Genomic DNA, 144,179 nt, shown 5'->3' with positions numbered 1-144,179 from the left:
AATAATCAAACAAATGAAGAGAAATTGTTGTGGATAGCAATAATAATATTCCACCCTTAATAAGTAGACCTTCTTCCACATGATCTCACAAACTCAATCATCTTATCTTGTACATCTTTTTTAGAATATGGGCTCACAATGAAATCTAGAGGTACTACATTAATAGTGCAACCATTAAATATATAAATAAACTATTTGCTGAATTCAATAGATAAGCTCTAAAATTAAGACCACCTTTTGCCTCTACATGATTAAGAACAATACTGAAATACTTAGAAGTTTAGAAGCACATAAAGAGTTCCATGGCAATTGGGTCACCATGTTCCTGATTTTAAAAGAAAGGTAGAACATTTAGTAGAAGCTTGGATAAAAACTTCCCCCAAATGCTTGTCAAAATCAAATTTAACAGGTATTGAATAGTTGCAAAGAGTAAAAACACAATTAGTAGAACATGCTAGACCAATAAGAGCAACTTCATAAATTTGGGAAAATCTGCTTGTAAGGTTTAGAATATTAAAAACCTTTCTTTATAAAAGGAAAAGGTTCAAACAAATTCAGTCATAGAACAGATATGACAAAATCTGCTATTGACGGTCAAAATAATATGACTTGAATGTAATACCACATAAGAAATGAACAAATTCAACAAGAAAAAATCCCTTAAAATTTAATTGTGGAAGCAAATGTATAAATTGAAAGACAAAAAAAATAGGAAATCACGATGAATATAAGAAAATTGTGTTTCAAAAACGAGAACTATAAGAAAGAAACTCATGCCCAAAAAAATTTTGGAGATATGGCAGACTCAAAGGATTATTGAAAGCAGGAAAACACATGCACACATAATAAGCATGAAAAATAGTTTTATCACTTTCCTTTCACAAACTTTTAGAACAACCGTAGGAAGTACAAAAGAGTTTCTCAGAACCTGTACAAGGTTGTGCAAATGCGGCTTGCTGTTGGTAGCCACCCAGCTCAACCCTCGTAGAGATGAATGTTAAGATGATGCAAATATGGCAGAATTCATTGTAGGATACCAAACATAGAAGAGAGAAAAAAAGGTGGAAGAATGGCACATCATTCCCATCGATTGGGAAAGAAATAAGAAGCTAAATCAGTAAAGAAAAAAGAATGGGTCAATAGCAGATGTTGGTCAAAATGCTGCTGGTTGAACAGTGGTGTTGCCATGTAGAAACACAAAGTCGGAGGATGTCGAGTACTGGCTTGGTCCTTCTGAAATAGGCGGAGGGTGCTAGCTGGGTCCTTCTGAAGCCGGCGAAGGGTGCTGGCCACTATGTGAATGTGAGGAAGAGTTAGAGAGGGCAAATGCAATGGCTGATGGGCGATGGATGGTTGAGGTGAGATTTGAGTTATATATATATATATATATATATATATATATATATAAAGGTGTGGTGAGAGGACGTCAGTGGTCTAGCGGAGGCCTAGAAACAGTGAGCCAGGAGCAGTTTGTCAGACTTGGAACTAAGCAAGCAGCATTGTAGCGGTGGCCTGGTGGTGATGCTGTCGTGAGTGTGGTCTAGTCAACTGGGGAGAGAGAGAGAGAGAGAGAGAGAGAGAGAGAGAGAGAGAGAGAGAGAGAGAGAGGTCAAAACTCAAAAGGGACAGACTAGGTGTGGTGAAGAAAGAACAAATTTTGTGTTTACCCTAAATGATGAATCGGTTTGGAAAATTTTGTGAACCGCTTTTTTGTGATTCAACCGGTTTTTACCTTTTAGGTAGCGAGCCGATCGAGTTTAAACGAGTCAAGTTCATGCAACTTGAACTCAACTCATTTATCATTTCATGTATAATTGTAAGTCGAACTCGATTCATTTTAAACGAGTCAAACTTGAGCTGAGTTGTTTCGAGCGAGTTTGAGTCAATCCCGAGTTGGTTGTGCAGCCCTATTCTGAAGATCAGCATGCCTTTTCATTTTGCATTTTTTAAAGTTCTAAAATTCATTATGAAAATCCTATGGCTCTTCTTCCTAGATCGATTTTATCATTGTTCCAACTACATAGATGCTTTCACTAAGAAAAACATGCTTGTTCTACGTATAAAAATGTCAGTAAAAATGAAAAAATGTCAATATGACTTTTACTAACATTCTTCCTTACATCATGACAAACATTAGAAAGCGTGCGTCATTAAGGCCTTCACTGATGTTATTTTAAATGTCAAGGAAAAACCTGCTATTACTGACATGACCTTTGTGCTCAATAAAGAAATGTGTGCCAACGAAGACTGTTGGTAGAGGATTTACTGGTGTAGTCTAACAGTACACATCTGTTCTTTATTGACAGTACTATGCATCGTGGAAGACTTCAATGACATTTTCTACTGTATAAAAATTTCATGTTTTTACTGATGTCCTGTCTTGCATCAGTAAAAGTTTTTTAAAAAACAAAATTCCAATGTGCTTACATAATATTGCCATTGAGAAAATACAAAAAATGCGTCTTAGTATTGGGAACATACAAAAAATTACAGCTATATGCATCAAAAGACACATGACCAAATGTAGTCTACATGAATGTTCAATGCTTCAAAATTCTCATTCAAACAAGATCTCTCTTTTCATGCATTTGTATGAGGTTTGTTTGAACTGTTCCAAACTAAGAGAAACAATAAGAATGGACCATGAATTAGTGCAGAAGTTGAGTTTGTAAAGATCAACATGATACACAACAATGACCACAACTTAAGTGGGAAAACTTCAGCAGACCTTACATCCCTCAACTGGTACTTACATTCCATGTAAAATGGTCAAATAAGAAGCTTAATATACTACAACATGATTAACAAAAAAAATATGCCAAACTCCATGAACATAATAGATAGTATGATGAAACCTATTGTTTGTGCAAATTGGCCTACATCGTGTTCGTGAGGATCCCATAAAATAACTTTCAATCAATTCAGGTCATTATCAGCCAATACTGACAATAAAAAAAACGAAAGGACGACACAGAACAAGCCTAACTCACTTTCACGAGAACCATGGTTGCATTTAACATATGCAGCAAGCCCTTTAAACCCCTATGTTTCACCCTAGTGGATAAGGTCTCGTAAGGGTTTCAAGTGATGTTACCCACAAACATCTTTGCCATGAATTTCAATTCATCTTTTTGAAAATCATTTATACATCCAAAACACCAATTCAAAACATCATTTTTTGATGTCCATAGAAGCAAACACTTTCAACTACATGTAACTTTAATGTGGATTGAAAAAATAAATATACGACATTCACTTCCTCTACATCAGCAATACGAATTGAACACGCGGATACTTCACATTGCTTCTTACAGTATGATAAGATGGAAAAAATAATTTTTTGCAAAATTTCGAAAGGATTTGAGTGTTCTAGATTACTATTCAAATATTTCATGAAGATACATTTAACAAAGCAAAAAATTACATGCTTGAAAGTCATGATTGTCACGTTCTTCTCTAGCAATATCTGTTTGTTGGCCTTGCGCAAGTTCATTATCAAAGAGGTTGTTGTTCTATTGAATTCTAGTATGTGACTTTAAAAAAGTTGAATATGAAGGTTCTGAAAAACAATGACTTACAACAATTGGATCACCATATTTGCTTTGATACTTGGTCATTTGGAGATGATATTTATATTGACATTTTCCTACATCAAGTTACATGTACTAATTCATTTTATATGGTGTTCATTTGGGTGGATTGGTGTAATATTGTTAGATATAACCTATTGACAGGTATATAACTTACAACTCTACTTACCACAGTATATCTGTTTCTTAATGAATGCACATGCATTTTGTGTTTTTTATTTATTGCTATTTGTTGAAGTTAAAAGGTTTTGTGTGTAATGTAAGCCAGCTCGACCGAAGCTTAGCGAGCTTTATAAGGCCGCACTCTTCCTTGTTTTGTTGCTAGCCTCAGCCAAAAAGGTACAAACGAGTGCTTTGTGGGCACTTTTCTGATGAGTTCATTTCACCCGAATCGTGCAGCCAGTCGAGAAAGAAATGGAGCCATAGGCAACAGTGATAGGGGACGAAAGCATTATAAAGGGATATTTGATTGATGGATATTTAATATTTTATTATATGAGTTGTTGGGGTATAGGGACAAAACTCAATAGGCCAGAGAGAAACAAAAAACAAGTTGTTATGAATTCAAAAAATGAACCTACATTTGTTCAAACTAGTCTTCCAATAGGTGCAGCTAAGCTGATAACTTTGGACGCTTTAAGCCGTTAGCAAGTACATACCTAATACTATTCAATACAAGTCAGTGGAACTATATTTTGAGTAAGAATACATGCTAACATTACACATGTTGATTTGATTCCCAACTATATGTTGAATATGCAAATTCACATTTCTATTTTTATAGACACCATTTGAGGTTGTTTAGAAGATGATATAGGAGATCCATGATGGTAACCACGTTCAAATTGGATTCAAAAGAATGTAAGTTCGAGTACATCATAACATATTATTTTCACCTATTGAATTAAGTTAATTTTTTCAATTGTACTTCATTGAAATATATTTTTGTTTACTATGTGACAATGGCAGTCATGGTACCAAAAAGATATTACAAGTTGTTGCAATTTCCTGATAGAAGTATGCTAAAATATAAAGAGTTTGTAACTAAAGTGTACAGATGTCATACAATCAGGTATCAAAGCCCATGCGCTTTTGGTTAGGATCGATTGGACCACAAAAATCCAGTGTCCATTCTGCAGTCAGGCATTTAGAAAATCTTGCAAGTATGCCTTTCTCGTGTTAAGAGCCAACTGGCTCTTGAATCAACCATGTGTTGGGATTTCTCCCCTTCATGCATATACAAACGATATGCCCTAAAACAGGATCATGCTCATGCTAAATCATTGAATTAAACAAAATAAACTTAACTGTAGCGGAAGCATACCTGAATCCATCTGAAGAATTGGACGGTAGATCGCGATAGGATCTTCCAGGGTACGTGCGGTGCGCGTGAGGTCTCTCTCAGATGGAGGAGAGAAAACCCTAGAAACCAAAGGCAACTGTTTGCATGACCCCAGAGACCACTACCATTATATAATGAGGACAATTACAGATTCAACCCATCAAAGAGTCCTTAATTGCGTACTGGTATATATACATTTCAAAATTACCCCATACCATCTAAAATGACGTAATATCCAAAAATGCAATCACTTAAGCAGATATTTATGTTAAGACAACCATAATGTCTGAAATTCCTCATAGACATATGCCGGCCCACCAAATGATCTTACAATCTCCCACTTAGGTCAAATACGTCTTTATACGTTCAAACATTACACAAAACCTTAGGAGCTCATAATTGCTATCTTATTAAACGTCATTTTCACCAATCTCATCCATGACCATATCAACATAGAATCAAAGCGGCTTTCGCTATAATAAAATTAGTTAAACCTTCAATGATCACAAATGTTAACATAATCAATGTCATAGATCTGATATGGATGTATAGCATGAGAATTACATGCAATGTGATTACAACATGTCTATTCTCAACTAGTCTAACTTTAAAACCTTATGGAGATCAAAAACACAAACACATAAACACATAATGGAACCAAAGAACTTTAAACTTTATTCTACAGAAAAACTGACTATGTGTCCATACATAAGAACAAACAAAATACAAACTCCCACTAAACCAGCACATCATCCAAGGATAACACCCCCATATGAACAACATGTTCGTGAAAGACCTTAGGTGTTAAACTTTTAGTAAGCGGATCCGCAATCATAGAGTTTGTCCCAATATGCTCTAAAGACACCTGACCATTCTGTATCCTCTCTTTAACAGCCAAAAACTTTATGTCGATGTGTTTCGACTTTGACAAACTGCGGTTGTTATTAAAGTACATGACTGCTGAATTATTGTCACACAATAACCTTAGTGGTCTTTCTACACTATTTATAATGCGCACCCCGTGACAAAATTCCGCAACTACAAAGCATGATTGGATGCCTCGTAACATGCTATGAATTCTGCTGCCATGGTTGAAGTAGCTACAAGTGTCTGTTTGACACTTTTCCAGGATATAACTCCTCCAGCTAATAGAAATACATAGCCTGAAGTAGACTTGCGACTGTCTTGGCACCCAACAAAGTCAGAATCTGAATACCCAATGATCTTCAACTGGTCTGACTTCTTGTTTGTGAGCATAAAATCTTTTGTTCTTTGTAAGTACCTCAATACTCTTTTGGTTGCTTTCCAATGACCCATACCTGGATTACTTAAGTATATGCATAACATTCCCACGATAAATGCAATATCCGGATGAGTACAAACCTGAGCATATATAAGGCTTCCCACAACAGACGAATAGGGAATCCTTTCCATTTCCTTAGATTCGATTTCATTTTTAGGGCACTGTTTGAGACTAAACTTGTCTCCTTTAACAACTGGAGTATCTCCTGATTTACAATCCTTCATGCCATATCGCTGAAGTACCTTATCAATGTAGGTCTTTTGTGATAATCCAAGAATACCTCGAGAATGATCTCGAAATATTTGGATTCCCAATACAAAAGATGCACAACCAAGATCCTTCATGTCAAACTTTGTTGATAAAAATTTCTTAGTTTCATACAATGTTCCCACATCATTACTTGTCAGCAATATATCATCGACATATAAAACCAGAAAGATAAATTTATCCCCACTGAACTTATGGTATACACATTCATCAACCATATTAGTGTCAAAGCCAAATGAAACTATAACTTGATGAAATTTGTAATATCACTGACGGGAAGCTTGCTTTAGCCCATAGATAGATTTCTTAAGTTTGCAGACCATTTTCTTTGCATCTCCTGAAACAAAATTTTCTGGTTGCACCATATATATCGTTTTATCAATGTCTCCATTTAGAAACGTTGTCTTTACATCCATCTGATACAGCTCTAAGTCAAAATGAGCCACAAGTGCCATTATGGTCCTAAAAGAGTCTTTCGACGAAACTGGTGAGGAAGCCTCTGTATAATCAATGTCTTCCTTTTGAGTAAATCCCTTTGCAACAAGACGTGGCTTATACCTTTCAATGTTTCCTAATGAATCCCTCTTGGTTTTAAATATCCATTTACAACCAATGGGTTTTACACATTCAAGCAATGGAACAATATCTCATACGTCATTGTCCATCATGGACTTTATCTCCTCATTCATGGTATCTATCCACTTATGAGATTTATAACTCTTTATCGCTTGCTGGAAGTTGACAGGATCATCTTCCATTAAGCCCATATCAACATCATGTTCTTGGAGATAGACAAAATCATTTGAAATTGTATTTCTCCTTTCTCTAGTGGATATCCTCATGGCACCTCTACTTGATTTTCTTGAGGTTGTTGAGTTTGTTCTTCAGTAGGGAGATCGACATCATTGCCTTCTTCTGAATATGTTGATGGAACAATGGCAGGAATGAATACCTGACTATTGCTTACAACATCCGTATGAGTGGACTCAGGTCCCTCTTCAAAGGCAATGCTTCTAACCTGATCACCTCCCCCAAACTCAATATCCTCAAAGAAATGGGCATTTTCTGTTTCAAAGAAAGACTTACTAGATGGATTATAAAACTTATAACCCCTTATCCTATCAGAATACCCAACAAAGTAACAGCTAACCGTCTTAGAGTCCAGTTTCCTTTCGTTTAGCCAATATGGCCTCGCTTCAGCTGGACATCCCCAAATATGAAAATGCTTCATACTAGGCGTTTTGCATGTCCATAATTCATATGGGGTTTTCGGTACTGCTTTTGATGGTACTCTATTTAGAATATAAGTTGCAGTCTTTAATGCCTCTCCCTAGAGGGGCTCTGGTAAGGTAGAATGATTAATCATACTCCTTACCATATCCATAAGAGTCATATTTCCTATCTCAGCTACACCATTCATTCTGGGAGAACCCGGCATGGTGTATTGAGGGACTATACTGCATTCCTCTAGGTACTTAGCGCAAGGCCCTGGACATTGTTCACCTGATCCATCAAATCTACCATAGTATTCATCACCACGGTCAGATCTAACGGCTTTAATCATTTTGCCTAATTGATTCTCAACTTCAGCTTTAAATGACTTGAAAACGTTTAAGGATTGAGACTTCTCATGAATCAAATACAGGTAGTCATAACGAGAATAATCGTCTATGAACGTGATAAAATATTGTTGTCCATTCCAACAAGCCGTAGGAAATGGACCACAAACATCCGTATGAATCAGTTCTAAGACATCTGAACCTCTACTTGCACCTGTTTTCTTAATGTTTGTTCGTTTTCCTTTTATACATTCAATGCAAACATTAAAGTCTCCAAAATCAAGGGACTCAAGAATTCTATTTGACATAAGCCTTTTTATTCTCTTTTCAGATATATGACCTAAGTGTCTATGCCATAACATAGTAAAATTCTCATTGGCTAATTTTCTTTTAATACCACTAAACGTAACATACAAGGTTTCATGATATGAAGCAACCGTATCAAGCAAATAGAGGTTATCGCTACCAGATAAAGAATTGGTGGCTATCAAATTTGAGTGTAGAAACAACTTAAATTTACTTCCTCCAAATAAACAATAATAACTAAATATATCCAACGAGGAAATAGAAACCAAATTCCATCTAAAAGACGGTACCACATAAGTTTCTGTCAAATTCAAATAACAACTAGTCTTTAACAATAACCGAAAGTCTGCTATGGCTTCAACTTTCGCCTTCTTGCCATCGCCCACATTGATGAATCTTTTAGCATCATTTGGCATTCGATAGGCAGGCAGGTGGGCGGTGAAGCTCGAACGGCAGGCAGGCGGTGAAGCTCCACCGGCAGGCCACCAAACACTGTGGGTGGCCGCCAGTGGGTGCCGCCAGGGCCAGCCGACGCCTGCCGGAAACCGGCCGATTCTGGCCGGTTTCCCCTTCTTCTTCATTCTGCCCCTTTTTCTGATTTTGAGCGGCTGAAACGGCAGTGGGAGAAAAAAAAAACCGGTAGGGCTCCGTATGACTTGGGTGGGCACCGGTGGGTCGCACGGTGCCGTCCGGCGGCATCAAACCAGCCAGTGGCCTCCCTTCCTGCAGTCGCCCATCAACGGCCGCTCCTGTTCCTTCCCCTGTTTCCCCTTTCCTTCTTCCTCTTTCATGGCTGCGATGGAGACGCGGATGGCACCGACAGGCCACCCAACGGCGTGGGTGGCCGCAGGCAGGGACGCGCCCCAACGGCAGGAGGCCCCCCATCTCCCAACGGCGACCGACGCCCCCGATGCTTTCGTCCCTTTCTCCGATCCTCCTGATGCTGCAACGGAAGCCCGATGGCTTCCATCGCACACCCTCAACCCAATAATTTTTTTTTTTTTCAAAAACTTGCAGCCGAAGAACAAAATGGGGAACATCCGAATGGGAAGAATGCACAAAAATCATCCAACGATTTAACAAAGAACCTGGCTCTGATACCAATTGTTGGGGTTTCTCCCCATCATGCATACACAAACGATATGCCCTAAAACAGGATCATGCTCATGCTAAATCATTTAATTAGACAAAATAAACTTAACTGTAGCGGAAGCGTACCTGAATCCATTTGAAGAACTGGACGGTAGATCGCGGTAGGATCTTCCAGGGTACGTGCGGTGCGCGTGAGGTCTCTCTCAGATGGAAGAGAGAAAACCCTAGAAACCAAATGCAACTGTTTGCACGACCCCATGGACCACTACCATTATATAATGAGGACAATTACGGATTCAACCCATCAAAGAGTCCGTAATTGCGTAATGGTATCTATATATTTCAAAATTACCTCATACCATCTAAAATGACGTAATATCCCAAAATGCAATCACTTAAGCGGATATTTACATTAAGACAGCTATAATGTATAAAATTCCTCATAGACATATGCTGCCGACCCACCAAATGATGTTACACCTTGTTCTCAGCAACTGAATCATACACAATTTTCCAAGAAAACGACCGGTTTGGGGCAAAAACTAGCATACAGGTTAATGGTGTGGGGCAAAAACTAGCATACAGATTAATGGTGAGAGCGCACGAAGGAGGCCAGTAAATGGAATGTCTCATCTTTTTATAGTGAAAGAGCCAATAAAACCACGTGGGAAATGGAAAATTTTGCCCTGTTTTGCAGAATACTCAATATTGGCCCAGAACCTTACACTATACACATAATGTAGAATGTTCATTCAATATCGTAGAACGTTCAAATGAGTATCTATTATCGGCAGTACTGGTTTTGTGGACAGGGAGAGACATGCTGCGTTGTTAGGTTCTACAAGACATTCATGCTAACTTCTACTAGATTCGCTAAACGACTGATTCTGAAAAGGCAGGTTGGTGGTTTTGGTCACTGTTTTTCTTCTTTGTCCCTAATTCAACAGCCTTGTTGATTTTGTAATTTTTAGTGATTGCAGATCATAAGGCTTGCCAGTAACTGCCAACAGGTAATTTAAGCTTTTTAAACAGGTACTGAGAAGAAGATGAGACTCTCCATGAGAATGACCCACGCTGTTTGACCCTGTGGCTCTTGCCATCTTGGAGAACATCTTGTTAATTATTTTGAAGAAAAAAAAAATGAAACTTTAGATTATTGCAAATTCTTTTTTGTACTGTTGGTAGGCAAGAATAATCGCCTATCAAGTTCATTGTGGAGTTATCACCTCCCTTCTGGAGGGGAAGTATATATTATTCTAAATGTAAATATTGGATAAGTTAATGAGATAACTACAGCTTTTCTACTGGAAAACCAATAACGGGTTTTATTTCAGATGCCAACGATCTTAGCTCAGCAACCTCTTCATTTGAAAGTCTCCAACCAAGCGCTCCTGCAAATTCCTTTGCCTGCTCTCCATTCTTTGCTCCAGGTATGGGTATAACATTATCCTGAGCTATTAGCCAGTTCAGCACCACCTGCATAAATTAAATATCAAAGAATTGAATCACTTCCAGGTGCTGTGAAACTTCTGCCGGGTGTTCAACACCTTGAAGTGAACCGATTCCAAGGCTTGGGAAGCACCTGTGTGGGGGTTTTCTCGTAACGCTGACCAATTTCCTTGATTCTTCCCAATAGAGGCTGGATCTGAATAACATGGCAAAAAATGGACCTCAGCTCCTCATCTCGGCCAAGTAGTCATGCTGCTCTAGGTTGACACTTACCGTGGTTAGAAAATCGGGTGTGTATATCCGACCTCGAGGGCCAGTAGGAGGGTTTGCAGGTGTATACTTCCCTGTGAGAACTCCTGAAAGATGGAACTTATACAGCATGAGAAAGGTATTATAAAAATAGATCACATAATGCATTGATTTATATTCAAATTGTAGCAAAAACTGCAGTTTCTGCTCCATGAATTTGTGACCTTTAACTATAGGATTTACATTCAAGTTGTTGGTTCTGTTAAGGGGGTTAGATCTGCAGCTAGCAGCTTTTATTTTTCCCGATTTCCTTTCCCTTCATAAAAGTCATGATCATACTGTTTGTTGTAAGATAAAATGATGTCATTACCTTGAGCTATTGGCGAATAGGCAATCAATGTGATGCCCAGTTCATCGCATGTAGCCTTCACTCCATTCTCCTCCGGAAGTCTGTACAGAAGGCTGTAATTCACCTGGTTTGAGGCCAAGGGAATGCCTCTTTTCTTTAGCTGGTCATAGGCTTCTCTTAGTCTTTTCTCTGGTTAGGTCATGGATCAGGTATACAAGTTATAATTATAACTAAATCTCTAGTTATCTTCTCATCAAAAGTCAAAAAGTAATACGCCAAACAAACAAGAAAAAAATGAATTACCACTGTAGTTTGAGACGCCAACAGCCTTCACAAGGCCCTTCTCAACAGCATCCCCAAGTCCGTCAATATAACCTGGAAAAGGAGAAGCAGTTGTGATGGAGAAACCAAAATTGAAAGTCCAAGGAATACAGATCAACTAAAGCTTCAAACACGGGCACCTTTGTTTCCCCATAACCCTGGCCTGAAAATTAGAGAGCAGTGTCAGCAAATCATGCCATTTGACAAATGATACTTGAAAAAGGTTTTAGACTGTGATTCTAGTAATTCAAACCAGTGAAGTTGATATAGCCCAACAGAAGAAAGACCAAGGCGGGATAAAGAGTCTTTCAGGGCAGCAACGACACTTTCCCGGCCGAGACGCCAGGGTAATGCAGCAAATTTAGTTGCAACATCAATCTCTATCGAGTCCACCTTCTTTCGTTCTTCTATAAATCTGCATAGGAAAGCAAAGACAGAATGGCCCCGATTTATCAGTAAGAGATGACTGATCTGATTCAAGAAGAAATATTGTTCTCGTGCAACTACTAGACTTGACCAACCAAAAAGGGAAAACAAAAACGCGATCACTAATGATGCCCATGTAAGATGAATTGATGGTGAAGTACTATCACTAAATGACCAAGCTGCTACTTAAAATATTCACCTTCCAAGCAAAGTTTCAGAACTCTCAGCACCGAAGCTCATCTGCCAGAAGACCCACATGGGAAATAAACACATTTCAGTTTAGAGCTCTCTTTTCATCTCAGAGAAATCATTTACAAAAAACTGATAAAATTTCCCACCCTCGATCCATACACTTCAGCTGTGTCGAAAAAGGTAATTCCCTCATCCACACTAGCATTAAAGGCCGCTTTAGCTGCTTTCATCTTCCTATCTGCATCAAGAGAACAAGATAGTATCAATGACACACAACCATACTCAATCAACTGATTATTTCATTGGACAGCGTATGTATGAATCAGCACAGTGAACTATGATTTTGGGAAAAGAGAGAGAGAGATGAGAGATGATGCACGGGTTTCAGATGGAATAGAATCTAGAAAGTATTTGTCAGAAGTTGAAAGGACCAAAGTAATAACGGGTAGAGAACCAAAAACTGGAATATCAAAAAAAGAACGATTGAGAACCAGAAGACGTTCCAAAAGCTTTCATCCTCTGCTCGCTTTCATAAAAAAGCTTCGCCTTGTTCAAAACCGTCAGGAACACTATACATTTTTCTTGAAAGTGACCTCGATCGCAAAGGGTAGCTTTAACCAGTCAATACATCGCGTCCAGAAACCTTTTTGTGTCAAGAAACATGAACTTCGGTTTGTGATCGAAGTCTTTTAAAAATATAGGAATTACTGCACCTTCAAAGTGGAAGAGTGTAAAATAGGATTGTTCCCGATTATAAAACGCATAAGAATCAAACGTATGGTTGTTCTTAACCCGTTGAAAACAAAACAAGAACCAAAAGTTGGATTAATCTACATTCACGAAAAAGCTGAACTGTAGTGGAAACATGGTTTGAAAGTGTAGGAGTAGAATGACAGCGGAAGCCAGTGTAAGCTACTAAAAATGCTAATGACTGGAAACAAAAATGATTCTGCCACACTAAACAAAAGCCAACGGAGAAAAAGAAAATCTCAAGAAAAATAAACCATCGAGGAAAGAACAGAAGAAAAGAAGCAAATTGGATTTGAGAAAAACGGAAGCACGAACTTTAATTTAATTCGTTGAAAAGAAGCAAATCAGCGGATGACATGCAAGTTCCACAAATTGGGAAGGAAAAAGAAAAATGAACAAACCCATAGTATAGGACCGGCAGAGGGGCTCATCCCTTATTTAAATGAACGAGAAAAAATGAAGAAAGAAGGATTTCGCCGATGTTATCCTAAACCAACTGAAGAAAACACTACCATCCCACTCAAAGTTGTTCCAGTAGCTGGTATCTCCCCACGACCATGCTCCAATCCCAAGCTTCGTCACCTTAAGTTCAGATCCACCAACTTTCACCTTCTCCGCCTCTGTTCCTGCTTTCGTAACGCCAACCTCGGCGGACGACAGCGCTCTCACGCTGCAGCGACGACCTTTTCTTTGAAGGAAGAATGCAAAGCTGGCATTGCTCAGTTGCAATGTCATTGTCTGTTTCGTCTCTCTCTTGTTTCCCCCTTTCTCTCTGCAATTTTTAGACTGTTCCGAGCGCCCCAACGTGGAACATGAAGATGAGAGTATCAGTTATATTACATACGGCTCTCTGTGCACTAGAAGTAGCCACGTCCGCATCATGAGATCCTCATGATCTAGTGTTGCAGTGACGTATCGTCAGCCGCTCGTTCTTCAGTTTAGTTCAGTTTTTTCTTTCTACAATAAAGAATTGTTGTTTAAAAAAGTCACTAAATTTTTATTAACTATAATTTATATGGCGATAGTTTATAGTGAATTTATCGATAATTTATAATATACATTTTTAAATTTTAATTATCGAACAACAATTGGCACACGGGCAGTTAAAAGAGATGCTCTTTTTAATGTTGTCAGTACCCTAACCTTTTGTTCCGTCAACAAGTAACTACTTTTGTCCAATTAAAGTTTAGACTAGCTCTAGTTGTGATAATGAGATGATATGGCTAAACTACTTTCAACATAAATTAAAAGAAAGAAATTCTCTATTAGTATTTAAATAGCAACTAAGGTTAATATATTTTTTAAATGCTAAATAAACAGCCAAGGTAAACCTAGGCATTTTACAAAGTTCATTTTATTTCTTATGTCTGATTCATTTGATAGAAATAAAGACGCCAGTTGTTTGTGCAGAATTAGTCTTTTTCAGTGAGGGCTGACAGCAACATCTCCCCCAACAAGCAATTGAGTTCCTCATTAGGGGGGAAGTCTTCAAATCAGGAAAGAAGTGATGCCGCGATCTATAGGTGCAATTTGATAGAATGCAGGGAATAGATTAGCAGATATGAAGTAGGATAACAGTTTTATCTCTTCATTGTACACAGGGGTTGTCTTATTTCTTCCTTGATAATGTCTTACTGGTTCTTTTTTGCCATAGATGGTTTTTTGGGAGGAAATGGTGTTTTGATCTCCTTGTTTTTTGTATAGTTGATGCCCTGCATCCCCAGTACCCGTCTATCTTCCCTGTACATACCCATTTTTTGGCAATAATGGACGGAAGCCTATCTCCCAAGCAGCCTTTCATTGGCAAACAAGTGAGAAAATAAATTACGTAACGCACGCACCAGTTTACATATGTCGAATCCCGAACTGCAATTGCTCCATGTTTCTGATTACAAATACTTTTATCAGGAGAAGCATTATTCCGCTTGCATCTTACTACGGACCAAACTAAGGGAGGAATCTTCCCCGGAAAAGTATTTTCAGCTTTAGTGCACTCAAACATTACTATGCGGTAAGCTGATGCACAAAAAATTACCTTCAAACACATCAAAAATGCCACAATGAACTTCACATCAAACCCAAATTGGTTTTAATTCGATATTCTACCGGACCAGTAAAAGCAATAAATATTGTCCCTCCTGCTTTACACGGCACAACACTTGCACTATCATTTGCTGGTGCTTGAGACAAGTTTTTCCTCTCTAACAAAACCAGTTAGAGATTTGGAAATTCAGTTGAACATTACTTGAACGGGGTTGCAAACTTCGCCGCGTTGAGGATCAGTGGTCATCTTCATCTCCTGGGCAGTTTGACAGAAGTGCTTCCATGGACTCATACTGAAATGACAATATAAAGTTTAAAAAAAAAAAAGGCATCTGCAATATGCAATTCAAGCTTTGATGGTGTTGGTACCTGACATCCACAGTAAAGACAGTAAAAATGCTCGTCTCTCAGCTTCGACAGTAGCTCCTGCAAGTCCTGCATGCACAATAGACGATGATCAGGATCTTCAACTGCAGCAAAGCCATCGTCCATCTGATTGTCCCCATCCATCCAGCTGGAGCCAAAGGGGCAAGCAGAATCTCTGAAGAAGATAATAACTACAGCTAAGAAGATAAAAGCCAAAGCTCAACCTCGACCAGCATTAAACAGTTCAAATCATCCATGATTCGTTAGGGGGTATAGGCATAGAGACAAGCTGTGTACAAAATCAGTTTCTTCTTAAGGAAGAATTAGACTGGTAAAGGTCATGTATTTTACTTAATCACATGATTAATTATCTACTATCTACTAAGGATCTAAAAGGGCTGGAAGGGCAATTGAAGAAGAGAAATTATAAAACAATATTATCCAGCAATGCGTTCTAATGTTGAATTCGAGACAATTAGCACATAGATTGTATATAGGAAATTTTTGAAACAAAAAGCACCACTTGAAGTTCTGAATCAGTTGATCGTAATTGTTTAGCTCTAATGAGCACTCGAACCTATTTACCATCCTACTCAACTCCAAGTAGCATTTCATTAATTTAGAGTTTATCATCAAGGACATGAACCTGCAGTTTGAGAATATATTTTGCAGAGACCTTGTCCACCTAATAACGAGGTGCACAACAACTTCCGACCAGATGAAGGAAGACGTTGATTAATAAGAGGAAGTCAGCATTTTCCATGATGCTGCTATGCTGTTTCCACATTAAATTGCCAAGAGCGAGAGCAAGCTAAGCTACTTTCTTATAGACATTAGATAGCCGATTAGGATCACAAATAAGAAACACAAGTTCAAACATAAAATTCCACAAACTATGAGTCCACAAAATAAGGTTTATGCCTTTGCAATGGTAGAATATATAACAATGCAAACCTACAGGGAAAGGGAAAGGGAAACGAGTTTGCCAGCTACAACGTCCAACACAAAGTTAGGAGTCCCGATAGAGAAGGATCGGTCAAAATACCAAGCTTCCATGGCAATTAGGTCGATTCTCACCCCACAAAAGGCAAGTCACCAAAAGATTGTGAAATTATGATCTTAACAAAGAAAAGTTCAATAATCAATACCATCACCTCGAAGTTTGATACTGGCAGTCCTGATCAAAATGTAGTAGAAAAAACTCTGAAATGCTCATGGAATTAGAAGACATGAAAATCCTTTCAATGGAAATAAGGCATTCTCAAATGGGTATTTAGAAATTTTGATGGCAACAGCTCAAATGTCAGTAGTTGCCCTACAATTTCAACAACTAGAAATTTTCAAATAGAACTGAAACATGGCAACTGTAAATAGGAAGGGAAAGTAAACCAATCATTCAACTAGTTATTCATTGCTCAGGTGCACCATTAAGGAGGGGAAGAAGAGAAGGGAAGCATCCAAACCTCCACCAATAGGAATAGCACACAAGGAAAAATTAACTAGGGATCAGAGGCGTAAGTAGAGTTGCACAGTTATGTTTCATGGTTTAAGTCGGTTGAAGGTGATGCACAATAGATCAACAATTAACAATCTAGGAATGCAGGTCAGCTGCCAGACCAACCATTGCAAGAACAGACCATGTAGTTATAGAACTGGCAATGTGCGCATAAACTACATCTGAATTTATCACTTTGTCAGACTCCAGTTTAACTCAGTTTCAAAATATATAAGAAAATTCAATCGGTTGGTCCTATTAACAGAGCTTAAAAACTACCAGAACTCAGCAAGTGAATATTAATAGATGCACGAATCCAACAACTACCAAGGGGCACTAGTATCCATTCCAATTAATTTCAAACTTAGCAGTAACCGAAGCAGAACAAATGGACGCCCTTTTAGGACATTCGTATTTCTATGGAGACAACTCATAGAAGAAAGGGAAAGCGTCTATAGAATAATTTGAAGTTAGCCTTATCGTGAAGTTATTCTACGAACCTCCTCTGTGATCACCTCCTCGCCTTTGCCTTCCTCACTATCATCCTCCGGCGGTGGAGGTGCTACAACTTCGGCGTTCTCCAATTGCGCCAACGCTGCCTCTGCCTTCTTGTAATCCGCCGTGACCTTCCGGACCCTCCAAGCGCTCTTCTGCCGGCTGCCGAACTCAGACGCTAACCCTTCTTCCGTCCCCCTCAGTCTATCCTTCCTGGCGCGCTCCCGGCTTGCACGAGCTTCGGCAGGAGTCAGAGCTCCGATGCCTGTGCGCGAGCGACGGATCTCGAGCCCCACCGGTTCGACCTGGCCCTGGCCTTGCTTGCCGAGTGCCGAACCGGGCTTGTAGCCCATCTGCTGGAGCATCCGGAAGCCGATGTTGGACGGTTCCAATGCCGTTTGGGCGAGAGATAGGGTTTTCTCGTCCTCTTCCCTCTGCTGCTGCTCCCTGCTTATCTTCCGCTTCTGTTGCCAACTGAGGTTCCGTTGGGTCGGCTTCTGAGCATGTTCCTCCGTTCGTCTCTGCAATCTTCCAGAGAAAAGAAGGTCATTAGAGGGATCGCTGCAGATGTTCCAGCCGAGGGCATCGCTTTTCTCTTTTCATTCGTTACCTTCTTGGTTCGGGAAGAGTCTGAGGTCTCCGGAGGAAGAAAGTGGGATAAGTCTCCCATGTAGTCGTCTTCCTCTCCAGCCATGACAAAGAGGAAGAAAGACGATTGTGTTGTCCAATCCGGTGGCCGGAGAGTGCTGCCAACAGACTTCCGCTTGATCTTGTGTATGGCCTCTTGCAGGGACAGCGACACAGCCGTGGTAGCACAAGCAGGGAGTGCGATGGCAACAGCCAATAACTTGAAAGCAATAATTTTTAAATACGCACAGCATTTCTTCACAATCCTAGTTGGTACTTTTTCTTTCGATGCACTGAAAAAGCGGAAACTAATATCATTCTTGGATTTTTAGTTTCATTAAAGTACATTTTATGTTCTTTTGTTTCCTCAATAAAATGTTCAATTTTGAGGAATACAAAAGTAGCTTACTTCGAGAACAAGCAGATAAATGTCTCTCTAGTCTTCCCCATAGCTTTTTTCCCATCATACTTTCGTCGTAGCAATACCAAAGTAGCATACTTTGGAAACCAATAGACCACTACTAAGATGGCTCCATATCCATGTCTACATTTATGACCAAACCTCTCAAACGAATTGATGGGGCCAAAGCTCTCTTGTTCACTTCACAAGTGGGTTTGCTCAAGTCAACTTCACACGCTTTGAGAGTATTTTGCGGGCTTGGCAAGTCTTTGTGACATCGGTTATTGGTTAGTTATAAGAGAGTGAGTTGTGTGCGAAAAAAAGGGGGCAGGAGTTAGAGTATTCTGAAAATTATTTAAAAAGAAATGTTTTTTTTAAGTCTTTTTTTTTTAAATTTTTTTGTCCTTACAAAAAGTTTCTTTTAAATTAACTAGGGGCATTTTGGCCATTCAGCAGCCTCCCACACAAAAAAAAAAAAAAAATTGTGCACCAGTCGGCGCATATAACCAACTCTGAGGTTACGAGTGAAATGATTTCCATCACCATCCGATCTAAGGTCATGCTTGCTTGGAGGTCCCAAAAAAAAACCATGCTCTTTTTTCAAACATTGACTCTTTGGTTTGTTAGAGCCCGAACTGCAGGAGCTACCGAGAAGCACCGACCCTAATCTTTTTCGCCCAAGATCTCGCTCAGCTGTGGCTGAATCCGATGGAACAGTGATCGGCGTCTGAACTCGCTGCGGGAACAGGGTGTAGCGGCCGTGTGAGGGGGAATGTGTATCAAGGGAAGGGACGGAGGACGGCGTGGGCGATGTCGCCGGAAATGCAGAGCCTCACCTCGTGGGGAAACAGGCGTCCAACGAAGGGAGGGCTCACCGGTATCGTCAATGGAGGAGACGGGCGGAGGAAGAAGAACTCAAAGGGAAGAACAGGGGGGAGAAGAAGAAGTAATCACTCACTTAATGGCAATCTGATTTCAACCAAAGGGGCTGCAGCCGGGAAGAACACCCGGCGACCTTTTGGGTAGAACATCCAAGAATCTCTAGGGTTGGAGATCAAAACACCAAAAGAAAACTCGCTGCCTCACTCCCTTTTGACGAACAGAGGAGGAGGAAGACAGTGATGACCAACGGCTCGCTCGTGCGAGCCCCTGGGGGTGGTCCATAGCTGACCCAATTCGACATCGCTGTCGAACCGGGTTGGTACAAGAAGACCCGCCCGAGTTCTCTCAGAAGCCCGAGTCCCAACAACGAGTCACAAGAAAACGGGTCCGGACCCAGTCTGGAATCCCCCCGAAAACCTACGCTCGGATCCATCAGGTTTGAGCCTGGATCCGGGTCTACAAAAATAACGGTCCAACCCGCTATACAAATCCGGACCCGTGTCCGGTTATTCCCCCCTAAGAAGTGTCAACCTCTGCTCGGCGTGTCCCGCCTCACCGAACCGGCGAATCCCGTCAAGTTGACTCGTCTAGTTGTCGCGTGTCCCGCCTTGGTGTCATCGCTCGGTAATTGTGTCACATCTTACCATCGATCGTGTCCCGCTAAGGTCTCTCAACTGTGTCGCGTCCGAGTCTCCTTGATGGTGTCGCTTCTTTACAGGAGATCGTGCCCCGTCGGAATGACGTGCTGGTCGCACCCCCTCTTGTGTCCTTATGTCCTAGGCGGCACAGCGACGTGTCCCGCCCGGTCTTCTGCTGGCCGAGCCCGCCCAGCCCTCAGGTGCTCCGTCTGTGCGTGGTTGGGGCACCGAGGCGTCAGCCAAACTGGCCGCCCTTGGCCCTGTTCGAGGAGGCCATGTAACCTCCTTCTGATGTATCTGCCCCCTCACAGTCTGGCCTGAGTGTATCAGGGGTCCCGATGTTAACCTCATAATGAGGCCGAGCGTCCGAAGGGGGTGACCCATTAACCTCCCTTTGTGTTGGCTGGGCTGTCCACAACGCCTCGCCTTGTGGTATAGCCTCCCTTGCTATCCGGCTATGCATCTCACCCTTGCGGTTAGCCTCCCTACACATATGTCTAAGTGACAGAGATGAACCGAAAGGGTAGTTAACCTCCCTTTGCCTCAAAGGTGCCTCTGTAATGTCCCCAATTGACCCAAAGGCAAGTTCTCCTATTCCAACCGTGCTGGCCCTAGCAGCCACATCTGGGAGGGTGGTATCAGATCCACCCCTCTTAGATGGAGCCTATCACTAGGCTCCTAGCATAGGAAACCTCTCTGCAAGGGAGTTAGCATCCTCCCATGTCAGCCCTCCCTCCTGGCCGTTCCATTCGACTAGATACTCTCGGCGAAGCTCGCCGTCCTTCTGCACCTTGCGTCTGCGCAATACCCACCGGGGTATGGGAGGCTCATCAGGGACCTCCTCAGTGATAGTGGGTGGAGCACCTCGATAGGGTTTGAGATGCCCTACGTGGAATATAGGATGAACTCTAGCCTGAGCTGGTAACTCTAAATGGTAGGCTGCCTTCCCACGGCGTGCCCCCACCTTGTAAGGACCATAATACATCGGTAGAAGCTTGGAGCAAGGTCTGCCAAACAAGGTCTTCTGCCCCCTAGGCAACTGCTTAAGCCAAGCCCAATCTCCCACCAAAAACTCTCTTTCAGCCCATCCCTTGTTATGTTGCTGCTGCATTCGGCTCCTTGGCCTCTCAAGGTTGGTTCATAGTACCCGAAGAACCTCATTACGGTCAAGCAATGCTCATTCAAGATCCTCCTCTCCGGCCAAGCTGGGCTCATAACTTCTTAATGACGAGGGAGGGCATCCATAGACGGCTTGATATGGGGTCATTCCAATGGCTGAATGTGGGCTCGTGTTATACTCTCATTCGCACTATGATAGGTACTTGACCCAAGTGGAAGGTCTATGTCTGGTGAAGCTTCGGAGGTATCTCTCGATGGTGCGGTTCACTACCTCTATTTGCCCATCGATTTGAGGGTGATGGGCTGAGCTAAACAACACCTTAGTTTTCGCAAGTCGAGTGTACTTGTTCCAAAAGTCACTCACAAAAATGTTGTCCCTATCACAAACCATGGTACGGGGCATTCTGTGGTGTTTCCCGACCCATTCTTGGTAAGTTGCAGCCACCAACCGTGCTCAGTAAATACGGGGCAAGGCTGCAAAGTGCCCATGATTGGTGAGCTTATCGATCACAACCAAGATGGCCTCTTTTCCTTCGAAGCATGACATTGCATCAATGAAATCTATGGAAACATCCTTCCATGGTCTATCCGAAATAGGCAAAGGACAAAGGTGGCCCGGGGTCTTCATTGCCTCATATTTCTCCCGTTGGCAAATGGTGCATCCTCTAACATACTTGGTCACGTCTGCCTTGAGCTCCTTCTACCAAAAATCAGCCACCACTCTCAGCCACGTTTTATCACGCCCCTCATGTCCCATGGAAGGAAGGTCGTGATGATGCCCAATAATTTCTTCGCACATGGGGTTGCCCGAAGGTGTGACCACTTTGTTCTCCTTGTAGAGCAAACCCCCTCTAGCAGTATACCCGGGAATGCTCCCCGGGTTGGTTTGAATAGAGGAGAGGAGTAGCCGGAGCAAGTTATCTTTCAATTGTGCCTCGCGTATATGATCCCACAAATCAATGATAGGCCCAGAGATGGTAACGAGTGCCTCAGGGACCCGAGAGAGGGCATCCACCGCTAAATTCTCTACTCCCCGTTTGTATTCGATGGAGAAATCGTAACACAACAAACAAGCAATCTACCTTTGCTGAGTGGGAGTGGATATGCGTTGGGCTAGGAGGTACTTGAGATTCACATGATCTGTCCTAACCACAAATCGCTGCCCGATCAAGTATGAGTGCCACCTTTCTACCACAATCATAATGGCCAACATCTTACGCTCATAAGTAGAGAACCGTGCTGCCCGTCGGTTGAGTGCCTTGTTGATGTAAGCTATAGGGTGCTTCTCTTGGCTGAAAACAGCCCCTATCCCGACCTCACAAGCGTCAGTCTCCACCATGAAGGTATTCGAGAAATCGGGCAAGGATAATACTGGGGCGGTAGTCATGGCTGTCTTCAACTTATCAAAAGCCCCCTGTGCCTCCTCGGTCCAAACCCATCCTCCCTTTTGAAGCATTCGGGTGAGTGGGGCAACAATGATCCAATAGTGCTTGATGAACCTTCGGTAATATCCCGTTAACCCAAGGAACCTCTCATCCTGCGTAGGGAAGATGGTATTGGCCAATTGGTCATAGCTTCTATCTTGGAGGGGTCAGCCTTGACTCCCTCGGAAGTGACCATGTGCTCCAGGTAGGTCACTTCGGTCTGGCCAAAACTGCACTTTGTTTGTTTGGCATACAGTTGGTGTTTTCGTAGCAACTGAAGAACAAGACGAAGGTGTCTCATATGGTCTTCAAGTGTGGTGCTATAGATCAGCACATCATCAAAGAAAACTAGCACACACTTCCTAAGATGTGCTTGGAACACATCATTCATGCACCGTTGGAAGGTGGCCAATGCGTTTGTTAGCCCAAATGGCATCAACATAAACTCAAAGTGTCCATCATGGGTGCGGAAAGCCGTCTTGGGGATGTTCCCTTAGCCATACGAATCTGAAAATAGCTGAACCTCAAATCGATCTTGGAAAAGTATTTTGCGCCAGAGAGCTCATCTAGCAATTCATCTATCACCAAAATAGAGTGTTTGTCTATGACGTTTGCCTCATTTAGGGCCCGATAATCAATGCAAAATCACCAAGTTCCATCATGTTTCTTGACTAATAAAACCGGTGAGGAGAAGGCACTAGTGGAGGGTCGGATCAATCCATCCTTCAACATCTCTTTCACTTGACGCTCCAGCTCCTCCTTTTGAGCGTGAGCATATCCATAGGGATGTACCCTTACAGCTGAAGTTCCGGGTTGGAGCTGAATACGGTGGACATGGGACCGAGGTGAGGGCAGTCCCTTAGGCTCTTGGAAGACATCAGTGTATTCTCCCAGGAGGAGGGAGATGGGCATGGGTGTCTCCTCCACTTTCGGGGACTTCTGTTCAACGCAAGTCAGCAAGAGATAAACTGGTTCTTGAGCTTGTAGCGCCCGTATTGCCTTCCTTGGAAGGACCGGTCGATCTAGGGCCTTTATTATAGCTTGCCTTCCTTCGGCTTGGGGAACTTCAAGGTCATCTCCTTGAAGTTGAGAGTAATGTCCTCAAGTGTCTTGATCCATTGGACCCCTAGAACAATATCTGTGCCACATTGGCCCAGCACAAACAAGTCTACCTGAAAGTTGTTCTGAATTTGGAGGTCCACCCCTTCACAAACCTCATGACATGGAATTCAAGCACCGTCTCCCATCATAACCTTGAACGGGGGGTGAGGTTTCAGCTCACAACCGGCGGTAATAGCAACCGGTTGGCTAATAAAATTGTGGGTGGCGCCGGTGTCTACCAAGATCATTACTCTAAGATCTTCCACGGTTCCTTCCACCCTCATGAAATTAGGAGTGGGGGTTCAAGACATGGAGAAATAGGCTTGGGGCACCCTCATTTGCTGGTTGGAGGACTCTCCCCTCTCTTCAATACCCTCGCCGAATGTGGTGCTGTCCTCTTGGAGTGGCTGTTCTTCCTCATCTTCCACCACTTGGTAAATCATGATGGTCTTGCATTTGTGACCCTTGAAGTACTTTTCTGGGCACTAAAAGCATAATCCTTGTTTAATTCTCTCCTCCCGTTCTTGTGGGGTAATGAACTTAACATGAGGAGCAGCGGTTTTTCGAGGAGAATCAACAGGTTGGGCTCTCTCGAGTGTTTGGGCTCTAGGAAGAAACTGACAGGAAGGAGAAGTTGATTGGCGCCCTCGATTTGGTACTGAAGGGCTAGCTGAACATCGTCGATATGCATCAAGACACCTGATTTTTTCCTCAATGAGGTTGGCCCTTTTGTAACACTCACGGAGTCGCTGGGGTCTATTGGTCATGAGCTCGAGTTTGATGTCCTTCCTCAGCCCACCAATAAAGCTGAAAATGACTGCCCCTTCTGGCCATGCATAGACCATGCTACTAAGGTTCTCAAACTCAGCTTGGTAGTCCTTCACAGTCCCTCTTTGCCACAATGCCTTCAGCTCAATCTCATAATCATGAAAGGTAGAGTCCCCAAATCGGTTCATGACCTCTCGGACTAGTTCCTTCCACGTAGGCTCTGGCAGCCCTTGATAACACCATCTATACTACCTCATGGCTTCTCCTTCAAAGTGGAGTATCGCGATGGAGACCCATAGATCTCTAGGAACTTGTTGACAAACGAAATATTGTTGAGTCTTGTAAGTCCAGTCTTCCCCTGAATCTAGGGAAGTCGAACTTCAACCATGGTAGGGATCGCATTCTTTTGTCCTGGGGATCATCGTGGAAGGGGTTGAGATCAATCCTACCATAGAGGGACCGTCGCCCTCGTCCTCGTCCTCCATGAGGTGGTTCGTCGTTGGTGAATTTGGACCAGATAAGTCCTCATGGACCTTCGGGGGATGGTCCAGCCATGCCCCTATCTCACGTCGTGGGGGGAAATCATCACGATTTCTCATACCTTGCCTCCATCTTTCAGCCCTCATACGCCCATGATCTCGTGGTTCTTCCCTCTCGGGTGGGAACTCCATGATGTGCGGGTGCCTTTCGGCTTGTGTGTGCTCCTGAAACCTGCGTCCCCTATGCATTGGTTCACCCCTATCAACGGCCCTTGTCGGAAACCCACCAATCTGATATGCCTCATTGCTCCTACCTCCTAGAGATCTCATTCTGTCATCTTTATCGGCTGGGGTGTCGGTGTTTACCCAACTCTTGGGATTGGGTGGCGTTAAGTGATGACTCCCTCTACTCTCAGCTGGCCACTCGAGTGAGTAGTCTGTTGGCGCCTCTCATACCCCCTTGGTGGGACATTGTGTTCCCTTGCCCCCGGGTTGAGTCCCCTATGTGTTGGTTCTCCTATCTGGTAATGGTATCTTACATCTCTCCTCCATTCAGCGTCATAGTGGGTTCTCCCAAATTGATTAGATGATTCAAGGGTGTCAACCCTCTCCCTAACTTGTCTTAGGGCTGTCCCAACATCGGAGTTAAACCGGTTCATCATTAAGTTTAAGTTCTCTTGTAGCATGATTCTGAGGGTCTCAAAACAATTTGCTATTCGGTTGGGATTGGGCTCCCGTCTAGCTAGGCGTTCAACACCCACTTGGGCTGTCACACATTCGTCATGGGTCATTGAAATCTCAGCCAATACTGGCGCCTTGTCCTTCTCTCCCTTAGCCATGGAGGTGATATCATCCAGCTGAAACTAATCACACGGCTAGCTGAACCTGAAGCAACTCTGTCCTACCCACAACTGAATATCACTGCCACTGAAGTCTGCCCTTCCACTACAAGCTGATCAGTCCACTGGCCATGGATGTAACTGATCCTACCTCGTAAGGTTGGTCAATACAGAGGTCCGTGGCATGTACAAAGGCCCTAGCTGCTTCCAAGGGTGGTGAGTACAAATGGTTCCCGACCCAAGCTCACAACAATAGCTCTCAAAGCATCAAATAGGGGTGGCATTAACTTTTACAAGAGCACGGCGGTACATGGTTCAAATCTCTCTCATCTCACTCCACAAACCACACCTAAGATCTCAACAAACCATTGCCCAATGCCCCTTGGTAAGTCTTCCCATTGTCGGGCTGTGTCCAGTGTAATGTGCACAAGGAGGAGCCCAAAACAGGTGTACCAGTGGCAGGTCTAAATAGAAATGTACACCCTTTCCCACGCACTATAGGGTGCATGTGGAGAGAAACCTGGTCACGGGGGACGAAGTCCAGCAGTATAAATTGCTCCCCCGTATTCCATAGCCTCTTAATTCTAACAATCAATAGCTCCTTGATCAAAATATGAACAGCCTAATTACTGTTATGAATGGACAACAACTTAGAGGGAGAAGAGAATGCACTTCACCGTAGCCTTTGGAACCCCTGTGTGCTCATGTGTTTAGGGGGGAGCAATCACTGGAATGGCACCAACAAACACCCTTTCTTCTCCCCGGTCCAGCTCAGTCACGGCTACTGAAGCTGCACCTCCACTTGGCTATGGCTAGGTCCAAATTGTAGACCAAAAGTTACTGTTCAGAAATTTCAAGGAAACAATGTATTTCCAAGATATGTTAGAAGTCGTCACTGTGATGCCGTTTTGCCTCTGTTGAATATAGGGGGAAGCAAGCGCCGCTTAGCCCGGCATAAGCTATGACTTCTAACAGGTTCAAGATGTTTCCTGGTTTAGGCTGTACCACGAACTCAGCGGCTGCTCCACAGCAACTCAGCTCCACTCGACGGAACAAAGTATAACAACAGTCAAAGAGTGAAAATAACAAAACGCAAATAGGAGTAGATGCTTGGAAATGTTACCAGATGCTCATGTAAACCCCATGAGAAGATGTGATGGGGTGAGGCAATCGCCGGAAGCGCCGGCGAATGCGTATTCTCCCTTGGAGCTCTGGTGTATCAAAAATCAGGTTGTCTGTCTTTCCAGGGACCTTTGCTCATTCAAAAATTCATACTGCCTTGCTCTATTGTCCAAAATTCCTGAAACTTGGACTGAAAAATTCTAGACTTTTGTAGGAATCCAACGCAACCAGGCTTACTATTAGCGTTGTCTCCTACTGCAGATCGTTGAGCCCAAAGTCACACCTCCGCGCAGTTCCGCCATCCAGTTACATGTTGTCCTTAGTCGCAGGAAACACCTCCAGATAGTCTTTGTTGAAAAATCCCCCCAGCCCTGGATCCAGCTTCATTCACGTTGTAATGGGTTTTCGCAATGAAGGTATGAAGTAGTTAGTTTCTTCTTCTTCGACCAAGAACAAAGGATCCTATTCTTGTTCAACAAATGAAAAATGTATGAAAATGGGGTCGGCGTAAGAAATTTGTTGGCTCAGGGGCACTAGTAATAAACTTGAAATTTTTATAGAGTATCAAAACGTAAATGAGAAAAATTGCCCCAAAGTGTCAATAGAAAAATAAATACAGTTCCTGTATGAAAAGCCTTGTAAGTTTCCCTCTTCTATATTGCATTGAGTTTCCATCACTATTCCAATGGAAAGTTACAATCCCATCTTGAGTCACCCACTAATGCCCCAAAATATGAGGCGATATTCATCTATCTCTCTTTTTTAGGTGAGTAGGAGGAGTATTTAATCTTACTATTCGGAAGAAAGGTAAGGCTTTTACCCAAGCCTATGTCCCCCTAAGGTATAAGGCTTGCTTTCAGTGCCATGAGATGTCACCCCCACTACCCTTCAATTTGTTTGTTAATGGCTCCTTTTTGCAGCACAAAGAAGTTAATGTCCTGAGAATTCGCAACAAAAACTGGCTGCACACCAGCTCCCTCCCCAACTGTTGCACTAACCCCCTCAAGACTCTGTCTGTCTCATTACTCACCTTATCATATTTAGAGATAAGCCAAATGCAAATATTGCTCTCCATGTCTTTGGGCAAAATGTGGCTACTCCAGCTTTCAAGGTTTCTAACATCTACTAATGTTGCCCAAGATTGCCAACTCAACGAGAGTCATGGATTTTTTGAGAAGCATGTTAAATATAGCTCCAACCCACGGCATGAATTCTCATCTGCCCTTTTAGTCCACATGAGGCAGCGGTGTAGCTGCATGCAGCATCATGAAGGCAGCTGTGGACAGTTTCCCACACCACAAAGTTTTATATTTTCATATCAATACATCCATTTTTTTGCTAATTTATATATAATAGTATAGATATGTGTGTCCTTGAATTAGTGCTGCTCAGCCTAAATTTTATGGTTCCGCCACTAGCATGAGGCTGTCCACACACCAAAATCTCAGATTCTGGGCCTTGATCTGCCAATGCGACAAATTATGAAGCCATTGGCTCCATCTTGATTGTTTCTTTAATGCAGTCCAGTCACTTTAGATACCACATTTGCTTGAACAGCTGTTCATCCAGCCTTATGACTCAAAGCATTTATAGTGGCTATGGCCCAACCTGGCTTGTGAGCTTCAAGGCTATGAAACTCACCAACAATTTCTGTGAACATGTTTCCATAGTTGTAATCTAGTAGCAATATTATCTTTTTTGAAATAAACAATAATGGAATGTCGTACTTTATGTTGCACACAATGACCTTACAACACAAGTTTTGTATTTGAGGGGAAAGCATTCATACAAATCACAATGCTCACAAGACCACCTTGTCACACCTTACACTTGGTACAAATGACACAAACTAAATTACTTAGTTATAGGATATTTCAAGACACTCAACTTATAACTCATAAACCTCCATACTAATGATGGCATAACTCATTATATAAATCACATTACATTCATGTAATTAAAAATACATTAAAAAAACATTAAAACATGAGTTAAATGTAAAACGTAATTTTCAGTACCTTTTATGACTCATATTGACATAACTAGACCATATTACAAAATAAAACTGATACACACTAATGTAGTACTTAATTTTTTAACTCTCTTATGCATTATTGTGCAATACTATAGCAGTAATTTTAAACTCCTTGCATGTCCATTCATTTGCATTATATTTTGATACTCCCCCTTGATGCAAAACTAGATACTCCAAGAGATCACTTGAATTTTATGAACTTTGAATGGTCGAGTGATTTCGTAAATCCATCTGCAACTTGATCATTTGTGGAACAATATTTTATTATTATCTTTCCATCAACAACAACTTCACAGATAAAGTGATGACATAACTCAATGCATTTAATTCTTTCATGGAATACTGAATTTTCATCATGGCAATTATTGCTTGTTACAAAATAACTCTATTTCTTGAACTTGTTTTTATGCAAGTCTGTCAAAATTCATTGAATCCATAGTTGACATGTAGTTGCAGTTGTAACAATATACTTTGCTTCAAAAGATGATAGAGCTACAGTTGCTTGCTTTCTCAACATCCACTACATAGTCCCTGAGCCAATGGTAAAAAACAAACTCACTTGTGTTTTTCCTGTCATCCATAAAATTAGCGCAATCACTGTTACATAAGTCAATTAATATAAAATTGAAATTAGATCAGCACCAAATTGCATAGTTAGTTGTTGATCGATTGTCATGAATGATCCATTTTGCTGCTCCAAAATAATGTGGACAATGCATAAAACTTAAAGTCAGATAAACTAGTACACAAGAGCTAGGCACATTTGTGTGAGGTGAATCAATTTTCAGACTAAACTAAAGTATAACTTCTCATCAGCTTTTACAGTATCATCATTTAAAGTTAACTTCTCACTAGTGTTCATAGGAGTAGAACATGACTTTCATTATAATATATTAAATCTCTCAAATAGTTCAAAGCACATTTTTCTTAAGAAATAAAAATATCATTATCAGGTTGTTGAACCTGCAATGCAAGCTAGAAAATAATGTAACAATCTCAAATTGGATATATCAAATTCACACATCATGCTTATCTTAATTTTTTAATGAGACCACTAGAAGAGCCTGGATAAATAATGTCATCTACATAAACACATTCACATCTGTAAAAAACATTGTGTATTAAGTATGTGCCTAAACTCTCCTACCAGGCTCATGGTGATTGTTTAAGGCTATAAAGAGCCGCTTTCAACCTATAAACATTTTTTTTATTAATAGCAAATCTTTGTGGTTGGCAAATATAGACTTTTTCTTTCAATAAGTAAAAATGTTGAAAACTGAAAACCTGACCATTTCATATGAGTAGCTAATGCCAAAATAATTCTAACAGTTTCAAAATGTGCAATAGGAGAAAAGGTTTCTGAAAAATCTATCTCATATTCTTGAGCATATTCTTTCATGATAAGTCTTGCTTCGTGTTTTTGTATGTTTTCATCAATATTATATTTTACTTTGTACTCATTTAACACCAATTGCATTTTGACCATTTGGTAGATCTACAATTTCTCAAGTGTCATTTCTTTCAATGGCTGCTATTTCTTCTTTCATGGATTTTTTTCATTCTTGTTTTCTGCAAACATATTCATAACATGTTGGTTCTGTAACCATCAAAGCAAGTGCACAATTATAAAGATCATCAACTCTCCTTACCTTTCTTGGAGGACAATCACAGTGCATAGTAGGTTCAATATCGTGGCCTCTTTGGGTTCTCCATGAAAATGATATTGTTGGTGGAGGCTGGGATGCATCTTTTTTTTTTTCACACTCATTTAGTTCATTTAAGTCATTTTCAAAAATCAAATGCTCATCTTTATTATCCCACTTTCAGAAACTATTTTCGTAAAAGACAACATCTTGTTGAATAATAAATTTTTTATCAGGTTGTACAACTGATACCCTTCTGTAACATCTAAATATTCAACAATTGTATATTTTTCACTTTTCTTATTCAACTTAGTATGCTCGTTTGAATCAATTAAAGTGTATGAAATACACTCAAAAACTCATAAATTACTTACATCAGGTTTGTGTTTCCACCAAACCTCATAGTTTGTTCGATTGTGTGCTGCTTTAATTGGTGAATGTTTAAAATATAAACTCTAGTAGCTACTACTTCTGCCCAAAAATCATTTGGAAATTTGCCTTCACTAAGTATGCTTCTAGCCATTTCTATCAAAATTTTGTTCTTTTGCTCAATGACACCAGCTTGCTGAAGTGTCTTCCTTATAGTCAATTGCCTTCGAATTCCAATCTTTTGCAAAAATCATCAAAAAAAAAAAAAAGATTCTCCTTCTCTATCTGTGCACAAACACTTTATGACACGATTGCTGGTCTTTTTTAATAGAGCTTTGAACTATTGAAATTTTTCAAATGCTTCTGATTTTTTAGTAAGAAAATATACTCAATTCACACGAGTAAAATCATTAATAAACAACATAAAATGTCTATTGTTATTCAAGGAAGGAATATTCACAGGCCTACATATATAAGCATGGACTAATTCAAGAGGTTTTTTGGCCCTCCAATTCTCAGTAACAAAAGATATACAATGTTGCTTTCCATATGAACACCCTTTACAAATCTCATCACTACACATGATATGAGGTAATCCAATACCATGTTCTTATTGTTTAATAATTTCAGGTCATTATAATATAAAGGACCATTTAAATGCAAAAACTGAGTGATTTTGTCAACATTACTGACTAATACAACTTTATTTATATGTGAAATTTCAAGTGGAAACATCCTATTTGGAGTCATTTTCACTGTAATGAAAAGACATACTATCTCACTATTTTCTGTTGATTTCACAAGTTTCACTATTAAAATGAAGTAAATAACTATTTTCAAGCAGTTGTCCAACACTCAATAAATTGTAAGTTAAGCTAGGTATGTAATAAAAATTATGGATTAACTTTTTACTACCTGATTTAATCTGCACTTTAACAGTTCATTTTCCTTCACTCTATACTTGCGTGTTATTTCTAAGTCATACATATACATTTACAAACTAATCAATTTGGTGGAAAAGATTCCTTTCACTCTCATATGGTCACTGCAGCCATGATCTAAAACCACACATGATCAACCTTAGCTTCCAAATGGGCAATGAAAAGATTACCTTCTTCATTTTCTTCAGCTTTATTGGCCTTTTTTTTTTTTTTTGCCTTTTCCCAGCATTTTGTCTCAACGTGCCCATTTTTTTTTTTTTTGCAAAAGTAACAATATTTGTCCCTGTAACTTGGTTATGGTCAGCATTCTGCTGACCTCCACCAAATCTTCCACTGCCACAACCACGACCATGATATCTACCTGTGTCATTTCTTCTACATGCATATTTGCCATCTCACATACATTCTCCATCTTTTTGCTTATTAGAAATTTTTTCTTTAACTTGAAATGCATGATTAATATTTTTTTTTTGTTGACCTGTTCAATCTAGCTTCGTGTGTTAAAAGTGAACCCATCACTTTGTTAATTGAATAAGTACTCACGTCTTTTGACTCTTGTATAGCAGTTACGACATGATCAAATTTGTATTAAAAACTTCGTAAAATCTTACTACTTTTTTATCTTCCATTACATTTCTCCAAATGTTTTCATTTGATTTATAGTAGTAGACATTCTTAAAAAGAAATTTTGGATGCATTCATTTTTTTATTTGCAATGTTTCATTCTCTAACCAGATTTTGAAATTTTATTGTCGTTACTTTGCTATCTCCATGATAAGTTTTCTTCAAAATATTTCAAGCTTCAGTTGACTTGGTCGCAACTGCAATGCAAGGGAAAATATTTTTAGTCATAGCTTGCTGCAAAACAAGAAGAGTCTTTGCATCCTTCTTGTATGTCTCCTTCACTTCATTTGAAGACTCTGCCACATCATTTGCAATTGGATCCCAAAGATCTTGTGATATAAAAAATATCTTCATTTTAATGCCCCAAAATCTATAATTTTCCTCCATTAAAACTAGGTACCTAAGTGTGTGAGAGGTGAGAGTAGTATTCCAATTTATACCATTCGACAATGTTTACCAATCATGTATTTATGAACAACGTCGAAAAATAGGCTTCAGCAACAATCTTTACAACGTACTAATTCAGCCAGACAAATACACCCAATTTGATCAAGCGTAGGATCTAATACAACAATATTGGAAATAAACAATAGGTCGTACTTTATGTTACACACAATGAACTTACAACATAACATTTGTATTTGAGGACAAGAGCACTCATACAACTCATGACACCCACAAAACCACATTGGCACAACTTACATTTGGTACAAATGACGCAAACCAAACACCTATTTATAGGCTACCTCAAGACACTCAACTTGTAACTGCTACCTCAAGACACTCAACTTGTAACTCATAGACCTCCATACTAATGATGACATAACTCATGACATAAATCACATTACAGTTATGACATTAATTAAAAAAAAATAAAACATGAGTTAAGTGTGAAGCATAATGGCCATTGCACCTGGTAACTTATATTGACATAGATAGACTATATTAAAAAGTAAACCTGTCACACACTAATGTACTACTTAATTTTTTAATTCAAGTATGCATTATTGTGCATTACTATAGCATCAATTTTAAACTTCTTGCATGTCCTTGCATTTGCATCATATTTTAATATATCTGTCCTCATCAAGGCTGAGCATTCAAGAAGCAGATATTGCAATGGACATGAAGGTAGTGTATGATGGCTGTCATTTTTTTTCTCATGAGCAGGGTATAATTGTTTCGTGTCTCTTAGCTTTATTCTCTAGTAATGGGTGGCTGTCCATTCTCGAGGGGATTAGTGCAATATACGGGATGGGGCCTGGTAGGCAATCAGTTCCCTTTCAAAATTTCAGAGTGTCAACTCTCTATGTTGTAAAAGAGAGGTCACCAATATTAGACAAGTTAATGTACAGCGATGGTAGCAACACGAGAAACTGAAAGCAGGCCATGTACCTTACATGGATAAGAGATCGGGTGGGAGCTTTGTCTTTCATCAGGGAAGTAGAATGAAATACTCTTCTTGCTCACCCATAAATGAGGTGGCTGTCTTGCATGATACAATTGCCAACTGTAAATTAGAAGCATATGTCTATACTCCAAATGGCTTAGATGTATTTGGTCGCAAAATGGTTCAGGAGTTACAACAACTTGCAATCATTCAAAAGTCTTTTGCTAGTGCTTATTTCATTGGCATGGCACGTTATTCTTCAAAAGATCCACCATTGGAGGAAAGTTACAACTTAGTGCATTGGAGGGCGGCTATCGTGGAGCTGTTGTGCTCATTATATTTTAGCGTATCATAACCTCAAGAGTATTTTGTCAAATCATGGGTTTTGAATTGTATAAAAATAATGGATGAAACATAGAATATGCAAGCATTCCGGGCAAGACAAAGTCATAAATTGCAAAACTAAAAATGGCAAAATGAGAGTTTGGATTACGAATTTGAAAATAAGATTGACCATTAATGAGAAAAATATATCAAGAATCAGGTACATCCATATTTGGTAATCTTCCCTCTTTTTTTTCCTTCAATATTCATCTTAAGGCACTTTAAGAAATATTTCAAAACGTGGAGACTGGGGTTCTTTGAAATTGAAGATTAATGTGTTTATGTAATAAAAAAATTGACAAAATATTAGACTTTTAGATAGTATCCTATTTTTGGAGAAGGCTTGAAAATGGCTTTAGAAGAAAAAAATTATGAAGGGGTGCCAACCTTTACGCAAAAGACAAATGGGTGCTCATCCTTTCAACAACAACAAAGAAGCCCTTAATTTTTTCCACCATACTCTTAAATAGGCCCCTTTATTTAAAAACATTAAAAAATATTATCAAATGACATTTTTAACCTTTTCAAAGTACAATTAATTTTTACAAAACAAAAAAATCATTGTTGCCCCATGATAGTAGCAGTGTCACTACTAGCAGTTGTGAGACCCAATGTGGTGCTGCTCTCAAGGTAAGGTCTTCAGGCCATGTTTCCAACGAGGATTGACAACCTATGAAGTGCCAAGAGAGGTCATTTTAGACATTGCCACTGAAGTGCAGCTTCATACACCAAATATGATATGTGTGAAGCATGCGCCACTAGAGATGTGCGATGCATATCATGTTGGAGAGATGGTAGTGGAAGGACGCCTTTGTTCTGACCTGTGTCTTCTCAGCAAGTTCACCACCAGATGCTCTAGGATGATTGTATGAGCGTCAAGAGGCACTTTGTCGCTTCATCCTACGTCAAACTGTACAGTGATTTATTTAGCTTGTACACTTTGTCTTCATTTTCTTTAAGGATGTATCCTTGTGGTTGATTCATATATATGTTTTCCTTTAACTCACTATTCATAAAAGCAATCTTCACATCCATCTGATAAACATCCAAGTCATAGAAGACTGTGATAGCCAAAATTATTTTGATTGAAGCAAACTTTGCTACTGATAAATAGGTTTCTATGTAATCAATTCATTCCTTTGAAGAAAATCCTTTTGCCACTAGTCTTGCTTAAATTTCTCGACTGATATGTTAGATTTATATTTTTTCTTTAGTACTCATTCACACCCAATGAGTCTTCTATCATTAGGAAGATCTACTAGTTCCTAGACTTTATTCTTTCCTATATATTCGATTTCTCATCCATAGCATTTACCCAATCTGACGGTTCATGTGAGTTTATTGTTTCATCATATGTCAGATTGTCACACATTTCGTTAATATTTGTTAAATAACATAACTCCTCTATAAGATATACATAATAATCATTTAGATATGAAAGATATTCTCTAGTTCTTTTATGACCTGACAAAGTCTGAGAGGATGAAGTATTCATATTAGTTGGTCCATTACCAAATTGTTCCTCAGTCAGTTCATTATCAGACTGTTCCTCAGGCGATTTGAAGCTCAGTTGGTTCATTACCAAACTGTTCCCCAGTCGGTTCATTGTCAGATTGATCTTCTGAATAAATCAAATCATTCAATAGATCATTATGATCTCCTATTGGATCATTGTCTTTATTATTGAGTTCTTCTAGGAACTCTACATCTCTACTTTCTATAAGTCCTATAGTTGAGTGATATAACCTGCACTCTTTAGATCATTTTGGATATCCAATAAACACACACCTTACTGATTTGTCATCTAGTTTATCCATTTTTGGATCTATAATTTTCACATGTGCTACAGATCCCCATCTCCTGAGATGTCTCATATCTGGTTTCACACCAGTCCATCTCTCATAAGGAGTGGTTGGGACTACTTTGCAGGGCACTCGATTTATTGTGTACATAGCACTTAACACAACTTCACCCCAAAATACTTTGGGTAATTATGCACTGCCAACATGGATCTTATCATGTTCAAGAGGGTTCTGTTATACCTCTCTGCGACACTATTTTGTTGTGGTGTGTGAAGCATTGATCTTTGCCTATTAATTCCAAAGTATTTACAATATTTGATGAATTCATTTGATGTATACTCACCACCTCGATCAGACCTTATGACCTTGATATATTTTTCAAGCTGTCTCTCGACTTTAGGCTTATATTCTTTAAATTTATCAAGTGTTTCAGACTTATATTTGATCAGGTAAGTATAACTAAATCTTGAGAAGTTGTCAATGAATGTTATGAAATATAACTTGCCACTATGTGTTTGGACTCTGAAAGGTCCACAAATATCTATATGAATGATCTCTAATAAATCAGTGGCCCGTATTACTTCAGACAGTAAGGGTTTCTTTGCTATTTTTTTATATAAACAAGATTCGCATTTCGTGAAATCATTTATATTTATATCAAGTATTATACCTTATTGTGCTAGAGTCTTCATCTTGTTGACGCTTACATGGCTTAATCTTTCATGCCATAATTTTGCACTTACACTCAATGCACAGTCAATATAAGTAGAACCTGAAGCTTTATTCATTTCATTGAGTTTAAACATAACATGTTCTTTTACATATTTCCCTTCAAACATGGTCCTACCATATTTTTCTACTGTGACTTTCTCTGAAACAAAACAAACTTCAAAACATTTCCAGTCAAAGTGGGAACAGACACTAGGTTCCTCCTCATGGAGGGTACATACAAGACTTTATTAAGAATGACACTTATGCCCCCAACATTTAAACAATATGACCTGACTCCCATGACATCACAGTTATTTCCCATGTAGACCTTTTGAACTCTTAGACTCAAGTATTGCATACGAATCATGCCTTCTTTCATTTTTGCAATGTAATCAGTAACCCAGCTCTCCTTCTGCAAATAAACAGTATAACACAACTCAAATGACTTCTCCATTGAAATCCCTTTGATCTTTCTTCTCGTTGTTGTTGTTGTCTGGATCATTATTGTTCTTCTTGTTCAAAAACTTTGTCCTACAATTCTTCTTGATGTGCCAGAATTTTTGCACTTGTAGTATTTCATTACGGCTCCTTGAGATCTTTGAGTACCTACAAAATTACCTTTAAACTTGTCATCATTTCACTTTTTAAATTGTTTGGGTTTTACAGGCATATGACTACTGGTAAGTTTGTCCTAGACTGTCATTAGTTCTGCATTTTTTCTCTTGGCTAGGTGTTCTTGCTGAATAGCTAACTATATGGAGAGCTTCTCTAAAATTAAAGTGTCAAACTGGAGACTCAAAGCAGTGACTGCCATGTCCCAGGAAGAAGGTAGGCTATTCAGGATCGTACAGATCTGCATGTTGTAAGGTATCACATTTCTTACAAAGGCTAGGTCTTTAGCCATGACCAATATCTTGTTAACATGATCCACCACTCTATTTGACTCCTTCATTTTATATGAGTTGTACTGTACTAGTAGTAACTGGACATGCATCGTGGTAAATGTATTGTCTTTAGAAGAGATAGTGTCAAACATCTCCTTGGTTGTCGAGCAGTCTTCAAACACCTTGATCAGGTCATCTTCCATGAACGCTCATGTAGTGGTTTTAGCCATCAAGTCAACAGTCTCAAAGGCCTCATATGCTCTCATTTCTTCATCTATAGGCATGTCTCCTAAAGTGGAAAATGGCTTGTTGATTACATGGATTAACTTCCCAAGAGTTAAGACCAGCACGATTCTACGCTCCCATGAATGGAAATTAGTTTCATTGAGTTTCTCAGTCTTGGCAAGTTCTGAGGCTCCTACTCTAGAAGTCATTTTTGTTTCAGGCGACAGTGCTCTCCCTCACTCTGATACCAATGTTGGAGAGACAGCAACAAAATGACATCTTTGTTTCGACATGTGTCATTTCAGCAAGTTCATGACTGGATGCTCCAAGATGATTGCACAAGCATCAAGAGGCAGAGTCAGTGATAGAGAAGAAGAAGAAGAAGGAAGCAAAGGAAGATAGGTTTCGGGTTTGCATCGGTGAAGCTCCTCTTAGGGCAATCAATCGAGTAACCCTAAATTAGGGAATCCTTGGGCTTTTATAGGCCACCTCATAGGTTTCCCGATGCCCAGCCTGCGGTTAGGACCAAAGATATTGCGGAGAAAAAAACTAGGTAATGTAAATCTGTTGAATTATTTGACAAAAAATCCTTTATATGAAAAGTAGCTTTCATGTTTATCTCATAACTGCGAGCATGCCACCTTGCAATTACAAGATTTAGAGATAGGGCTCAAGGCCACTATCCAACATGTCAATCATATGCACAAGATATTTTTATTATTTCTAGCACAAGGACCTAAGTCTAGATGTGTCTAAAGGAACACCTGTTCTGAGCTTCAAAAGGACCATTCTGTCCTTCCAACAACATATCTAAGAAATATTAGCGAGTTTGTACACATTAAAAAATTTTTACTTGACCAAATTACTATTTTACCCCTCTTGTTGATTATGGTTCATATTATTCTTGAACTAGTTTATAAAGGCATCTCAAACATGATGGCCTTTCATCTAAGAAAGTTTTATAACTGTCTTGTCTACAAGCCACATGCTTAGAGCATATAAAACTAAAGCCTGTTAGGTTGCCACCAACTTGTCAAATGACCATTTTTCCTAGGAATTTTAGAAAGGCTTAAAATAATAAGAATTTTCCAGCACAAGCTTAATTAGGGTAATCTTAGTTTGGCAAACCTATAAAAACAGTTAGAGCCAGCCAACAAGCCTTCCACCCAGCTCATTCCATGTGCACACCTCAAAATTTTCCATCTCATTATACCTCTTTGAACAGCCATGGGAAGGGGGTGTATGTTTTTGAAAAGGATTTAACAATCCGGTCTTAAAAATGATTTTCCAAATGTTCTCCATTTCTCTTTGATTTATTCTTATACCCTAAGAGAGTCCAGCTTCCTCTTACATTCTCTCTCTTTTTTAGTTCAAGCAAATTGAAGACTCCTACTCTCTCTCTCTATCTGAATGAGGATGAATGGGTAGACCTAAAACGATTGGCAGCCAGCTTGACTGAATCTGCTATAAATCAACTGAATCAGTGCCCAGATCGACTACATTGATTGAACCGACACTGAATTGATTGAATTGGTGGCTAAATCGGTCAATCCATTGCTTGAATTAGCATTACATAAATTGAATCAAAGGCTGAATCAATCGAGGTTAAATAAACCGAATCGACCAAAAACACACTGAAACCAGCCATTGAATTAGTTGAACCGGTTGATACGACACCGAAACCGGTTGCTATGATGCACGAGCTGGTGTGACTATGTCCAAATTGGCTGAATCACATCTAACTCGTTCAGTTAGCACTTGATTCATAAATGATGTACATCTGACTTTTGGCCAAATCGCATCTAACTCGTTCCGTTTCCACTGTCTGATTGTTAATCACGAATCAACAACTACGGCATGGCAATCATCAGCCACCTCAGAGCTTGGTTTGGTTCCTGCCACGAATAAAAAAGGCGAGAGAAGGTGGTTTCCACCATCCTATTCACTGGCCTTCAAGTTTCATAGAGAGAGAAAGAGAGAGAGGAAGGGAGAGTCGGGCTCTCTCATGTGTCACCTACCATTTCTCATGAAGTCGCGAGCATCCTCCTTCCTATTGGAATTTGCTGGTCGTTATCTACCTTTGCTTTCACAAAACACAGCTGCACTTTGCTCTTTGTCTCTTGTGAGCCCCAACCACAATTAGAGTTTCATCATCGTTGGGTATGTCATTAGCAACCATCAAAGGCCATGGTCGTATGATGTTTGTGATGGTGCGTGCCTAGGCATATCTCAAAGATTTTCTGCCCCTGGCTCTACGTCCGCTTATTTAGACCTGGCAGGTACTGTTGCAATGCCTTTGTCACTTCGTTCTCTCCTTCCCTAGTTTCCCTTCTACTTTTTGTCTCCATTTTCTCTTTGTGCTTGTTGGAATCTTGCACCGATGTTATTTTCCCAGCCTCTGTCTCCGACAAGCAAGGTGCACAGGTGAGTATCTCTCATTCCATCTTGTTGAGTTGGTATTTTGGTGCTTTATTTTTGTCTTCCTCTTTTCAATTTTCAAATTTTTCTTTTTCTTTTTCGTGCTTGTTTGAGATTGGTGCTCCTACCATTTTGTTGGCTTATGTGTTCAGTGACCGGGGTGTGCACGTGAGTCTCTTATGGTCCCTTTTATTTAATTAATATTTTGTTTTTTTTCACTATAGAACAAAACGGATTCATCGACACATGGAAAAAAAGGGCATCGGTAAAATGCTACTTTTACTGACATCCAGCTTTAAATGTTGGTAAAGATTAATTCTTATCCACATCCCGAGCAAGATATCAATGAAAGTAGCATGTTACTTTGAAGTTGGGTTTTTACCGACATCTAGTGCACCAATGTCGCTAAACATGTTACTTTTACCAATGTCAAGACCAAAACATCGGTGAAAAGTAGTCTTTTCCGACGTGCTGCTATGATGTCTTTGAAGTTGAGCTTCTACTGATGCCCAACTCGAAAATGTCGCTAAAAAGAAGTTACTTTTACTAACATATGGTCATGCTCGTGTTGGTGTAATTGTTTTTTGGTGACGAACTACTGACATCCGCACATGCGTCTCTAAAGTCACTTTCATCGACATAGTCGAACATTAGTAAACATGCAACTTGAGCATGTTCAGCAACAAATGATCAAAATACAAAGGGAGGACGCTAATACAAGACAAGAAGAGGAGAAGGGACCCGAACAACCTCTCACAAGGGAATGCCCAAGACCGTTCAAGGCGGAGGCCAAGATCGACATCCCTGTATTTGATGGTTCCATTGACGCTGAGAAGCTGGACTCTTGGTTGGCTCAAATGGAAACCTATTTTACTCTTTATGAGTATCCAGGTACAGAACGTGTAGCCTTTGCTAGGTTAAAACTAACCAACCATGCATTGGCATGGTGGAATGGTATCTTGGCATCTCGAGAAGGACAGGGCGTCACTTGGGAGGAATTTAAACGACTCCTGAGGTTGGAGTTTTATCCAATGGGATATTTGCAAGATCGTTGGACAAGGTGGTATACGTTGCCGCAGTATAACACACAATCAGTTCAAGAATATTCAACCGAGTTCCGACGGCTTGCGGTTGCTCTTGGTGTATCGATCAACACTGAGGAAGCTGTACAAAAATTTGTGGCGGGTCTACATTATACGATTCGCCAAGAGTTGCAGCTTTTTCGAGTGTTGGATGTCTCAAGCGCAAGTACTACAGCAATGGCTATTGAAGCAAAGAATAGGGGAAGCAACTACAAAAATTCTGCAAAATCCAAACAGAAGGTATCAAAATATGATAAAAATCACACTTCGAAGGACTCCAAGTCATATCCTTCCAAGTCTGATTTTTACTGCGATCATTGCAAAATTTCTGGATACAACAAACAAAAATGCTGGAAGGTGCATCCTGAATTGAAACCCAAGCGGTTCAAGGAGCAGAATAGAGGGAAACAGATTAATACGGTGATGGCTAGAGAAAATGAGCCTGAGAGGGTTGGCTCAATGCAGCAGCCAGACACGGCCCTATCCCTGATGGTGAGATCTGATACTGTTATCTCAACCGCGGAGGAGGAGCATGCTGAAGAACTCTTCACCATCAAGATTCAGGTGAAAAATGAAGTTATTGGCGCAATCTTCGACACCGGAAGCCAAAAGAACTTAATCTCTTCAAGTCTGGTGGAACGACTTGGTTTGGTCACCACACCACATCCTCACCCATATCCATTGGGACGGATTATAAAGGATGTTGGACAACGAGTGGACCGCCAGTGCAAGGTGAAGTTTGCCATCACCTCTCGTTTTATTGATGAAGTTATTTGTGATGTTGTTCCACTTGATGTTTGCCAAGTGGTTCTTGGAAGTCCATATTTGTGGCTCCGTGATGGTCACTACCATCGACGAGCACAAGAATATGAACTCACAAAAGACGGGAAGCAGCTTGTGATCATTCGGGACAACATCGCCCCTCCAACAGATTTGATGACAGCCGGACAAGTCAAACGAGTGGTGAATGCATGCCAAAGATTTGTCTTATTGCTTGTACGTTTAGTGCAGCCGTGTGAAAAGAATGATACAATTCATCTCATGTACACGCACGAGAAAGAAGAAGGTATGCTCACCAAACTACTCAACTCTTATACTGATTTGTTTGAAGATCCACAAGGCCTACCACCACGGCGTCCAATTGAGCATGAAATTCACTTGCAATCTGATGCCCCTCTACCCAACCTTTCCATGTATCGCAATTCGGTACTTGAGAATGACGAAATTAAAAGACAAGTGATGGACCTGCTGGAGCATGGATTAGTGCAGCACAGCAGCTCGCCTTGTGGATCTCCCGTGGTCTTGGTACCCAAGAAGGATGGAAGATGGCGCATGTGCATTGATTATAGAGCACTCAACAAGATCACAGTCAAAAACCGTTACCCACTCCCTCGCATCAACGACTTGCTGGACCAACTCAAAAATGCTCGATTCTTCACCAAACTTGATTTAAAATCAGGATACCATCAAGTTTGCATCCGAGACGAGGACACATGGAAGACGGCATTTAATACGCATCAAGGACTCTTCGAGTGGAAGGTGATGCCATTCGGCCTGTGCAATGCCCCCGCCACTTTTATGCGTCTCATAAATGATGTCCTATGTCCATTCTTAGATAAATTTGTATTAGTTTATCTCGATGATATTCTGATATACAGTGAATCATGGGAAGATCACGAGCAACATATTCATCAAGTCTTTGAGGTGTTACAACAACATCAACTGCGGCTTAATGGAAAGAAATGTGAATTTGCCAAGACCTCCCTCATCTATCTTGGCTTCATAGTTGGTGGTGGAACCCTCCGCATCGATCCAGATAAGGTTGATGTCATTCGTAAGTGGCCGACGCCCCGAAATACCACTGAGGTACGCAGTTTTGTTGGTGCTTGTCAATATCTTCGAAAATTTATTAAACATTTTTCAGTATTGGCCGCACCTCTTCATGCCTTGACTAAGGCACATAGCAAGTTCGAATGGACAGAAAAATGTGAAGCTGCTTTCAATCTTCTGAAATGAAAAATAAGTGAAGCTCCACTCCTTGCATTGCCAAATTTACACAAGCCATTCGAATTAGAAACCGATGCTTCAGGTTACGCTATGGGAGCAGTCCTCATGCAAGAACAACGACCGGTGGCCTACTATTCCGAGCTATTCCAGGGAGCACAACTCAATTATTCAGCATATGATAAAGAGCTTCTTGCATTACATCAGGCCATTAAACATTGGCAGTGCTATTTGTTAGGGAAAGAAACCGTGGTACACACCGACCACCGACCCTTACAGTATCTCCAATCGCAGTCAAAACTGCAGCAAGTGCGCCCTATGAAATGGATGTCTTACCTCCAGCAATTCAGTATTGTCATCAAGTACAAGCAGGGGAGTCAAAACAAATTGGCAGATATGCTCTCTCGGCCACCACAGGCCTCCGTTTGCTTGATCGGCTTCATGCAAATCCAACCCAGCCAGCATGATGATTACGTCCATCTATATATGCATGATCCAGATTTTTGTGAGCATTACAAAGCTGCACAAACGGGCGTAAAATCTGAATATACTATCAAAAATCACTTGCTAGAAAAGGACGGAAGACTGCATCCCACAAGGGGCAGATCGTACCATGTGGTTGAGGGAAGCTCATACCTCCAAGGTGGCTGGACATTTTGGAATCAACAAAACAATCCAAAATTTACAGAGGTATGTCTACTGGCCCAATTTACACGAAGATGTTAGTGGGTTTGTGCGAGGATGTACACTATGTAGTATTTCCAAGCCCAGCAACCGTAAGATAGGCGTACCAACCTCTGCCGGTACCAACACGTCCGTGGAAAGTGTATCCATGGATTTTGTGGGTGGTCTACCAACTACTAGGCGAGGACATGATTATCTCTATGTAGTCGTAGATCGTTTTTCCAAAATGTTTATTCTTGTTCCATGCAAGAAGACTATAACTGGAGTTCAGACGGCTCGCCTATATTTCCACACTGTCTGGGTCCACTTTGGGCTGCCCAGCTCTATTATCTCAGATCGTGATAGTCGGTTTCTAAGTGCATTCTGAAAAACGTTGTGGGAATTGATGGATACCAAACTTCACATGAGCACTCCTTACCATCCACAAACGGATGGGCAAACGGAAGTAGTGAACCGCACCATGGTACACTTGCTACGGGGATATAATTCTCAGGACTCAAAAACATGGGATGATAGTTTGCCGTATCTTCAGTTTGCCTTCAATAAAGCAATGCATGAGTTGACACAAAAATCACCTTTTGAAGCCTGTCTTGGCTTCCTACCATCTAGCCCATTCGACTTGATCTTCATGGTCACCCCAAATGAAGCAGATCACAATGTCACTACACCTTCAGCCAAGGCTCGCCACTTCCTTGACCATATCAGAAAAATTTATCAAGAGGTGAAGCAGAATCTGCAGCGGGCTCAACAAAGATATAAGGCACGCCATGATCGACATCGAGTTCATGGTCAATTTCAAGTGAATGATCTGGTGTGGCTGCACATTGTAGCTGACCGACTCAATGGAAAAGTGCAGAAATTAAAGGCCCTTCGTTATGGACCATTTCGCATAATCTGAATGGTGGGAGACAATGCATGCCGACTTGAACTACCCGATTACATGGCAATTTATTCAGTAGTGAACGTCAACAATCTCAAACTTTTTGAACCATCTATGTTGGATGATGAACAGCCAGAGGTCTTACCACCAATTGATGATATTCTGATCACAAAAGCTACTATCCTATCATCCGACACTATTCTAGAAGTCAAAACAACTAATACGCGAAGAGGACAGCGTATTTGCTATCGTATCGGGCGCAAGGGTGAACGCCCACAAGTTGCAAAATGGTACAACCGGGAAGTCGGCCAGACTGAATTCCCTCATTTGAATTTTGACTTCGCTGGAGCTTCATCCTTTTTTTGGAGGGGGGACGAATGATCCGGGAGTAAGACCCGGTCTACGAGCTAGCAACCATTTGACACCTGTCACAGGACTTGCCCAACAAGTTGGAAAACGTTGGAGAACATGGCAGCACCTAAAGCAAGTGGTTGGTGGTTAGAGAGATTGTAGCCCATGAGGCCCGATTTTGTGGAAGCCCTTGGAGATGTGTGTCACCCATGAGGCCCCGATTTTGTGGGAGCCCTTGGAGACGTGAGTCATGGGTGGTTATACACCCAGCTATAAGCCTCACAGAAGGGAGGCACCTGGAGATCAGGAAAAATAAAGAGTAAGGGCCTCTCCATTTTTTTGGAGAAGAGAGAAAATCCTGCGTTGTGCCTTATTGTTCCTCGTCATTTTGGCACTGAAAATTTTGCTAACGTCTGGGTGAGAGACCAATTCAACAAATCCTCATACAGATCATCTTTTGATTTTTCTTTTTTCTTTTTGGCTTCTATCTTTGGCAACCAGGCTGTGTAAGTGAGCGTTTCTCAGTCTCCCTTGTCGATTTGGTATTTTGATTTTTTGTTTTTGCCTTTCCTCTTTTGATTTGTGATTTCCCCCCTTTTCCTTTTCTTTCTACGCTTGTCGGAGTTTGGTGATGTTTCTCTTTCCCCATCTTTTGTCTTCAATGATAAGAGTATGTAGGTAAAGCACTCTCCTTCTTTAGTACCTTATGTTTCATCCCTTTATGTGGATTTCTTGTTGCATCCTCTTTTTTTCATGAACATTGTTCTATGGTGTGCTGTGAACACTCAATTTTTTTGGAAATTCAAATGGCCATTTAACCTTTCACTTTGAAATTTTCAAAGAATAAAGGATCATTTCTGAGCCAAGAAAGCACTTTTTGCACCATCATGAACACCTAAAGTCATACTATCTAAGCCGTTCAAGCTGAAATTTACCATTTTACCCTTGCATCTTAGCATCTTGACTTGGAAAGTGGGGATTTTACACCAAAATTTATGAGAATTGCCTAACATTTGAGTAGTTAGGTCATTTCTCAATTTGAGTAGTTGCCAAAGTCAGCTCATCAGGGTTTGAAGCCGGCTCCCCTATAGCTCAAATCAGCTTCAAGAACTTAAACTGTGTTTTTAGCTAAACCAAGTCAAAACAAGTTTATATTAATGGAGATAAAGTTTTATTTCACTAATTTTGAGTCACCTAGAAGTTTCAATCACATAATAACTTGCAGATTGCTATTGTGCTTTCTCTCTCATATTTTCAGGGGTTTCAATTGAATTTAAGCTCAACTTAAAATAGTGAGCTAAAACTAAGCTATAACCATGTTTATCATGTATAACTCAAGGTTTGTTTAGTTTAATTTGAGTTCATTTATCCGAGTTTGAGTTCAATCAGTTTCAAGTCCTTTCACTCTCTTGTTTCAAGGATTTGAATTGAATTTGAGCTCAACCTAAACGAGTGAGCTAAAACCGAGCTAAGATCACGTTTAGCATGTATAAATCAACCTTCCTTTAGTTTGGTTTAAGTTCCTTCATCTTGGTTTTAGTTCAACTCAGTTCTAAGTATGTTCTCTCTCATGTTTTCAAGGATTTGAGCTGAATTTGAGCTCAACCGATAGAGTGAGATGAAACCGAGTTGGGATTATGTTTATCATGAGTAAACCAATACTCTCTTAGTTTGGTTTAAGTTCATTCATTTTGGTTTGAGTTCAATTTAGTTCTGAAGGCCATGGAGGTCATTCCTAGTACTTGCTACACTCCATAAACTGCTATCAAGCTCCATTTTGTAAAATTAAAGTGAATTTCTCTAATCTTTCAGTGTGTCCATATAGGTAAGTAGCTTTTCCAAGTACCCACAGCTCTACCTATGAAAATTATAATAAAATCTGATTTTTATGGCCTTCCTTGGTTTCTCTTTATAAATGTGTGGATATGACTTAGTAAAAAAAGGTTTTTGATTTTTAGGGCAATCCGAGTTGAATTTTGGAGCAAGATGTTAATCATAGCCTTTTTAAGAGTTCGGCTATATGCTGGTTTGGTCAAATCAAGAAAATTCATCCACAACTCCGAGAACACATGTAGGGCCAAAATGGTCATGTTTTTAAGCCATACTCTTCACGTAAGGTATAGATCACATAAACCTTCATTTGTGATTTTCTTTAATACCAGAACCTTAGTTCAAGCATATCTCTTTATTTGAACTCTTTTCACCCTAAATCGCACACAAGGGCATTTTGGCCATTTGCCATCATGCACTTATTTTTCATAAAACTGAACTTAGGAGCTACATAAATGTAACTTAACTTTTCATATAAATTTCATGGATGTGATAGCCCTAAGCTTACGCCCAACCTATCTTAAATCCTCATTAAAACTGAATTTTCCAAACTCAACACCTACGCGGAGCTTGCGCCCAGCCTAAGTCTGAACCTAGTTTTTCAAAACTGATCTTAACCTAGGTCTAGTCCATATTATACAACTTGAACCCACCAAGCCCAACTCGATGTTAGGTCCAAGTCCTTGCTATTTTCAAGTCTCCATTTCATATTTCAGATCGAAATCACATATTCAAGTTTTATCTCTATGTCTGGATCTCATATCCAAATATCAAATCTGATTTATCTTTATAGATTCAGATCATTTATTCTATTTCATATCATGGATATTAATCATAATTCAAATTTCAATATCATATCTGGGTCCATCTTTTCAAAATTTTCTTGGAGCTAGATCTAGATGTGGGTATCAACATCAAACCCAAATCTAGGATACACATGTGAGCTTAATGCATATTATATCTCAAAAAATGTATTCTGATTTTCTCACTTGACACTTAATATCAATTTGCACTTAAGCACTTGAAATGTGTAAAATTCATTGTTTAACGCTCTAACACAGATGGAATCGAAACCGTATCCATATCTGGCTGGATCAACATTTTTCTAATTTGTATCAAGTTTTAAAATAAAGTTTAAAAGTGTGTTTTCTCCTCCTTGTATTCTCACTTTGTTCATTATCCATGCTTAATGTCAATCCAAATACTTTATCATGAATCAAAGACCAATTCTCCATGCACGCATGGCTTTCTACAGAATTAATTTGGAGTCAAGACAAGATCGCAATGAGCAAAATACCATTGAAAATATACTTCTAACCTATGGTTTGGAGTGTTGAAGGGGAGATAGAATGCCAAAAATGTAGTCCTAGATCGAAAATCCTCATGGGGTTTGTTCATTCTCTCTCCCATAAATAGGCCTCCTCCCTTCCCTTTGGTAATACACTGTGAGCTATTCCTTGATAAACTCATAAAATTGGTAAAATTTCAATCAGGTACTCAAAAAAATGGTCTAGCTCAAAACAAGTTAAATTTTTAAGAGTCTTGGTCCAAGTCTTGGTCCAAGGGCATTAGCACTCAGCCTAGACCCAGCCAGACTCAGTGTAGGGGTTATGGGAGTGTGCAACTAGGGTACCAGCTTCATGTAATTTGTTTTTCTCTCTTCTTTTTTTTTCTTAATTGCAATTTAGTTCTTTATGCATGTTTAGTTTAGTTTTTGTTTTTTAAGCATGTTTAGTTTAGCTTTTTTTTTTCTTTTAGTATGTCTAGCTTAGTTTATTTTTTTTAATTGTTTTAATAATGTTGTAGTTTAGCATGTTTATTTTTTAGATTAAAGTTATTCTAATGTCTTTAAGGTAGGCATATGGGTCAGGTATGTTCCTCTCTTCCTTGTCTCTCTTTTAAATTGTTTGTTTTTGTTTCCTTACTTTTACTTACAGCATGCATATAGAATATAGTTTTCTTTCACGCTTTCTTTGATCATGCATTGAGCATGTATTTTAGTATGCACTAAACCACATTACACCCACATGCACACGTTGTCTGAAACCAGATTGGGTCAGTTTAGTAGCATACCATGTGTTGTCTGCTTAGTTATGTGAAAACCTGAATTTAGCTTGGTCTTCATACAAGAATCATTTCAAAACATAGTTTTCATTGAAAGGCTTCAAAATCAATCTCTTTAAAATGATTTCAAAACCTTTTATGTAGGCATGGTGTAGGTCTAGTTAAACTTCTTTAAATACTCATTCACATGAAATGAATGAAGTTTATACATCACATGGTTTGACTAAAACCAAACACACTTACCACAGTCAAACACAGCCCTAAGTAGGTCTAAACCCAATGTAGACAAGACTGTGACCCAGTTCTCTTGACGGACCTACCCCTAGCCTGTTTGGATCTTGGATCTCAATTCAAGCTATTAGATTCAAACCATGAATCTTTAGTGATTTAAACCTTGACATTCAACTCAATTCCATTACATGGGGTTTTCAATTCCAAATGTTGAACTTTAAATATCAAATATTGGATTATGGATCTTGGATTTTAATTTTGGATCTTAAATATTAGATTTTGGATTTTGAACTTTAGAGTTTGGATTTTGGATTTCAAATCCTATATTTTGGATCCTAGATTTCAGACTTTAAATCTGAGATCTCAAATTTTGGATTTTGGGTCAGATTTTACACCATGAACTTTGTATTGTATATCTCATGTCAATATTCACATATTTGACCGAAATACAAGATTTTTGAACTCTGTAATAATCAAATTTGGATTATCCTTTAAGACTTTGGATCTTAAAATATCCATTCATGAATGCAATATCAAATTTACTGGATCTTTTAACTTAGACTTTGGATCATGAGCATCAATCACATGAAATGGTATTTTGGCTTTTATAACATCTCCTATTTCAAATTTAGAACAAGAATTACATAAATTTCTCATGATACTAATTCTTGGATTCAGATCTAGTTTCCCCTAATAGATCCATGTCCTACACCCCAATCCTAGCATAGAGCCGACTCTAGGTCTACATGAGTTAGCTTTTGCATGCATTATGTTTGATTTAGGACATCGATTTGCATTGATCTTATAATGATTGAACAGACATCAAGATTGATTTTTTCTTCATCAAAATGTGCATGATTTTAAAATTAATGTATGTTTGCTTTCTTAGGTTTTGGATGACGTTAAAACTTAGGAAATTGAACATTTTAGTCTAGTCCTCGGTCTGATTACCCATAGTAAAGGCTCCAAGAACGGTCAAACCTCGTACCAACAAGTCGAGTCCCATCTCTCAAAATCCCGCACAAGGAACAAAGACAAATATAGGTAACAAATTTCATTTATATGGTCTGCATATAGGAGTTGAAAAAAAATTTACATGTAAACATGTGCTTTCACCCTATTCCCTCTTGTATCACATTTATGCATCCCCATTTTATGTCTCCATCTTAATGTGTAGTAATCTCAAGGCCTATTTCAGTCTAACTCAGTTAAGTTAGCCTAACCATGATTAGGGAATGTTAGTCTCACAAATGGTGACCTAATCCTAGTCAGTTCAAGTTAGCTCATCCTGATTTCAATCTAATTTAGATTACAAACTGTTAGGAGGCAGTGGCATACACAAAATTAGTTTGATATACATATTAATAACTGCCCACACCAGCCTCACAAAATTAGTTTAATATACATGTCAATGTTTTGATATGTTTTATTGTTATTCATGTAAGTGCCCCAAAGAAATTAAAGGTATTGAATGAGTGCCACACTATAAAAAAATTCTGGCTCCGCTAGTGTTAGGAGGTCACTTCCTTGGTGTCAGTCACTCTATTTGGATGTGTAGGCTCAAGTCATTTCTGACATATCAGCTCCTATTAAGCTAGAAATATCTTTTTCATGCATGGATCTAATTTCTCCCAACTCACATTTGAAATATTGTGAACTATAGCTGCAGTTTTACAAATTTACTGACTTTATCCATTTATACCACCTAATCATTTCTCTCTACATTCTCTCTAGAGCTCAATTGAGCTAGAATTTGACCTGAATTTTCTGATTTCTAGATTGATTACTGTCAAGGAGTCACTTATTTGGGCCTTTTCATGGCAAATTACCAAAACTTCACCCATAACATGTTGAATTTGTCCTTTTTCCCATTTGGACCCTTGTTTTCCTACTTCTTTCCAGTCTCCATCTAGTGTTGTTTGAAGAGCTGACTTTCTAAGAACATTGGAAGGAGTTTTTGAATTATTTCTAAACCAAGTTAAGATCTGGGGTACCAAATTTGATGGCCAAGTTCCAATAATCGTTATATTAGGCAAGTCCTGCCTAATATAGCACCCCAACCTCAAATTTTCCAAAAGTAATCCATGTATTGCTCGCTCACAAACCTTAATTTCAAAGTCCTGCCTAAATTAGCTTTAGTGGAGCCCACCGATCTCAGTTCATTTAAACCTACCAAAATTTACGAGTAAATGTTGTGTAGTTTCTTTTGTGAAACTTACCTGATTTAGAGCATCACCACAAAAACTAGCTCATCAAATTGAGCCATACCCGATCTACTGAACCTAATTTGGCTAGCCAAAGTTGGTCAATTGAACTCTACTTTTAAAACCTGATCCAGTTTGACTTGAGCTAGGCTTAGTCAACTAGACGCTAACCGAAGCCCACTCGCTGGACCCAGAAGGAGACATCCTCTTCTTCTTAGACCAATTTCAGATCAAATCTTATCTGAATCCATGTCCTATATCCAAATCTACGATTTAATATCTGTTTTCAATCCAAATGTTCAATCTAGATTCTAATTTGGACTCTAAAATCCAGAATCTCTTTAGTCCATATTTGGGCTCCAAAGTCACCAAATCATGACATGCATGCAAAAGATAAATATGAACCGTTGATTTCATTGCTTCTCATACTTATTTCAAAGTCTAATTGGGAGAGGACCTGGAGCTGTCATCCCCATCTTTTCTTTCAAACACAGACTGAAGTGTTTGTACCTAGAAATATATTAGAAAGAAAACACGTCCTGCTGTTTCCATTCTTCCAGTTGTTACTCAAATGGTACGAGGCAGACATAGATAAGAATTGAAGTGTTTGCATGCCTACAAAAAAGCAGCCTTAGCAGTGGTTGAGTTTGGGTATATGCTAAAGTGCTTGCACTCCTATAAAAGAGATATTGAAAGAAAGAAAACATTGTCTAGTTCTCATGTGTAGCCTATTCGGTTAGATTAATTAAGTCAAAGGGTATTCTACACTTGGTACCCTAATCAAAATGGTTAAGAAGCACTGGCTCATAGTTTGTTACAAGAACTTAAGTCCTCTACCCTGGTAACCATTGACCCAAAGCTTGTTATATGGGTCACAAAAGCCTAAAAGTTAACATGGAGCTAATTGAAGGAATAAAAGAAAATAGCTCAAAATAAAAGGTCTAAAACGAAAAGATAAAGCTATGCAAAAATCATACATGTTATGGTAAAGGGAGGATGATCATTAATAACAAATAATGTCAGTCCAAAATTCATTTTATTTTTTACTCAAATTTTGGATTTTCTTCACTCCAAAATACATTTTTTGGCAGCTAATTTTAATTTAGTAAAGTATCAAATTAAACCAACTAAATTGAAATAAAGAACAATTGATCAATCTGCCAATCTAATGGTTTTCAACTCCATGCATTGACAACACATGGAAAGAACAAAAAATGCAGCACACTTGCCAGAGGATGGGCTTCATGTTTATTTTCATGAATATCATGAATGACATACTAAAACGATCATACAGGTCAAAATAATTACATCCCCAAAAAAGTAGGCTTGAGCTAGGGTAGATGGTTTGTGGCTCAAGATAGTTACTGCACCATTCCCACTTTGAACCAAACTTGACTCCCGCACTCTTCACAAAGGAATTCTTCGTGGACTTTAGTATGCACATGTTTCCTTGTTTCTTCCCTCTCTTCTCTCCTACCACGATGACATAACTAACCACTCATCTGCTGACCTCCTCCTTTGTTATCCTCATGATTGCTAATACTCTCCTCTACCATCATCATAATTATTTATTCCTTGATCCTTCCACCTTTAATCATTACATAGATCTCCTCCTCCTCCTCCTCCTCCTCCCCCTCCTCCTCCTCCTCGACAATCTATGTCAGTAGACGCATTCTCTTGGTAATTCTCTGGCCGATATCCATCTTCTTCTTGAATGCATCCTATCTCTTGATGTATGCCTCTTGTATCAGCAGCATTGTTGTCTAGTTTCCTCTCTATAAAGACCTCCTTTTCTCCTTTGCCTCCATAGATTGTTTGATCTTCTCAGTTCTCCTTCTCCAACTGATTGCTTGCTTTGCAGTCCTCATAGATGTTGATGCTCTTTCATTGAAAAGTGTATTAATTCCCCGACTCCAAGTTTTTAACTGTCATCATCCTTCAAGGACTTTGTTTCTGTCTCTCTATAGAGGACCATTTCATGTGGATTACAACTTGTTTCGTTATGTTTTGATGGCACTTGTCTGCTTACAACCATAGTTTCCTCCTCTTGGTTCTCTATATTTTTAAATTTCCAATTGCTGGAGGGACAAGCTTTCCTAGATTTTGTTCATTTTAATTTCACGTAAATAGCACAATGCTACTTTCTTTCTTCTTCTATGTAATTTCAATGAGTTTCCCACTATGGTATAGTTGCTATTCTCCCATTTGATTTTTTACACTCTAACTGCATGCAACTTGAATTGATTTATGGTTTCAGTTTCATACAAATTTGTGTTTGGTCTTTTGACTGAACTCTACTTTTGATTTTTTTTTGGGTCTTTTTAACAGTGTTTTCTAAAAATTTTAAACAGCTGGCTTATTTCTAGCATTTTATATGGATTTTTTTTTCTGAAAAGATGTATTTTTTGTGACTGTGCTGGTTGAGATGAATAAGTCTTCGCCTGGGCAAGAGGCTTCATTCATCCCATACTCAAGTTCATTCACAAACTCTGTCTCCTGCCATTGACGTTGACCATTAATATGACGAGCAGGCCCATCTCTACTTCTGGTTCCCCTTGCCATTCTTCTGAAATGCCAACAAGATTGCATCAGAATTCACTCCAGCTAGAGAAGAAAGCGTGAATAAGTAGAGACAAAAAGGAAATGAACAACGTGGAAATGTGCATGTATTTGTGTGCTTGTGGATGCCATACAAGTTCTGTGTGAAACTGGAAAACCCATGCAAGCCGGGTTGGGTTGCACAACAAGTCGAACCAATTTGAGTTTGCCTCGAACTTGCTCCTAAAAACTTGACTTGTTTATAAATGAGTCGACCTCCAGTTTAAATTTATGCTTGAAATATTAAAGGAATTGAGTTCAAGTTGTAAGAACTCGACTTGTTTAAACTCAGCTCGGCTCATCTACATAAATGTGTCATGAATGAAAAATTTTTTGTTGTTAAGTTTTTCTTAAGAAGATATTTGGATGCAGAATATGTGTATTCTTTCTTTAAATTTTATGTTAAATGGTGGTTCATTGTTGAATTAGATAAAAGAAACCAGTTAAATGTGTTAAAGAGTGAAAACGAGACAAATTAACAGAAATTAATTGAGTGGAGCTCGAGCTTGATGCTGTATCGTCGAGTGAAAATTGAGCATGTTTTATGGTGCTTGATTCAAGTTTGAGGTGAACTGAAGCTCGACTCGGCTCCTGTCCAGCCCTACAGCTGGTTGACAAGTTATTACTTTGATCGCAATTGCAGTGTCAGTTGTTTTTCTTAACTAATTCAGCATAATTTTTGTTTACGACAACCTTTAAATTTAGTGAACTGTCTAATGTCCACAGCAAGCCAGAAAACTTTCGTTTTCCTTGCAAAGAAGTTTGATATTATTAAGCTTTTTTTGCACGTTATTTTTCTTAACTAATTCAGTATAATTTTTTTTGTTTACGACAACCTTTAGATTTAGTGAACTGTCTAGCGTCCACAGCAGGACAGAAAACTTTCGTTTTCCTTGCGAAGAACTTTGACATTATTAAGCTTTTTTTTCCGCCATTACAAAGACAGAAGGTTACACACGCTTTAGTTCTTGCCATTTAGAATTGAGAAGAAAATAGGCCAAGAGCAAACCGACGAGGAAAAATACGTCGACGATGTTAATATATATAATCTGAATTTCTTGAATTTGTATTAGTTAATGAGTTCGAATTATATCTAGTAAAAGTGGTGGGTCCCTTTTCATGGTTTGTTTATGGTATTAAGAGGTTCACTCTTTAATAATTAGTGGACCCCGTTGATGAAAAAAATTTGTCCACATTCAACATGTTTTGAGCTTGGGTTCTTGCACTAACAAAAAAAATTCACCCGACTGCCATAAAGCGTCGATGAAACATGCAGACGCATCGGCAAAAAGTTTTACAGATGTCTACCAGTGGTTGTCAGTAAAGAAAATGTCGGTAGAAACTATTAAAATGCATGTGTTGCTACCAAGTCTTTACCGACGCGTCCTGCGCATAGGTAAATAACGCAATTTCCAACATCCTAGATGTTGGTACTAATACTTAATACTTTTACCGTATAAAACGTCCATAAATATTTTTATCGACATATTATTGGATGCCACTAAAAATTTTTACCGACAGTGTCCTGAACGTCAACTGTAATACTTTCACCAAATATGTGTCAGCGCAAGGATAATTTTTATCAACGCCATCTTACAGCTGTTAGTAAAAGGTGAATTTCATCGACAGTTTCCCATCAGTGAAAGTGATTTGCATCGACGTTGGCATCCATAAGTCGGTGAAACACGATTTTCACCAACACCACATCCTGAACATTGTTAAAAAAATGCACTTTTACCGATATGCTTTTTTCACTCATCTGTGAATCCATGCTTTTTTTAATACTGTTAGTGATTATGAGTTTCTCCGCTGCCACAAATATTTTTGTGAAATTGAATTTTTGTTGGACGAATACTTATCGATATTCTAATATGCAAATTTCATTTTCAAATGCAATATTTTAGAAAAGAACTGTACTAATAAGAACATTCATTCTTTGCTATCTAGTTTATTAAAAACCAGAGAATACATAATCGACGGTTGTTGAATATTACTCGTTACACGTATTTCGTTATTATTAAACTCAATTAATTATAACAATTGGGCACTAATGTCACTACCAGCTCAATAATTGTGAAATTGCTTGTCTATTGCTGATAATGTCTACTTCACTGGTGAGCAAGAGATTAACAAGTAACAACCCACTGTTTAAAGAATACTCAAAGCCCTCTTATCCTTTGCTTTTATGGTCCTGAGCTGTTCTAGAACTTGAATTTAATATGGTAGACCCTTTAATTTAAGCATCGAACTTGGATTAAATATGGTACACCCTTCAATTTTAGCATCGATGTTATTGTTTACGGTTCATGAGGTATCAACTATAAAAACCAAATTGGTAAAATGTTTTTTAGGCCCTCACCTGCCCTTATATTGAAGTTTTAAAAAACTATTTCTGATAGATATTATTTACGGTTCATTTAAGAAAAACTTATGACATGGACCATACTACCACAATATGACGGTTGTCTTTCTTAGATAAATAATATTTTCTGAAACTTACCTGGCAGGAACAGCTTGCGTGCCGACCAAGACATCAACAGTTCATTATTATAAATTATGGTAACAGCAATCTAACCCAGGCTTCCTTTGACGTGAAGCAATTACGCCTTTCCTTTCATATAGTAAGCTATCTTAACCTACTTCAAGTCTTCAACTACCCTAATCAATTTTTCTTATGGTCTGTTAGATGTTAACCCCTGTAAGATGAAGGGCTCATTTTTGTCTTTATATATATTTGACAACTCAATGTCAGTATAATGGGGGCAACTTTTCATATAAATATCCCAATTAATTGCTCAAACGATCTTAAAATATTACACACTGGCTTTTCAAGTTCGAATTCATGGTCATGTAAAATATCGCCCACACATTCAATTTATGTCATTCAATTGGTGATTCCTAGGTTTTGGTAAGTATCGTGCTCTCTCTCTCTCTCTCTCTCTCTCTCTCTATATATATATATATATATATATAGCCATGACAAGGGCGAGTCAGGAGAGTCAAAGTTTCAAAATTTTAATAGTAAATAAAATTAAATTTTTATATAAGCTAAATAAACATTAATTTGTAAAATTACATGTTTTTGTTTTTCTAAAATTTGTGAAGGAGTGTAGGGGGGCATGGCTTCGCCACTGTAATCATTCTATTTTCATGCCTTAATTTGTTGAAGTGGTCAATCATCTTCTTGCATGTTGCTTTGGGTGAAGTTCGTGGGTTCTAGCAAAATGGAATTCATGTACCTGATGGTGAAAAGTTTACAGTCAGAGTTGTTCATGGGAATTTGCTTTCCTTGGAGTACGTAAATTCATCAAGAGTTGCCACCAATTCTTTGGGGACAAAAGTAAACTGAAATAGTAACCTATTGCTACTCTTGCAATTGAAAAGGTCTTTGGTGTTGGACAACACGTCATATAAGAGTGAGTTGGGTGTGCTGCTCGGTGCATGCAATACATATACACCAAAACAAAACATAGGGACCTGAGATATCTTAGAAATTATTTAAAAAGATGTCTTTTTTAGTCTTTTAACTTTCCAGTTTTCTTTTTTGCCCCTACAAAAGGTTCTCTTTATTATTAACAAGGTGTGTTTTTGTCATTAACCATACTAGCACATAACCTGCTTGAAGATAAAGGCAGTAGCAGAGCCAGGATTTTCTGGCTGAGGGGCATTTGAGTCACCCGCTTATGTCTGGTGTGGGCACTGCCATGCAATTTTTGAGTTATCATGTTTTAATTTTAAGTCTTCAAATGAAATTCATAATGGAATGGCGTGGGCAGTAGCCCACACTAGTCCCCATGTAGGTCCGCCGCTGGATAGAGGTTAATGATTTTGTTAGCAAAGTCGACCATGTAAATCACCCAACAAGCTTATTCTCCTATGGAGTTGGCAACATTATCTTTATGGTTTAAGATAAGCAACAGTTTGGTTAATACGCAAAATCAAATTACAGAAGAAGTTCAAAGTACACTTAAGAATGCGAGACCAATGACCTCGTTTGCTTAATTACCTGTGACTGGATGGGCTTTGTTTAGAGCCACTGCTGAACATAGGGGATACAAATGTATCAGTTTATAGAAGCTCTATTAGTTATTAATAAATACTTACAAACTTCATGTATGTGAAGTTTCCAAAGTCATTGATCGATGGTTGCTCAACTTAGTTTGTAGTTGAACATATGACCGCACATCCGTCGTGCATGCATGGGACTCCTAACTAGCCTTCCTTTCTTCTATAATGCCTAACTACGGATTGCGTTTTCTACCACAGAAAACCCTATAGAAAACATGCACTGATTTGTGAAGCATTTGTTACAGAGAAGCAAGAGTGCATACCCGTCTAATGCCATTCCCCGTTACACCATGCTCAAGCTAACGATGTTGTTCTTTCTTGTGGCTAATGACAGTGGTGGAGCCACATGTGGGCTAGTGCTCATGCCAGCCGACAGAAATTGCATTATTTATATGTTGGTAACTTATCAATTTTTACTTATTTATATACAAGTGCCGCATTAAGATTAAAATTAAAACACCAAAGCCCCTTAATAGCCAAAAGTTTCTGGCTCTGCTATTGGCCAATGGAAATGAACAAGCTTGTTGTCAAACCGCACATTCATGTATGGCGGAGGGCGAGACAAGTGCTTTGTCGATGGCAGAAAGTGACAACATTGTATCTAACATTTCATTAATTTAAATTTGAAGGATTGACAACAAGATAAAATAAAGAAGTTATCAAGAGACCTAAAGCTTAACAAAATTCATGCCCAGTTAAAGAAGGCACTCTAGATAGAAGTATATGGGCATTTTGCTAGTGCCTATATCACCTTATGCTAGTCTATTGTTGTGGTTTTGCAAAGGAAAGTGATTGTCTCTTGCATCCTAATCGTATAGGGCTGCACAATAAGCCAAGCTAGTTTGAGCTCAAGCTCGAGGTTTTCTTAGTCAAGTTTCACTCGAGCTAACCTGTCTGCAGCCCTACCCTTGTATTTGCAAATTATTTGGTTCATCTATGCATTGTACGTGGCAGGAATGGATGATGTCAATGGAAGGAGGTGAAAATTTATATATGGCTGATGGAGGGAAGGTATAATGTCGATGGCAAGAGGAAAGTAGGTTCAATTCAAGAAAAGCAAACATTAGTTTGCTTATTTGCTTAATGTAGTGAAGCAAAGTGCTAGCATGGTCCAATTGTGCATCTTTTGCATTCAAAAAAACAAAAAAGTACAAACATAATGCACATAAGTATGAACAATGAATTTCAAAACTTTTGTGCTTCATCTTTGTTGTTGAACATGATTGGAGTTTACATCATTTAGCTAACAACCCGCTAATTAGGCTTGTTACTTGCAATCACCCGTTTTTGGTACTTACTTCTTACCAGCTACATGCTGGTATTGTGCTGGAGACTTGCAAGTGGTTTGCTATTTGACAACTGATTTATAAAAATTCACATAAATATAAAAAATGCAATGATGTGCTAATGCAATATATTGATCTGTCAATGAAAATGATGGTGTTGTGATTGTCACAATTGTGTGTCATCGGGGAGATTGAGTTGTGTGCACAAGGGTCTGCACGGAACAAATAGACTTGGGGTTGAGACATTTTAGCAATTTTTTGTAAAGAAATATATTTTATACTTTTTAACTTTTTAGTAACTGCTGTTTGTCCTAAAAAGTCCTTTTTTTAACTTTTCAAGGTTGTTTGGTCATTACACAACCCTGTGCAGAATTTTTTGTGCACATGGGTGTGCATGTAACCAGTTTCAATCTTGAGGCAAGCCCCACCTTAACAAATATAATAAATAGCTCTCCCTTTCTTTCTTGATCCTCACAAATCATGTGTCATCGGGCTATCACCACCTTAACAAATACCATAAATAGCTCTCTCTCTCTCTCATGATGATGAACTTCACTCTAAAAGAGGAGAAATATCATCTTGTATGCAGGTTGCAATTAGCCAAACCTTGTTCTATTATTGTTTTGATTTATGTTCTTGTTGATTTTATTGTTGTTATATTTTCATATATTAGTGAACGTTGACGAAGAAAATAAGTTCAATGTTGTTTCAATCGTTAATGCTTATATATTTTTTAATTGTGCTAAGAAACCATCACAGATTTAAAAATCTATGATGCTGTAATAATATCATCAACATCTTTGCAGTCCTCTATATCAACAACTGAGCACAGAAAATTGGATTCTTTGATGCTTGTGCATTTTACTAACATTCAATCACCAATGAAATCTTCATTGATCCACTAAATTACAATCAAAGAGTGTTTCTATTAGTATGTAGTTTCCACTATTTGTATTGAAACTATCATTTCAATTTGCTTTTAACATAAAAATTGCACCACATGCATAAGGCAGATTGCAATATACCAAAAGTTCCAAATTGTCGGGACCCCTTCTTTCAAAAGCTTTTAAATTTTATGCTTAAACAATCTATAGTTCATATTTTAATGCAATATAATGAAAATATAAAAGTAACCAATATGAAAAAAAAGAGCTTTCAAATGTTGGAAGTCAACCTACATGTAATTCCTATATGCCCCTAATTGTTACTGTCAGATTGGGTTTTATGAAGAACAACAATGCTCCCCAATTAATTTGTGATTGCAGCCATGAATCAACCGCATGATTTTGATTCAACCCACACATATGCTGGATTTCAAGATAATAGACAAAGGAGAGGAATTTGAAAATTTGGAAGAATGGCCACATAGTGGTAATCCAATGATAGCTTTTTTAGAGGGAGGAATAATTCTTCAAATTGGGGAGTTGAGGTAGAAAGAGGGGAAATAAGGGGATCATTTTCACATATGTATAGGGGGAAGGAGGAAGATGTTCTCTTAATTTGGCTTTTATACTCAACCATGGCTGATTTTGGTTAAATTCTCAAACAAACTATTTAACCACTAACATTTCTAATTGCAAACTAATTCTAGAAATAAGGCCAGCACTACTTTGAAGGAACTTTTTGGGTATTACATAATTTACCACATCATGGATTAAGGTTTAGGTCTCTCGTTAGATTTTGATCCACTCTTAAGATGAGAAGTTATGGACAATTTTACTCCTTGACAACTAACATGCCTACTTTAATATCTAAAACCCTAGTTTTAACCCCATTTATTTGTGAAAATTGCAATGGAGCTCCTGAATGCTTGCAGCAACATAAATGTAGACATGTAAGCACTCTAGAGGAGCTTTTGGACTATTTCATACTTTATTGCATCATGGATCAAGGGGTAGATCTCTCTTCATGTTCAAGTCCACTCTCAAGATAAGAAGTTATGGACAATTTTAGTCCTAGACAACTAAAATGTCTACTTTAATTTCTAAAACCCGAGTTTTAACTCCATTTATTTATGGAAATTGCAATTGGGCTCTTTAATGCTTGCAACAACATAAATGGACACATGTAAAGACTCAATCACAGATGAATGCATGTAAATAACAATTAGACTACAATGTATTTCATGCATTATCACTGTTCTTAGCACCAAATGCAGCTATGAATTATGGTAATGGTGTAGTTCTATTGTCTTTTTTGCCATCATATCAATGCATGTTGCTCATACTAGAGTCCTAGTGTCATTTCCTTTTTTGCCATATTAAATGCCCGATACAATATGTGCTTGTAGTATCAAACTTTGCATACTAATGATGCTACTACTTCTCAAAAATATCTATTGAGAACATTGGGCATATTAAGATAAAATGGGATGCTATACGTGGCACGGATGCTTAGCAAACCTTTTATCTGTACGCAATTGGAAACTTGCTTCTACAACAATGTGTCATCTCCCAAGGTGTCTAACAAAGTTCAGCTTTTTATTAGTGCCTATTATCGTAACCATTTTTTTTTTTATAACAGTTACTTGAATAGCAAATATTGTGGGGCATGAACATGGAGACAATAAAAGTACATGAGGAAATGAATGTCTATAAGTTTTATAAGTGGATCCTAGCTATTTTGAACTAAGATATTGTAAATGCTATTGAAATACCTAAAATCATAGTAAGCAGCCTATTTGCAAAATAGAGACAAAGCTGTTATAAAAAATTATTGATTAATGAAAAATGAATCTTTCAATCAATGTGCTTTTGAGTAATATGATTTTGCAATCGTTGTTTTATTGAGTAATGTATATTGTTCATATATCCACAAGGTATTAATAATACAAAATAAGTGTGCAAAATCATCCAATTTAAAGAAGGACAATACTAATAATACATGTGGAACACGCAAAATTGATAAGTGAGTGTCAATAAAGAAGATAAAATCTCATTCAATCATTAGTACTCATACATTTTTTGTGACACTAAGAATGCACCAAAGATCTTAATACGATCTGAAACTGGTAAAATATCATCTGTATTTATGCTTTCCTCAATGGAACTAACATAAATGGTTGTGCATGTTGCCAATATTCTATTACTTATGCAGCCTTCATTTATCCACTAAATTATGGTCAAAGAATGACCGAGATTCTTTTTATGGTTTCATTTTATAGCAAAAAAATTCAGACTTGTATTTTCATATCCCATATTGCAATTCAAGAAAGTTTTTGAATTCTAATTCATTTCTGATGAGGCATTTTCATATTTCATCAGATTGCACCATATATCGGGTTGGCCTTTCCTTTTATACCCCTTTACATTTAGAAGAGATTAACCAATCCCTTGACTTTAAAAACAATCTTGGTAACATCTCTTATTTTTCCTTACTGATTTGGATGTGTAAATCATCTTATTTGACCCTTATAGGTTTACTCATATATTGTTTTTCTGTTGTGGTTTAGGTCATTGTGGATTCCAATGTTGGTATCATATCTTACACTCATATTTCCCCTTAAGCTCAACTTGAGGGAATGCATATTGAGCTTGTCTCAAGGTCAGGAACCAATCTAAGGAGAGTGCTTCAGTCATAACATCATCAAGCTTATCTTGATCTGGAATGTGGCCCTTGTAGCCCTTGGCAATGTGGTCTTAAATAAAATGCACATCAACTTTGATGTGCTTCTCTTGTTGATGAAAAATTGGATTTATTGATGAAGTAGAACCTTTGAGATCACCACAACAAAGAACCATAGAGAAAATCTGTGCAAAAGCTAATGATATAGAATAAAAGAAATATTTTCAGCAATTGTATTTGCAAGAACTTGGTATAAGCCTCAATGTTAGACTGTGCAACTATAAAATGTTTATGAGTACAATAGGAAACCAGTGAAACTGCCATTGGAAAAACGGGCTAACAGCCATCAAGATTGCTGGGCTAATCTATGTCGCATAAGCTAAGAGTTCAAGAGATGATGAAGGTGACATGAGTATTGTAGGTAGTAGCACCTTTGACATATCATAGAATACACTCATTGGCACTCCAATTTACGTCGGTGTGTGTTTTTCATGTATTGACATACTTTATTCACCACAAAGTAGAGATTAGGCCATGTCAGTTTGAGGCATTCTACTACCCATGCTATTTGATGATGGTAAGTAGGAGTAGAGAAAAGTAGTCCATCAACTTGAACATGTTTAGAAGATATCAACATACGAGTAGGAATTATTTTGGCATTTTCCATTATGCATTAGCTGAGAGTTCAAATATATATTTTGTTGTGTTATGGAAATGCCATGAGCTGTTTTTGTCACGTCAATATCGAGAAACAAATGTAAAGCACCAAAGTGTTTTAAATTAGGATTCTTTTTCCCAACTTGTCAATGGTCTAAACACTTGTCGCATAAGAGATTCCTATGAGAATGGTGTCATCCACATAAATATGCAAACATAGGACTAGGGTGTCACTAAAAATATAAAGAGAAGGGCCTTTGAGGATAAATAAGACACTGTGGTTGGTCCATATAAACCTCTGCAATGAGTTCACTACTAAGAAGATCATTGAAGACATCCAACTGGATAATTGTCCATCCTTTGTAAATAGCTACAGTAAAAATCATCCAAATAGTTGGAATCTTAACAACAGGATTAATAGTGTCACTCTAATCAACCCCTTCTTGTTGAATACAACCCCTGCCGCTAGACAAGTTTTATATTGGTGTAGAGATTTACCAGCATTGCACTTCATCTTGAAGACCCATTTGCTTCCTACCACATTAGGATCAGATGAAGGATTTACAAACTTCTGAGTTTCTTTTTTCAGATGTGTTGTGTATTCTTCTTCCATTGCAACATTGCCAATGATGACTTTTGATGGCTTGAAGATATATAGGTGAGGGTTCTTGCTCTAGGTTCACATTGGTTGTGGTTAGATAGATCTTAGTTTGAAGAAAGCCAGTTTCAGAATGTGTGGTCGCTGTGTAAGTTCTAAGGACTAATGAAGTCTTGAGGTTGGTGGGTGACTTGTTGAGAAGTAGGTTTAATGATAGACTGTGTCTCATGTTGGGTGATCCATAGAATGGAAAGGTCATTGCATGAGGAGATAATGAAGAATCTTGTACCGCCGGTGGACTCGAGCTAAAAGGATTAGTCATGGTTAAAAGGTGAATATTTTTGGTAAAAATGTAGTGAGAAATGGAGTAGAAATAGGAATCAGTATGGGCGAGGTGGTGACATGGGGTGTCAATGGTGCAGTTTCCTTTGAATTGAAAACATCACTAGTCAAATACAGCATGCCAACTTGTAACCACTTGTTAAATGCAGGAAGTATCAAAACAGAAGAACTCTTTGTGTGGCAAGCTCTAACCAATGAATTCCATCTTATGTATATTGAACTGAGGAAGTATCAAAACACAAGCAACCTTTGTGTTGCGAGCTATAACCAATGAATATACACAACTTACTCTGAAAATCCATCTTATGTATATGAAACTGTGGAAAGCATGAATAGCATGTATATCCAAATACCATGAGAAACTTGTATTCCGGAGCTTGCTGAAAAAACACTTGAAACATGATATCATTTTTGTAACTAGTGATAACATGCAATTTATAATAAATATAGTCGGGCGAAGAGCATAATGCCAATCTTTTTGTAGTATTCCAGATTAAGCAAGAAGGGTTAGTGCTGTCTCAACAATGTGTTTGTGTTTTTGCTTCATCTTGCTATTTTCCTCGTGGATGGTATAAGACATGATGATCTATTCCACAGTTTCTGAGAGAAGTTGAGACATTTCAAAATTTGCCACCCCAATCATTGTGAGAATACTTGATTTTTGCATCAAACAAATTTTCTACCTCAGGGTTGAAGAATTGAACCACACCAATGCTTTACGATGAATAGATACTGAAAATAAGAACTAGCATCAACAAAACTTATGCTGCGCATAAATGGAATAGGTGAAGGTTCCCAAACATCAGAAATGACTATATCCAAATGTTCTCAAGCAATGCTTAAAGACTTGTGTTAGCAAGGCATGACTTTTGCCCATTTGATAATCCTCACAAGCATTTTTGAAAGAGTACTTATCTAAAATTGGCAAACCATACATAGACAAAACATGTTCAAGAGCAGTGATGGTCACTTTATTGTTAGTTCCTAATTTTGTTAATTGAAAATGATATAAGCCTTGATGACTGGCGCCTTCCAGTAGAATGGTTGTTGCCTTGTAATCCTTCACAAGTATTTGTTGAGATTGAATTCAGAAATGACACCATTGTCCTTGCCACATTTGTAAACTGAAAGTAAATTTCTTGTACTATCTGGCGCAAGCTAAATGGACTTAAGAGAAAATGCACGACTAGCATGAGTGGCAGGAAAGTAAGCATTTCAGGCAGAAAATACAGTGAGACCTTCACGTGCTATTACCTAACTTATAAGTGATGGAGATTGTTTCAGTTGTATGTAACACATATGGTGGAGTGGCACCCAAATCCAGATACCCTCTAATATGGCCAGCATGATTTAGTTTGACGTTATATTTATATATATATATGCCTAATAAATAGATGGCTTCTGGGGTTTGAAGCATGAATATCAAAATTTTCGCTTAAAATGGTAGAAAGATTTTTTGCAGCGTATACAATTTAGTAGAGTTTGTACACGCAATTTGACACCCAATTCCAAGGACTTTCCGGATCGAGCACCTTGATAATCACATCAAGTGGACAAAACAGAAGGAGAGAGACTACCCTGGTGCACCTCAAGTTGCGGATTCATTCAATTGATTATAAGCATCAAAGGACAAGTAAAAGACTGTATAAGAATTATAGGTATATATTATGCCTTCGATCCCTTCCAGGCGTGGATCTTTAAATAATGCTGAGGGCAGTGCCTGACCTCATCGTACGCAAGTTTGGTCATATATATATATATATATATATATATATATATATATATATTAAAAAGAGAGAGAGAGAGAGAGAGAGAGAAAGACAAGCACTCATTAATTTTCCATGTCATGATCTTGTCGACCAAGAAAGTGAACCTGAAATATAATTTGCATACAAATTGAGCTATGTTTGATCTGTTCTTGAGAATGTCCAATTATATATATTGCACTACCTTTCACTGAATTATCCTCGCTAGAGCACAGCAATGGAGAGCCAGTTATGGATGACCTGGGGATCCGTTTTAGTCTCACTATTCGCGTGCCTGGCAACCACTGCGAAAGACTTCCTCCCCTATACCATCCGGAGCTTCCTGATGAGGAGATGGCGGACGGTGGTGGAGGTGTTCAACCCGTATGTCGACATCCGGATCGACGAGCTCAGCGGCGAGTGGCTGAGGTACAGCTTGGCCTATGGCTCAATCGAGACGTACCTGGCAAATACCTCGTCGACGCGAGCAAGGAAGCTGAAGGGGAGGATGGACAAGGACTCCCACAACCTGATCCTCAGCATGGACGAGTATGAGGAGGTGACCGACGACTTCCATGGCGTCACCGTCTGGTGGACCTCCGGCAAGTCCATGAACCGGTCTCAGTCCTTTTCCTTTTACCCCTCGCCGGACGAGAAGCGATTCTACAAACTATCCTTCCACAAGCGCCACCGGAAACTCGTCGTCGATTCGTACATGAAACACGTCGTGGAAGAGGCGAAGGTGATCGAGGCCCGGAACCGACGCCGGAAACTTTACACCAACAACCCTAAAATGGACGACCACAGCTACCGAACGAAGCTGTGGAGTCATGTTCCTTTCGAGCACCCGGCGACCTTCGAAACGGTTGCCATGGACGCCAACAAGAAGAACAAGATCATCAAAGACCTGGACTTCTTCAAAAATAGCAAGGAGTACTACCGTCGAATCGGAAAAGCATGGAAACGCGGTTACTTGCTATATGGTCCTCCTGGGACCGGCAAATCGACCATGATCGCAGCCATGGCCAATTATATGGACTATGACGTCTATGATCTCGAACTCACCTCCGTCAAGGACAACACCGAGCTCAGAAAGCTCATGATTGAAACCAGTAGCAAATCGATAATCGTCATAGAAGACATAGATTGCTCTTTGGATCTGACAGGCAGCAGGAAGAAGAAGGAGGAGGAAGAAGAGGAAGAAGAGAAGCAGGAAAAAAAGAAGGGTGTCGGTGGGAGGCTTTCAAGAGGTAAAGATGAGAGCAGAGTAACTCTGTCCGGGCTTCTCAACTTCATAGATGGACTGTGGTCTGCTTGTGGAGGCGAGAGACTCATAATTTTCACCACGAATCACATAGAAAAGTTGGACCCTGCGCTTATCAGGACGGGGAGAATGGACAGGCACATAGAGATGTCTTACTGTTGCTATGAAGGGTTCAAGGTCCTAGCCAAGAACTACTTAGGTCTGGAATGGCACGAACTTTTTAAGGAGGTGAGGAGGCTCTTTGAGGTGGACCAGGTTCAGGTGGCACCTGCAGATGTTGCAGAGAGGTTGATGGCAGAAGCTTTGGACGAGAAAGAAGAGGAGAACAGGACATGCCTCCGCAACTTGATTGAATTCATGGAGAAAGCTAAGGAGGAGAAGATGAAGAAGGAGACGGCTGGTGAAGGAGATCGAGGGAAGAACACTGAAGAGGAGGATGGTGCTTCTGTCAGCGAAAGTGACCACAAAGATTAAGAAAGTAACGACAAAAAGAACTGAAATTAGTCTTTTGAAAAAATTTAAAAAAAAAATTGCTTGCCGTTTGAGAGTCCGCGTGCTTCTGAAATATAAAGGAAGAGCTAGTTCCCAAGTTTTTACTTGATCAAGTTGTTATACCAAAATATTAGTAATGGAATTTTTCTTTTTCACTTTTTCTGTAACTGGCCGATACTGCTTCTTGTTTGTGACGCTTTCGGGTTGCTGAGATGAGGCTCTTCAGACACCACCTCTCCTGTCATGAGATCTGAGACTGAGGCTCGAGTTGCACAGTCTTGTGTTTGCAAAACACCTTTTAATTAGGACTTTTATCCAGTGGCCTCATGAACACACCTCCAAATTAAAATAAAAAAGAAAAGGAATGATGACCAATATCAAGCTGAAATATGACGCCAAAGCGGCTAAGCATAGTGGAGAGAGAGATGGAGAACAGGAGAAGAGTTAAAGCAAAGGGCACCTCATGAAAATGATGGGCATGCTAATAAACCTGGTTATATGGAGAGAGTTTTCTGTATGCGGCTTCATGTATGTAACGAACGTACACTGAATGTGGACCCTACTACCAATATATATATTTACTTTCATAATCAATCGTTGCATGTGCATTAGATAACAAATAGATTATGAAATAACAAATAAGTATGAGATAATGTTTATGAGATAACAAAAGAGTTATGAGATAATAAGATAATAAATGGATGGATGTATGAGATAACGTCAAACATAAGTATGAGATCATGTTTATGAGATAACAGAAAATTTATGAGATAATGTGATAGCTAATAAATATATATGAGATAACGTTAAACATAAGTATGAGATAATATTTATAAGATAATAAAATATTTATATGATAATGAGATAATAGACGGATGTATGAGATATCACTAAACATAAATATAAGATAATGTTTATGAAACAATAAAATATTTATGAGATAATGAGATAATGCTATAAGTGGGACAAAAAAACGAAAACACTTTTTTACTGTCTAAAGGGGTATATTGGTCATAACAATTGCATATATGAACTGACAAATTTTACTTTTATCAAATCATCAAATCTTCTTTTTGCGGTTTTTTTATTGCTATAAAAAGTTTCTTTTTGTATTAATCATGAACTTTTTTTGTCATACTTAAAATGACACATTAAATTACATACACTAAGGTTGTATACATAACCAGCTTTGAGTTATATGCACAAACTTATGCACACTGGAGTTACTGGAGTTGTGCATAGCTTCCTGTACTCACACTAATAAAAGTGGAACTACAGTTGTTATGCCTTAAAAGGCTGTGTACCATATACCACATAACTCGTTCTCACATGGTAAGGAATGAAACAATGAAAGCACTAGCAGAGTCAAAAATTTTTGGCTAAAGAGACCCTAATTCAATTATTTTTAATGGGATGCTATATGTATAAACAATCAAATATATTAAAACATTAATATTAAAAAATAACAAAACTTTGAAAGGCTAGTCCGAGCAGCTGCCCACACCAGCCACCATGTGCCTCCGTCACTTAATGAAGGTTTCTTGATGACAGTTTCAACTTATAAAAAGGAAATATAAGGAATATTGAAGGGTCAACAATGAAAGACTTTGTCACATAGGTGCTTGGTGCAGACATGATTGTAGTTTCCTTGAAAACCTTGAGTGGGGTGAAGGCACGTGTGGGCTACATTTGAAACTTGTGATCAATTTTTCTCATGCCCCTTAAAAATTTGAAACTTTATACTTAGTGCCCCTCAGCCAGCATTTTCTGTCTATGCCCTAGTTTAGGCATATTTTATATATATATATATATATATAGCTGTATTTTCTATAGCTGTATTTTCTTCTCTTTACTTCTATATGTACTATTTTTATATAAAGTTTTTGGTAGGCCCTTTTTAGTTCAAATTTATCTTGCTTCTGGCTCGGCTCAAGCCATGTTCATGACACTCGTGTTGAGTTCGAGCTGGCTCAGTTTGGCTCGAACTAGCTCATGAACAGCCCTAGTTAAAGACCAGGGTGAATGTTGGCAGTGCAATCTCGGTGGCTCTAGGGGCATAGGGAAATGTTTTGTTGGCATTTGATTTTGTGATGCACAAAGCTGCCAGTAATTTACAATTTCATTCCTGACTATTCCACTATTCCAAACAACTGTAATTGTTGGGAATGATGAATTTAGTTCTCATAGCTTAAGTGGCAATCAATTTAGTTGTCTACTACTCCAAACATTTTGGGGTGAGAAGAAGGATATCCCAAAGAAACGAAAACCCCTCCCCATTTCCTATATTCGTGAGGTTTAGGGCTGCCATGGGACCTAGGTGGGGAAAGGAATACCTGTTAACTAGAGTGTCATGCATCCTTTACTTGTAGTTTAGAGGAGTAGCACTCATAAGAATTGAATTGACGACCACATTTTCACCAGCCTACCAATCCCGTTTGTGTGTGTGTGTATACACACATAAAGAGAGAGAGAGAGCCAGAGAGAGTCACTAATTAATTTACAAAAAGACTTTTATCATCAATAAATCAAATCATGTACAATTGAAAACTACATTTACAAACTGTTATCTTTTTTTTTTTTTTCCTTTTTCTTTTGATCAACTGATCATGCATTAGTTTTCCATGAGTATGAGTTTTGGCTTCGGCCTGTTTGGTTGCAGCTCAACAACCTCAATGTGGATGTCTACCTTCTGTAGAACACTGTGAGTCATGCTTTAACAGCTTAGGGTGGGTCAAAGCAAACTAAAGTTGTCTGCTTTAGTCATCTCGTTGAACAGTTTATGGACACTCATTCAAAGGCACAGAGAAGCAGAACTTTGGGAAGATCCGCAACACTGCACCCCAAAAAGGAAAAACAAAGTTGCTGCACTGACCATGTATGAAAAATGATCAGCTAGGATGGCTCAAGTGGCTCCACTAACTTAGGCATAGTTCATATATAATTTGTACCAGACATAGTCAATGTTCATGAGATTTTCTACTTTGAGCAATGCCAAAATCATGTTCAAAGCTTAAACATGTACATACTAAACACAAAGAAATAAGGAATTGTCAAGACCTTGTTCTCTTTGTTGCAGTCAAGCTTTAGAAAGAGAATATCTAAATACTTTCCTAGACAGCCAGTACTGGATTTTAGGGGCCAGCATCATGCATGGACCACACTTGTAAAAACCAACCTTACAGTCAGAGCCAAATATAAATGATGTTGGGCTTCATTAGATACAACGAGACAGAATACTTTTATGTATATATGTGTTCTCTGCATGTCTATGATGAAAAGAAACATTACAAATCATATATACCAAACTGAAGCGAGCCTATTCAAAAGAAGTTCTTGCACTGTGAAGTTCCTATGAATACATATATGCCCAAAATTAGAGCTAACACTAAAACAGGTTTAAGTTGATTTTAGAGATTTCAAAGTTATAGTTGAACACCTCAAGGGGCATAGCATAGCTGGTTGGGCTATGGGCATGTCAAAAGCAAGTCTCTAATTTGATTCCTATGGGTGTTGTGCTTCTCTATCTTAAGGTAGTGGGGCACGGCATATAAGTTAAAGGTTGTACCACTACCCTCGCTGACGCCGACACAAATCAGATCCCCGAATGCAGGAAAAATTTTTTTAGGGTGGGGGTGGTGGCCTTCAAGCCTCATTCTGGGCAGTAGGAATGAACCTCTCACTTACCTAGAAGGTTAAAGTTGAACTAATTCTACCTGCTCTAGTTCATGAATTCAGAGGAACTATGAGACAGGGGACTTTATGCTCATCACTGTTTATCAAATTGATAATTGTACCCTCTTATCAGAAGCAAGAAGGAGATGAGTAAGGAAACGTAAGAGAACCCATTAAACAACATCAATATAATCACACTAAAACCAATTTCATCAAACAATTGGATTGGTAGGATGGTGCTTAGATCCAACTGGGTTCTGTTGATTGATGTCTCTTTCCTTCTCAACACTTGGACCTTGGCTTGCTTGGGGTGTCCTTGGCTTTATGAGATCAAGCCTGCTGGAGAAATGATGATTTGCTCTCTTATCCCATCCCATCAAGACAACAAACTGAATTATTGGAGCACTTTGAATGATAAGAATGAAAACATTTACAACGTACTAAATGATTTATGAGTTGTCCTATGTTCTGCTATTATGTAACATCAATCACTACCACTTCTCTAACTCCAAGCAGCTGCATAGGGAAGTGCAAAAACGGATTAAAAGAAAAAAGGTAAAGAAAAACTAATTGAATTTCTACAATAAAGAAGTGAAGAAAAACAATCCAGATGCAATTTTCTCATGAATTAACCTGATAAATACCACTTTCATTCTCCATCATATGGCTGGAAAATTATTCATTTTTGAAATTATGCATTATCAGCAATAGAGCAGAAATGATGAATAAGTAAGTGAACAAAAATAAGTTTTTTACTTATTAACTATTAAAAATTAGCTTTTTAAATGCTGATTTACTGTTGAACGAGGCCGTCAAATTTAGTAAATTTTTGGGATATCTGCATTTACTAATGATTTACAATCCTAGTATGTCCTTAAACCTAGTAAGATCTGCATCTTTTCAAAGTTAGTATGACCTGAGCTTTTTTTTAATTCAAATTTCAAGTTCATACATAATCCAAGTTCCAAGAAATTCTTTATATGAATTTGATGCTTACGTTGATGTTCTTATTAGAGAGAACCCCACAAAGCTATTTCCTTCATAGTATAGGAAAGCTGCAGCAATTGAGTCACAAGCAATTGAGTCACAATCAATACATCCAGCTGGCTTTGCATCTAGCTAAGAAGCATGTTTGCGTAGTTCGTGAAAGAATAGCAAAACAATAATAACTTTAAACACAAAGACAAACTCTTGGCTAGATTATCCAAATGTGTGCGATCAACAAAGATTTATCACAGCTCAACAAGAAGCTTCCATGAACTACTTTCGGTTGGTATCTACAAGTATCTGTACATTTATTGTCTTCTTCCAAGCAACTACAAATAGTCATTTTCCCTTCTTGTAAACAGAAAGAATAGGACCATCAATGAATTTTGTTGATTTGACAAATGCACCATTGCTCCATACCTATGAAGAAATGAATCAACAACCTATCCTCACTTCCAGATTGACCCATGTTGATATTAAAAAAAGATGGAAAAAATACTTCATTAATTAACCCTAGTCCTCTTTAGATAGAGATTAGGGTGGGATGGTGAAGTTACATAAAAGCCCAACAAAAGAATAAAATAATACAAAACTCCTACCTACTTTAGAAATATTTCCAAATTACTCTCTATATTTTATTTTCTCTTAACACTCCTCCTCAAGCTGGAGCATATATATTTAGTATGTTCAACTTGTTACAACACTTAGAGAACTAGGTAGAGGCTTAACAAACACATCAGCAACCTGATGTTCTGACAGGAGATGAGTAGTGAAGATGCTTCCAGCCTACACCATATCTCTAAGGTGGTGACAAACCATCTCTATATGTTTAGCTTTTTCATGAGAGGCCAGATTATTGGCAATATTGTTAATTGCTTGTTGTCAAATAGCATCTTCATTGGAAGAGAGACTTGGATTCCCAAATTAACAAGCATTGTTTTTATCTAAATCATATCTACTCTAGTTTGAGCCATAGGTCTTATAGTCAAACTCTACCTTTGATCTCGCCACAACCAACTGCTTCTTACTTATCTAAGTGCTTATATTCATTCCATCTTTATCTAAATCATATCTACTCTAGTTTGAGCCATAGGTCTTATAGTCAAACTCCACCCTTGATCTCGCCACAACCAACTGCTTCTTACTTATCTAAGTGCTTATATTCATTCCAGGAAAGATGCAAAATCCAATTGTGAATTTCCTATCTTCAACAAATCCAGCATAGTGGGCATCCATATACACCATGAAATCAAGTGAGCCACTTTTTGAAACAATAGCCCTTTCTCTTGTGCAAATTTAAGACTCTTGAGTACCACCAAAGCTGCATCTCAATGGACATTTTTAGGTTTTTCATAAACAAGCTTAATTTTCCCATGGCTAGAGAGAGATCAAGGTGAGGCACAGTAACATAAAGGAGTTAATCAATGAGTTATATGACTTGCTATCAACTTCTTCAGAGTTTCCATCATATAAATGAAGTCAAGGATTCGTAGGAATATTTGTACGTTTAGCTCAATACATGTTTGCCTCTTAGAAGGAGATCAAGAACATATTTCCACTAGAAAATAATAATACCATCACTACTCCTTGCACCTTCTATCCTTAAGGAGTACTTAAGAGGACCAAAATCTTGGGCAACAAAGTACTTGTGCATATACTTCTTAGTTTGAATAACTTCTTCCTCACAACTGTCAATCAATATGATATTATCAACGTACACTACCATTATCACTGTACCTTTTGAACTCCTTTTAATAAACAAGGAATGATCCGATGGAGATCATAAAATAAGATTTTCATATCTAGTTTTTGGATTTTCATAAATATTTGAATAGAATTCTGATAAAAAGTTGAATTGTAATAGAGGTTTGAAGAACTGAATTTTTATAGAAAACATGAATTTTCATTAAAAGTCAGATTCTAATAAAACTCATTTCTTTTAAACAGGTTCCTTTGGAGCATGATGGTACACTTGAAAGTTATAGATGAAGCTTGTGACTTGACTAACAAGCTGGGACATTGAAGGCTTGCTTAAAAGAGTTGGACTTGTGATAATCAAATGCTTTCAAGAATAAGGGCATTAAACGATGCTATAGGAGATCTATACTAACTTTGGATTATTAAAAGAGTACAATATGCACAGAAGAAATGAGTGAAGACCATGTTTGTAGATTCAAACCAAATCATCTTAATGAAAACCATAACCGGGTTTTTTAAGGACCCATCAACCATAGTAGCTCCAAGTAGGGGGAACACCCTTGACATCAAATTTTTCACGAACATGTTGATCAGTGTGTCAAAGTCCTTTATTTCTACCGGTTCACATTTTGAGTGTACCATGTTGCAAAATCTCCTTCAAATGACAATGTAAACCAATGAAAAAGTGCCTACTTCTTGTTCTTGTACTTGTAACAATCATTGAAAAAGTTGCACAGATGTATGTGAAGGTTTTCTTTTTCCATTCTATTTGCATAGATCCTTTGGGAGATCAATTTTTTCTTCTCCTTCAAGCCCAAAATAGAAATCTTCATGAGAATAGACCCTTTTGTTTTGTGTTGCTTTCATCATGTGGTCCATCTCTTCCAGTTTCTCCTTTACTATATCCACCATCATGTAGGCTGTTCTAGCTTTGGGACCCTAAGTTTCGTTCACTAGCCCGGTTTCTTGGTAATGCCCGTCTTCAGATGTTCAAGGGATCCACTGAATGGGTTTCTTCAGTGTGTGCACTTGGAGACTAGTATTAAGTCTGGCTCAGTGGTTCACCTTCTCAATTAGCAACTGCTGTTGGGTTATGCTAGGTTGGATCAATCTCAACCTTAGGTCAAAACCTGAGAAAAATCAAACAAGTTTGGACTATCAGCTCTAATGGAGATTTGATCAGTGTGATGTGATGGTGTTGGGAATGGGTTCCACACGAGTTATAGAGCATGAGTGACTCTGGAGAGCCATCCACAGAGTGATGGATGATTAAAAAAAAAACATAGTGATTTTGGATGAATTATTCCAAGATCTGGTCATCATATAAAAAAAAGATTCCATTTCACGCTTTAGAGTTCATATGAAGACAAGGTTCGTATACAAAATGATCTTTTTCAATTGAAAAAAGAAATATACTTGATCTAAGTGATCCTTTACAACTGAACGATAAGAATGACAAGGACAAAATGGTCATTTCCTGTGACTAACCATTGACAGTGATTCCCTAGTTACTCTATGTTTAAGCCTCAATCAAGAAGATCCTGAATCACATGTTTGAGCACATGGTAATCTTCAGCGGAGAGTCATACAGCTCGATGATATTTGCATAAATCATGGAAACTCATCCCCATTATGACAAGAATATATCGAACCTTGCGAAGTTTTATCATATGGTTTGTAACCAAATGATACAAGATTCGCTCTTTGGTGTGAGTCAACTGGGTGAATCACCAATCTCGGGTCCAATTTGGGTGCTTGATTTGTGATTGACCCTCAGCCTTAATGATAGTTTTGAAGCTCTTGAAGCTCGGATTTGAGTCAGTGCATGTTTGAGCTTGGTCTTTGCTTGATGTTTACTTGAAGTATGACCCTTACTGGAACCTTTGTTGTCAGTGCATCACAATTGATGATGTTGGCTACTCCCTCCCGTTGCTTCTTTAGAGAAATGTCGTCAAGCTCTGATATAGATTCTTGCATTATCATTCTGAGGTTGACGTAAGTTGCAGGGATAAAATTTTGCTCAATTTGATTCATGAAATATCCTATCTTAGGAGTTTAGGGTAGTTAGCTGGCTTGAATCCTTGGATGTTGTTTATGGCTTGAGTGGCTTTTCCTTTATTCATTTTTCGATCTTGAACCAGTTACCTCATGGTATTCAAATGTGCCATTAATGAGGAAAATGATGGTAACCCTAACCATAATAAAAGACCTCTTGATTTCAACAATAATCCACTACAAGTTCTGTGATAAAGCATTAGGCTACACATGGTTTGTTCTTCTTTTGCTAAGAGCCGAGTTTATGAAGAATGAGACTTCAATAAGGGTTCACTGTTGCAAGTTTTTAATGGACAAAGAAGCTAGAAATAATGTAATGACTGAGGATCATGGATTAGTCCTGGGCTACTAAAATGGGTATAGAGATGAAACCTTGGGATCAACGGAGTTATCAGATTGTAGACGAATAGAGTGATGACCAGATTGGTTGTACTGAAATGGATGTTTATAGAAGATGAAGATCTAATCGGGAAAGTCTATAAAAGTATGAAGTCACACAAAGATGCACAAACAAGGTTTGCTAAGTACGTAAGGGATCTAATATGCTTTGCTTTGAAAGCGGTTTTTAGGATTCCTATGGGAAAGCTGGGCTTTTCAAATTTTGTTAATCTGATCAAAGTTATGACATATATCTCCTTGGAATTCTTTGGTTTGGGTTGATTACACACCGGGTTGCCGACCCCGAAAGTACTAACAAGGATGCTTGCCCTGCCTTGGAATCATTCCGCTGTGGAAGATACATGTACAGGTGAAGGGATTTTGGAAAAATAAGCATGCAAAAACTAAGGGTTCTAATGCAATGTTGCCTGAGATGATGGAGGTTAGAATAGTGAAGTGACAAACATAGTTTTGAAGCAACATCTAAATTGATGAGGGTTATAATTCGTTTGATTCTAAGCAAGCATGTTTGATCCTCCTCAACTGTTCTAAGAAATCACAAGTTCAAAATAAAACATATCTAAGTGTAGGTTAAAAGCAGGTTATTCCTACTATTTCGAGCAATATTTTGGAGTCTTAGACAGGCAGATGGACAAAGTTTACTCAAAGCAAAGCCAGGTCCTATCATGATTCCAATGTGTTTAAATGAAAATTTTGATCATTTAAGAGGGCGTTTGGCAATAGAGATGCTTTGTATCTCATGAATCTACTACAAAAATTATAGAAGGTTTATTGGACATTAAAACTATTGTTTAGTGAACCTTTCTTAATTTTTTTAATGGATTCATAAAACATTCACAATGTGTTTTTGCTGTTATCCACAAGACGATCGCTCTTTCCTAAAGAAGGGAGCACTTCTGAGCCCTGACCTGTCGATACGAGGTTCCATCCTTCCAGTTAAATAACACCACATCAGAAAATAAGCAAACAAACAAGAAAAAATAAAAATAAAAACAAGTAGTATGGTATTAAAAAAACAAAAAAAAGGTTAAAATTCGAAAAAGGAAAAAATGCGAAAAACACATCTCCACCACGTTTCTTTTTCAGTTTTGGCATTTCTTAAAACAAGTGACTTTTTTTTGCCCTTTGTGCGTCTGACTTTTTTCTTTCACATTTTAACGCTTTTTTTTTATGAGCTTGGTATACAGCCAATTTTGAGAAGATCGACATGTTTACCCGTGGGTTTTCCGGCGTCCTCTAACCTGTGGCCGTCCAACGGTGGCAAACGGAGCTCGGCCAGGCATCAGGATGTGGTGGATGGAATGAACACTCAAATGTGTCATCACGGCAGCGATGGATATCCAACCTGTCGTTCTCTTCCTCCTCAGTGAAGGCCTCTCGTCAACCGTAGGTCATCGAAAGGATCTCAAGCGCCATTTGGTTCTTAATTCATTCTCCGAATAGGAAAGCATCGAACAGGGAACGAAAAAAAAAATAGAAGCGGATCAATCAAGCAGAAAAGAAAAAAAAGAGCTTGCTCGGCCGATCAGAGCCACCATCCCTTTACATGCCTCTTGAATTATAGGTATAATAAATTGTCTGTTCCCACCTCATTTCTCCTATCTTAGTTTTCGCTTTTGCAAGGAGAAACCAGTACTTGTTTCGAGTTAGCATTTGTTGGTAGACTGTTTCTTCTCTGCTCTGGTTTCTCTCCATGGTTAAGGATCTTACATTTTGGTTTTCGCTTTCTGAGGAGGAAGCTGCCCCCGTGTTGCCATTTCTTCTCCGATCTGTTTTCCTTCCGTGCTTAAGGATCTGCTGAAACTCAATGATGCGATGCTTTAGGATTCATACTTGAGTGCTAAATTGTTTAAGGATTTGGTCATCCCTTGTTGGTCTATGACTTTTCTTCTTTATACTTGATGGGGGTTGTAATTGGGGTTTTGGGGTGCGCAGGCTGTGAAGGAAATGTTTTTAGAGTGCTGTGGAGGCATTGCTTTAAAGATTATTTCTTCATCGTCCATAAAAAGAGTCTCATCTAGACTGAATGGGAAAAGATTATGGTCGTTCCTTTAAACTCATAGATCCTCTACATCTTCGCCCCTGTGAGAATGTTGGCTCAGCTTTATGTTAACCTCTCACCACTTACTTGTTCTAAGATTAAGGAGATTCCCCTAGATGAGTTTCGAACCATACAAGTTGCTGGATGAGGTCTGTCATGAATCCTGGATTTCTGAATGTAATGTTTTATCCCCATCCAGTGTCGTTCTTCACTGATGCTGCCGCTGCCTCCAGCAGTGTCTGATGTTGGGAAGTTGATATGGCCTTCTCTTTATTTGAGGAGAAGGATATATTTGTCAAATTTATATCTTAATTCTATTTTAACTATAGCTAAACTAAAGTCGTCACTGTAGCGGCCTATTTGAGAATTTCTATCAATTGTTGACCGCCTATTTTTTTTTAACCCTCAAATCTTGAGCACTGAAAGATTTCCAGTAATTTGTAATCTTTTCTTTCTGTCATATATGTCTACTTTCTGGAATAAGTGAAGGTACTTCATCCCAAGTAGAATTAGGAACAAGGAAAGTTTAATTTTTTTCTTTAAACAATTTTGGTTGTTGGATTGTGGGATTTGATTGTCTGGGTGGTTCGTTTCAGAGGATATGCTGTGGAGAGGGTTTCCCCACCAAGGTGCAGAGAATTCGTGATTGCTGCAGAGAGCTTGTTTTTAAGGAGTCAATTTCCTGATACAATCGTAGCCGATATTCAATATGGCCAGTCACCCTTCTGAAGTAAGTTCCTTTCTATATGCTTCTTGCTTTCTGGGTTCTCCACTCTTATCTGGGAACTGGTGATGTTATTGCTAGTTTCAGGTTTTTGCCATTCTTATGTCAGGATTGTCAGTTATTGGCATCACTAAAAGTTTGGTGACTTCGCTTTTGCTGCTTAAGGATCTTGATACGACCTGTTCATTTTGATGCCTTAAATGTAACTTTTCCGTGCATCATTGCATCTATTCCTGGACCTGAATTTTGTTATAAAGAAAGCAGCTATGCAGTCATACTATTGCTTTATTTTGTTGTGCAGAAGTGCTCTTTTCTCTTTACTCTTGTTTGTTTCTTTTCGACTGGTTTGAACAAGATGAGTTTGTGAACCTTACTTCTATGTTATGTGGATTTCACCTTTATCCACATAACAAATTCACTATGTCCACATTTAGTCCACCATTTTCTTTTAGTCTGCTATTACAATATTGACTTTAGGATAAAGAAAAGTTATCTGGTTTTTCAAAGGCAGGTAAGATTTTTAGAAGAAAAGTTCCAGTATACATATGAGTTTACAGGCCGGCAGACTATGGAATGTCTTCTCTACTTCCATTCATGAATGATGTTCTATATAATGTCAGATAGTGGGATGTCTTCTCCACTTTTTCCTTGAATTGCAAACTTGGGTTCTTTAATGATTGTTGTTTGTCTATTTGGAAAACTAATGACTTGATGGACAATACATCTACCTTTTGTCGGTCTGAAGAAGAAACATGGCCGCAGTTACCCTTCCTATTGGAATTTAACATTGAACACTCGTGGTGCATGGCACTCCAACTGCTGGCTTGATTTTGACGTCGTGAATTAGTACCTTATGTTTGAGGGTTTGAATGGGATTTTCATCTCCTCCTGATGGGCACTTGAGTTAGCTTCTTTTTTGAATGAAAGACAGATGTTTGATTATGATCGATACTGTTTCTGTAATTTTCTCAGTATATGTTTCGGTTAATTATTTTAGATAACCTTCATTCTTTTAGGTCTGCGTTCACCTTTTGATATTTGTATTCGTGTATGAAAATTTGTTTTGGAAGGGATACAACTTGGCATTTAGACCAAAGTCAGCTGCAGTCTCCAAAGGGTACAACTTTGCCTCTTCTTGGGAGCAGGTTCTCTTTCTCTCTTTCTCTCTCTCCCCCTCTTATATCTATTGTATGTTTAGAAATTCATAGAAGAAGCTGGATTCTTCATTTAGTTCCTTTTACAAAACTTCCTCTTCCTCGAGAAACTTTACTGCACCGTATTAGTGACATATTTTATAAAGAGAATGATGAACAAGAAAAATATCAGAAATTACCTAACCGGGTATCATATTCAGACAGTGCAAAAGGAAGTATGGAACCAACTTCTATGGTATGGTACCATCATACTGAAACCATATGACAGCCTATGTCACATGGGAGAGGGGTGTGGGTGCTGGTGCCGGTGCGGGATGCAGCAAGTTCCAAAAAAAAATTGGGTGCAGACATATATATATATATATATATATATATATATATATATATATATATATATATATATATATATATATATATATATATATATATATATATATATATACATATATGTGTTATTTGTTATATAAGTAATTTTGTTTGTCTATATTTTATACTTTTTTTTATCAAGGTTACCTTAATCTCATACCAAATTCAAAGTTTTATTAAATAAAATAAAGGGGAAGAGAGAGAAGAGGGAAAAATAGAAGGAAAAAAATGAAAAAAAAACAAGAGAAAAGAAGAACGGGTGCGGTCAGCAGCACCCGATTGTGTTTGACCAAGTCGGGTGCCATGTTGGCCCGCACTCACACCCACATCAGTGCGGGTGCGCCACCATAGTTGGTGCACCCATGTGACTTAGATGACAGCATAAACGTTTATGCTATGCGATGTTGCATTATACCAGTTTGGGCATTTCAATACTTGCATTGCTTGTCCCACCTCTTCCACCTGCTGTTTTGGGCTATCAACTATATATGGAGGTATATCATGTTGAGTATCATTAATGTTCTAATGTAATTCTCTATTTCTAGTCACCTACTTGCAATGAGACAGCCATCTAGCCTTGCTCAAATTTTTGAGGAGAATGTTTTGTGATTTAGAATTTCTGAGCTCACATGGAAGTTATACGTTCTCATGCTGTTTTTCTTGAAAACTTTTCTGTTGAACAAATCTGTAAATTAAGTGATTTTTTTGTTATGAATAGGGTCTAACATGATTTGATTCATTGGAATAAGGGGTTCTCCTTTTAACTCAGGACATGCTGAAAGAGTAATGAACTGGTTTCTCTGTGATGGAATATTTTATTGGGTTCTGTTAGACTATGGGTACAAGCCATTGTGTGTTGTAGGGGAAGGAAATCGACAAATAGTTTTCATGGTATTTTCCTTTGAAAACATTTTTTGAGGATTATCATTCATGGCACTTGCTATATACTTCTTTTGCTAATAATCTGGTAATGCATAACTGCAGGTCCTCTCATGTGTCCGTGAATTAGACCTTAACATTTTATTTTCCTTTTTGTGCTGGTCTTTCATTTATTTTTGGCATCTAGATGTGTATCTTTCCTCAGTTGAGATTGGCTAATTGCAACCAATGTTTTCTTTTTCTTTTTTCTTTTTTTTTTGCAATATTTAGAATGCTCCCTTGACAGAAGAAGCACATGCAGCTGTAATTTCATTATCTCATGCTGTTGCAGAGCGACCTTTCCCATTAAAATTGGTGCGTGGAGATGTCTGTTTTCTGTATATGTAAAATTTAAACTTGTTGATTTTGTTTGTAAAATGGTTTTATACATTGGTGAAGGATTTTATCATACCTTTTCCAGCCTCCTCTTTTTTAGTCTTACCCTTGTTTCGATACATCTCTGGCGGTTCATTGAACAGCTATAGTTCATGCCTTCCGGAACTTGCCACCTCTTGCAATGTTGTTAATCTTACTTTAAGAGTTAACGCGGGTTGCTATGTAGTTGAAGCTGTTGATTTATGCATTTATTTATTTATGGCTTGCATTCTTGCAGTCCCAAGAGCATGTGGAGCAGGAGAATGTTGTCCCAGATTTTCAGAATAGTAACATGTCGGCAGCTTCTTGGCCAACAGATGCAGTGCTGGTCAACAGCCATGAGGTGTGTTTGTGATATTTCTTTATCTAATTATATATGTGAATTATACCCTTCAGGTGGTATTGAATGCCACTAACCCAAATCTACGGATATGAGGTGATATATTATGTTTATGTGGTGCATGCCCCCTGCTACAAACCAAGACCATCACATCCTTTTCTTTCCCAACTAGCCAAGGAAATCCCTAATGACAATTTTTTTGTAATCATGCTCTACTTCATGCAGTTGAATGACTGCAGGTTTTATAGCATTTCTTCTATGTTCTTGAGGTTATGTATATAGAGATTGCTTGATTTTTTATTGCAAATTCTATAATCTATGCATCCCCTAGTTGAATCATATATCAGCTTCTTCTATTTTGTACTCTCTCCTGGTAGTATTCATATAAAACTACGTCCTATCTGCCTGAAACATAACCTAGAACCAGGTCTTCATTATCTAAGTGGACACAGAAAATGCCATTATATATATATATATATATATATATATATATATATATATATATATATATATATATATATCATCGTCACAAAAAATACGTTTTTTTAAAAAAGTGATAAATTAAATTGCTGTTTAAAACTTAAAAAAACTCATTTAAAAAAAACGTTAAAAACGAAAAAAAACATGTTTTTAACGCGTTTTTTTTCACTTTTTTTCATTTTATATTTTTTATTTGTTGCAAATCTACTTATCTTTTGATGTTTGTATTATTAGTTTCTCACTTATTTTATTTTTTCTCCATTTTTTTTAAATTTTTAAAAAATTACCGTATTTTTCCTATTTTTTTCAAGCTCGCCGTATTATGCCTGAGAAAAACCTTGCCATTTAACACTCCATAAGACAGTTTAACACGCTTTAGGGTGCTGAGAAGGAGGAAGGTTCATCAATCAGGAAAATCATACAATGGTTAGTTGAATGGCAAGGTGTTGATCCTCTGGATCAGACCCAACTTGGGATAATTCCCAGGATTTACAGCAGCGATTCCCCACCTTCACGCCTTGAAGACAAGGTGTATGTTAATAAGAGGAGGGGGGGGGGGGGAGTAATTATCAATGTTGTAAAACGCGTATCGTAAGCTGTATCGGTCGGGCTTTAAGATACACTGTATCGTAACGTATCGTAATTTTTTTTAAAAAAAAAAATAAATCAGAAAAAATTTAAAAAAATTGGAAAATTCATAAAAAAAATTAAAAATAATAAATTCTTCATAGAAAACATGTTTTATCTTTTAGATAATGATAGACTTATTATTGCTAAGTGCTATAAACTTACGCGTTCACGGTTCATCATTCATACTTCATAGACATCAAAATTCATAACAATATCATTCAATTTCAATCAACAAAGCATAAGCCATAAAGTGATAAAACATTCAAGTGTTCAACAACCATAGATTCATAACTCTTAAGTCGTTCGATACATATAATGATTCATCATTCATAATATTCATCATCTTCATCTTCATCTTCTTCTTCATCTTCATCGTCAAGAATTGGAAGATCCTCACCAACATATTCACCACCAGCAGTAGCACTAGCAGACTCTCCTTCATCAACAAAGCCTTCTGTTGCTTTAGCTTCAAGGTTGAAGCATTCAAGATCTTCATCATCAAATATTGTAGCTGGTTCTTCCTCAATCCATGGCTCCAGATCGTCAAAGTTTTCCAAGCTGATAGGATCGAACTGAGATGTGTGCTTTCTTGTTACTGTTTTTGTAATTCTCTACATTACATAAGAGAAAACTTGTTAATATATAATTTCATATAAATATATTGTACAAAAAATGTAAACATTAAACTATATTACCTTTGTTTCAACCTCATATTATATCGAACAAAGATAAGGTCATTCAACCTTTTATGTTTGAGCCTATTCCTTTTTTTGCTATGGATATGTTGGAACACACTCCAGTTCCTTTTGCATCCACTAGCACTGCATGTCTGGTTGAGGACTTTGATTGCAAAACGTGCTAGGTTTGGACAATCAAACCCATACCTATTCCACCACAAATCTAAACAAAATTATAACATTATAACAAATCAATGTGAAAGCTCTAAAGGAATCAAATGTAACAAATGCAAGGTAAATTAAAAATTTCTATGTATTTACCTGGACGCATGGTTGTCCTGGCTCGAATGGCGACAGGTTGTCCCATGCCCCGATAACAAGTATCATATAGATCCAACTCATTGCTGACAGCATCTTGTTCTCTTGAATTTGCCACTAACTTGTTAATGCAATCCAACAAACCACGCAAGACTTCTCTGTCCTTCTTAAATGTAGGAGAAAATCTAATTGCAGGATTTAGATAGTAAGCTGCTGCATGAAGAGGTTGATGAAGTTGTCCAGTCCACCTTTTATCTATCATCTTCCATATGGGCATATATAACTTTTTCTTTCCTTTTAAGTTGTCTCGAATTGCCTCTTTTGCTTTATCCATGACCTCATATAAGTACCCTATGGAAGGCCTATCCTCGCTGTCAGCTAACCTGAGGACTTTCACTAATAGAACACATACCTTTAATAGCTTCACACATGATTCTCAAAATTCGTTATTAAATATAATATCCACAACTAAAGAAACATTTCTTTTATGAGCATGTGGATATGCAGCCCATTCTTCACTAGCGAACATCTACCTCAAAGGAGTTTTTTGTTTCACCACACTCTGCACAGTCAATACATTTGTGACAAATCTAATTTGTGCAGGTCGTATCAATTCAACTCCTTTTGTAAATTTTCTCATCAAACTCAATACATATACATGATTATAGATAAATTTTGTTACCTCTTGACATTGGTCAATGGCTGATTTCCTATCATGCATCTCATTAAGATCTTGAAGCATAAGATTAACACAATGAGTGGCACATGGACTCCAAAAAAATGTTCCATACTTTTGAAATAACAAATCTCCTGCATCTCTATAATTTGCAGCATTATCTGTAATAAACTGTACAATGTTTGCAAGTCCAACTTCTTGTACGACATTATCAAAAACATTGAACAAAATCTCCGCAGTCTTGGGAACATCAGACAAGTCAAGAGATTTCAAGAACATTGTACCTTTAAGGCAATAAACAAGAAAATTTACAACTGTTCTTGACCTTGTATCAGTCCATCCATTGACATAATGGAGCAACCTATTCCCTTCCAAGATAATTTCAATTGATCGCATCATCGCATTGTTCAGACACTTCTTTCACCGTATCTTGAAGAATTTTACCCTTCAACTGATGATATGATGACATTTTGAATCCGGGCCCTATAGAAGCAATTGCATCTGTCATGGCTTGAAATGAAAAGAATTAGCTGCATTAAATGGAATACATGCATCATAAAACTATTTCGCTACTGTCTTTTGTGCTTTATATAGCATATCTTTAGATGTCATAGCAGCATGAATCTACAGCTGACCACCTGGGCTAGTATATAAAGGGAAAAAGCTCTTAATAGAACCAACATTAGACCTACCAGTAGGAACTCTACCACTAGGTGCTCGCATACCACGCCTGGCCCTAATATTTGTTGTGCCTCTTCTCTTCCTTCGCGTTATGCCAGATCGACCTCCTTGATACATGATCCCTTTTCCTCTACGATCTCTACCTCTTGAGGTCACCAAATCTGTTCTTAAACTGCTATCATCTTCATCATCACATTCATAAGCTTCTTGCTCTTCTTCTTCATCTTCCAAAGGCTCATTATAGCCTACATCTGCCTGTTCAATTTCCTTTTGTATCCTCTTTTGACGTAAAGCATGAAGCATATCTAAACATTGCTGATGCACAAATGGAGGCAAAGGTTTGTTTGGTCCTCCAACACAAGGAGACACATCTTTAGAGGTCCCTGCCAAATGGTGTTTCATTCTACTAATCTCTCATGAAAATGTATTCCCACAGAAGATACTTTTGAGTTTCAAGAGGTTATTCTCATTCACCCTTTCGCACCATTTCCATGTAGGATCCATATCTTCAAAGAAAAAAACGAAATCCTATGGTAAACTTAATGAAAAACATTCAAAATCTTTCAATCTATGATTGTACGGTAAAAAATTATGAATATATGGTAAAAACATGAGATTACATACCTTACGAAGAAGAAATGAAGAAAACCCATTTCCTCCCAACGAAAATCAACCACCCACGCACAAATCGACCCCTTAATCTTCGATTTCACGGTGAAAATCAATTTTTGGATGGTGGAAATGGACGATCGCCCTCCTTGACGGCAGTATCTGAGCGTGAGAAATGAAGAACAGAGGTTTTTTTTAAAAAAGAAGTCGAATAAGTAGGTCTCGGACCCCCTTTTGCGAAATCAGCCCGTATCGTACGATACGGGGTGTATCGCCCCGTATCGTACGATACGTGCGATACATGAACGATACACCCCTTATTTACGATACGGGGGGTGTATCGTACCATATTTTCAAAACGGTACGGTACGTATTGTACGATACGGGCACGTATCGTAGGATACGTACAACACTGGTAATTATAGATCTGGGATGAAATAGAAGTCAAATGTAAATATGAAAAGATCTGGAATTACATGTAATAAGATTTTGGGTCTGTTGACATATGTTGTATTTGGGTCACCTATCTACGTCTGGATCCAGATCTATATCTGGACCCGATCCAGTGTGTTACTACTATGGCCCTACTTAAGCTGTGTAAACCCTAATTTTTGGTGTGTGAATGATAATTAAAGAGAGAGAGTGTCTGGCGGCTAGTGGGCACCAGTCCTCACCCGTGGTTTTTTCCCTCTAGTTAAAGGGTTTTCCACGTTACATCTGTGTGTTCATCTTTCTATTTGCTTTTATCGTTTCTACATGGTATCAGAGCCTGTGACTAGTTTGTGAATTTTTTTGCTGGCCGTGAAGTTCCGGCCCTGACCTTTCCATCGCTGGACGCCCTTCATCATCCGGAGCTGGTCCTTCATCGTCCGACGTTGTTCCGATATCCAGCGTCGCCCAACATTTACCGTCAACTAGATCCCACTGCTGCCGCCGCCGCCGCCCTGTATTGCCCATCGTCCGCGTGTCCTCAGTCATCGTCAAGCTTCTGCCGTCGCCTGAGCGCCGCCAGCTCTGCCACTGTTCTCATCCCGTCTAGCGCCACCCATGTCGCCATCCACTGTCGCCTAGCGTGTTTTCTTCTACCGTTAGGGATTTTGAAACAGTTATTTCCTGATTTATGTTCTGGTCTGGACATATCTATGTTATCGTGTAATGTTTGTCAGTTTGCTAAACATGTTAGAGCTTCATACCCTGTTTCGAACACTCATGCTAATGAAGTTTTTTCTTTGATTCATTCTGATGTGTGGGGGCCTTCGGGCATTAACACTCGTTGTGGCTTTCAGTATTTTATAACCTTTATAGATGATTACTCAAGGAGTACCTTTGCTTATCTGTTGAAAGACCGTAGTGAAGTGCCTCATGTCATAGAGACCTTCATTCTTCATGTGGAGACCCAGTATGGTAGTTCTGTTAAGACCTTTCGGTCTGATAATGCTCGTGAGTATGTATGTCAAGCTGTTGAAGATTTCTTTCGAAAAAGAGGATTGTTCATGAGACGTCCTGCAGTTATAGTCCTCCGCAAAATGGAGTAGCTGAGAGGAAAAACCGTCAGTTACTCAATATCACCAGGGCCCTCTTGTTTCAAAGGAATCTTCCAAAACAATATTGGGATGATGCAGTTCTCACTAGTGCATATCTGATCAATCGTATGCCTAGTCGTGTGCTAAATGGGCAGACTCCCCACTCTATGCTTCCAGGGAGTCGTCCACCCTTTCTCCTTCCACCTCGTGTCTTTGGGTGTGTTTGCTTTATTCATTATCACAGTCTTCATGTTAAAAAATTTGATCCAAGGTCAATTAAAGGTGTTTTTGTTGGATATTTTCCTACTCAAAAGGGGTATAAGTGTCTTGATCCTACCACCGGTCGAGTTTATGTTACCAAGGATGTCACCTTCTTGGAACATGTCTCTTACTTTTGTAAGAATCCTCTTCAGGGGGAAAAGTCTATGTCAAGGGAAGAGTATTCTCCGAGTCAGGAAATTCAATTTACAGATTTTTTAGATTACAATCGAGAAGATAGTCCACCGGCTGTTGAGGTGCTTGAACATGAGAGGAATGAAGAGTGTTTCACTGGGACGAAAGAGGAATGTAACCGTTTGTTTGGGCAGGTGTACTCTAGGCGAAGAGTCCGTACAGATAGGGTGACTGATGGTGAAAATTCTACTCCTAATCCCAAACCTATTTCTGTAAGAATCTTTGCTTATGCACGTCTCTCCGTCTGAAATCTGCTAGAATGAGAAGAAGAAGTAGAAGAGAAGACAAATGGAGAAAGAGAGTCACCAGCAGTTTTAGCCGTGTGATCCTTAAGCTATATTAAAGAATAAACCTAATCAGGTTATAACAAAATGTACACAAATTATATAACATTTACAGATGTGCCACCGCCTAGTATGTTTAGGCGTGTGGATTAGAAAACAAGTGGATCGGGTCTGAATAGACCCGGACCTCCATACGCTAACAGCCCCCCTCAAGTTGTGCATGAGATTTGACCATGCATAACTTGTTCTTCAAGTCCCAAAAATGCTGCCCTGTGAGTCCTTTAGTAAAGATATCAGCTATCTGTTCACTGGTGGATATATAAGTAGGCACGATCTCGGCTTCTTCAACCTTCTGACGGATGAAGTGTTGATCAATCTCTATGTGTTTGGTACGATTATGCAAAATGGGATTGAAGGTAATTTTTATTGCACTTTGATTGTCACATAGTAATGATGATTGGGCAATAGGAAGATTAAGCTCTCCAAGCAAATGTCGTAACCATGATGCTTCAGCGGTCCCTGCAGCCATTGCTCTATACTCTGCCTCAGTGCTGGATCGTGCAACAGCACGCTGCTTTTTACTGCTCCAACAGATGAGATTAGAATCAAGAAAAAGACAGAAGCCTGAAACTGATCGTCGATCATCGGGATCGCCTGCCCAGTCTGCATCAGTATATGTATATATGCTATGTCCAAGAGAAAGATTGGGGCATTTTGTGTAGACTAGTCCATCTCCAAGAGAAGCTTTGAGATACTGCAATATCCGCTTAGCGGCATCCATATGTCCTTCTGTGGGGGCATGCATGAACTGAGAAATCTGATTTACAGCATATACTATATCTGGGCGAGTAAAAGTGAGGTATTGTAACATACCAACAATGCTGCGATAGAATGTAGGATCAGAATATGCTGCAGTTCCATCAGATGAAGTCAACTTAGTGTTTAGAACACTAGGAGTAGTTATGGGTTTGCAATTAGTCATGCCTGCCCTGTCCAAAACATCTAGGGTATACTTGTGCTGCGTAAAAGTCAATCTATCATTTGTCCTGTCAAGTTCAACACCCAAAAAATACCGTAATTCGTCAAGATCCTTCATCTTGAATTCTTGCTTCAACATATTTTTAACATAGGATATATGTGATGTCGAGTTCCCAGTGATAACAATATCATCAACATATATAAGCAACCAAGTGGTAGCTTCTCCGGAATGATAGATAAACAAAGAGTGATCGAGAGAGCTTCGGAGAAAACCAACTTGTTGTATATGATGAGAAAAACGATCGAACCATGATCTAGAAGCTTGCTTCAACCCATATAGAGATTTTTGTAATTTACAAACCCATTGTTGAGGATCATGAGTAGTATAGCCAGGGGGTTGCTCCATGTAGACCTCCTCCTTAAGAATCCCATGAAGAAATGCATTTTTAACATCTAACTGATAAAGAGGCCACCCATATGAGACTGCAAGAGAAATAATCACGCGTATTGTTCCCATCTTGATGACTGGACTGAATGTTTCATCATAATCTTCCCCATATTGTTGAGTGAACCCGCGTGCCACAAGACGCGCCTTATGTCGATCAATGCTACCATCTGGCTTATATTTCAGCTTGTAAACCCACTTAGAACCTACAACATTCTTAGTATTTGGACGAGGAACAATCTGCCAAGTTTGACATTCATGTAAGGCTGCCATTTCCTCATTCATAGCTTCAACCCAACATTTTTCCTTACTCGCATGGTGATAAGATTTTGGTTCCACCTTTTTGTTGACTTCTGTCATAAACAACTGAAAATCCAAAGAAAAAGTATTATAGCTCACCCATCTATCAATAGGATGTCTCACGCGTTGTGACTGGCGTGGAACTGCGGTAGGTTCTGCCGTAGGAACTGATCGCCTAGAATACACCAGGCCTGAAAATCGATTATATGGAGGTGGATCATTGGGTTGAGGAAATGGAGGCACGCTGTCCAAGGAGCTACTGACAGGTGTTTCGGGTTCATTAACAGCTTGCTCCTTGTGTTCATTCAACTTTTCCGCCCCTTGTCTTAAGATTTCAGCATGTAACCAAGTATCATAAACCTCATTTTTGTCCTTGAGTGTTAAAGAAGTTGCCTTGGAGTCCTGTAACCTGCTTTCATCAAAAACAACATGCCGTGAAATATGTACACGCCCAGTTTTAGGGTTGTAACACCTATAACCCTTGTAATTTTCTGCATACCCTATAAATCTGCACAAAACAGCACGATCTTGAAATTTGTTTCGTAAGGAAACATCAACATGTACATAGCACACACATCCAAAAACACGTAAATCTTCATAACACGGCTGTTCTTGATGTAATAGAAAAAATGGAGATTTTCCATCAAGCAAAGCCAATGGCAGTCGATTTATAACATGAACAGCTGTATGAAAAGCCTCGGTCCACAATGTCATAGGTAAGTCTGTGTCATGCATCATGCTAAGGGCGCTTTCAACAATATGCCTATGTTTCCTTTCAGCAATTCCGTTTTGCTGAGGTGTATGCGGGCATGAAGTTTGTCTAGTGATCCCATTATCTAGTAGATACTCAGTAAATTCATTAGAAATAAATTCACCACCACCATCACATTGAAAATGCACAATATTGCTGGAATATTTGTTCCGAACCAAAGCATGAAATTGAGTAAACAGGCGGAAGACTTCTGATTTGTGTTTGATGAAGTGAATCCAAGTATATCGGGAATATGAATCAATAAAAATAATATAATATCTACTCCCAGAAGAAGAAGGAATTGGAGCAGGCCCCCAAACATCGGAATGTATAGTGTCAAAAACCTTTGAAGCTCTTTTATTTATTAATTGAAAAGGAAGGGCATGGCTCTTACAGAGATGACAACTCGAGCACATGCTGGACTCACTGACTGAACTCAGACTGGACTTATCTAAGAGCCCGTCTGCAACAAGACTTCGAACAAAAGACTGACTACAATGAGCTAACCGACCATGCCAAATGGATGGCTTATTATATTCTGCGACATTGATTTCACTATGAATTGAAAAGGATGGATCTGATGAGTGAGATTTTGACAACTTTGGAGCTTCTTCAAGAACATACATGTCGCCTTTGCGAGTGCCCTCAGCGAACGTCCTCTTGGTTCGAGCATCCTTGACATAAACAGAAGACGGTGTAAATTCAACAAAGGAGTGAGTATCATCAATCAGTTTGGACACTGAGATAATATTTTTCTTGACACTTGGAACAACAAGGACATCCTTTAATGGAATGGAAGAGGAACCCATAGATATTTGTGCATTTCCAATGTGCGATATTGTGTGATGGGAACCATCTCCCGTGACAACTGAGCCTTGTTCTAAATAAGGGAAAACACTAGATAAAGTACCTGTGTCACCAGTAACATGGGCTGCTGCTCCAGAGTCCACATACCACTCTCCTTGCTCATTTTGCTTCAAGTGGAGCTTAGATAAGGCTGTCATAAGAAGTTGTTGCACCTCCGATGAAACATTTGATGTTGGATTTGAGCTAGATGAGGATGAAACGGACCCTGCTGCTGCCTTGTTTTCACGCCTGACTTGATTATTCTTATTCTGAGGATTGTGCCAACATTCTGATTTCACATGTCCCCTCTTATTACAATAAAAGCAAGTTGGAACCCTTCTAGATGTGGCAACAGTAGTATTCATGCCTGGTGGTGTCGGGAGAATCCCTCTTCCCATTCCTGCCTGAGGAGTCCAAGGTCGAGTACGATTCCCTTGCAATGCATGTGTTCCTGTGATCAATACATTGTGGCTGTTGGGAGAAGTCAAATTCTGTCGCTGGACACGACTAGCTTCGTGTTGAAATAACTTGGCTTTCAGATCTTCAAAAGATGGGAGGATAGGTAAAACCTCCAAGGCTGTGCAAAAAATATCAAACTCTGTTCCCAGGCCACTCAAGGCTTGTTGCACTTTGTCTTTATCGCTGACAGGATGTCCAATGGCAGCAAGTTGATCACTTACGTTTTTGATTTCATTCAGATATTCCAAAACTGTACGCGTCCCACGCTTGATATCCTGAAATTGTCTTCTTAATTGCAGAAACCGTGCTTCCGATACTTGAGAATACGTTGTGGCAAGGGTAGACCACAATTCTAAGGCTGTCAAATCATCATCAATGCCTCCTAATACCTCCTCTGACAAGGTAGAAGTAATATATGCGACAAGTGACTGGTCGTGGGCCAGCCAAACATCATATTCAGGATTACTTTCCGTAAGAGTATCATATTCAATGCTAGTTTCACTTCCAGCCGAAGCCCCAATAGCTTGATCTCCCACTACGGTCTTCTTCACTTCACGGTAAATATATTTTGGAGGTGCTGGAGTAGTGCCATCGATATGCCCATAGAGTCTATGACTTTTAATAAATGGAACAATTTGACGTTTCCAAGTCAAATAGTTACTATGATTCAATTTTTGGGAAATAAGTTGGGAGAGAAAACTGGAGGATAGAAGAGAGGGCGTCGGCTGATCCATGACTAAATAAAGATGATTAGGGCAGACAACGTGAGGCAGAAAACAGAATTAGGGCAAAAAACGGACCGGAATTAGGGCAGAAAACAGAATTAGGGCAGAAAACAGAATTGAGGCAGAAAACAGAATTAGGGCAAAAACGGACTGAAATTAGGGCAAATGGATTTAGGGCAAATCACACAAGATTCAAGGCAGAAACAGAAATGAGGGATATCCACGCCAGAAATGAATACTTAGGGCAGATTAGGGATAATCACGTCAAACTGAAACCACTCACCGGAGGACGAGGGAACCTGGCTCTGATACCATGTAAGAATCTTTGCTTATGCACGTCTCTCCGTCTGAAATCTGCTAGAATGAGAAGAAGAAGTAGAAGAGAAGACAAATGGAGAAAGAGAGTCACCAGCAGTTTTAGCCGTGTGATCCTTAAGCTATATTAAAGAATAAACCTAATCAGGTTATAACAAAATGTACACAAATTATATAACATTTACAGATGTGCCACCGCCTAGTATGTTTAGGCGTGTGGATTAGAAAACAAGTGGATCGGGTCTGAATAGACCCGAACCTCCATACGCTAACAATTTCTTCCCTGGATGACCCAAGTCGTGCTCAAAAGAAACTTGTTGAGGAAGACATTCAAATGGAAACTGTTCAGACAGAAACTGAAAATTAGGAGCTTTCCATTGCCCTGAGAAAGGGTGTCAGGTCATGTACTCAACACCTTATTGGTAACTTTGTGTCATATTCTAGACTGAGTACAGATTACAAATGTTTTGCATCATCTCTTTCGTTGGTTGTGAATCACAGGACTGTTACAGAGGCTCAAATTGATCCCAAGTGGACTCATGTTATGCAAGAAGAGATGAAGCCTTAAGCAGAAATCAGACTTGAGAAGTGGTAGAGATTCCTGAAACGGCTCAGGTCGGATCCAAGTGGGTCTACACCATTAAGTACAAAGCAGATGGGAATGTTGAGAGGTACAAAGCTCGCCTGGTTGCCAAGGGGTTTAATTGACTACTTGGAGACGTTTGCTCCTGTTGCGAAGATGAAGACTGTTAGAGTTACTATTTCGCTAGCAGTGTTGAAGGGGTGGAAAATGTGCCAACTTGACGTTAAGAATGATTTTCTCAACGGGGATCTTGAAGAAGAGGTGTATATGTGTATGCTCCCAGGATATGAGAAACCGGGAAAATGCTGTAAACTGAAGAAGGCTTTGTATGAACTCAAACAATCTCCCCGAGCATGGTTTGAACGTCTTAGACTTGTGATGAGAAAACATGGATACAATCAAGGAAACAGAGATCATACTCTATTTGTAAAGAAGAAGGAGGGTAAGGTTACTCTTTTCTTAGTCTATGTTGATGATATGATTGTTACAGCCTTACAGGTGATGATGAAGATGACATAACAAGATTAAAGGGTTTACTGGCTGCTGAATTTGATCTCAAGGACCTTGGCAAACTAAGATATTTTCTTGGTATTGAAATTGCTAGATCAGGTACGACCCTTGTGTTAAATCAAAGAAAGTATACTCTGGATTTACTAAAGGAGACAGGAAAACTAGGGTGTAGACCGGGTTTCTATTCCTCTGGATGTTAGACACAAACTCGGTATTAAGGATGAAGAACCTCTTTGTGAAGAAGCTAAGAGGATGTATCAACGTCTGGTTGGAAGATTGATCTACCTCACTCTGACTAGACCTGATATCACCTTTGCCGTAAATGTGATGAGTCAGTTCATGCACGCGCCTACATATATTCACTTGAAGGCTGTCGACGGAATCTTGTGTTACTTGAAGAGGAATCTTGGCAAGGGGCTTTTATATGTGAAACAAGGGCCGATTGAGATTGAAGGGTATTCAGATGCAGACTGGGCAGACTGTGTTGATATTAGAATATCTACTTCAGGGTACTGCGTTTACTTGGGGGGAAATCTTGTTGTGTGGAGAAGCAAGAGACAAGATGTTTGTTCCCGCTCAAGTGCAGAGGTTGAATATAGGGCTGTTGCTACTGGAGTGTCAGAATTACTGTGGTTGATAGTATTACTGACTGATATTGGGATAGAGATTGAAGGACCTATGAAGATGTACTGTGATAACAAGTCTGCAATCAATCTGGCCAACAACTTTGTGTTACATGACCGAACAAAGTATGTTGAGATTGACCGTCACTTCATCCGAGAGAGAATTAATGCTCGAGAGTTGATTCTACCATATATAAAATTTGAAGACCAAACTGCTGATGTTCTGACTAAACCCTTACCTGTGACTCAATTTAAGAGAAATGTATCCAAGTTGGGCATGTTTGATATGTATGCCCAACTTGAGGGGGAGTGTTCACGTATGTTGTATTTGGGTCACCTATCCGGTTCTGGATCCAGATCTCTATCTGGACCCGATCCAGTGTGTTACTACTATGGCCCTACTTAAGCTATGTAAACCTTAATTTTTGGTGTGTGAATGATAATTAGACAGAGAGAGAGTCTGGCAGCTAGTGGGCACCAGTCCTCCTCACCCGTAGTTTTTTCCCTCTAGTTGAGGGGTTTTCCACGTTACATCTGTGTGTTCATCTTTCTATTTGCTTTTACTGTTTCTACATGGTCATAAGCTAGAAAATCAAACCAAGGTCAGCCTCGATAGTAGGCTATGTTTAGTCGTTTGAAGCAGGTTTTTCTGATGGAATAAATTAGGGTTAAGAGAACCCTTTTGAGGTCATGTGTGTGTTGTGTGTTTCTATTACTCTTAAGCAAGCTTTGGTAGGCACCTGATGCCAAAAAAGTTTACAAGACAAATCTACTAAGGTCTACATCCCGTGGAGATGTTTTCATGGTTGAGATGCTCCTTTGAACTGCAGGATTAATTTTATGCTCAATGATCTTCATTTCACCATTTTCAGTTTTTGCTTGGATTATAAAATTGTACCTTTTGACATAACCCTGAAACCCCTTGCTCCATATTTCTGGCTCAAACAAGGTAATTTGGACCACTTAGCCTCCCAAGGATGAAACAAGATTCTTCCTTGCCAATGACGAGTGCAAAGAGAGAAAAAAAAAACCTGCATGAACTCTTTTGACAAACAAGGAGCAACTTTGAATGAGCATGCCTCCTAAGGAGCAGGGATAACCTCCAGGCTCCAACAGTTTGTTCAGTCTCTTTCAAGGGCCTTGCCCTCATGTCATGTAAAAGTATACACAAAACAGATATATACAGGCCAGAGGGCATGCCTTGTAACTTAGAGAGGTATATCAACACTTAGAACACAGGGTTAAGACATAAAATGCAGAGTGGCAATTAGAAAAGAAATAACATAAACTGGAGTATATTAGTAGATGCCTAGCACAAGCTATAGATTTATGAGGAAATAATTTGCTATTTATGATCAAACTACAAAGATGGCTAAGCTAGCCAACAGCTAGGTCAAGGTCTAAGCTTCACCTGACAAAAACAGAAAAAAAAAAAATACATACAAGAATGAATATGTATAGAGAAATTGAAATCAACTGAGTGCCGGATGTTGCCAGGTGACTAAATATTTAATCCTACAGCTAAAAAGCACCCTAAGCCGTCACTAAAAACACCATAAACTGTAGCTATACCATGAACCGTTGCTATGCTCCTGCGGCAGGGTGCTTTTAGCGACAACTTTTAAATATTATGTCATCCGACAACTTTTATATATATATATATATATATATATATATATATTATAATAATACATGTACACATATATGCACACACACTGCAGAACAACTTAGGCCAATGGCATATACGTGACATGCTCTACTGCCTATATCTGATGGTCAAGCAGCCCACCGAGACAGGGATGTCTTCACTTGTAAAGTTTGAACCTTGATAATGTTTCTTCCTCTTAATACTTCTTTGTTCAAGTTGCGTAGCATTTGTCACACCCCGACCTTCTTGACACACAACCATTTTTTTTTTTTAAACTCCAACATTGAGGTGTGACTACACACCAGTTCAAAAAGAAATGAGCCAAGCAATTCAAAACAATGGGGCAAGCTTTCCATTTTATATAGCCTTTCAGTTCAACTGTACATTTGACCAAAAATGCCTCAAAATCACAACATCGATGCCTAATAAAAAACAAGGCATCAGTAAAACCAAAACCCGACGCGCCGGCACTACAAAAAGAAAACCAAACCCAAAACCTCCCCAGTAGGACGTGAGTGTAGCCATCTGCTCAGCCTGCCGCCCCGGGTCCGCCAAAACCTGAAAAGAGAAACAACTGAAGGCTTAGCCTTCGCAGTATGGCAACAAGCCAGGAAAAGTCCAAACCCTCATAGGTAGGGCTCAATTAAACAATCACACAGCAGAACAATCTATCATTATGTCGTGTCAGGACACGACATGCAGAGGCCACTCAATGGCTACAATAACATACTTTCAATCACATGCAAGGCATCCTCAACATGTCACTTGCATTCATAAGCACAACAGTCACATGCACAACAATCATATACATTTCATTCACATACATTTCAGTTTCATTACTATCAGTGAATTTACAGTTCCTGTGGGTGCAAACACCGGCACGTGCACACCGCGGGCGGCCCACAGCCGAGAGACAACCCCCGTGGTGGCCCAGAACAGTATGGATCCATCTATCCGCTGCAGCGGTAGAGCACTCATCCATGGATGTGTGAATTCCAAGGAGAGATACTCAGCCTTCCCTAGGACACCCAGGTTGGGAAGGCGGGAGCCTACGCTCCAAGCACATCACACAACAGTACCCTGGGGCCTTGCACCGCCTGCGCTCCGAACAGGCGAGACCAGTGGCGAAAGCGGGACAACTCCCATACACATAGTCACATCCCACTGGCCTCTCATCTCTTATTCTTTCATTCTTATTCTTATACTTGCACAAACACAATTAACTGGCTAGCTCATAAAGTTGGTTCACTTCACGAGTGAACCCACACCTTCAATTGCCTCCACACGAGGGTTACACATAACCACAACAGTTTTGGCTAGTCGTCATAACAATATGGGTACAACTACCTACTGTGCAAACATTTGCATCATTGCCCGCGGCAATGGGTATTCCATAAACATAACATTCACATTCATCATCATAACAATCACATCTTTGAAAACTTAGCCAAACCACAGAGAGTAGTCTCAATCTGTGGTGGGCTCGTAGCTGTCCTATGCAGTTATCATTCTAGGATGCTTTCTAATGCACAATTGGGGTCGAGGAGACACTCGACTCGATACCCCGCCTCATCTGTCCTATACAGTTATCAATTCTAGCATGCACATGCAAATGCGTAACATTATCAAAACAATTACTATAAGCCTTTCAAAACAATTCATATCATATATCAATTTATGTACATGCATACACACATTCATTCACGGAACACTCAATCAATTCACATCACAAATCCTAGGATCCCATGATCCTAGGAACACACATGCATTCACTTGCCCAGGCAGGGATTTGCCTGGACTGTCGCCATACCTGTGGCGTGTTCACAAGAATCTTCAAAATGCCTCGAGCTTCGAATCCGGTAGCTCAAGGTCGACGGGACGTACCCGGTGTACCTGCAGACACAAACACAAGATAAGATTCCTACTACATACCTCAACAATTCAAACAAAAACAAAACAAAATCATTGAGGCACGTGTCATCGCCTCAAGAGGGTATCGACGGGTAGTGTCGACCTACAAGTTCTCCAATAGGTCACTTCCCAACTTCTAGCCGTGCCAATAGATGCCAAAACTCAAAGCCCTCAATCCGTCTATCACTAACGCCTTTCTCAAAACTCTCTTTTTCTTAAATCAAGGCGTCTACCCCAAAGATACATCCAACTTATGTATGTTATCCCCCTTTAACTCCAAGATGCACCCGTCCACAAAAACGCGTGCTACAAGCTCACTAAAACGGTCCTAAATCTTCCCCACAACCTCACAAATCCTACCATGTTTCCCCTAATGCTTCGAAAATTAATCCATCAAGCTTAAAAAATCATCCAAAATATGAATCTTCGCTTTCCAACATAATTGCAAGCTTTCCCCCAAAAACGAAATCACTAACATGTGCTCCAAATAATCAATTCTAAGTTCTAGCATGCTCAAACAATAATTATACACGTTCCCAAGAAAAATATATCATAAAATGGATTCAATTTCGCCTTGCTCACCCCGATTGAAGGTCTAAACTGCTGTAATCCTCCCGGCAGCCACCTCACGCGTCCTAGTGGTCCCCAAACGGCTAAAATCCTCCAATGCCGCCACTACCAAGGCCTTCTCTAATTGCTGTTACGAGGGGGAGGACAAATCCCCAAGCTGAAATCGGATCCAACAGTGATAGAATGGTGAAAATCAGTGAGAGAGAGTGCTTGATTGTAGAAAAATAGAAAACAAACAGAAAATGGGGATAGAGCGTGAAGCGTGGACAGAGAGGGAGGTCGAATAGAGGGAGAAAGAGAGAAAAACGGAGGGGGACTGATAGGGGAGAGGGTTCGGTCAAAAGGGGAAAAGAAGGCAGTGAGGGGAGAGGACGGGAGAGAAGAGAGAGACGGTGGAGAGTGAGGAGAGGGATTGTGTGGAGAAGAGGGCACGAGAGAAAAGAGGGAGACGGCCAGAGAGAGGCGTTGGGTGAAGAGGGGAGACGAGAGACAGTGGGAGAGGGAGGAGGGAAAAGAAAACGGGAAGAAGAAGAGAGAAGAGAGGAAGAGGCAGGGGACGACAGGGTTCACCTCAAGTGCCGCCGTCGTCGCCCTCGTCGTCGCCGCCGCCGCCGCCGTCGTCTTCTTCCCTGAGCTCCGGTCGTGGGTAAGGAGGAGACGGTAAGAGGAAAACGAAGGAGAAGAGAAAACGAGGGAGGAGAGACGGCGTCGGGCTCCCTCGCGTGGGGCTAGGGTCCGGGTCTGGACCCTGACCCGACCCGCTCTGCCCAAACGCCTCGCGTTACAGCATTAGTATGAGTTTGTTGACCATGTAATTGCAAACCATCTTGATGACAAGCACAATAAGGAGAATGGAGCTTCTACCGTCGCTATGCTAAACTAAAGGAGCTATTAAAATAGCCAAGGCCTTATGGAGGAAAGAAGGCCTCTAGGAGATTCTTCTTACGTTAAGGTTTATTCGAAAAGAGCATGACAAATAGGGCATTTTTAAAAACGAAGAATTGTTTTATGCTAGTTTGAGGGATGTTACCGCTTTTTTATTGTTGGGCCATCTGTCTTGTGCTTCAGGTTATACTTGGCATTAATTCTTGCTTCCTGCTTCCATAGCGTCAGTGTAATATGTTCTCAATCTTCTTTTAGCTTTTAGCCACTGTTTTTTTATTAGTGATATATATATGATTGCAGTTCTATAAATGGTTTACGGATCTCGAATCAGCTACAAAGTCAGAGGTTAGTCTTCCTTCTTTGTTTTCTTCTTCCTATTGTAGTGGACGTGTCTTCTTTCTCATTAACATGTAGTACTGTGTTCTTTTAAAAACAGTGGGAGGAGAAATATCGGCAATATGTCAGTACATTGAAGCAACGTATTCAGACATGTGATGAAGTCTTATCTCAAGTATACTTATGGCTATGAATCATGTGTTAGTTCTGCATTTGTGATGTTGAAGGAACTACTGTAGATGCATATATGATTTCTCAAATATTTGCCATGACTTGGATATGTCTTCCTTGTAAGTGAGCTCCTTTGTTATGCTCATGCAGGTTGATAGCACATTAAATTACTTCAATGAGCTACAGCTTCAGCAGCAAGCAGTTGCAGCAAACACTAAGACTTTGCATGATGCATGTGAACAATTGGTAGGCACACATCACTAAGTAAGCTGGTATTATTCTGTTCAGCTTTATGGTGTGGTAGTTCAAGTACACATGCTTTAGATTTCGGGTTTGATTGTAGGGTGGTTTTTTTTTTTTTCTTTTCTAGGTTATATCAGGTAACAATGTTGGAGCTTTATTTTGTCAAATTCTCTGCCTTACGGATGTAAATATTTGCTTCTGTTTTGCCAGTCACGTTGATCTTGTGAACAATATATTAAGAGACAGGAAGTGGGATATGCTTGAGTACTTGAAGAACTGAATTATCTATAGATGAGAAAAAGAACTCCTTTTCGTTAGTCGGATTAATTTTTGCAAGAGGATCTGTAAAACATAGCAGAAGATATGCATGCAATATTAGGGAGTCAAATGTATTTGCATCATGCTCTGATTTTTCATAACTTGCCTCACATCAGCCAGACATTGGCTCATGACTTGGACAAGTTAAGTTTCTCTGTATATTTTATGAAAATAAGAAAAATGCATACTTCAACATCATTGCATGAATTAAAACCTAAAGCATCAAAATTACTATTTCCATTTTAGTATTTTACAGGTTACATATCATTTTTTGAAATGTCATAATCCTCCATGATTGCAAGATATGCAATAATGATAAACACAAACTATGTTTACTGATGTATGATCATATTCATCACATTTGCTTATTGAGTTCAATCTCAAATAACTAGAGCATCAAAAATGGAGATATTCTCATTTTTGCATTCTTATTATTTTCAAGGGCATTAAAAGTATGATTAGTTTGGGTAGTACGGGGTGAGAATTATACTTAAAAAAGAATGAGTTTCAAGAAGGGGGATAGCTGAAACAATTAAAGCTATAAAAACTAATAAGAGTAGGTGAAGGCAATGTTGTAAAAGCATATCATAATGTGTATCTTTCGGGCTGAGCTATATGCCATATCGTAACATACGTACACGTATCCTAATTTTTTTTTTTGTTCATAAAAATTAAGAAAATCAGAAAAAATCATGAAAAATGTGTTCTACATAAAAAAATCATCACATGCATAATGAACATTCATGATTCATCATTCATAAGTCATTATATGTTAACAGCATGCTAAGAAAATAAAACAAATATCTTCATAAAATAAATAGAAACCTATAGCAAACTTTAGAAAGCAACAGAAATATATGTAAAACTTGAAATTGATATATTGTATACCTTTTGTAGAAGAAGAAACATAAAAGCCCTCTTTTCTGAACGTGAATGGCCTTCCCATGAGTGAATCTCCCATCAAAACCATCGATTTCTCCCTCATATTCAACGATTTATTTGGCAATTTCTCTCAGCAGAAAAATATGCAACTACTCAGTACCCAGGCTGATTGATGAGAAAACCTAGAACCAACTTCTCTATCAAACTCACAGTAAAAAATTTTCCAAAGGAGAGAGATGGAGACCAGCAAAAAATGTTCCAAAGGAGAGAGGGAGAGAGTCGGAGGGAGCACCGAGCGCTGACTGCAAGACAGGTGGCTAACTGATGTTGAACAGAAGGTAAGGACTAAGGGTCCACAGCTACGCTGGAAATGAGATGGTATGGAACATGGAACTGCTGACTGGCACTGTAACAAGCAGTCAAGCACTACAGCAAGGATAGTCAATGGGGGCAAAAAATGGAGAATACTTTTGGCAGAAAATCAAGTAAACTTTGGGCAGAGGACAGAGGGTGTTTCTGTTTTTGCCACATGATCATAAACTCAGGATACTGCTGAGACAGCCAAGTTTATTGTTTGAGTTGGATGATTTTTTTGAACTTCCGGTATACTGTTTTTATGACTGGAGATAGTGCCAAGCTGAATTTCCAACCGTGATTTGTCTTTGCACTCACAGATGCCTTTTGCTGCAGACAAACATTAATTTTGAATCATCACCATCACACTGTAGGCCTTTGGTTTTTTTTTATTAATGCTTATTAATGTGGCATCACTTTTTCATATGTTATTTGTGCAATTTGTTGAAGTTATTGGATTATGATTGTGCTTATTTTTCTAAATGCAGCTTGATGAAAAGAAGAGATTAACAGACTTCGCTGAAGCTATTCGCAGTAAGCTCAACTATTTTGATGAATTGGAGAATGTAAGATTTGAATATGCAAATTAAATTGTTGTGACTCTAACATCCAGTTCCTTCACAAGTTTGGATACCTCCTGTCTCACTAAATTATGTTCCTTTAGCATTCTTGGCTTTTATATCCATTATTTCCTGAGTTATAAATTTTCTTTTTGTTAAGGTGTAGTAATTTCAGTGGAGCCCTTTTATTTTCGTGTTTTGTCTCTCCTTCCCATGTTGGACATCCTTACCTGTCAATGTATGAAATCTCTTGGGGGAAAAAGATAAAAAGATTTCAGTTTAATATGTTTTACTTTCCATGTTCACATCACTTCAATGTTATAGGTCTTAAGGTCGTTTCCAACTTTATTCAGAATGCTTGGAATGATCTTTCAAGAACGTGTGTATGATTATTGAAATTGGATTATTGCTCAACCATTTTCGTTGTTGCGTCTTTGTAACAGTTCTAGCATCTTTTCATATTCTGTCTAGTTTTTCCTTTAGGGGCCGTTTGATGGCCTGGAAATATATTTCTGGAAATATATTTCTGGAAATGTAGGAAATGGAAAAATGGAATAGGAAAAATATTTCCAATTCCAATTTGGGTGTGTGTGTGATGACTCAGAAATATATTTCCAATTCTATATTTCTGAGTTTGATGGTACAGACATATATTTCTAGATTTGCTAGAAGAGAAAGATTGACCAATTTCTAGAAGGTAAAATAATGTAATCTCCTCAGCAAAATTCATAGAATTCAAAAAAAGATAAGCATCATCCTACAATGTGAATGTCCCTACAATTATGATTCCCAACTTTGGTTGTCTAAATCAAGAACAATGAAACTAGAAATTAGAAGAGGTACAGAACTGTAAACATGAGTGTGAAAGTGCAACAATTCAAAGCCTGCAACATTAACAACAGAAGCGTACCTGCATTACAACATCAAACTTTGCAACATCTACATGGAATTTGTCAGTATGTATCTCAGCGCTTTCTACAATCTGAGGAGCGGTGCTCAACCAACACCAGTATATATAGGTCATGAAAAAAAAAATGCACTTAACATCAGGTAAGCTTTTGAGACAGTCCTCTTCCCTACCAGTATAAATATAGGAATTTGATTTTATACACATAATGTAACTCAAAAAGTACCTCTTCAAGTTTTAAGGTGCTATTTTGGGAGAGAAGGAAGACAGGAAAATCATAGCGGCTCCACATTACACCAGATCCCTGGGATGAATATATACAAGTGATAATGCAAATTATGCTTTAATTAACATGTAAAAGATAAGGAAAGCTACTAAGCTATAGGAGATGCATTATGAATTCAACAGACCACAAGGAATCATACGACACTTACAGCTGGGTTCCAATTATATGTGGTATTCCTGTATGAAGCAAACTCAGCCTGTGGAAATTTTCCTACTGGTGAGAACCCTCTGTCATTCACCTAGATGAATGTGGTTGAATTTTAATGACATCACTGACAACCTGACCTCTTCACATAAAATCTGCTTAACATTCAAAATCACCAGAAAAACAAAATGTTGAAGACCTTATTTAGGTCCCATAATGGTCATCATAGGCATCAGCATAATATGCAAATTGATAATTTGCCTCATATCCAAAGCCCTCATATAATGGAGTCGCCTAGTTAGAAACAAAGGACAAAACGAAACTAACTTGCAACAACAACCGACTTGATTGCAATTTGAATAAATTTTAATCGAAACCAAAAATATCAATTCCTAATTTCCTACATACTCACCAGAATTATCATCGGGTGAAATAAAAAGCTGCATGATCCAATAATAAACACATAGTGGTGATTTTGTCTCACTATGTGGTTCTAAAAGACGCACATAACAAAGAACCAAACCACCAAGTAAAGAGATCACCTCAATTTTGGGGCTTACTGGAGCAGGGGCTAACTTGCTAGTGGCATCGTCATCCTCTTCACATAGCTGCAACAGCCGACGGATATCAGAGGAGAGAGAGCTGATGAACCCCTACTTGCTTCCTGAATCGTAATTGAAAGGAAACAGATGAAAAGAATGAAAATTTTAGCTCAAGAACTGAATCAAAAGAATAACAAAAGCCGAAAGAGACAAATCCCCTGAATCTTCGAGCTTTACCAGCAAGGAGTTCGCCGGTGAGACCTCGTTCAGTTCGGCCGTCCACTCCCGCAGCATCAGCAGATCCTGCTCTTCTTCCTGGCACTTTGCATGTTAGTGAAGACACCCTCCAGAAAATCGTCCGAGTTCTCCTTGAAGCAAGTGTTTATACTCTTATCAGCCCTCGTTGCTTTTCCGCCTCAACCCCCGACTAAAATGGGGAGATTAAACAACCACAGAAACAAAACCCTAGTTCTTCTTCGGATCTCTTAGAATTAGGCCCAAAAACCACACGGGAAGACTAATTTTTACTTCCTTTCAACAACTTCCTCCCTCAAAACACCATCAAAACCAGCAAGAGATCAAACCCTTGTTCTCCACTCAAAAGAACACAATAATTTCTTACAGAAACTCCGACCGCGAAATCCCTTATCAAAGCCTGCGAGTGAACAACTCCAAATTGAATCTCTTTCCTTTCAGAATTAGAAAACCCATAGAGTTGAGCCTCGTCCACGCAACGAGTTGTGTCCCTCCTTCGAACGGAAGTAAAACAGGAGAAGCTTTTAGAAAGATCCCCAAACCCAAAGAGATGGAAGAGGGATAGCAATCGAAGCAGAAGCAAGAGGCGACGAGGAGAGCAGGAGAGTGAGAGGCCGAGAGGGACGACGAGCTGCGAGGGAGACGACCAGGGGAGGCAGCAACGGCAGAGGCTTGCGAGCTTGCGATGCAGCACGCCCTAACGGGCAGAAAAAAAAAACTGGAAATATGTTTCCACCTCTCTCGGTGGAAACATATTTCCGGAAATAAATTTCCGGTTTTGTGTTTAACTGTAACAAAAAAAACTCCACGTTTGATAAAGCAGAAATTTTTTAAAAATTCGAATTTTTTTTCTGTTGCTACAGGATTTTTCCTGCCCGTCAAACAGGCCCTTAGGAAAATATTGAACAGTTGTGTATGGTAAAGTAGAGAGGACTACCTTTGCTGTTATGTCCCTTTTTCTCATTATCATTCTTGGTGACATCAGATACTTTTGGTTCATCATCCACCAACATTCTTGTGTTATGCTAGAGTTGGATGACTTTTATTTTCCTATTTCATTACTAAAGAAGCACAAGTTACAGTGGCCTGACAATGAGCTGATGTAGGTTGCTGCTGAATTTTATTCTCCAAGCATGAATGTAGGAAATCTGCGATTTCTCCCTTTGCTGAAACGACTTGACGAGTGCATTTTGTGAGTTATGCTGGGTTTTGCTTTCTTAATATACTTGAAACTATATTTCGTATTCCATACCAGTTGATATCTTAGTGTGCATACACTATTTTTTTCGTTTATCCTGCCTAGGTATGTTGAGAGCAATCCACAATATGCGGAATCCAGTGTTTACTTGGTCAAGTTTCGACAACTACAGGTATCATGTGACTGATCCATTTTGCATTCATATATTAGTGGCTTCTCTGTGGTTATTCATTAATCCATTTCCAAATATATATTGGTTCTTCAAATCTTTTCAGTTTCTTGAAATAATAAATTGACTATGTTCTATTTTCTGCAGTCTCGTGCATTGAGTATGGTTCGATATCATGTGCTTTCAGTTCTCAAGAGTGCTTCTTCACAGGTAGCTTTTTGTTTCTTTGGTCAAGAAATGACTAGTTTGAATCATAGTCACAAATAACGTTTCGGAGTTTTCTACGGCGAAGTTTTTCTCGCGTATAATACGGCGGGCTTAAAAAAAAAACGGGAAAAAATGGTATTTTTTTTAAAATAAAAAAAAATCCTAAAAATTAGAAAAAATAAAATAAATGAGAAATTAATAAGACAACAACAAAAGAAGAAATACATAACAAAAAAATTAGAAACTGAACACAAGCAGGAAAAAAAATGCATAAGTAACTATTAAGTATTACTTACCTACAAATCAGAAATAAAGAGAACATATTAACTACAAATCAGAAATAAAGAGAACATAATACATATTAAGTTATTAGCCCGTTATGCGGAAATGATAAAGTAAAAGTAAAAAAAAAAAAAAAAATTAACAAAGTAATAAACGTACAAACTACAAAGTTCAACAGCGATAGAGTTTCTACTTTTTAATGCACATATGCAAATCGACTGAAACAAGAGGTATAAACTATAGAGTAGCAAACTAACAGACGTATGCAAATTGACTGAAAACAAAAAGTTGAAAGTTGAAACTAATCAATTGAAAACAAAAAACTAGAAACTAAAAGACATAAACAAAAAGTAGAAACCAACAAACGTATTACTTACCTCAACATGTCCAACGCACATATGCAAATGGACTGAAAAGCTAATGGAAATCCTACCTGAGCATGCGAGCGTGGTCGGATGTAGCTGTCGGAGCTCTGCACGGTGCCGGAAAATGCACCAGTCCGTCGTTGGTTTAATGTTGCTGCAACTCAACACAAACAAAGAGACGCCAGTCTGCTCTGCGATGAGTTTGAGGTCAGAAACCTTGCCGGAAATCGGAAATCGCCTGGATTTAACGTTCCCCCAAATTTGAAAACCCTAAACCCTAAAAGCATGTCAACTAGTTTCCCCCTTTGTCAAAATGTTTTTAACTTCTAAGTTTTACGTTTTATTCATTTTATACCCAAACTACAATTTAAAATTTTCCAAAATTACAGTTGATGCCACTGCCCGAAATAAAAATTGTCTTTTAAAAAAGACGCAAAAAAGCGTAAAATACGTGTTTTTTTGTTTTTCTGAAAAAAAGTGTGTTTTTCCCGTTTTATTCTGCATTTAATTTTCTTGCGTTTTTTCACTTTTTTTTTTAAATAATGTGTTTTTTGTACATTTGTTTGACATGAAATTCAAATATATATATATATAATTTAATGTACTTTTGAAGCTCAAACAAGCACGACATTGGGAAAATCATTGCTATTACACAAACAAGCATGATACTTGAGAGTATCATTGCTATTACTCAAGCAAGCATGAAATTTGTGCTTGCATATTCTTCCATAGGTCAAATCAGATATGTAATTATTGTAGTAATTGTTGGAGACTCAAATGATGGATATGCAAGACTTGGAAAAACAATTGTATGGTTTCCCATATATCTGCAATCTCTTTACCTTATTCTGACATTCCTTTTTTTTTTTCCAAGTGATGTTTGTATCAAGAGCATTTATTTTCTTTCTTGATTAGGTCACGGCAGCAATTAAAGAGACTGGCGGCAGAATTACTGCTGTGTCCGGAGGTGTAGAAGCATCTGTCTTATATGTTCGATTTAAGGCTGCTGCAGGCGAGGTACTTTGCTTTCAAGCATGAAAGCACCGAGGATTCATTTCTGGAATTGTAGTATAGCAGCTTGTTTATCACTTATCCTTGCTTGCTTAATGTAAGATGTAAAACATGCTAATGTGCTGCTAACTTTTTTATCAGCTTCGACCAGTTATGGAGGAACTTGAAAGTAGGGCCTCCAGAAAAGAATATGCCCAATTACTTTCTGAATGCCAGCACTTATATTGTGAACAGCGACTTTCTCTTGTAAGGCTATTTTTTTGTGTTTGTGTGGGCACGTGTGTATCATTTTTATGTGTTAATGTATAACAATTTTTATGCGTTCATTACTTGATTCAGATAAAAGGAATTGTACAGCAGAGGATTACTGAGTTTTCCAGGAAAGAGATGCTGCCATCATTAACTAGGTCTGGATGTGCTTACCTGATGGAGGTATGTACATCCTGTGCTGGGGCTAGCAGCAGCCAAACTGAAGATTCTAATCATTCTGATGAACTGTAGATTAGCTGCACAATGAAGTAGTTTTCTCCTTGATTTTATTCTCACCTGAACTCCTGCAATGTTTTGCCTCTCATATCATACTAAACCGGGCATGAAAAGAGTGACTTCTTTTTGTTAGTACATTGGAAAATGTCTTTGTGAGGTATAAGCTCATTTTTGCATCTTCATTGGTAAAATAAGAAGTTTACTTGTCCCTGAGGTGAAGAACTAAAGATGTTGAGGGGCATTCTGTTATTTTTCACCTGTCAATGTCAGTCTCTTAGTCTTGGGTCCAATTCTGTAAGCAGCAGATAGAAGAAGACGTGCTTATAATTTTCTAATAACAGAATATGTGAACTTGCGTCTGTAACTAGCTAACAAGATGAACAAATTAATGCTGCTGAAATTATAGTTCAGAGCATTATTGGCTTATAGACAAATTTATTCTGTGAAAATATAGTACAGAACTAGTCGTTCAAATTGAATCCCCCTTGTGCAATTTCTTGTCTGCTCATGCACATATCAGTGTATTGCACCTGAATATCTTGTGTGTGCATGTCATTGATTCTTTACAGGTTTGTCGCCACAACTAGACCATGTGTTTTACATTTTTATTTAGAGTTGTATTTGAAATTTGAATGCAGGTTGATCATGCTTCCAATACTGGCTCTATGCTTCTTCTTATGCTATCCTAATGACAAGAGTTTTAACCCACTCTAGCAAGCGTTGATTAAGTTTAGATATGCTAGCTGATAGCACCTCTTGCATGCTGCTTTTGTATGATGTCTCTATTAGTGCCAATGGGCTGCATTTTGCTGTTGTCTTCGTCTCATGACAGCATCACATGCTGTCATGCACAATCAATACCTTACAACCTCAAAAGTTTTTTTTTCTCTCTTCAAATCACACCCTAATTGAGTAAAAGGATCATTCGGAGTGTACTGTTCTTTTGGTTAGATCTCATAACCGTTTTTTAACTGCTGGTTTAATGGTTATCCTTTCCTGTATCTGTGTGATTATGCCTGTGGGTTATCATTAAAGGTACTTGTTGAGAACTTCATGTTCATCACACGTAAGCCTGTGAACCTGTTACATTACAGGTCTGCCAGCTCGAGAACCGTCTGTTTGATCACTTTTTCCCTTCATCCACTGATGCTGCAAGCCTTGCACCTCTAATAGACCCCTTGTAAGTGCTACTAACTTTTGTATGTGATCTTGAACTCTTTTACTGGAATAAGCTGGTTTAGGCAATGTAACATGTTATGCGTGGGCTGATGCTTATCCTCCTAGGATTGCATAATCATGTAAGTTGGAGCTATCCAACTCCATATAGTAGACAAAACTTTAAGTAGCAAAATTAATCAATCTGTGCTACTGTTAGCCTTCATAGTGCTAACCCCGACTCACGCATGGTAAGACAGAAGCCCAGCTTCAGCCAAGAGGATCAATCATTCTCATTAAGGTTAATCCTCAATGGGTAGTGTATATTTATACCCATGGTTTGGGTTATTACAAAGGGTCTACATACTGAGCTGCTAATCCACCCCATCCCACTCCTAACAGGTTCTGAATAGAATTTCTTGCTGTATGCTGCTTGTATAACTCAAATCCTTGTCCTCTGGCTTGAGAATTTCAACTAGCAATCTCACTTTGCAGATGTACCTACTTGTATGATACATTGCGCCCCAAGCTTATTCATGAGGCAAATCTTGATTTTCTATGTGATCTTGTTGATATACTGAAAGTTGAAGTCCTTGGTGAACAATCTGGTAGACGTGTTGAGTCAGTGGCAGGAATACAGCCAACAGTGCTCAGAATCCTAGCAGATGTTCATGAGAGGTTAACTTTTCGTGCACAAACATATGTTCGTAATGAGGTACTTTATAGAAGCTCTTCTAAAGATATTTATTTCCTTGTACTTTTTCTCTAATTGTTTTGAATGGAATTCAATTGATGTAAATGTTAATATCTACTAGTACATTAGGTTTGGCTAGCTTGTCACCCTCTGGAATTCAAGTTCTTGAACTTTATGTTTGGATGAATTGCATAAGGATACTTATTCCTTGAATATTCTGATGCTTGCCTGCACTGTGACCACATACTACTTTTTTCTGGATTAAAAATAAACATAAAGCTTAGTTATGGTTGAATGTTTTGTTGTAGTGACCACGCACTTCTTTAAAGTTTAAACTATTCACTTTTTAGCAAATTGTCTGGAAACTATTTATTCAAATGTTCTCTACATCCTGTTTCTTTGTTTTGCTTAGATTTTCTGAAATAAAAAATTTCAAGTTTTAGAGTGCTTGAGGAAATTTATGTCACTATCCACTTGACAACTTGACATTGATTTGAAGGTTATCTGACATCTAAATATATCATGCTGCAAAAATGAACAGCAAGTTGGCCTCTCATAAGAGGATAATAGTTGCAAAGTGAGCCAAATGTGGTCGTCCAAATGTCTGCAATCTGCAGCAGCACAAGACACTGAAACAAAGTTGGCAAAATTTTAGAAGATATACTCCGTTTTTTAGTATGATAAGGGTGTCATTTGAAACATTAACACAGAAAACCCATCTTTTTTGAGAAATATCCAATAAAAATGTTAAAAACAATGAAAACAAAAAGAACCCGTACTTTTTCGCCTTTTCTTGAAAAATACTTACAAATGAATTTTTTGCATTTTTTGGAGTTTTTCTCATTATTTTACATTATTTTTGCTTAAAGTTTAAAACTTAAGTTAACTTATTTATCTTCACTTATACCGTTACTACATTATTTTTATCACTTTATCAAGTTATTTTTTATGTTTTCTTGTTAGTTGATTTGTTTTATTTTCTCTAATTTTTAGGATTTTTTCTTTTCTAAAAGGTTGTCGAACTTTACCCGAGATTTTCAGCTTTGTGGAAAAATACTAGAGAAAAATCTCGCCAGTTAAAACTCGCTAATGATATTTGTGAATGATTTGAAATAAATTTCTTTGAAGCACAGGGAAACTTCCTCTTTTATGCTCATCTAGGTCCCATGATTGTGCCTTTCGGGGGAAACACACCCAATGTTGGTAGAATTTATTTTACCAGCAAGGTATTGAGTCTCTAGCTATTTTTCTGCATTATGTTGTGTGCCTGGACATAAATTTAGTGGGCTCTTTTGTGCGATCTATTGAAGGTTTTGGTTTTTTCTTTTATATTTATATGCATACCAACTGTACATCGTTAGTGCTTTGATTTTTTTCTGTTAAATTTATATGCATGCCAATGATATATTGTTACTTGTTAATGCTTTTATTTTTTTCTTTTAAATTTATAATGATGTCGTGTTGTACATTGTTAGTGCTTTTATTTTTTCCTTTATTATAATTTTTTTCTTATTTTTGTTATAAATTATTTTATATATATATATATATATATATTTATTTATATAACTATAAATATATATGGTGGCACTCCATGGTCTGTACCTACACCAGCACCTATTTTCGTACCTATGTGACATAGCTCTGATACCTAGCCAATGTTTGGCTCGGGGCCTTCTGTCCTTGAATAGAGGGATTATTCTCGCTTGTAACTCCAATGCTTTCTATGCATTTTTAGTGAAAGGTATATTTATCTTGTTCCATGTGTGTTAATGCACATCCTTGAGTCCATCTTTCCTTCTTCATATTAGGTAGTTCTTGTAACTATTTCATGAGCATCTTTACAGAAGTACCCTCTACTATACAATCCATGAGTCCTAACTCAGAGTTTTTTTAAAAAATAAAAAATCAAAATGTTAGGTAAAAATTCGAGAAATGAAAAACTAATAAGTATTGTATTGCATTTAGGAGGTTATGTTAAATACCTAAAACAAGAGGAAATAAAACAAAGAAAAAAGTTCAAAAAAATAAAAACACAAAATGAAATAAAAAATAAATGAAAAATTCACGAAAAAATCTCTACAAAATCTCAAAAAAAAAATCGTGTTAAAATCACGATAAATTCATTTAACAATTTTTTCAATATATCACGATATTTTCCTGTTTTTATTGTTTTCCTTCTTTATTTCGTTAATATCATGATATTGTCAAAAATATCGCGATATTTGTGTCTATGACTAGAAAAGAACGACATCCACCAAAGGAATTAGGATGATAAAAAGGGAAAAGTTACTTGAAAAATTACCACTTAGTTGCCAGAAAACTTGAATGAGAGGTTCAATCGGTGGCTACAACAAAGGTAAGCCCAAACAACCTCTGTCGAGGGTTCTTCAGTTTATTGTGTATATACATGGTCTAGAAAAAAAATACTCTAAATTCAGGATGAAAAAAGATTTGGTCAAAGTTGACAAAGTCTTAAAATGGATGGGTATGGTCATGGGTATGTTGATCGTACACGGCATGGCTTTGACCATTCTCTGATTGCACTCGAGACCATACCAATACATGTACTAGTATTGTACTGGTTCAGTACGGTGCAGTACCCATGTGACATAGCACCATAGGCCATAGGGGTCTAATTAGAGCCAGTAGACTGGCCATGAGCTAGTCAGCCATTAGACTAGCCATCAGCTAGTCAACCCTTGGGCTTGGTCAAAGTCGAGATTTGACCAAATAGAGAAATACAAAAAATATAAAAAATAAATAAAGAGAAAACAAAATAAAGAGAAAACTACATATTCAATCTATATACACTACATATTGTTATGGTTTATAATATACCTAAACTTTCTTGTGTTTTAAACGGTGAAGTTTTCTCGGGTATAATACTGTGAGCCTGAAAAACACAGGAAAAATACGGTAACTTTTTTAAAAAATTAAAAAACTAAAAATTAGGAAAAAATAAAATAAGTGAGAAACTAATAACACAAACATAAAAAAAATAAGTAACTTTGCAACAAATAAAAATTAGAAAATAAAAACAAACAGTTTTGTATTAGAAAATGTGAAAATATTAATACAATGAAAAAAAAATGTGTTTTTTTTAGTTTTTTTTTCATTTTGGCTGTTTTTTTAAGTTTTAAATGGCTGACTTATTTATCATGTTTTTTTCCTTTTTTTAAAAAAAAGCACAATTTTTTTTACTATGATATACAATACACACACACGCACACACACATATATATATGTATATGTACATAAAAGAAGACACAGGTAATTGTTGCTATTAACTTTACAGTGGATTGAGTTCTTGCTTGGTGCATGAAAGATACAGCTTAATGTCTTTCATGTATGCACTTTTTTCTTGCCAAGAAATAGTTTTCTCTTTTCTCTGATCAAGTTGGGGCCTGCATTCATGGGAATGAAAAAAACTGTTCATCTATACAACTAATTGGTCAAAAATATCTAGTGTTATCGACAGATTATTCATGTAACTGTTGTTTATGTGCTTCTTCATAAGCAAAAGATTTACTGATTTTGGAGACCTTTCTGAAATCCATTTTCCTCTTCCACAGATAGCAAATTATCTTCCTTTTGATGAAGACTTGGATTACCCTGCCAAGCTGGGAGAGTTGAACAACACACAATTAGATAATAGTGTAAGTAAAAGTTTGTTAATTCAGTGCTCTGCTATATGCTGATTATTGCTCTTACAAGCGTTCTTGTCATAATGATCAAGTTTCTCTTTTCCAATGCTCTAGAAACAGAAGCCACTATTATTCATTAAATATGTGATGTTTTTTAGCTTCTGTGGTCAAGCTGTCTAGTCAACATCTGTCATGATGGAGAACCTACCATGACTTTGTGGTGCTCATTTACTTTATTAATAAAGTTGGATTCCTTCCAGGTCCTTTTGATAAATCTGCAATTGTATACAGCTTTGCATTCACATTGGCGTATGGTGCATGTAACTGCAATGCTCTGTTTGTTAGTACAGAATTTTATCAGTGTCAGTTAAATGGAGAACAAGCTAAAAATCATGATTCTCATCAGAACTTCAAACATGAAATTAGTGAAACTAACATTGAAGGAAGTTAAACATGATGGGAGATGCGCAAATGCAAAATATTCTGCATTGTGGTTAGATATCAAGTTTAAGACCATATTCTATATTTGATGAATTTATCAATTGATCTATTGCCAATTAAAAAGTGAACCTTATCTTGTGTAAAAGGCATTACACTCCAGAATAGTCATCAGTTTCTTGTTGAACAAAATGGTGAAGGTGGGATTGAATCTGTAAGAATGTGGAGCTGACAAGTTCAGTTATGCCTACTTTGGAGGAAAGTGATTCCTTGAACCAAATATTTCATCTTGTTCAGATAGTGCAAAGGGCTCACTGTGATTGTTTTCGATTTGTTGAAAAAGCAACTTTTATTGAGTCCGACTCTTCCTTATGTTCAGTGTGATCATAAAGGGCAGTTGGTACTCCTTCCCCAGAAAAGGAAAAAGAAAGTTAATTTTTTTCCACCTGGAGTGCTGGAAGCTTAATAATTACGTGCTTGAAAGGCTCATAGTCTCTTAATTTCTAATTCTATACTGGAAATGTGCCTTATAATTAAAATTTTAAGTACCAGAAGATTGCCAGCTCTTCTCAACCATTTTCTTACCAGAAGTCTATGCCCACCTGGTTTTTTATCTCTCTTTGCCTGGATGTGATTTCTTTCCAAAGATGTGTTTTTCCATGACAATGCACAAAAATATTACTTTTCAAGTTCATCATTGGTATTGATTCTCTGTGAAATTTCAGGTTGATGAAAAGATGCTTGCTTTTAAGACTTGGTATCCCACATTACAGAAGGCCTTAACATGTCTAGAAAAGTTGTCCCATCGCTTGGAACCTACAGTTTTTACTGGCCTTGCACAGGTATTTTGCTGCTGTTTCTTGGTGATTTTTCTAGTTTCTACCATTTGATCCATGTTTAGGATGGCTAAAATGTTGAAGAGACCAGAGCTAGATATAGCTTTGTAGTTGGACTGATGTACATAAGGTTAGTTGTTGAAGCTGATTCTACAATTTTGAATGACATGATAAGGGAGGACAACTTTATAGAGATTTCTTAACCTCAGTACTAAAAGCATCCAACAAAGATAAATCAATTTAGAATCCATCTGTCTGCTATTCAATAATCTACAGTTGGATCACTTGGAATTGAAAGTCTTATTGCTTCTTTGCAACCATAAAACCATCATGTTCTAGTAATCCATCACCTTCAGATGCTTCTCCATTTTTTGCATCCAGCGGAGCACTTGTACCAATTAAGAGGTCTGTTAGACAATGATCACTGTCTAGTTAAAAAAAGTCCTAATTGAAGTCTAGCCTCATTCCCAGGATCCCAAATTAAGGGTTTAAATGCTATGTCAGTAGAAAACTGCGAAAATGAGAGTATGAATTTGAGATTTCTCTAAAAGTTTTCATATTGAAGATTTCTTTTGCCTTTTTTATGATTGACTTTTTGGACTTTCAGGAAGTTGTTGAAGTTTGTTCCACATCCATTCAGGTTAGTGAATTTGTCCAAGTTTTGGCTTTGGTAACATGAAATATCTAAAAATCTAATTGACATGTCATGCTGGTTATTTTCTTGACATCATTTGCATCTTTCTTGTTCCTTTTTGGTTTTTTGTTCTTTCTTGCTCTGGAATTATCTTTTAGGGGAGGAATTTATCTCTTTTTGTCCTTTCATGCCAGAAAGCAAGCAAACTGATTGCAAAAAGATCTTCCACTATGGATGGGCAGCTTTTCCTCATTAAACATTTACTAATACTGAGAGAGCAGGTTCGGTTTTTCAGTGATTATGGTATGACAAGTTATTTAGTTTTCACTAGATGGTTATAAGTAATTCTATTTTCCCTTTCTTGCCCCCCCAGATTGCAAACTTCGAGATTGAATTTTCTGTGACCCACAAGGAACTGGACTTCGCTCATCTGCTGGTTTGTCTCTGCAATCTGTTAATGTATATGTGACTTTTCAATAAACATCAATATTGTCATTTGTCAGTTCACTTCATTATTTTGACTCCTAAGTTACTCTTTCCAGTGTTTGTAGGTTAACATTTCATGCATCTGCTGGATTATGCTCCTCTTTTATTTTTTCTCCAACGTGTCCATCAGATCCAAGTTGCTTGTTTTTCTTTTGTTTGTTTTCATTTGCTTTATGCTTATCTATTGGAAAAGCTGCATTTATAAAATTTAAGAAATGGGTCCAAATTGTCCATCTTCCTTGTTATCCTGGACCAGTAGGCAAATTCCACATTCTTTTTTCTTGCTAACATTTAACAACTGCCTGTGCATTTTTAGTTATTTTCAGTTGCATTTTTCGGTTTTTAAATTTTAACATTATAATTTTTGTATACTTTCTACACATTTTCACAGCCAATCACACCAAAGAGACCCCCAGTTGTTGAAGAACTAAAATAGATAATAACAAACTTGGCACACGGGTCGTGCATGTTGTAAGAACCAGCTTCTTAGCATCGAAATTAGGAAATGAATTACAGTTTTAGCCCTAGAAGTTCCTGAACCCTACTGTGTTCCTGTGTGATTATTGCTAAAACATATATCAGAATTTGAACTAATAATACATATAAAAAGTATGCGACTTAGTCTTTTCAAACCGGACAGGAAATGGATGTCCGATGGTTGCGAAATTCGCAGTCATATTGGGGGGCTAAAATAGTCTAAGACCCTGTGAGTCTTGGGTATTCTAGTCAATAGTTAGTGGCAAACTTGTAATTACCGCTCACGACCAGGGGTAGATTGGTAATTAAATAGTCAAGATTAAATGTTAATCATGATTAAGTTTAATTAATGACAGTTAAGTAGCATAAACACCCAATTAATAAGAACACAGCCACAAATACTTCCTTGTCAATGGTGACAAGAAGGTGACAGGATTCTTTCCATAGATTTCACCAAACAGTTGGTGAGCAAGCAGTTTTCACACAAAACAGCTATAGCAGTTACCTTTGCTGCAGTACCATGTAAATCAGAGTGTAAACAGAGGATATAACGACAGACTTTCAATCTTCAAACAATCTCAGTCTTCACGTCAACCACGATTCACACTAAAGAGGTCCACAGTTGTTGAAGAACTGAATATATTACTAAAAACAGATAATAACAAACTTGGCACACAGGCCATACATACAAAGGATCACACCTCATATTTGAAAGCAAGAACAAGCTGTTGTTCCAATGGCTATAAAAGCCATTGGAACTATCCAACATCTAGTTTGGCTAAAAAGAGAAAAACATAATAAAAAGTACAGGATAACAGAAAATTACGAAAGGTAAGAAGATACTATAAAATTCATCTAGTTTGGCTAAAAAGAGAAAAACATAATAAAAAAATACACGATAACAGAAAATTACAAACGACTAGAAGATACTACAAAGTCACCTATGTATGTGATATACATTAAATATTAAACTCAAACATATATGCTGACCAATGTTGTAAAAGGTGTAGCGTAACGCGTATCGGTCGGACTGGGACTGACCTATACGCTGTTTCGTAATGTATCGCAAACATAGCGTAGCGTATCGTAAAATTAAATTTTTAATTGAAAAAATATTTAAAGAATAAAAAAATTAGAGAAAAATCGTTAAAAATCTGAAAAAATAAACAAAAAAATCAGAAATCAAGAAAAATGTATTCAAATATAAAAAAAAGATCACCATACATAAGGAACATTCATGTGTATCGATAACACATTCAAAAATAAGAAATCAGAGATTCAAAATAACATAATAAGCATTCATCACAATTTAAACTTGAAAATTTTATTGAATCTTAGAACTTAGAGTCTTAGGACTTAGATTACATCACAATTTCATAAGTTCAAAACATATAGTTATCATCTTTCATGATTCAACGATAATATCTCCCCAAATCGATGAATCCTCGGTTATTTTTGATGAAAATGGGCAAAATCTCTCCCTCCCATGTCTCTTGGAGTCTTTAAATACAAGAAGAGAGAGAGGGAGGAGTGTTTAAACTTTAAAAAATAAAGAATTTTGTGTTTTTCCCCGTATCGTATGATACAGAGGTGTATCGCCCGTATCGTATCATACGGCGCCCTTATGATACGGGCAATATGCTTACGATACACGAGCGTTTACGATACACGAGCGTATATGCTTTTGAGGGAGAAGTTTAAACTTGACTTTTTGAAGAAAAGCCACATGAAGAACATGCAAAATTTGATTAAAATTATAAACTAAAAGGAAAAAGTAGAATTCACTTGATGCCACTCTTTTCTCATGCTCAAAGCTTCTTTGCGAACCAAACATGAATCTACTGAAGATGCAAGTTAAATTATTTGGGCAGCAGCTTATCTTAAGGTGAACCATATTCATATTTTGTATCTTTGATTTTGAAAGAAATAAAAAAAAATAGCTGACAAAGTTGACATCTTGGCCTAATCAAGTAGTGGCATTCTTGTACACTTGAGTTTAAGTACTTACTGTTCCTTGTCTTGATTATTTTGTTTAGGAACATCTGAGGAGGTTACTCAGGGGTCAAGCATCTTTGTTTGATTGGTCAAGGTCGTCATCATTAGCAAGAACATTGTCGCCAAGGGTTTTGGAGAATCAGATAGATGCAAAGAAGGTAGGCAGCCAATTATACCTGTTGAGTAAATATTTATTTTTGCTGTTTCCACTTTCTAGTAATTAATAACACTTTTTGTGTGTGTGGATATGTTGAATGAGTTTTTCTTTTGTCTCCAGTAATTGCTAATTTTCATGAAATTGCAGAGAACACTTGGAACTTTAATACAAATAGCAAAAAAGAATGTGATCAAGCATATAACTCTAATGCTAATTTGAATGCATACTTTTTGACTTTGTGGGTTTGTTTCCAGAGAATTGCTATGTTTCCATGAACTTAAAGCTTAATGATAATGCAATCAAGGCAAATGCTATGTTTGTTTTCAGAGCGAAGTGAGAACAATTCCTAGTTCATAGATGGTGATAAAAAAGAACATGTCATACTTCCTGCTCATTTTTCTCATCAAAAGAACATCGCCATTTGTTAAATGGTCTCTAATTCTTGGTCAAAATAAAATTCATTAGGATCAGAAGTGGATTGAGTTATGCTAGACAAGAACCAAGGGTCAGACAGATGTTAAGAGCAGCTTCTGTAAGGTGTAAAAAAAGAATGGTTAGCTTGAATGGCACTAATTAAACAGGTAGTTAAAAACAGGTATCTACATGCTAGAACTAGCTACCTACTGAATTGATCGACCTATAGGTGGCATTTATTTGGAGCCACTGCCAACTAGTTTGCATGATATTTTGTACTTTGAGCACTATTTTTTTTTTTCGTAGTTTTTTTTTTAGGGCAATCTGAGAAATAACATGAAGAATCAAGAAAAAGCCCTTTTTCATTGAAAGATGGACTGTCATTTGGGTGAAGTTGCTTCCAGGACATGTTGAGTTAAAGTTTTAGCTTTAGAACACCCAGATGTACATGCACACATGCATTTGTGAATAACAGTAAACGACCTGCTTGCATAAGTGTTTTCTTCACAGTTACAAGCAGCCTGCATACGTAAGCATCATTTTCTTAACGGTGTTTATCAGGCTTGTTAACATTTTAGCTCTGCATTTTAGTGTTACATTTAACCTTAATAATTTTCCATGCTGCTACATTTTTTTTAGCTTTTTTTTTTTTCCTGCTGGTCTTTTCCTGTGTTACTTGAGCTTACAGATTGACATTCATCTTACTTAACGCTTCTGCCTAAACCACATACAAAGAACTTTTTTGGGTGCTCAAATGCTTCTATGTTTTGGTTTTCCACTATGCTTCTCTTAACAGTCCAGAGGTTTGGCATATAACAAGAAATGTTTATGCCTTGTGAGCCAAGAACCCTGCGCAGCCAGTTGCCATATAAAAGCTGGAAACCTCAATAAAAAGAATTCCCCATTTCTTTCATGACAAGGAAACTTCTGACAATCCTGTAGCTATAGCCAAAGCAGAAGTAGCATAAAGTGTGTGATCCAGTTAAAGTTTTAAAATTAAAGTAAACTTTCACATACAAGTCTTCATTCATGCAGTAAATCTATCTCATGTGCTTTTGGTTTTTCTTGTTTTCGTTATGCATTTGATTCACTTCTGTTTGGGCTGGTAAACAGGCCGATGCTTTTCGTTCATATGTACTCATGTTATTCTATCTCCATTCTCTCTAGGGGAGTGTATTCTTGATGTAAGATCCCACCTTCAACATTAGGACGTATGCGTCATGATGTTTACTTTTCTGTACAGGAATTGGAGAAATGCCTCAAAGCCACATGTGAAGAATTTATCATGTCTGTGACAAAAATTGTGGTTGATCCTATGCTTTCCTTTGTAACCAAGGTGTGAACTCTCTCTTTTGTTGTTACCTATAGTTTCTATCTCAAGGTCTATGGTGGAACTTGGGGACCAAGTGAACATTGTCCAATGTGATAATAAGTCTCATACTGGGCATCAAGTGAAAGCCTGAGCAGTCCAGACAGGCTTGGACATCCATAGAGATGTCAATGGAATGTGACATTCATGTTCAGGCAAGTTTTACCTATGTTACGTGGGTCCAAGGTGTGGGTGTGAGTGCTGGATGCGGCAAGTTCTAAAAAAATTTGGGTGCAGGTGCGGGTGAGGGCATATGTTTAATCTGTTATATGAGTAATTTTAAGGTTACCTTACTTGCATACAGAATTGAAAGTTTTATTAAATAAAAATAATAAAAGGATGAGAGGCTTGGTTGTCCTCCTTAAGGAAGATAGTCAACAGGCTTACTCGCCCTTTAAAAAGAATGACCATGCTTGTAGCATTCATTAAAAAATTTAAAATGTAGACCAATAAAACTTGATGTCGTTTAAAAAGGACTTCAAGTTCCTGATCCTTTGAAGAGGAGTCTCTCCCTTAAAAGGGTGAGAGAGATAAAAAGAAGAAAAAAGGGAAAGAGAGAGAAATAAGAAGGAAAAGGGGAGGAGGAGAGAGAAAAAGGGTAGGAGGAGAAGAAAAAAAGAAAAAGAAACAAGAGAAAAAAAGAGTGGGTGCAGTCAGCCGCACCCGACTTGGTCAGGTGTTGTGTCGAGGTGGCACCCCCAGTCGAGTTGACTTAGGTGAGGTGCATCACCATTTTTTTCGCACCCGTGTGGCTTAGAGTTTCACATCTCAACTCATTGTCAACAGTGAGCCTCTTCTCGGTTGGCATGCATCGTTTTCATATTACTGAAGTGAATCAAACTTTGATTTATATTACAGAATAGGTGTCAATGGAAGGAAGCAAATAAAGAATAAACAGAAATACATATGAGCGTTTTGTTGAACTAACTGGAGATTCTCTAGGCTTGGCTCTCACTTTTTGGTTTGGAATGAAGTTTGTGCCCTATTAACTTTTGTCTAGTTTAAATTAGGAGCTGATGGATACACTTTAAGTTTGAAATTTGAGATGGTAGAAAAGGTTCTCCATTGGCATTATCAATGTGACTACTCTATCAGGATTCATTTTGTGTAGGAAATTTGAGGATCCTGACTTGGGGTCTACTGGTTGTTTAAATTTGGATATTGTTTGCAAAACATGGACAGGTTACTGCAGTAAAGGTTGCATTATCATCTGGCAGCCAATCTCAGAGAATAGATTCAGTTCTAACAAAACCACTCAAGGATCAGGCTTTTGCATCTCCAGAGAAAGTGTCAGAGCTTGTACAAAAGGTGCCATTTCAAGTTCACTAAAGCTGCATAGTTATTCTATTGTTCTATTCATAGTCTAAGAGCTACATTGTTTTTTGGCAGGTTGATAATGAAATTCGACAAGAATTACCCAAAGTTATGGCAAAAATGAAACTCTATCTCCAGAATCCATCAACGCGAGCAATTCTATTTAAGCCCATCAAGTATGTGGCTTTTCTGAAATAATGTTGATACATAATTTTGATGACGTGCTGATTAAATATGCTCGTATTTTATGACTTTTATATATGTGAAATCATTGTTTATTACCCCCTACTGGTCATTTCTTATACTGCGAGAAGATGGAAGATACCGAGTTTTTTGCTTAAATTGAAGCAAACATTACTTGGAACCTTGCATTAGAAAATATATATGTTGATTAAGAGTGCCTTTTCATTCCAAATAAATTATATAGAATTATAATTCAGGAAAACGGACAGAATTTTGAATTAGAGGACAGATTTAAATGGACAATTATAGGCATGTCTTTGGACCAAAATATAGTGACACTTCTATTGGCTTAACCCACATATGTTAGTCCTTTGGACAGGAACAGTGTACTGTTCAACTTCATTATGATTTTAGTTTCAAATTTATATACAGACTTTGCCTGAAAATGTCTTTTTGAAAAGCTATAAACATTGCACACGTTTGATTCTTGTACTAAAGTGTCTTTTTGTTGTTTTTAGGGCAAATATACTTGAAGCCCATATTCAGGTACACAAATTAATAGAATCTGAATATACTTCTGAAGAAGCTGAAAGTATTGGAATGGTAAAGACTGAGGAATTGCAAGCTCAGCTGGAAAAAATTTTGTAAGCTATACAAGAATGCTATCCAGAAGAGAAATTGTCTTCAGGTTAAATTTTTCTGTAGCATTCAGTCTTTGGTATTCTTCTTTATTTCTTGAAGCTCAACACGTATATATGGCATAAGCTAGAGTCAATTTTAAGTTTTGTATTCATTTGTTATGTGCTCCCTGGTTTATGCTTCCTTGCTTAGCCTCATGCGAGGCCTTGTAATCATTTTACTGCTTACCACAGAGCAATTTAAGTGCAGATGAAGATGGTGCTTTAATTGAAGCCTCGGTGTATGTTTCAAACTTTTTGCTGGAGCAGGTAAACAAGCTGACATTGCTAAGCTTCAATTACTTGGCTTGTTTGGGCTCATATTTTCAGGCTTACCTTAGGAACTTGGGGTGGGTTTTCTTGGATTTGATGTCAGGATGGATGTTCACCTCATACCGTACAACTTTGGATTAAAATCAGGATTTGAAGTCTGAATGGATGCTCACGTCATGCCATGCAACTTGACGATTAGTGGTCCAATCAGTGATTTACTTGCATCTCACAGTCACTACTCTTTTCTTGAATATGGTGAAATTTGCCTCAAATTCAACCAAACACCATCCAACTTTACCCTCTTTAAGAGCTTTTGGTAGTCTTGTCCTGTGCCTCTTCAAACTGACTTGTCTAGACAACATGGTTGTCTACTTGGGTTGTTTGAGCTCAAGTTTCACTTAGCTTAGGAGCTCGGACAGGGTGTTCTTGGGTTCATATTCTGAATTGATGTTCACCTCATACCATGCAACTTTTGATGAAAATAATGATCCGATCAACAATGACTGTTGAGTTGGCTCAGAATTCAACCAAACGCCACCCAGTTTCACTCTCTTCAAGTGCTTTTGAGGGAAAATCTTGTTAAGCTTGCACCGTAAAACTTGTCAATCTTGTGATTCAATTATGCATTCGTTTGGGATTGTTCTCTAGATTGACTTAAAACATGACCAACAAGAAATGTGACGACATTGAAGACCAGGATTTTCCAAGCCACGAAAGATCCTTGTCCCATTCATCAGAGAATGTGTGGTGTTTAACCATGTCAAATCCCAACTTAGCTGAATACGATTTGATCTGGTTTGAAGCAGTGGCCTTGACGTGCAGATGAACATGGGGCTTTCACGGACTTGGGGGCTGGGGCTCCAAAATTTATGTTAGAGCAGATTAACAAACTTGAACTGACTCAGCTTTGGCTACTTGCTTTGACGGGGTTTACTGTCACTCCTCAAATTTTTATTTAATCTTTTAAATGCAAAGTGGATACAAAACTTTGGTGATGTGACAGGTTCGATAACACGACGGAGATCACTTAAAAACATGGACTACAATATGAGGCGTTCTTTTTCTCACTAAATGTAAAATTTATATATACAGACGCGTTTGTACAAAATGCTCTGGGCCTTAGTTACAGTTTTGCGCAAGATTGCTAGAAATAAAAAGGAACTTACAACTATTGACGACATGCCGGCACACGAAACTTTTCCCTAGTGAAATGGACGTCCTTCAAAATATGAAGGACCAGCAATTACAATATCCACCTAGGGCAAGTCCATTATAATATGATACAGGTACACTGCACTGCCCATCAAACAATGAGTGGCGGTCATGATTTATCACATGGGGGAAAGCTCTATCACTAGCCCTGTACATGTCAAAACTTTCTGAGGCATATTGATCAACTTGTTAATATTTCACATAATTCTCAATCATCATGATGACAACGCACAAACTATGTTTCAATTTTCGTTATTGGCCATAATACAAGCAACCGTTCATTCGATTACATACACATGTATTCACAATGAGGGTCACAATACTCTCTTAGTCGTTCATTTGTTTTCACAATTCACTTTTGCAGGATTAACACAATGAGAGCATTGTCTGCACAATTAACCTTTGTCCAATACAATCAGGATATACACAAAGAGAGTCGCATTGTTAGTGTCGATGTTCATTTCAAACACTTTTGATCATTCAATTATTTTGGACCACTTTATACACACGCCTTCTACCCCGCAGGAGCGTATCACACATTCACTTGAGGATTTGATTGTCTACCCTATCAACCTATGTGGTGTTGCCTATTTTAACGATTTTACATTATAATCCTTTTATATTTCCACTTTTTGACCATCAGTAAAATTTAAGTGTACGCACACCACGGGTGACTTCTTGATCGGGAGAAACTATTATGATGGCCCAAAACAGTATGGTCCAAACTTGCTACAATGCTGGAGCAACCTACCGAAGTTCATATACAAGTAGAGATGTTCGGCCTCCCTTAAAACACCCGGGTTAGGAAAGCAGGAGCATGTCGCTCTACCATTCAGGTGGACTAACCAATGGGAAAAGAAATGAAGCGCACCCACGTTGAGTGGCTCATCCACCTGGCCATCACACTTTAGTAGTTTAGTTTTAATTGTCGGGCATAAACATATATTCAAATATTTATTCATGACGCCACATCGTATTACAGAATGCCTACACCACAATTACTTTCATTCACAGTTGATCACTATATAATTCATTCAAAATTAGACGAGGGTCATAGGGTTAAGACGATACCTTGCATCTTTCAGCTCTTGCACATTTACAATACTCCAACCGCAAACATTTGCGTGTGTTCTAGCTCGACTATGGCCTTTCGACCAAATTGAATCCCACCATCGGGATGTGTAAACATATAGTTATACGCGTATACTAGGTTCTCCTGAGGCCTAGGTGTATTCATTATGCAATAATTTAGTTAATTGTTCAAATTTATTTCAATGGGTTTCGGTTTACTATTCAGGCAAATAACTTGTATAACCTAACTATATAGAATGGTTTTCGTCGATATTCATACTCACTCAACCCAGACCATGTGGAGTATTCTCTATCCATGATTGGCGAACAGCTGTCTTGTGCAAATTTCATTTTCTATCGTAATGTCTAATGCAAGGGTTGTGCTCGAAGAGTCAATCTCAACTCGAAGCCATGCTTGCAACTGTCCTACATAAATATAATTTGATATGAGTTTAAATAAACATAATTATTCTAGTTATTAGAGATAAGGCTCAGCCTGCTACAACTCAAACGCAATCTACAGTTCAGCCTTACACTAACAACACTAACTACAATATTGGAAAGGAGGAGCATGGATGCAGCAGGACAAAGTCTATCTATGGCAACAAAAATAATGACAAAGATCGTGTAACAGAAAGACAGGATTTTTTTCCTCTTATTGAGGAAACAAAACCCACCAATGTAACATGAAAAATCCTTTAATATCAACTATATCAGCTCCTATCTCATGCTGGACACTGAGAGCGATAGAGAGATCGTAGATGTAGAACATTGATGGTTGAACCATGTCAAACTACTTATTTTGTGTGTGTGTGTTTCTTGTTATGTTATCAAAGCCATGGCGCCTTCCACCAAAGGTATTTATTATGCATAAATCAGGTTCCATCGTAGCGTCAAACTTTGTGGGAATAATGGACACAACTCCGGCCAATCAACACCAGCAACGCCTCTTACAAGTATGCAAATTCCTGGAACCCTATTCTAATAAATCACAGTATTTTTTGTCTATCAAATGGGTCAAAGATAACTACCTTCCTTATGACAGTTAGTTCATGCCGCTTCTTGGAAGTTACAATGTAGTTGGACTTATTGATGGCACAAATCCTTGCTCGGAGCAATGGATTTCCATGTCAGATTACACAAAATCAAGAAACCCAAAATATGATTAATACAACATCTTAATCAGTTATTATTGAGCTGGTTATTATCCTCTTGACACTATCAGTTCGTAGTCATATTGTTGGCCATGGAACATCATTTGAAGTCTAATCAACCTTAAGAAGATGCATGTCGCATGTTCTCGTGCCCACACCCGATATTTGCGAAGTCAACTGCAAAGCTTGAAGAAAAATGAATCTATTTCTGATTATTTATTTAAAGCTAAGAATATAGCACATCGGTCGGCACTTGCTTCTAAACCTATCAAGGATGAGGATCTAATTTCTTAAATTATGTCTGGACTGCCGACGCATGACTATGGAGATCTTAAAACTGCCCCAAGTGCCTGTGTTGACCCTATTTCTCTTGAGGATTTGTTTGGCAAGTTACTACCCACGAATCATAGTTGTAGGTTGATTTTGTGACAGACCAGATTGCTGCAAATCTTTCGATTAAATCTCAGTAAGTTTTTAGTTAATGTAGCAACCAAAACCAAGGCAATCAAGGAGGGGGTGACTCAGATCATTCCTAAAATAAAAAATGTGAAAAGTCTAATGCTAAAGTTTGAAGAAGAGAAAGAGGAGAAGAACGTGTGTTGTGCATTAGATTGATTTGGTACATGAGATTACAAATATTTAAGGAATGGTGGGCGATTGTGACAGACCAGATTGCTGCAAATCTTTCGATTAAATCTCAGTAAGTTTTTAGTTAATGTAGCAACCAAAACCAAGGCAATCAAGGAGGGGGTGACTCAGATCATTCCTAAAATAAAAAATGTGAAAAGTCTAATGCTAAAGTTTGAAGAAGAGAAAGAGGAGAAGAACGTGTGTTGTGCATTAGATTGATTTGGTACATGAGATTACAAATATTTAAGGAATGGTGGGCGAGCATCAAGGCATTGACGATCCTCCTTGCCTAATTTCTAATGACAATGACAAGGCAAGAAAATATACAACGGCAAAAAAAAATGCTTTATTGTTACAAAGCAGACCCCTAAAATATCGATGGATAACACTCCCCCTCAAGTTGGAGCTCCTAGATCTACTAGGCCCAACTTGTCTCTTAACTTGAAGAAAGCACCTTTTCCCAAAGCCTTAGTGAATATATCGGCTACTTGTTCCTTAGTATCCACATATTTGGTACTTATTTCGTTATCTTTAATTTTCTCCCAAACCACATGACAATCAATTTTGCTTCTCTCGTGAAAAAAATAGGGTTTGCTGCTATATAGGTTGCAGCTTGATCGTCACATGATAACTCCATTGGCTGGTCATGAGGAATCCCAATGTCCTTGAGAATACATATTATCCATGTCATCTCACAAGTAGCAAGGGCCATTGCCCTATACTCAGCTTATATTGAGGAACTTGGCACGGTAGTCTGCTTCTTGACCTTCCAAGATATAAGGTTCTATCCAATATAAATGCAAAATCCTGATGTAGACCTTCTTGCCATGGGACATGATGCTCAATCTGAATTGCAAAACCTCTCACAATAGTTGGGCTTTTAGAAGATAGTAAAACACCGTGACTTGGTGTGGATGTAATATATTTGAGTAATCTGAAAGCAATGTCCAAATGGAAAGTCCTTGGTTGTGCCATAAACTGACTAAGCTTGTGCACACAATGAAGAATGTCTGGTCATATTATTGTCAAAAAAACAAGACGTCCCACAAGCTTTCTGAAAAAGGTTGGATGCTTGAGAGGTTGACCTTTCTCATCATCAATCTTCATGTTTGATTCCATTGGAGTATCACTTGACTTCGCTCTAGTATATCCAGATTCTTGCAATATGTCAAGAGTATACTTCTTTTGAGATAAGAAAATTCTTTTCTTGGATCTGGCAACTTCGATGCCAAAAAAGTATTTTAGAACACCCAAGACTTAGACGGAATTTGTCACTGATGATGGACTTCAAACTTGAATAGCTTGAATGTTGTCAACTACAATGACAATGTCGTCTACATATACAACTAACAAAATGCTTCTAAGGTTGTCGACTCTTGAGAAAAGCAAATGATCACCCATTGATTGAGAGAAATCAAGCTATTTTAAATGTTTGGTAAGCTTGAAAACCAGTTTCGAGATGATTGTTTAAGGCCATATGATAGACTTTAGCTGACATACTGAATACTCCCTCTCTCAAGTAAAGCCGAGAGGGAAAGTCATACAAACTTCTTCATAAAGTCACCACCATGTGGTAAGCAGGTGACTTCCCAAGTCGAATTAGCTTCTAATGCCTCAATTTCAGCACTCATGGCATTTCTCCAATTCTGATGTTGCATTACTTCTTGGAAGGTAGTAGGTTTTTGATGGGTGAGAAAATCAGCAAGGAAGACTTGGTGGTTGGTGGAAACCTTGTCAAGATGAAGATATTTATGCAATGGATACTATATGTCCTTTGTACAATCAAAACATGAGCCACATTTTGCATGGTAGATCAACATGATGGTGCAGTTTTATGTTGAGGTAGAGAGGTTGAATGGGTGGTATATCATCATGTGTGACCGTTGTCATGAGAGTTGTGAGCATGCTTTAGGGGTAAGGCATCTAATGCAGATGATGAAGGGATAGCCACTTTGTTGAAGGAGAGTTGTAATCATATTCCATTGACTCACATGATGGTAGGGGAAGTACTGTTCTGCCTTCATCATAAGAAGCACTTTCAAAAGGAAAATCAGTTTCCACAAATTTGGCATCTCTACTAGTAAAAGTCTCGTGATTTTTTATATCATAAACTTTGTAGGCATATTGACCATATGGGAATCCAATAAAAATGCATGATCAAATTTATGCATTTTGGAAATATTATATTGATAGAAAAGACAACAAAAGTTCGAATATGTTCATGTTTTGGTTGTCTACCATGAAGGACTTCAAAGGGTGTTTTTCCTTGCAGTGGTTGGGTAGGTAATTAATCAAGTAAGTAGCAATTAACGAACAGCCACCCCAAAACTTTAAAGCTAAATGAGCTTGAAAACAAAGTGTCCATTGTTTGCATCCCCAAAATTTATTTGGAGTGCTTCAGAAATATAAAATTTTATTTTTGAAATGAAAGAGAAAGGGATTCACCCGTCGGTACGAAGATTGCTATTCCCAATTCCTTTACCAGGAGTATTCAATCCAAGGGCTATGCTTATTCTTGATGTATTTTATTTTTTACTTAAACATTTTCTTTATTCTAAATGTGGTCTGGTGTTTAGAAATAATGTTGAAGATTTGATGTTTCAATTTTTTTGATGAGAAAATTTTGAAGGATCGTTTGAGAGTATAAACCATTTTGATTTGGGAGATTTTGAATCAAAAAAACTTTACAAATATCACTTTGAAAACTTTGGAAGACAATATGGGTACTTTGAAGATCACTTTTTGAAATCGATTTAGTACTCTTTTAAGAACTTAAGTAAGTTTAAGATTTTACTTTAATTCAGTTATACCTAGCTAGAGCTTCATCTCATATTGCTTAAGCTCTTTTAGAGAGGTTCTTGTGATCATTCGTGAATCATGTAAGTAAATCTGAATGTATGAATGCATTGATTTTATATGATTGAAAGCAAATTATTCATTATCACCATATCATTTATCTAAGGATATCACATACATCAAGATTTATTTGCACACTTGTCCTAAATATTTTCATGAAGAGAAAAAAAAATTGAAAGTGAAATGTGGTTGTAGACCATCAAGCATGATTCCAACGTTTGGTCATTACTTGAGTTTTGGACTTAATGAAGTCAATAAAAAGAAATTAATATCTTAGATTTTAGAAAAGAAATATTCAAAAGAATGGAAGAAAGAAAAGGTAAGGTTTCAAGCCAAGCGGAATAGGGAGAAAGAGAAAGACAAAGAGGTTTTGAAAATCACCAAAGAAAAATTTTAAAGAGACAAAAGTGGAATACACATACTTATTTAATTTTATATATATGTATATGAAAATCTATAAAGAAATACATTAAATCATGGAGAGATGAAGAAAAAGAGAGAAATTCATGTGCATGTATACGTACATAACATGTATATAAGCATATGCACTTATGAATATTAAAATCAAAAGGAAATTTAGTGCATATCTAACATTATTTTTTCTATGTAGGCTAGAGAGGAACTTGGGCTCATACAAATGCCGAGGCTATGTCTCCAAGGCTTCATTGAAGAGGGTTCTTATTTTCGAAATTCTTTCAAAAACATGATTCCAAACATATTTCTTATATAAAAATAAAACCATAATCATTTCATCTATTACAAGAAAAATTATTTCTCGCATTGTTAAATATAGAAGAAAACCAAGCACACACGAAATGAAAAGTTAATAACATAAGAAAGTGCTCATTCAAATCCCCAACCAGGGGATTTAAAAAAATGCTAAACGTGAGAATGTCATAAAGATGCAATCTAACATATACACATTTGTAAGGGGTTTTCTCGAGTTGGACAAATCTCAACCTCAAAATTCAACATAATAATAAAGAAATCTCAATCCAAGCACTCATTCGTACCGTTCATTCACATATTTGAAAAAAAAAAAATTGGTCATCTATGCATGAACAACATCTCAAAATAAAGCATACATTCAAGAGAAGAGAGAAGCATATTTTGATCCTAGAATGAAATCTTGTTTTACATTCTCATTCTCCCGGTGCACTCAAGAATAGCTCTTGATCCAGAGAGAAAATTTGAGAGCTATCTTGTATGGCCATGGGGGGAGAAGAAGAAGGGAGAGAGCAAGAAAAAAGAAAAGGTTTGAGAGATTGATTACATACCTCTAATGTGAATGATTTTTGAAAGTGAGTATCCTTCTCATGATGTTTCTAAAGTTTCCTCGAATGGAGCTCCATGGTGTTTAAGATGTCACTTCGAGATGCCTCTTCATGCTCTCTTGAAGAGTGCAAGTTGGAGCAACTTACTCTCAAGGTTGGAGAAGAAAGAGAAGAGAAAATGAGATAAATGGAGAGAGAGAGAGGGGAAAAACTCTAAAAGCACTAGAGGTTTCCTAATGGTTAGCTCATGCCCATGAAAGAAGATTTTTGAGGAATTTATATAGAGTTTTGGAGCCAAACTTGGAATTTGAATTTTTTTTAATTTAACAACATTTCCATGTGCATTTCAAGTATTTTTGAATAATTTTAAATTTTTTTAGTAGGTTTTGACCAAGTGGGATTGGCCCTTAACCCTAAAAACACTCCTTAGACCAAGTGGGATTAGACCTTGCTGACATATGTTGAATTGCTTTTTATTTTTAGGCATTGCAGACAGGAATCCTCTGCTCTCAATGTAACTTTTGATACCATGATCCAAGGTGTATTCTCCTTTTAGATATGATGAACATGTTTCATTTGTTTCAAAAGCAAGGTACTCTAATTTTCCAATCTCAAAAGAACTGCTTGCTTCGTTGGTTCGAAAGGAGATAATGGACCCTAAACTCATGAGGCCATCTACAATAGTGTTGCACTCTCTTTTTATGTGAGTTAGTTATACTTCTTCATATTGGCGAAATTAATGAGGTGGTGATCTCTTGATATGGTGCCAACTTCTTGTCTTTGACTATCATTTGCCTCCATTCACTTGGTTGATGATCAACTGAGAGTCTTTAAAGGCTTGGAACTTTTTTACTTGTAAACTTAGTAATTAACAAAGTCCTTGTATGAGAGCTTCATATTTGGTCATGTTATGGATATATAGGAAGTCAAGTTTCAAAGAATATTGAATTATTTCTTCTTTCGGAGTGATAAACAAAATGTTTATACCTATTCCCATCACATTTCGAGATCTGTCAAGAAACAACTTCCATAGCAAGGCCACCTCTAATTTTAGCACATCAAGAAACTCATTATCTGTTTTGATTTCTTTGTACTGGAGAAAGTTTGCTAACTGATTTGCAATCGCTTGTCCTTTGAATGACTTGTGGGATACATATTCAAGATCATATTGCATCAACAAAACTTGTTACTTGGTGATGTGCTTATTAAGAAATGGTTGTACTAAGTTATACTTAAGAGGATTTAGCTTGGAGAGTATTTTGACCTCACAAACTAATAAATAATGTCTCAGCTTCTGGCACATCCAAACCAATGCTAAACAAGTTTTTTTCATAAAAGAATATCTTTCCATATTGAATAAAAGTTCTGCTGACGTAATATATTGCATGCTCGATGTGATTTTCTTCCTCGTACTGTGCCAAAAAACTACTACATGCTGACTCACTCATTCTGATGTAAAGTTGCAATGGTCTACCCAACACCACTTTAGGATTGGTGGATTTAAAAGATATTTCTTGATCCTCACCAATGACTATTGGCATTCAAGACCCCATTCAAATTTGACTTTTTTTCTTAGCAACTGGTTGAATAGTCATATCTCATGGCTAGATTGGAGATGAATCGTCTGATAGACTAGATTTTTTCTTGCCAACTTTATAGTTCCTTGATATTGGTAGGTGGTGGCATATCGATGATGGCTTTGGCTTTGGTAAGATCCACTTTGATCTCTCTCTTACTAACCATGAAATGCAAAAGTTTACCCAATTCAACCCCAAAGGCATGTTTTTGGAAGTGTCTCTCAAATACTTGAGTGAGAGTTTCAATGTGATCATCTCTTGTCTTAGATTTAATTAAGATGTCATTGATATATACATGCATAATTTTATGCATTTGGTCATGGAAGATAGCATTAATGGAACTTTGATAAGTTGTTTCAGCATTCTTTAATCCAAATGACAATATTATGTAACAAAAAGTGCCCCAAGCCATGGTAAAGACAGTTTTGAGGTTATTCTTGACTGCCAATTTGATTTAATTGTATCCCAAATACCCATCCATAAAACAGAACATAGCATGATTTGTACTACTGTCTACCAATAAATCAATGTTTGAAAAAGGGTAATCATCTTTTAGTGTGGCTTTATTCAGGTCTGAAAAGTCAATGTGCAGCCTAACTTTCCATTTTTCTTGAGGACAACCATGATATATTAGTCAACCATTCAGAGTAATCAATGATGCAAATAAATTTTGTCTTTAGTAGGTTCTCTAATCCTTCATGTACGGGTCCTTCTAGTTGAGGATCAAGCTTGCACAATTTTTGTTTCACTGACTTGCAATTGGGATTTAGGGGCAAACGATGTTCAACCAGCTGGAGGTCTAGGTCCATGCAAAAACTTCTTGGTGGCTTATATGAAATTCTACCAAATTTTTTTTCAACTCTTCTGCTGACAAACTGGTGCCAATTTGAAGGATCTTAAAATTCTCATTGGTTCTAATGTTAATTTCTTTAATTGGATCATTAACTAAGGGCAAGGGATACTCGTGTTTCTGAATCTGAATAAATTTCAGTAATTCGGACTTGAGTATTGTCATAGGTTTATTTCTTCAACTGCTTGTTTGACAAATTGTTTTGGTGGAGACTTTGAGGGAAAAAAAAAAAAGAAACTGAGACATGTCGAGTTTCGACATCTTGTTGTAAAGAGGAGGATCAAGGAAAATTAAACAAAACTAAAATTGATAATCATAACAAAAAATTATTTGCATTGTATATAGAAAGTTCTTATTGCATAGAGGGTCCTCTCATTGACTAGCTAAGTACAAGTTAAGATCACAAAATTCATGTGAAGATTTGAAAACAAAAGTGAATACTATCAGCCAACATGGTCATCTTCAAACTTCTCTTAGGTATCCCATTCCTTTGGTGTTCATCTTGAATGGGATAATGATTGGTTGTAAGATGTCATCTTCATTCTTCCCGAGGCCAGTGAATGGACGGCAGCCACATTTAAAAAAACAAAATCCCTTAGAATTTCTCACAAAATGATCATACAATAGATGTTTTTTATAGTTTAGACTACTATTTAAGACAGTATAGGTACTTTTAGATGATTCGCCTACCTCTATGTTCTGCATTCATTCTCCCAAAGTGCTTCTTTCATTGTCCTTATGTTAGGTACGTCCACCGAGTCAATTAGTCTAGGGAGCATTGGTTGTACCAATCTCTCGATCGGGTCCTCTGCGCGTATGGTGATGACAAATGAGCCAAAATTCTACTTGAGGCATTGATGAATAGTGGATGGGATACCTTGCACTTCATGGATCCAAGGCCATCCTAGGAGCAAGTTGTATGATAGGGGTACATCTACCACATGAAATAAAATGCAATGACTAGTGCGTTTGATGATCACGTCCATGATGAGGGTTCATTTGCTATTCTTGTTTCGAACGTCATATTCATAGATCTTGGTTTCATCGGGGTGATATTTATTTTCATAGAAGCCCAAAGCCTTGGTCGTTAGATCAGGACAAATATTTAAGTCTCTTTCTATGTCGATAAATACATGGGGCACAGTCATCTTATTAACTTGGATGATGATGTTGAGAGCATCTTCATGGTAATAACCCTGCTTTGAAATATCCTTTTATGTAAAAGTGATTGACTAGTCCTTGGAGGCTCGAATCCAGGCACAGTCATCTTATTAACTTGGATGATGATGTCGAGAGCATCTTCATGGTAATAACCCTGCTTTGAAATATCCTTTTATGTAAAAGTGATTGACTAGTCCTTGGAGGCTCGAATCCAGTCTTCCTCAATGAGACGTTCTTTCAAATGGATGACTTCATCCAAATAATATGGATTCTTATTTGAGGAATCATCTGATGACTCATTATTGCCACCTCATAAGAGAAAAATCATTGAAATTATGGTAGAGTTCTTATATGAACCTTCTGCTTTGTTGCTCATCATACCAATAAAGTCTAAAGGTTGTTTACCCTTATTAGTCACCATAACCTGGTGTGAATATTTCCATCACAAGATCGGATGTGCTTCTGCAAATGGTATGAGAGTGGAGTGATTACAGCGATTGTGGCAATTGTGGCCTTCTAATGATCAGAGAATGGATTCCTCAATACCTTATGGATGTTATCATCATCAACCTTGAGATCATTGGTGATTAAATCTTAGATGATGTTCTTGAGGACAAAACAATCCTCGGTGTCATAACCAAGGGCACAGTAAAACTTACACAATTTTTTTTTTATCACTTCCCGTCATTTTTGGCAGTTCTGGCGAGATGATAGTTGCTTTGGCAATGATGTATTTTAGGATCTTCTCGTGAGACTAAATGAGGGGAGTGAACCCTAGTCTGGGTGTTTGCTCTTTCCTTCTTTGTTTTCCTTGGGCAGTTGTGTGTTGTTCTTATGGTTTGTCTCCTTGTCATGCTTATAATTATTGTTATTGTCTTCTCGAATGTCGGCATTTGTTATAAAGTGGGCAGGTAACTGTGTTTGTCTCTTTTCATGCCATCTTCTTTGTACTTGAGTGCAATAATTTCATCAAAATTGTCTTCTTCAATTCCTTCATCTATTAAATATGTTTGTTGGGTCAACTCAGCGAAAGTCTTGATTGGAGCATTACGGATGAGACTTGTCAATGGTTGGGCAAGATTTTTTATATAAGTAACAGAACTTGTGTTTCAAAGATAGGCTCATTTATCTTGTTACATTGAATTCCCTATTTTTGGATAAATTATTGAGTCTTTTCTCATTGTTTTTTACGGAGACTGCAAAGGGTACTAAGGATTAGAGTCATGGGGACATTTTCCTCAAATCTCTAACCAATCTATTGAATTCATTATGTTCAATTGGGTTAATATTTTCTTTGTACTATTGCACTGCAATGCCTTCGAGAATCCTTGGAAAGTAGCGAAACAATGCTTTGTTGCTTACCCGGATTTTGTAGCAACCATTGAAGAATGTTGAAAGGTGAACATGTGGGCAAGTGGTTCCATCATATTTGACAAACTCATTAGGCAAACCTTCACATCTTCGTCTCCTTCAATCCCTAGGTAATAATCCCCACATGAGTATGAGTGCTTTCCCTTCCCCTTAAGTTCAAGGTTGCTCATTTTTTTCTCCACTTCGTAAAACTTACATTTAGTTGGACTTTTACCATCACTTGATTTGCTTGACTCTGACCTTGTCTTTTTTTTTTTTTGCCCTTAACTTCTTTTACTTTCTCTTCAAAACTCTCGTTGTCGAGCTACAGAGAACAACACCGCCCATTGAGGAGAGCTGAGGTCGAATTCAGAAATAGCTCTGATTGGTGCATGCACGGAAATTATCTTTTGTCTCTGAGAGAATTGTCTCATGTATCTATCAGCACAATAATCAACTATGAAATAGGAGCCCAAGAGTGGTACGGCCATGGTAGTGGTGAGTGTATCTAGGTGGATTCTAGCGACGGTCATTAATAATCCCAAAAGATTTCTTCTCCATCTGGCTGCTCGATCAAACGGTGGTATTGTTCTAAGATTGTCAATGCTCTATCAGTGTTGTTTCTGAATAGACTAGCCCAGGGGCCCACATGCTTGAGAAACCATGATTGTAAAGGATATGTGCATCCTTCCACATAGTCTGTGTCTCTTATGATAAAACGACGAGTCCTTGGTAAATGAAAACCAATGTTGTTAATTGCCGTTGGCAAATGTCGGGTCCCATTATGCCTTCATATCCGAAAAAGTTGGGTGATATGAACATCTAGGAGGTTGATTCCACTGGTGAAGAGGGTCAATCCCACTATGCAAAGCATCATGCAGTGCTTGACTCTTCTTATGGCTTTTCGAGATAAGGTAGAAGGCTCAACATAGGCTCCTTATCACAGTAGTATCTGGTGTCCAACCATTGCCAAATTGCATTTTACCATATAATGTGTTCTGATCCGGTTCAGATTTGCACTTCAGACGCGATAAGAAATCCCAAGTTCCCAATTAATTGTGGGTTCGATTTGGATCTATTACTTCTTGATATTTTTTATTGATATTATTTATTTCTTTTTTTTTGAAGAAATGGTTTTTCAAATATTTTTCACTTATTTAGTTGAATTGGTGAATCAGCTAAATTGCTCAATTGGCAAGCTCATAGATTTGGTTGATTAATCGCTTCTTGCAAGACTAGCTTACAAGACATAGAAGAAGATTGTTTGGTGGCAAGGGAATAGGAAGGTCAAAGTTACTTTGATGTTTTAGGTAACAACTTTAACATGCTTCGTAAATTCTGCTATTTCTTATGTTACCATCGTTAAGTTGCCCAAAATGCTTTTCTACATAGACAGTTCACTAAAGATGTCTACACCAATAAACCTCTAGCTTCAATCCAAAAGACTTATATATGTCTGAAAACTATCGCAACAGTCGGGCCAGGGTTAGTAGGCAACCAGTTTCTGTTTTGAATTCATGGGGTGTCAACCCCTTATAATGTAAACAAGGGGATACTAACACGTAAGTTGATGCATAGAGGGGGTGGCACCCCCAGGTACCAAATTAAATTCAGGCCTTGTACTCTTAAGGGACAAGGGGTTTGATAGGAGCTTTTGCTTTCTTTTAGGTGGTAGGATGAAACACTCTGTCTGCTCACCTAGAAAGAATTATAGATGACTTCTTATGGATTGTGGAGCTTAAACAATAAACTTTAGCTATTTGAGGTTATATTTCGAATTTAAAGTGGGTGGTTTTTTGTACCATTTTAGAAGTGGCCATTAGTTGATGCATTTTTTTGTCTCTACCACAATGATAGGCACAAGTGACACCCCTCTTCCTGCTCGTTACCTACATCTACACCTTGACTAGGAGCAGGAGACCCCTGCTCCTTATTGTCTTGGCTAACCAGCTCCAGGATCTTAGCTGGGAAACTTTAACCATTGTCTCTGATGTAGAGTCGAGCATAAGCAAATGATCCAGTTTTGATTTGGGCTTATATTTGTTTTTTCTTTTATTTGGATCCATATCCATGGATTTACTCGGCCTATAAATATGAGTTTATGAACCAATTGTAATTGGTCTTGAGTGGAATGAAACCCTAATCCTTTTGACTTTTTTCCTCTTTTACAAATCTATTACATTTTGCTTCTGCTGGGCCGCTTGGATGGTTCTCACAAATTCTTTCTTTGAGGTTGTATCTCTAAAAGTCATACCTTCTTGAAGAGATACAAGATTATCTTCCACTAAATAATATATAAAAATTTCAGCTACAATTAGTTTAGCTATAGTTAGTTGACTTTCTAATTTGTTTGTCACGTTTAGGCCAGCATGTTTGTGGACGTACTTGTGTTTCTCAGGATTCACTTCTGCAAAAACCAATTCTAGTATAGATAGTTGAGCAGAAAGCATCTTTATTCAAAGAAACAGTTGTTGATTCTATAATTATAACGTTATTGATATCAAGTGTTCAGGATATCCAATTATAAAGGCAACTTAAAAGTCCAATCTTGTTCTTTTCTCTTTGAGAAGTATACCATAAGTCAACTCAAATATGAAAAACAATTTAGCTAATGTTTTCTTTTATACCGTTAACTCATAAGGGGATCTTGTCAAATTTAAAGTAAGGTACTCATTCAAAATATAAGAGACTGTAAGGTTTCTCCCCATAAATTGGCATGTGGTCCAGTCTTTAAAGCATGTCATTCATGTATACAAAAGTTTTACTTTTCCTTTAACTCCTTCATTCAATTGTAGAGTTTTTGCACCATTAATTTGACAAAATATTCGGTCTTCGTTAAATTCATCAACAAAATATTCCCCTCATTGATCTGTCCTCAACTTACTATTTGTGTTTTAGATCTAGGTTGTGCTTCATATTAAACGGCGAAGTTTTTCTGAGGTATAATACGGTCAACTTAAAAAAAGGGAAAATATGCTAAATTTTAAAAAAAAAATTAAAAACTAAAAATGAGGAAAAATAAAATAAGTGAGAAACTAACAACACAAACATCACAAGATAAGTAGATCTGCAACAAATAAAAAATAAAAAATAAAAAAATTGGCATTAAAAAACTGAAAAAATGAAAAAAACACGAAAAACACATTAAAAAAACATTTTTTTGTTTTTAACATTTTTTTTCAAAAAAACATGTTTTTGTAAAGTTTTAAATGGCTATTTAATTTATCACATTCTGTTCTCATTTTTTCGCAAAAAAAATGTTTTCTGTGACTCTGATATGGATAAAAAAACAATTATAGAAACACTTCATATTTGTAATTCATTATATCAACATAACAAAATTTTAAATAACCTTATATAAAAATCATAACATATCTGCTACCAATGGAAGAGTAAATGTTGTCTATATAGTAGTGAACTAGTTTGTGTAATTTTACAATTCCTTTTACACTAACGCCCTGTTTGGATGGAGGGAAAGGGAAAGATTGAACAATCAATCTTTTGTTTGGTTGACTAATTAAAAAGAAGGGAAATGAAATAAAAGTAAAAAATTTGTTTGGTTGCAAAATAAGGGAAAGGAAATGGAGAAAATGAAAATGATGCTCTAATGTAAATTCAATCCCTCCATGACCTAATTTAAGATGTTAGATAATTAAAGGCCAACTATATGAGTAAAAGAAATAATATTATACTCATTTTGAACGTCACTAGTGGAAAACCATTGCCTATAAAAGTTTTCTTAGTTATAGAAACAATTAAACCATTTCAAAACAATGATGCTACAAATTTAAGTTCTTTCAAAATTTTAGTGCAAAATGAATCTGGATTTGAGTTCCTTGTGTAATTCTCTTTTATCAAATCACAAACATATTGTTTTATGTCAATTTTTTCCTGTGGCGTAGGATTTCAACTTTTTAAAAAAAAAAAAACTTTTCCCTTCTCTATTTGAAACCAGATTCACTTTCAGATTGATTTCTTTAAGACTTAAAATTAGATTTACTCCACTTTATTGTTTACATTATATATATATATACAAACACACACATTTAATGTTAGACAGTTGAATGCTAGACAGATTATAATTCTCACCCTTAATCTTTTACAAATCCACAGAGAGAAAAAGGTGGTGGGGCTTTTTTGTCATCTAGTATTAGTCCACACCTTTGTTTTCTTGTTTTTCTCTCAATCGCCGATTTGGAAAGCAATGGTTAAAATTGTTCCTTATTCATCTATTATCTAAGTTCCTAACACCCTCTCTCTCTCTCTCTCTCTCTCTCTCTCTCTGTAAGAGTTCAACACTGCCGTAGCTAAAATTTAAAAATGTCACTAGAAAACAACCACTGAATTGGTATTAGCCATGATTTGTGATGTAATGATCGTTTACATTGGCTTTAGTGACAATTTATGGTCTTTTTAACGTTGACTTTTAAATTTTGTCCATTTGGCGACTACCCATTACACGTCAGGATTGACTGTTCCTATATATGAGAACTCAAATCTACCTAGAAGCACAGCAAACCATTGGTAAGCACCGTGAACCGTTGCTAGACTATAAGCCATTGCTAATGCTCCTGTGGTGACTGTTTTCAACTACAGATTTTTAATTTTTAGCAATTTCGCATCGTCCAACATCCAATACGCTTGAATTCCCATATAAACAAGGTATTAAGCATAGAGGTAAGTTCAGAGGTGGCCTTCTTTAAAATTTCTGTCACCTCGGTTAGGATTTAAACCAAAATTAAATTCAATTTACAGATTTTGATAAGGCAGGCAACCTTTCAAAATAATATTGAACGGACACATTTTCACAAAAAAACTTACGAAGAGTCACGGCATGACTTTTATAAAATCATGTCGCTTTTCCATGAAAGGCGGTCTTCATAAAGTTTTAAAATGTAAAGGCATGTATTTTTAGAATTATATATTGTGACAAATATTCTTAATTTTTAAAAATGATAATATTTTCATTACTGTGTTTTAAAACACGTGTATGCAAGTGGTGGCAGGAGTTGGAAGACCACACCGTATATGCAAGTGGTGGCAGGAGTTGGAAGACCACATTAAAGACAAGCAAGGTAAGAATTGTATGAGGGTATGGCCATGCTACTAGGTTTAGAATTATTTATATTAAAAGTTAAAACCACCAATTACAATAGAATCCAGAAAGAATTTTTTGAACCATTTAAAGCAACTCCGCGCTCACAACTGTATTGACAATACACACACCCCATGTTCGTGAAGAGTGAAGAATCACGGCTCATTCTTCACCGTCGCAAAAATGGAAACTACTTCAATTGATTCAACATTTCAAGTAAGTTTGTTACCAAAATATGCCAACAAAACTAAGATATTGAGCTATTGACCTCAAATCCAAGTAGGTGGTGGTCAGCACAATATATTAAACACATCCACATGCACAAAAGCGCTCCATACTTTAAACTGGGCAGGCTGCCTTAAAAGAATTCCAAGTAAAAATTAATCCCCCGTTTAATAACAAACGTTCCTATACTGTAGCAACAGCAGGATAACTAAATGATTAAGGCATTTATACTTAAGTAAAAACCAGAATATGCATCGTCAACATGTTTAGGATAACAAAATCCAACAAGCTCATATGAATAAAGAAATTGATAGTTTATGTCACAGAATGGAAAAACCATAATATGCACCGTAAACATGTGCATCCTAAGGCTACCAAAATCCAACAAGCCCATATGAATAAAAAAATTAATAGTTTATGTCACCATCCTCAAAGGGGTTGATGCAACAGTTGGGGCATGGAGTCAACCCTCTGTGCTGCAAACAGAGAGTCACCAATATGCAAGTTCAAAGTCACCGATATACAAGTTCAAGCATAACGGCTCACCCAATAATTTATGTCACCAATTATAACGCCAACGTAATTAAAATCACTATGTGACGCTTAACCACTAGATATTGTAATTCAAAGTCACCACATTTTTCCATGAGTCTGCCTCTTCCCACATGGAATACCAACAATATCCATGCAATTGTTTCAGCGAGATACTTTCTCATCTAATCTTCTAGAGCCAAAAGTGCATGTTTACCAACTCTAGTGAATCTGGAACAAACAAAAAATTACTCCATGAGGCATGAACAATCACAAATACCAAACCACCAAGTAATCTGTAATCACTGATGATATATGCAGTTTAACTTCTAGTATTTGAGCATAACCAATCCCAATCCTTAGGCACAAGCCTCTTTACAATGAAAAATGTCTCAAAATTCTCATATGTGCTCCCGCAACTTTGACATGAAACGCTAAAATTTTCAGTTAAACGAAGAAAAGATATCTCAAAAATTACACTTGTAATTGGCATCTTTACGAGGAATAGAAACAAATCTCAAGAGGCCACGACATGCTCAGCTTGAGCAGCAAAACTCTTCCATCTTTCCCTGCTCAAAAGCCCAACATGAATCCACCAAAACTTCACTGGCTGCTAAAAGCCAAATTTTCTTCTGATTCACAACAAAATGCTATCTGGAACTTGCAGCTATACTGTACATACTTATTGATCGCAAATTCTTCTTGTGCCCCAGTGGAAAATGAAGCAGCTTCAATCAATATTATTTACTATCATAAAAT

General features: G+C 37.9%; 5 protein-coding genes across 12 annotated transcripts in view; 2 read left to right on the top strand and 3 right to left on the bottom strand.

Moving 5' to 3' along the window:
- Positions 1-10,590: 10,590 nt before the first annotated feature.
- On the bottom strand, positions 10,591-14,018 carry LOC116255597 (uncharacterized oxidoreductase At1g06690, chloroplastic). The gene is made up of 10 exons (XM_031631469.2): positions 13,708-14,018; positions 12,592-12,683; positions 12,453-12,493; positions 12,081-12,242; positions 11,968-11,990; positions 11,810-11,881; positions 11,528-11,695; positions 11,182-11,264; positions 11,042-11,104; positions 10,591-10,935 (listed from the first exon to the last, which is right to left on the bottom strand). The coding sequence occupies exons 1-10, from the start codon at positions 13,928-13,930 to the stop codon at positions 10,750-10,752; spliced, it is 1,113 nt and encodes a 370-aa protein (XP_031487329.1). The 5' UTR covers positions 13,931-14,018; the 3' UTR covers positions 10,591-10,749.
- Positions 14,019-15,226: 1,208 nt separating this feature from the next.
- LOC116255561 (uncharacterized) lies at positions 15,227-18,420 on the bottom strand. 2 transcript variants are annotated; one of them, XM_031631428.2, is made up of 4 exons: positions 18,172-18,420; positions 17,600-18,091; positions 15,608-15,673; positions 15,227-15,531 (listed from the first exon to the last, which is right to left on the bottom strand). In XM_031631428.2, the coding sequence occupies exons 1-4, from the start codon at positions 18,286-18,288 to the stop codon at positions 15,475-15,477; spliced, it is 732 nt and encodes a 243-aa protein (XP_031487288.1). In that variant the 5' UTR covers positions 18,289-18,420; the 3' UTR covers positions 15,227-15,474. The 2 variants fall into 2 exon arrangements, with proteins under 2 accessions (XP_031487288.1, XP_031487287.1); XM_031631427.2 differs by having other exon boundaries at positions 17,600-18,115; positions 18,205-18,420.
- Positions 18,421-66,782: 48,362 nt separating this feature from the next.
- On the top strand, positions 66,783-68,478 carry LOC116256339 (AAA-ATPase At3g28580-like). The gene has a single exon (XM_031632690.1). The coding sequence runs from the start codon at positions 66,846-66,848 to the stop codon at positions 68,343-68,345; it is 1,500 nt and encodes a 499-aa protein (XP_031488550.1). The 5' UTR covers positions 66,783-66,845; the 3' UTR covers positions 68,346-68,478.
- A 9,851-nt stretch (positions 68,479-78,329) lies between these two features.
- Positions 78,330-124,417, top strand: LOC116256010 (conserved oligomeric Golgi complex subunit 3). 3 transcript variants are annotated; one of them, XM_031632125.2, is made up of 28 exons: positions 78,330-78,738; positions 79,812-79,945; positions 81,010-81,084; positions 82,609-82,692; positions 82,991-83,095; positions 101,273-101,317; positions 101,409-101,483; positions 101,630-101,725; positions 103,765-103,842; positions 107,077-107,162; positions 107,274-107,340; positions 107,485-107,547; positions 109,107-109,208; positions 109,344-109,448; positions 109,542-109,634; positions 110,783-110,868; positions 111,339-111,558; positions 115,110-115,193; positions 116,345-116,461; positions 117,063-117,095; positions 117,284-117,370; positions 117,463-117,525; positions 120,089-120,205; positions 121,862-121,954; positions 123,170-123,295; positions 123,377-123,477; positions 124,003-124,172; positions 124,373-124,417. In XM_031632125.2, exons 2-27 carry the CDS (start codon positions 79,925-79,927, stop codon positions 124,130-124,132), a joined length of 2,352 nt encoding a protein of 783 aa, XP_031487985.1. In that variant the 5' UTR covers positions 78,330-78,738; positions 79,812-79,924; the 3' UTR covers positions 124,133-124,172; positions 124,373-124,417. The 3 variants fall into 3 exon arrangements, with proteins under 3 accessions (XP_031487985.1, XP_031487986.1, XP_031487984.1); XM_031632126.2 differs by having other exon boundaries at positions 124,357-124,395; XM_031632124.2 differs by having other exon boundaries at positions 124,003-124,395.
- Positions 124,418-143,712: 19,295 nt separating this feature from the next.
- LOC116256043 (uncharacterized) overlaps positions 143,713-144,179 on the bottom strand; it is a 13,812-nt gene continuing 13,345 nt past the window's right edge. For all 5 annotated transcript variants that reach the window (XM_031632181.2, XM_031632182.2, XM_031632183.2 and 2 more), the window contains one exon: positions 143,713-144,179. This exon is cut by the window's right edge and continues 391 nt beyond it. The gene's annotated coding sequence lies outside the window, so the exon portion shown is untranslated.

This window comes from Nymphaea colorata, chromosome 6 (assembly GCF_008831285.2).
Source record: "Nymphaea colorata isolate Beijing-Zhang1983 chromosome 6, ASM883128v2, whole genome shotgun sequence".
Lineage (NCBI taxonomy): Eukaryota > Viridiplantae > Streptophyta > Magnoliopsida > Nymphaeales > Nymphaeaceae > Nymphaea > Nymphaea colorata.
The sequence above is the reverse complement of the archived record's forward strand: the minus strand, read 5'-3'. Positions and strand labels throughout refer to the sequence as shown.

What these genes read in the sequence shown, in the direction of transcription:
- LOC116255561 (XM_031631428.2), bottom strand. Translation starts at nt 18,288, where the DNA reads ATGGCTGGAGAGGAAGACGACTACATGGGAGACTTATCCCACTTTCTT. An exon ending in AGAGAAAAGCGATGCCCTCG is followed by an intron (nt 18,092 to 18,171) that starts GCTGGAACATCT and finishes GAACATGCTCAG; the next exon opens with AAGCCGACCCAACGGAACCT. An exon ending in AGGAGGTGATCACAGAGGAG is followed by an intron (nt 15,674 to 17,599) that starts GTTCGTAGAATA and finishes TTGTGCATGCAG; the next exon opens with GACTTGCAGGAGCTACTGTC.
- LOC116256339 (XM_031632690.1), top strand. Translation starts at nt 66,846, where the DNA reads ATGGAGAGCCAGTTATGGATGACCTGGGGATCCGTTTTAGTCTCACTA.
- LOC116255597 (XM_031631469.2), bottom strand. Translation starts at nt 13,930, where the DNA reads ATGACATTGCAACTGAGCAATGCCAGCTTTGCATTCTTCCTTCAAAGA. An exon ending in CTGAAGTGTATGGATCGAGG is followed by an intron (nt 12,494 to 12,591) that starts GTGGGAAATTTT and finishes GTCTTCTGGCAG; the next exon opens with ATGAGCTTCGGTGCTGAGAG. An exon ending in CTATTCGCCAATAGCTCAAG is followed by an intron (nt 11,265 to 11,527) that starts GTAATGACATCA and finishes TCCATCTTTCAG; the next exon opens with GAGTTCTCACAGGGAAGTAT.
- LOC116256010 (XM_031632125.2), top strand. Translation starts at nt 79,925, where the DNA reads ATGGCCAGTCACCCTTCTGAA. An exon ending in GATGTGCTTACCTGATGGAG is followed by an intron (nt 109,635 to 110,782) that starts GTATGTACATCC and finishes GTTACATTACAG; the next exon opens with GTCTGCCAGCTCGAGAACCG. An exon ending in ATTCTATTTAAGCCCATCAA is followed by an intron (nt 123,478 to 124,002) that starts GTATGTGGCTTT and finishes TGTTGTTTTTAG; the next exon opens with GGCAAATATACTTGAAGCCC.